The sequence below is a fragment of the Mesoplodon densirostris genome, chromosome 2 (assembly GCF_025265405.1).
Source record: "Mesoplodon densirostris isolate mMesDen1 chromosome 2, mMesDen1 primary haplotype, whole genome shotgun sequence".
NCBI lineage: Eukaryota > Metazoa > Chordata > Mammalia > Artiodactyla > Ziphiidae > Mesoplodon > Mesoplodon densirostris.
In genome coordinates this window covers 145,424,535-145,560,070 of record NC_082662.1, presented here as the reverse complement: position 1 = coordinate 145,560,070, position 135,536 = coordinate 145,424,535, and the positions used below count along the sequence as shown (strand labels likewise).

General features: G+C 54.0%; 19 protein-coding genes across 19 annotated transcripts; all 19 read right to left on the bottom strand.

Annotated features, from left to right (window-relative positions):
- Positions 1–3,880: 3,880 nt before the first annotated feature.
- Positions 3,881–5,662, bottom strand: LOC132483426 (Golgi-associated RAB2 interactor protein 4-like). The gene has a single exon (XM_060088720.1). It carries the CDS (start codon positions 5,660–5,662, stop codon positions 3,881–3,883), a length of 1,782 nt encoding a protein of 593 aa, XP_059944703.1.
- A 3,804-nt stretch (positions 5,663–9,466) lies between these two features.
- On the bottom strand, positions 9,467–11,248 carry LOC132483422 (Golgi-associated RAB2 interactor protein 4-like). The gene has a single exon (XM_060088715.1). It carries the CDS (start codon positions 11,246–11,248, stop codon positions 9,467–9,469), a length of 1,782 nt encoding a protein of 593 aa, XP_059944698.1.
- Positions 11,249–15,057: 3,809 nt separating this feature from the next.
- On the bottom strand, positions 15,058–16,839 carry LOC132483428 (Golgi-associated RAB2 interactor protein 4-like). Its single transcript, XM_060088722.1, has one exon. The coding sequence runs from the start codon at positions 16,837–16,839 to the stop codon at positions 15,058–15,060; it is 1,782 nt and encodes a 593-aa protein (XP_059944705.1).
- Positions 16,840–37,504: 20,665 nt separating this feature from the next.
- On the bottom strand, positions 37,505–39,184 carry LOC132483434 (Golgi-associated RAB2 interactor protein 4-like). The gene has a single exon (XM_060088728.1). The coding sequence runs from the start codon at positions 39,182–39,184 to the stop codon at positions 37,505–37,507; it is 1,680 nt and encodes a 559-aa protein (XP_059944711.1).
- Positions 39,185–43,314: 4,130 nt separating this feature from the next.
- Positions 43,315–44,994, bottom strand: LOC132483220 (Golgi-associated RAB2 interactor protein 4-like). Its single transcript, XM_060088488.1, has one exon. It carries the CDS (start codon positions 44,992–44,994, stop codon positions 43,315–43,317), a length of 1,680 nt encoding a protein of 559 aa, XP_059944471.1.
- Positions 44,995–48,896: 3,902 nt separating this feature from the next.
- Positions 48,897–50,576, bottom strand: LOC132483219 (Golgi-associated RAB2 interactor protein 4-like). The gene has a single exon (XM_060088487.1). The coding sequence runs from the start codon at positions 50,574–50,576 to the stop codon at positions 48,897–48,899; it is 1,680 nt and encodes a 559-aa protein (XP_059944470.1).
- Positions 50,577–54,482: 3,906 nt separating this feature from the next.
- LOC132483423 (Golgi-associated RAB2 interactor protein 4-like) lies at positions 54,483–56,162 on the bottom strand. The gene has a single exon (XM_060088717.1). The coding sequence runs from the start codon at positions 56,160–56,162 to the stop codon at positions 54,483–54,485; it is 1,680 nt and encodes a 559-aa protein (XP_059944700.1).
- A 3,905-nt stretch (positions 56,163–60,067) lies between these two features.
- LOC132483218 (Golgi-associated RAB2 interactor protein 4-like) lies at positions 60,068–61,747 on the bottom strand. Its single transcript, XM_060088486.1, has one exon. The coding sequence runs from the start codon at positions 61,745–61,747 to the stop codon at positions 60,068–60,070; it is 1,680 nt and encodes a 559-aa protein (XP_059944469.1).
- Positions 61,748–65,651: 3,904 nt separating this feature from the next.
- On the bottom strand, positions 65,652–67,331 carry LOC132483216 (Golgi-associated RAB2 interactor protein 4-like). Its single transcript, XM_060088485.1, has one exon. It carries the CDS (start codon positions 67,329–67,331, stop codon positions 65,652–65,654), a length of 1,680 nt encoding a protein of 559 aa, XP_059944468.1.
- Positions 67,332–71,236: 3,905 nt separating this feature from the next.
- On the bottom strand, positions 71,237–72,916 carry LOC132483215 (Golgi-associated RAB2 interactor protein 4-like). The gene has a single exon (XM_060088484.1). It carries the CDS (start codon positions 72,914–72,916, stop codon positions 71,237–71,239), a length of 1,680 nt encoding a protein of 559 aa, XP_059944467.1.
- Positions 72,917–76,819: 3,903 nt separating this feature from the next.
- LOC132483424 (Golgi-associated RAB2 interactor protein 4-like) lies at positions 76,820–78,499 on the bottom strand. Its single transcript, XM_060088718.1, has one exon. It carries the CDS (start codon positions 78,497–78,499, stop codon positions 76,820–76,822), a length of 1,680 nt encoding a protein of 559 aa, XP_059944701.1.
- A 3,816-nt stretch (positions 78,500–82,315) lies between these two features.
- LOC132483425 (Golgi-associated RAB2 interactor protein 4-like) lies at positions 82,316–84,097 on the bottom strand. Its single transcript, XM_060088719.1, has one exon. It carries the CDS (start codon positions 84,095–84,097, stop codon positions 82,316–82,318), a length of 1,782 nt encoding a protein of 593 aa, XP_059944702.1.
- Positions 84,098–87,907: 3,810 nt separating this feature from the next.
- Positions 87,908–89,689, bottom strand: LOC132483421 (Golgi-associated RAB2 interactor protein 4-like). The gene has a single exon (XM_060088714.1). It carries the CDS (start codon positions 89,687–89,689, stop codon positions 87,908–87,910), a length of 1,782 nt encoding a protein of 593 aa, XP_059944697.1.
- Positions 89,690–93,498: 3,809 nt separating this feature from the next.
- On the bottom strand, positions 93,499–95,280 carry LOC132483429 (Golgi-associated RAB2 interactor protein 4-like). Its single transcript, XM_060088723.1, has one exon. It carries the CDS (start codon positions 95,278–95,280, stop codon positions 93,499–93,501), a length of 1,782 nt encoding a protein of 593 aa, XP_059944706.1.
- Positions 95,281–104,672: 9,392 nt separating this feature from the next.
- Positions 104,673–106,454, bottom strand: LOC132483427 (Golgi-associated RAB2 interactor protein 4-like). Its single transcript, XM_060088721.1, has one exon. It carries the CDS (start codon positions 106,452–106,454, stop codon positions 104,673–104,675), a length of 1,782 nt encoding a protein of 593 aa, XP_059944704.1.
- Positions 106,455–110,263: 3,809 nt separating this feature from the next.
- On the bottom strand, positions 110,264–112,036 carry LOC132483435 (Golgi-associated RAB2 interactor protein 4-like; the record flags this gene model as incomplete). Its single annotated transcript, XM_060088729.1, has 1 exon — positions 110,264–112,036. A coding segment is annotated over exon 1 (1,773 nt), but the record flags the coding sequence as incomplete, so codon positions are not given.
- A 3,809-nt stretch (positions 112,037–115,845) lies between these two features.
- LOC132483417 (Golgi-associated RAB2 interactor protein 4-like) lies at positions 115,846–117,627 on the bottom strand. Its single transcript, XM_060088711.1, has one exon. It carries the CDS (start codon positions 117,625–117,627, stop codon positions 115,846–115,848), a length of 1,782 nt encoding a protein of 593 aa, XP_059944694.1.
- Positions 117,628–121,437: 3,810 nt separating this feature from the next.
- On the bottom strand, positions 121,438–123,219 carry LOC132483420 (Golgi-associated RAB2 interactor protein 4-like). Its single transcript, XM_060088713.1, has one exon. It carries the CDS (start codon positions 123,217–123,219, stop codon positions 121,438–121,440), a length of 1,782 nt encoding a protein of 593 aa, XP_059944696.1.
- A 3,897-nt stretch (positions 123,220–127,116) lies between these two features.
- On the bottom strand, positions 127,117–128,796 carry LOC132483432 (Golgi-associated RAB2 interactor protein 4-like). Its single transcript, XM_060088725.1, has one exon. It carries the CDS (start codon positions 128,794–128,796, stop codon positions 127,117–127,119), a length of 1,680 nt encoding a protein of 559 aa, XP_059944708.1.
- Positions 128,797–135,536: the final 6,740 nt, after the last annotated feature.

Below are 135,536 nucleotides of genomic sequence, written 5' to 3'. Positions count from 1 at the left end.
GTGGTGTGGAACAGGTCCACCCAGGTGCTGCTCCGGGCCGTGTGATACGGGAGCAGAGAGTCGCCACTCATGGCTGTCTTTGATCCCGACAGGCAGCGCGGTGAAGGCGGGTCCCTGGCTCTTCCCTCCCTCGGCCTCACTGGCAGAAGAGTGAGCCGCGATGCTCCCGCGTCACACAGGCGGCCCTACGGCAGGTCTTCCAAGCCCGCCCCACAGGCCCCCACGTTTGCCTCAGGGTCTCCCAGAGGCAGGGGTGTGGGTAGGGGCACAGATGATCCCAGCGGGGATGCTGCAGGGCGCCTGGAGCCCAGGCTGAATCTCTTCAAGTGTGTCGAGAGCTATGGTAGGCTGCCCTCCGCCTCACCTCACTTCTGCTTCTGGGTTTCTATCTCCCCAAGAGGCTGTGGTGAACTTCCGTCCTAGTGAGAGAAGTCACCACTTTCTCAGCCTAACCCCCGGCACAGCCTATTTATCCTCTGATGCCCTTTGTGACCTATCACGGTCACAAAGCCCTTTGTGACCTATCAAGGTCACAAAGCCCTTTGCCTCATCCCCCAGCTGCCCCGTCAGGGCAGGGCCCCCATCCTCTCCCAAACACCCCATTGCCCCCGTGGAGGACAGGCCCATCCTGCCAGGGACTCAGGTGCGTTACCAAAATAACAGTGTCTTCAACTGGGAAAGTTTTGTGTGGGTCCTTTTTCTTTGCCTCCCCCAAATTCAGCTACTGGATGAACTCTATAGGAAGGTAAGATGAGGGGATCAATTGGAACCATTTCAGCTCATGGTTTAATTGTATCGAATAAGGCAGAGTTGGCAGTGGCGGTCCTTAGTGTGTCCTTTCATAAAATCTCAGTAAACGTGGACGATGGTGAGTGCCAATTCCCCTGTGAAGCCTTCCCTAACCCAGAACTCCTTCCCATGCCCCAGAAGCCCTCCTCTGAATAGATCCCGTCCCCAACCACACGTCTCTCATTGTATTTGTCACTCAGATTTGTGATCATTACTCGTGCTGGCCTGTCTCCTCCACCATCTGTGTACCTGTGTGCGGGACCGGGGTGGCACACTGTCTGAAAGTTGTTGCACTGAGGTAGCTCCCTCTCTGCACCATCACCTCCCACCTTGAGCGAGTCCTTTAAATGCTCTGAACTTCCGTTTGCTTATCTGCAAAATGGAAAGATGTGAGAATCGGAAGGGGGCACACGCGTTCAAGAACTTTATAAACAGCTAGGGGCTATGCACGTGTTTTTTTTTTCTGTAAATTTATTTTATTATTTATTTTTGGCTTCTCTTGTTGGGGAGCACGGGCTCTAGGCGTGCGGGCTTCGGTAGTTGTGGCTCGCGGGCTCTAGTGCACAGGCTCAGTAGTTGTGGCACACGGGCTTAGTTGCTCCGTGGCATGTGGGATCTTCCTGGACCAGGGCTCGAAGCCGGGTCCCCTGCGTCGGCAGGTGGATTCTTAACCACTGCGCCACCAGGGAAGTCCCTATGCACGTGTTTTTAATGCATTTTCTTCCTTCAGACTAGTGTTTCCCTGCACTTGCCTGTGTGGAAATCATAAGATGAAAGGAGTGTGATGTGATCTTTTTGTAATTTCTCCTCCTTGGGTCCAAGGAAAAGCTGGTGGAGAATAAACCATTAATTGTGTCTCCCTGCAGCTCCTAGTCTTCTCGGAAACTCTGGGTTAATCCTGGGGTCAGGAACCTTGTTGGGCCAGGGGAAACAGTGCATACGTGTAGGTCTTGGGCTGTCTCCCTTTCTCATCAGTGCTCCCCACCAAGTGCCCACCATTCCGTCCACCAACAGAAGAGACCTCTCCCCACCCTCCCGTGATGAGGTCTGTGGACGTCACAAACTGAAAGTCCAATCAACAAGGATGCTCTGACCTAACAAATACTCTCCCTCATGTGAGCTTTAAGGATTTGGCTTTGGAGCCCCAGAAGAAAAAAGTTCCTGCAGATTTGGTGTGGAGAAACCCTTCTGAGCAGGGCATTCAAAAGTTTAATTAGTGTCTGGAGGAGGACTGGATGCTGGACGTTCCAGGAGTGAACGCTGGAATTTCAGGTGGGAGCCTGTTTCTGGCTGCAGCCCGGGTCATGCCAGAGGCTAGAGGTAGAAGCCTGGGAGCCAGACACAGCTCAAGGGTGGAATGGATTCCCTCGAGATAAGGCCAGCTAAGAGCTGTGAGCTCACTGAAGTTCGAAAACCGGCTCCCAGCCCCCGCCCCTCCCTCCCCTCAATCTAGTAAAAATTGACGCTCATCTCTGTAGTTTTGGAACATGATGGTAAGAATGCTGCTGCCTCGGGTTCTTGTGCTGGTCCTATCTCAGGCTTGTTTGCTTGCTTCCTTCGCATACTACAGACAGGGCTTTGCATAAAGAAGTGGGCTGGTGGATCACTGTTCTGCAAAGATCCCATTGTGCGACTGGAGCAGGTTACCTTCTCTGAGCCTCAGTGTTCTCATCTGTAAAATAGGCATATCGTTCCTTCTTTTCCTAATAACCAAACAAGGGTTCTTGTACTTTACCTTAAATCAATGTAATTTAAAGATGCCAAGCCTTTCTGACATCATTTTTGTGCATAAATACAAGTGATGAAAAGAGAAAGGCATTGGCAATCACTTCCTCACAAGTGCCACGGTGATCGTAGGACCATCCTGATTTCAGAGTTAGTAAAATGTGAAAAATACAACACCTGTGTACCTACCATCTTGCTTAAGAAACAGAACGATTCCCAGCAGCACTAACAGCCTTGTGTCAACCTCCTTGACCTAGCCTTTCCACCCTAGAGAAAACTGTCCTCAAGTTTGGGTTTACTCTTCCCTCATTTTTAGCTACCATTTTTTTTAAACATGTACCCTATGCAATCCATTGTTTGAGCTTGTTTCAGAATGGTTCCATGAGTGGAACTGTATCCCATTCTTTTGATGTTTTTAAAAATCATGAGAAGTTGATCTATGCTAATGTGTGTAGCTCATTTATTTTTCACTATTGAATATTCCAGTCTCTTCATATCCTGCTGTACTAATTCTGCTGATGGAAATTTGGGCTGTTTCCCGTGTTTTGCTGTTCAGTTATTTTTGCTCTAAACATTCTCAGAGTTGTTTCTTAGAACATGTGTGTTTCTCCAGGGTATATACCTGGGCAGGGAACGGCTAAGTCTAGATGAGAGTGCTTGCTGTTCTGATTGCTAGCTAATACTGCCACCCTTATTTCTGTCCACTGAATAGCCCGAGGGGGCATGTTCTGGCTGTGTTTACACACCTTCAGGGGGAATAAGCGTTTATACAAAGAATAGGGGGGGTGGGATTCCCTGGCGGCGCAGTGGTTGAGAGTCCACCTGCCGATGCAGGGAACATGAGTTCGTGCCCCGGTCCTGGAAGATCCCACATGACGCGGAGCGGCTGGGCCCGTGAGCCATGGCCGCTGCCCCTGCGCGTCCGGAGCCTGTGCTCCGCGACGGGAGAGGCCACAACAGTGAGTGGCCCGCGTACCGCAAAAAATAAATAAATAAATAAATAAATAAATAAAAGAATAGGGGGATAGTGAAGGAGAGCTTCCCAGACCATAGTCTGACTTTGAGCCATGGCCCTGAGGGGCAAAGCCAGAAAGGAGTGGAAGCCAGATGGAGCACTGCTGTTGGCGCTGAGCATGTGTGTGAGGTGGGGCTGCCCTTGCCTGGACACTGGGTCTCAGACTGTGACATCACAGAATCCACTGTGAGTCTACGGCTGGGCTTCGGGACCTAGAAATTCAGACAAAACACTGCATGCGTTCTCAGATTGTATGGTTTTCTATTTAAATTGCAGTAAGGAAGCTGAAGTGGGCTCTCCAGGGGTACTTCCCAGAGCCCTGGTCCCCTTTGCAGCTCCCAGCTCTAGGTCCTATTGATGGGCTTCAACGGTCACTGGCTCCATGGTCTCCGATGTCACACCAGCGATTTCCAGCCCCTGGCCACTCTCTGCTGTCTCTGGGATGGCCTCCATTCGGGTCCCTTGCACTGGCTTCGCCAGGGTGCTCCCATGTTTATTTCGTGATGAGGCCACTGTCTTTTTGGTAAGTCTGGCTCTCATGTTCCTGAAGAAAGAGCTGATCCTGTTGAGTCTCTTGGTGGTGGGACCTGAACGCGCTGGAGATACGCTCCTGCCCGATTTGTGCGAGGTCTTGGACTCACTGGTGATGGGAGCACGGCTGATGCCTTTGGGAGCAGTGCCCTGCTCGCTGCCCCCCGGGCTGCCGTGGCCTTTGGCCTTTTGGTCATCTCTAGTGGCTCTGCGGCCGCCTGAGCACGGGCCAGCTGCTTTGGGGATGGTCTTGCTCCCCGCTGCCTCCTGGTGGCTTTCCACGGAACTGCAGAGCGAGGGGCTCGTCAGAGCTCTGTCCTCTCCCCAGTGCTCCCTCCTCTCCCTTCTTCCCTTGCGGGCCTGGGACACTCTCTGTGAGCTGCCATCCTGTTCGCTCGCTTTGCCTTCCTGTGGCAAGCTTGAGACGAGGGTCCCCTCATCCTCCCTGTCGGCTCTTCCTTTGACAGTCTTGCTGGTAGGTTCTGCTCCCACCACAGTCATGCCGGCCCCTGCGGAGAGGCTGGTGGACATGCTGGAAGCATACTGTGAATTGTTCTCAGCACCTGCCAAGGCCGTTTTCCCGCTCCTCAGGGATGTTCTGGCAGTGTCCCCAGTGGCTAGGGTGGTTTTGCTTCCTCCAGGCCCGTCGCTGGCTGTGGCTGCTCTGGCCGTGCTCTGCTCTTGAGCGGCAGGAGACTTGATCACTGCCGGGCTCAGAGCACCCGCTGCGGTGCCTCCTGCCACCCCTGCTGTCTCCACCTTTGTCGTTGACTGCGATGCTGACGCTTTGTCAAGCCGTGTAGTAGGCTTGGCTTTCGCAGGGGCCACATCGGGCATGGTATCGGACTTGTGGGAGTCCAGGTGGATTCCGTGCCCCCCAGCAGAAGCTGCAGGCGTGGCCCCGGCCACCTCAGGGCACGTGTGGAAGCTGCTGGCGCTCACCTGGTCCCGATCCCCCTTTCCTTGGAAATCCTCCACAGCCGGGCTCCTCCCGTCCTGCTCCTCCTCGAACACAGGCATGCAGGTCATGTCCCAGACGGGAACGGCATAGGTGTGGCTTTCACTGTCCACTGGTGGTCGCAGGAGGTCAATGAGCTGTTCCCACTCGGCGAAGAGGTCTTCCCGCGTGTCCATAGGGGGACACAGCTGCAGGTAGAAGCAGCGGCCAGTGGCCAGCTTCACGCGCAGCTGTTGTTTCTCACGATTGTGAGTGGAGATCCTCACGAAGTCCAAGGGAAGGAGCCTGGTGAGCTCTAAGGTCTTTGCAGCCTTGTGGCTCTTCCCCTTGGTGGCCTGGCTGCGCTCGGCGTGCTTTTTAGAGCCGGTGGCCCGTCGGGCCAGCAGCATGATGTCTGGGAGTGGGAGGACGGGGCTGCTGGATGTGATGCCCATGGTCACCATGCCGCCCCAGTTGTGCACGTCAATCGCGTCTCCCCTCTTCGTGACCTGGATAAAGTCACTCTCGAATATTGCTGCGTACTTGAATATGTCATATTCTCCCTTGTGCAGTTGCCGCTGCAGCTTCCCCGCGGTGGTGTGGAACAGGTCCACCCAGGTGCTGCTCCGGGCCGTGTGATACGGGAGCAGAGAGTCGCCACTCATGGCTGTCTTTGATCCCGACAGGCAGCGCGGTGAAGGCGGGTCCCTGGCTCTTCCCTCCCTCGGCCTCACTGGCAGAAGAGCGAGCCGCGATGCTCCCGCGTCACACAGGCGGCCCTACGGCAGGTCTTCCAAGCCTGCCCCACAGGCCCCCACGTTTGCCTCAGGGTCTCCCAGAGGCAGGGGTGTGGGTAGGGGCACAGATGATCCCAGCGGGGACGCTACAGGGCGCCTGGAGCCCAGGCTGAATCTCTTCAAGTGTGTCGAGAGCTATGGTAGGCTGCCCTCCGCCTCACCTCACTTCTGCTTCTGGGTTTCTATCTCCCCAAGAGGCTGTGGTGAACTTCCGTCCTAGTGAGAGAAGTCACCACTTTCTCAGCCTAACCCCCGGCACAGCCTATTTATCCTCTGATGCCCTTTGTGACCTATCACGGTCACAAAGCCCTTTGTGACCTATCAAGGTCACAAAGCCCTTTGCTTCATCCCCCAGCTGCCCCGTCAGGGCAGGGCCCCCATCCTCTCCCAAACACCCCATTGCCCCCGTGGAGGACAGGCCCATCCTGCCAGGGACTCAGGTGCGTTACCAAAATAACAGTGTCTTCAACTGGGAAAGTTTTGTGTGGGTCCTTTTTCTTTGCCTCCCCCAAATTCAGCTACTGGATGAACTCTATAGGAAGGTAAGATGAGGGGATCAATTGGAACCATTTCAGCTCATGGTTTAATTGCCTCGAATAAGGCAGAGTTGGCAGTGGCGGTCCTTAGTCTGTCCTTTCATAGAATCTCAGTAAACGTGGACGATGGTGAGTGCCAATTCCCCTGTGAAGCCTTCCCTAACCCAGAACTCCTTCCCATGCCCCAGAAGCCCTCCTCTGAATAGATCCCGTCCCCAACCACACGTCTCTCATTGTATTTGTCACTCAGATTTGTGATCATTACTCGTGCTGGCCTGTCTCCTCCACCATCTGTGTACCTGTGTGCGGGACCGGGGTGGCACACTGTCTGAAAGTTGTTGCACTGAGGTAGCTCCCTCTCTGCACCATCACCTCCCACCTTGAGCGAGTCCTTTAAATGCTCTGAACTTCCGTTTGCTTATCTGCAAAATGGAAAGATGTGAGAATCGGAAGGGGGCACACACGTTCAAGAACTTTATAAACAGCTAGGGGCTATGCACGTGTTTTTTTTTTCTGTAAATTTATTTTATTATTTATTTTTGGCTTCTCTTGTTGGGGAGCACGGGCTCTAGGCGTGCGGGCTTCGGTAGTTGTGGCTCGCGGGCTCTAGTGCACAGGCTCAGTAGTTGTGGCACACGGGCTTAGTTGCTCCGTGGCATGTGGGATCTTCCTGGACCAGGGCTCGAAGCCGGGTCCCCTGCGTCGGCAGGTGGATTCTTAACCACTGCGCCACCAGGGAAGTCCCTATGCACGTGTTTTTAATGCATTTTCTTCCTTCAGACTAGTGTTTCCCTGCACTTGCCTGTGTGGAAATCATAAGATGAAAGGAGTGTGATGTGATCTTTTTGTAATTTCTCCTCCTTGGGTCCAAGGAAAAGCTGGTGGAGAGTAAACCATTAATTGTGTCTCCCTGCAGCTCCTAGTCTTCTCGGAAACTCTGGGTTAATCCTGGGGTCAGGAACCTTGTTGGGCCAGGGGAAACAGTGCATACGTGTAGGTCTTGGGCTGTCTCCCTTTCTCATCAGTGCTCCCCACCAAGTGCCCACCATTCCGTCCACCAACAGAAGAGACCTCTCCCCACCCTCCCGTGATGAGGTCTGTGGACGTCACAAACTGAAAGTCCAATCAACAAGGATGCTCTGACCTAACAAATACTCTCCCTCATGTGAGCTTTAAGGATTTGGCTTTGGAGCCCCAGAAGAAAAAAGTTCCTGCAGATTTGGTGTGGAGAAACCCTTCTGAGCAGGGCATTCAAAAGTTTAATTAGTGTCTGGAGGAGGACTGGATGCTGGACGTTCCAGGAGTGAACGCTGGAATTTCAGGTGGGAGCCTGTTTCTGGCTGCAGCCCGGGTCATGCCAGAGGCTAGAGGTAGAAGCCTGGGAGCCAGACACAGCTCAAGGGTGGAATGGATTCCCTCGAGATAAGGCCAGCTAAGAGCTGTGAGCTCACTGAAGTTCGAAAACCGGCTCCCAGCCCCCGCCCCTCCCTCCCCTCAATCTAGTAAAAATTGACGCTCATCTCTGTAGTTTTGGAACATGATGGTAAGAATGCTGCTGCCTCGGGTTCTTGTGCTGGTCCTATCTCAGGCTTGTTTGCTTGCTTCCTTCGCATACTACAGACAGGGCTTTGCATAAAGAAGTGGGCTGGTGGATCACTGTTCTGCAAAGATCCCATTGTGCGACTGGAGCAGGTTACCTTCTCTGAGCCTCAGTGTTCTCATCTGTAAAATAGGCATATCGTTCCTTCTTTTCCTAATAACCAAACAAGGGTTCTTGTACTTTACCTTAAATCAATGTAATTTAAAGATGCCAAGCCTTTCTGACATCATTTTTGTGCATAAATACAAGTGATGAAAAGAGAAAGGCATTGGCAATCACTTCCTCACAAGTGCCACGGTGATCGTAGGACCATCCTGATTTCAGAGTTAGTAAAATGTGAAAAATACAACACCTGTGTACCTACCATCTTGCTTAAGAGACAGAACGATTCCCAGCAGCACTAACAGCCTTGTGTCAACCTCCTTGACCTAGCCTTTCCACCCTAGAGAAAACTGTCCTCAAGTTTGGGTTTACTCTTCCCTCATTTTTAGCTACCGTTTTTTTTAAACATGTACCCTATGCAATCCATTGTTTGAGCTTGTTTCAGAATGGTTCCATGAGTGGAACTGTATCCCATTCTTTTGATGTTTTTAAAAATCATGAGAAGTTGATCTATGCTAATGTGTGTAGCTCATTTATTTTTCACTATTGAATATTCCAGTCTCTTCATATCCTGCTGTACTAATTCTGCTGATGGAAATTTGGGCTGTTTCCCGTGTTTTGCTGTTCAGTTATTTTTGCTCTAAACATTCTCAGAGTTGTTTCTTAGAACATGTGTGTTTCTCCAGGGTATATACCTGGGCAGGGAACGGCTAAGTCTAGATGAGAGTGCTTGCTGTTCTGATTGCTAGCTAATACTGCCACCCTTATTTCTGTCCACTGAATAGCCCGAGGGGGCATGTTCTGGCTGTGTTTACACACCTTCAGGGGGAATAAGCGTTTATACAAAGAATAGGGGGGGGGGATTCCCTGGCGGCGCAGTGGTTGAGAGTCCACCTGCCGATGCAGGGAACATGAGTTCGTGCCCCGGTCCTGGAAGATCCCACATGACGCAGAGCGGCTGGGCCCGTGAGCCATGGCCACTGCCCCTGCGCGTCCGGAGCCTGTGCTCCGCGACGGGAGAGGCCACAACAGTGAGTGGCCCGCGTACCGCAAAAAGTAAATAAATAAATAAATAAATAAAAGAATAGGGGGATAGTGAAGGAGAGCTTCCCAGACCATAGTCTGACTTTGAGCCATGGCCCTGAGGGGCAAAGCCAGAAAGGAGTGGAAGCCAGATGGAGCACTGCTGTTGGCGCTGAGCATGTGTGTGAGGTGGGGCTGCCCTTGCCTGGACACTGGGTCTCAGACTGTGACATCACAGAATCCACTGTGAGTCTACGGCTGGGCTTCGGGACCTAGAAATTCAGACAAAACACTGCATGCGTTCTCAGATTGTATGGTTTTCTATTTAAATTGCAGTAAGGAAGCTGAAGTGGGCTCTCCAGGGGTACTTCCCAGAGCCCTGGTCCCCTTTGCAGCTCCCAGCTCTAGGTCCTATTGATGGGCTTCAACGGTCACTGGCTCCATGGTCTCCGATGTCACACCAGCGATTTCCAGCCCCTGGCCACTCTCTGCTGTCTCTGGGATGGCCTCCATTCGGGTCCCTTGCACTGGCTTCGCCAGGGTGCTCCCATGTTTATTTCGTGATGAGGCCACTGTCTTTTTGGTAAGTCTGGCTCTCATGTTCCTGAAGAAAGAGCTGATCCTGTTGAGTCTCTTGGTGGTGGGACCTGAACGCGCTGGAGATACGCTCCTGCCCGATTTGTGCGAGGTCTTGGACTCACTGGTGATGGGAGCACGGCTGATGCCTTTGGGAGCAGTGCCCTGCTCGCTGCCCCCCGGGCTGCCGTGGCCTTTGGCCTTTTGGTCATCTCTAGTGGCTCTGCGGCCGCCTGAGCACGGGCCAGCTGCTTTGGGGATGGTCTTGCTCCCCGCTGCCTCCTGGTGGCTTTCCACGGAACTGCAGAGCGAGGGGCTCGTCAGAGTTCTGTCCTCTCCCCAGTGCTCCCTCCTCTCCCTTCTTCCCTTGCGGGCCTGGGACACTCTCTGTGAGCTGCCATCCTGTTCGCTCGCTTTGCCTTCCTGTGGCAAGCTTGAGACGAGGGTCCCCTCATCCTCCCTGTCGGCTCTTCCTTTGACAGTCTTGCTGGTAGGTTCTGCTCCCACCACAGTCATGCCGGCCCCTGCGGAGAGGCTGGTGGACATGCTGGAAGCATACTGTGAATTGTTCTCAGCACCTGCCAAGGCCGTTTTCCCGCTCCTCAGGGATGTTCTGGCAGTGTCCCCAGTGGCTAGGGTGGTTTTGCTTCCTCCAGGCCCGTCGCTGGCTGTGGCTGCTCTGGCCGTGCTCTGCTCTTGAGCGGCAGGAGACTTGATCACTGCCGGGCTCAGAGCACCCGCTGCGGTGCCTCCTGCCACCCCTGCTGTCTCCACCTTTGTCGTTGACTGCGATGCTGACGCTTTGTCAAGCCGTGTAGTAGGCTTGGCTTTCGCAGGGGCCACATCGGGCATGGTATCGGACTTGTGGGAGTCCAGGTGGATTCCGTGCCCCCCAGCAGAAGCTGCAGGCGTGGCCCCGGCCACCTCAGGGCACGTGTGGAAGCTGCTGGCGCTCACCTGGTCCCGATCCCCCTTTCCTTGGAAATCCTCCACAGCCGGGCTCCTCCCGTCCTGCTCCTCCTCGAACACAGGCATGCAGGTCATGTCCCAGACGGGAACGGCATAGGTGTGGCTTTCACTGTCCACTGGTGGTCGCAGGAGGTCAATGAGCTGTTCCCACTCGGCGAAGAGGTCTTCCCGCGCGTCCAGTGGGGGACACAGCTGCAGGTAGAAGCAGCGGCCAGTGGCCAGCTTCACGCGCAGCTGTTGTTTCTCACGATTGTGAGTGGAGATCCTCACGAAGTCCAAGGGAAGGAGCCTGGTGAGCTCTAAGGTCTTTGCAGCCTTGTGGCTCTTCCCCTTGGTGGCCTGGCTGCGCTCGGTGTGCTTTTCAGAGCCGGTGGCCCGTCGGGCCAGCAGCATGATGTCTGGGAGTGGGAGGACGGGGCTGCTGGATGTGATGCCCATGGTCACCATGCCGCCCCAGTTGTGCACGTCAATCGCGTCTCCCCTCTTCGTGACCTGGATAAAGTCACTCTCGAATATTGCTGCGTACTTGAATATGTCATATTCTCCCTTGTGCAGTTGCCGCTGCAGCTTCCCCGCGGTGGTGTGGAACAGGTCCACCCAGGTGCTGCTCCGGGCCGTGTGATACGGGAGCAGAGAGTCGCCACTCATGGCTGTCTTTGATCCCGACAGGCAGCGCGGTGAAGGCGGGTCCCTGGCTCTTCCCTCCCTCGGCCTCACTGGCAGAAGAGTGAGCCGCGATGCTCCCGCGTCACACAGGCGGCCCTACGGCAGGTCTTCCAAGCCCGCCCCACAGGCCCCCACGTTTGCCTCAGGGTCTCCCAGAGGCAGGGGTGTGGGTAGGGGCACAGATGATCCCAGCGGGGATGCTGCAGGGCGCCTGGAGCCCAGGCTGAATCTCTTCAAGTGTGTCGAGAGCTATGGTAGGCTGCCCTCCGCCTCACCTCACTTCTGCTTCTGGGTTTCTATCTCCCCAAGAGGCTGTGGTGAACTTCCGTCCTAGTGAGAGAAGTCACCACTTTCTCAGCCTAACCCCCGGCACAGCCTATTTATCCTCTGATGCCCTTTGTGACCTATCACGGTCACAAAGCCCTTTGTGACCTATCAAGGTCACAAAGCCCTTTGCCTCATCCCCCAGCTGCCCCGTCAGGGCAGGGCCCCCATCCTCTCCCAAACACCCCATTGCCCCCGTGGAGGACAGGCCCATCCTGCCAGGGACTCAGGTGCGTTACCAAAATAACAGTGTCTTCAACTGGGAAAGTTTTGTGTGGGTCCTTTTTCTTTGCCTCCCCCAAATTCAGCTACTGGATGAACTCTATAGGAAGGTAAGATGAGGGGATCAATTGGAACCATTTCAGCTCATGGTTTAATTGTATCGAATAAGGCAGAGTTGGCAGTGGCGGTCCTTAGTGTGTCCTTTCATAAAATCTCAGTAAACGTGGACGATGGTGAGTGCCAATTCCCCTGTGAAGCCTTCCCTAACCCATAACTCCTTCCCATGCCCCAGACCCCCTCCTCTGAATAGATCCCGTCCCCAAACACACGTCTCTCATTGTATTTGTCACTCAGATTTGTGATCATTACTCGTGCTGGCCTGTCTCCTCCACCATCTGTGTACCTGTGTGCGGGACCGGGGTGGCACACTGTCTGAAAGTTGTTGCACTGAGGTAGCTCCCTCTCTGCACCATCACCTCCCACCTTGAGCGAGTCCTTTAAATGCTCTGAACTTCCGTTTGCTTATCTGCAAAATGGAAAGATGTAAGAATCGGAAGGGGGCACACGCGTTCAAGAACTTTATAAACAGCTAGGGGCTATGCACGTGTTTTTTTTTTCTGTAAATTTATTTTATTATTTATTTTTGGCTTCTCTTGTTGGGGAGCACGGGCTCTAGGCGTGCGGGCTTCGGTAGTTGTGGCTCGCGGGCTCTAGTGCACAGGCTCAGTAGTTGTGGCACACGGGCTTAGTTGCTCCGTGGCATGTGGGATCTTCCTGGACCAGGGCTCGAAGCCGGGTCCCCTGCGTCGGCAGGTGGATTCTTAACCACTGCGCCACCAGGGAAGTCCCTATGCACGTGTTTTTAATGCATTTTCTTCCTTCAGACTAGTGTTTCCCTGCACTTGCCTGTGTGGAAATCATAAGATGAAAGGAGTGTGATGTGATCTTTTTGTAATTTCTCCTCCTTGGGTCCAAGGAAAAGCTGGTGGAGAATAAACCATTAATTGTGTCTCCCTGCAGCTCCTAGTCTTCTCGGAAACTCTGGGTTAATCCTGGGGTCAGGAACCTTGTTGGGCCAGGGGAAACAGTGCATACGTGTAGGTCTTGGGCTGTCTCCCTTTCTCATCAGTGCTCCCCACCAAGTGCCCACCATTCCGTCCACCAACAGAAGAGACCTCTCCCCACCCTCCCGTGATGAGGTCTGTGGACGTCACAAACTGAAAGTCCAATCAACAAGGATGCTCTGACCTAACAAATACTCTCCCTCATGTGAGCTTTAAGGATTTGGCTTTGGAGCCCCAGAAGAAAAAAGTTCCTGCAGATTTGGTGTGGAGAAACCCTTCTGAGCAGGGCATTCAAAAGTTTAATTAGTGTCTGGAGGAGGACTGGATGCTGGACGTTCCAGGAGTGAACGCTGGAATTTCAGGTGGGAGCCTGTTTCTGGCTGCAGCCCGGGTCATGCCAGAGGCTAGAGGTAGAAGCCTGGGAGCCAGACACAGCTCAAGGGTGGAATGGATTCCCTCGAGATAAGGCCAGCTAAGAGCTGTGAGCTCACTGAAGTTCGAAAACCGGCTCCCAGCCCCCGCCCCTCCCTCCCCTCAATCTAGTAAAAATTGACGCTCATCTCTGTAGTTTTGGAACATGATGGTAAGAATGCTGCTGCCTCGGGTTCTTGTGCTGGTCCTATCTCAGGCTTGTTTGCTTGCTTCCTTCGCATACTACAGACAGGGCTTTGCATAAAGAAGTGGGCTGGTGGATCACTGTTCTGCAAAGATCCCATTGTGCGACTGGAGCAGGTTACCTTCTCTGAGCCTCAGTGTTCTCATCTGTAAAATAGGCATATCGTTCCTTCTTTTCCTAATAACCAAACAAGGGTTCTTGTACTTTACCTTAAATCAATGTAATTTAAAGATGCCAAGCCTTTCTGACATCATTTTTGTGCATAAATACAAGTGATGAAAAGAGAAAGGCATTGGCAATCACTTCCTCACAAGTGCCACGGTGATCGTAGGACCATCCTGATTTCAGAGTTAGTAAAATGTGAAAAATACAACACCTGTGTACCTACCATCTTGCTTAAGAAACAGAACGATTCCCAGCAGCACTAACAGCCTTGTGTCAACCTCCTTGACCTAGCCTTTCCACCCTAGAGAAAACTGTCCTCAAGTTTGGGTTTACTCTTCCCTCATTTTTAGCTACCGTTTTTTTTAAACATGTACCCTATGCAATCCATTGTTTGAGCTTGTTTCAGAATGGTTCCATGAGTGGAACTGTATCCCATTCTTTTGATGTTTTTAAAAATCATGAGAAGTTGATCTATGCTAATGTGTGTAGCTCATTTATTTTTCACTATTGAATATTCCAGTCTCTTCATATCCTGCTGTACTAATTCTGCTGATGGAAATTTGGGCTGTTTCCCGTGTTTTGCTGTTCAGTTATTTTTGCTCTAAACATTCTCAGAGTTGTTTCTTAGAACATGTGTGTTTCTCCAGGGTATATACCTGGGCAGGGAACGGCTAAGTCTAGATGAGAGTGCTTGCTGTTCTGATTGCTAGCTAATACTGCCACCCTTATTTCTGTCCACTGAATAGCCCGAGGGGGCATGTTCTGGCTGTGTTTACACACCTTCAGGGGGAATAAGCGTTTATACAAAGAATAGGGGGGGTGGGATTCCCTGGCGGCGCAGTGGTTGAGAGTCCACCTGCCGATGCAGGGAACATGAGTTCGTGCCCCGGTCCTGGAAGATCCCACATGACGCGGAGCGGCTGGGCCCGTGAGCCATGGCCGCTGCCCCTGCGCGTCCGGAGCCTGTGCTCCGCGACGGGAGAGGCCACAACAGTGAGTGGCCCGCGTACCGCAAAAAATAAATAAATAAATAAATAAATAAATAAAAGAATAGGGGGATAGTGAAGGAGAGCTTCCCAGACCATAGTGTGACTTTGAGCCATGGCCCTGAGGGGCAAAGCCAGAAAGGAGTGGAAGCCAGATGGAGCACTGCTGTTGGCGCTGAGCATGTGTGTGAGGTGGGGCTGCCCTTGCCTGGACACTGGGTCTCAGACTGTGACATCACAGAATCCACTGTGAGTCTACGGCTGGGCTTCGGGACCTAGAAATTCAGACAAAACACTGCATGCGTTCTCAGATTGTATGGTTTTCTATTTAAATTGCAGTAAGGAAGCTGAAGTGGGCTCTCCAGGGGTACTTCCCAGAGCCCTGGTCCCCTTTGCAGCTCCCAGCTCTAGGTCCTATTGATGGGCTTCAACGGTCACTGGCTCCATGGTCTCCGATGTCACACCAGCGATTTCCAGCCCCTGGCCACTCTCTGCTGTCTCTGGGATGGCCTCCATTCGGGTCCCTTGCACTGGCTTCGCCAGGGTGCTCCCATGTTTATTTCGTGATGAGGCCACTGTCTTTTTGGTAAGTCTGGCTCTCATGTTCCTGAAGAAAGAGCTGATCCTGTTGAGTCTCTTGGTGGTGGGACCTGAACGCGCTGGAGATACGCTCCTGCCCGATTTGTGCGAGGTCTTGGACTCACTGGTGATGGGAGCACGGCTGATGCCTTTGGGAGCAGTGCCCTGCTCGCTGCCCCCCGGGCTGCCGTGGCCTTTGGCCTTTTGGTCATCTCTAGTGGCTCTGCGGCCGCCTGAGCACGGGCCAGCTGCTTTGGGGATGGTCTTGCTCCCCGCTGCCTCCTGGTGGCTTTCCACGGAACTGCAGAGCGAGGGGCTCGTCAGAGCTCTGTCCTCTCCCCAGTGCTCCCTCCTCTCCCTTCTTCCCTTGCGGGCCTGGGACACTCTCTGTGAGCTGCCATCCTGTTCGCTCGCTTTGCCTTCCTGTGGCAAGCTTGAGACGAGGGTCCCCTCATCCTCCCTGTCGGCTCTTCCTTTGACAGTCTTGCTGGTAGGTTCTGCTCCCACCACAGTCATGCCGGCCCCTGCGGAGAGGCTGGTGGACATGCTGGAAGCATACTGTGAATTGTTCTCAGCACCTGCCAAGGCCGTTTTCCCGCTCCTCAGGGATGTTCTGGCAGTGTCCCCAGTGGCTAGGGTGGTTTTGCTTCCTCCAGGCCCGTCGCTGGCTGTGGCTGCTCTGGCCGTGCTCTGCTCTTGAGCGGCAGGAGACTTGATCACTGCCGGGCTCAGAGCACCCGCTGCGGTGCCTCCTGCCACCCCTGCTGTCTCCACCTTTGTCGTTGACTGCGATGCTGACGCTTTGTCAAGCCGTGTAGTAGGCTTGGCTTTCGCAGGGGCCACATCGGGCATGGTATCGGACTTGTGGGAGTCCAGGTGGATTCCGTGCCCCCCAGCAGAAGCTGCAGGCGTGGCCCCGGCCACCTCAGGGCACGTGTGGAAGCTGCTGGCGCTCACCTGGTCCCGATCCCCCTTTCCTTGGAAATCCTCCACAGCCGGGCTCCTCCCGTCCTGCTCCTCCTCGAACACAGGCATGCAGGTCATGTCCCAGACGGGAACGGCATAGGTGTGGCTTTCACTGTCCACTGGTGGTCGCAGGAGGTCAATGAGCTGTTCCCACTCGGCGAAGAGGTCTTCCCGCGTGTCCATAGGGGGACACAGCTGCAGGTAGAAGCAGCGGCCAGTGGCCAGCTTCACGCGCAGCTGTTGTTTCTCACGATTGTGAGTGGAGATCCTCACGAAGTCCAAGGGAAGGAGCCTGGTGAGCTCTAAGGTCTTTGCAGCCTTGTGGCTCTTCCCCTTGGTGGCCTGGCTGCGCTCGGCGTGCTTTTTAGAGCCGGTGGCCCGTCGGGCCAGCAGCATGATGTCTGGGAGTGGGAGGACGGGGCTGCTGGATGTGATGCCCATGGTCACCATGCCGCCCCAGTTGTGCACGTCAATCGCGTCTCCCCTCTTCGTGACCTGGATAAAGTCACTCTCGAATATTGCTGCGTACTTGAATATGTCATATTCTCCCTTGTGCAGTTGCCGCTGCAGCTTCCCCGCGGTGGTGTGGAACAGGTCCACCCAGGTGCTGCTCCGGGCCGTGTGATACGGGAGCAGAGAGTCGCCACTCATGGCTGTCTTTGATCCCGACAGGCAGCGCGGTGAAGGCGGGTCCCTGGCTCTTCCCTCCCTCGGCCTCACTGGCAGAAGAGCGAGCCGCGATGCTCCCGCGTCACACAGGCGGCCCTACGGCAGGTCTTCCAAGCCTGCCCCACAGGCCCCCACGTTTGCCTCAGGGTCTCCCAGAGGCAGGGGTGTGGGTAGGGGCACAGATGATCCCAGCGGGGACGCTACAGGGCGCCTGGAGCCCAGGCTGAATCTCTTCAAGTGTGTCGAGAGCTATGGTAGGCTGCCCTCCGCCTCACCTCACTTCTGCTTCTGGGTTTCTATCTCCCCAAGAGGCTGTGGTGAACTTCCGTCCTAGTGAGAGAAGTCACCACTTTCTCAGCCTAACCCCCGGCACAGCCTATTTATCCTCTGATGCCCTTTGTGACCTATCACGGTCACAAAGCCCTTTGTGACCTATCAAGGTCACAAAGCCCTTTGCTTCATCCCCCAGCTGCCCCGTCAGGGCAGGGCCCCCATCCTCTCCCAAACACCCCATTGCCCCCGTGGAGGACAGGCCCATCCTGCCAGGGACTCAGGTGCGTTACCAAAATAACAGTGTCTTCAACTGGGAAAGTTTTGTGTGGGTCCTTTTTCTTTGCCTCCCCCAAATTCAGCTACTGGATGAACTCTATAGGAAGGTAAGATGATGGGATCAATTGGAACCATTTAAGCTCATGGTTTAATTGTATCGAATAAGGCAGAGTTGGCAGTGGCGGTCCTTAGTCTGTCCTTTCATAGAATCTCAGTAAACGTGGACGATGGTGAGTGCCAATTCCCCTGTGAAGCCTTCCCTAACCCATAACTCCTTCCCATGCCCCAGAAGCCCTCCTCTGAATAGATCCCGTCCCCAACCACACGTCTCTCATTGTATTTGTCACTCAGATTTGTGATCATTACTCGTGCTGGCCTGTCTCCTCCACCATCTGTGTACCTGTGTGCGGGACCGGGGTGGCACACTGTCTGAAAGTTGTTGCACTGAGGTAGCTCCCTCTCTGCACCATCACCTCCCACCTTGAGCGAGTCCTTTAAATGCTCTGAACTTCCGTTTGCTTATCTGCAAAATGGAAAGATGTGAGAATCGGAAGGGGGCACACACGTTCAAGAACTTTATAAACAGCTAGGGGCTATGCACGTGTTTTTTTTTTCTGTAAATTTATTTTATTATTTATTTTTGGCTTCTCTTGTTGGGGAGCACGGGCTCTAGGCGTGCGGGCTTCGGTAGTTGTGGCTCGCGGGCTCTAGTGCACAGGCTCAGTAGTTGTGGCACACGGGCTTAGTTGCTCCGTGGCATGTGGGATCTTCCTGGACCAGGGCTCGAAGCCGGGTCCCCTGCGTCGGCAGGTGGATTCTTAACCACTGCGCCACCAGGGAAGTCCCTATGCACGTGTTTTTAATGCATTTTCTTCCTTCAGACTAGTGTTTCCCTGCACTTGCCTGTGTGGAAATCATAAGATGAAAGGAGTGTGATGTGATCTTTTTGTAATTTCTCCTCCTTGGGTCCAAGGAAAAGCTGGTGGAGAGTAAACCATTAATTGTGTCTCCCTGCAGCTCCTAGTCTTCTCGGAAACTCTGGGTTAATCCTGGGGTCAGGAACCTTGTTGGGCCAGGGGAAACAGTGCATACGTGTAGGTCTTGGGCTGTCTCCCTTTCTCATCAGTGCTCCCCACCAAGTGCCCACCATTCCGTCCACCAACAGAAGAGACCTCTCCCCACCCTCCCGTGATGAGGTCTGTGGACGTCACAAACTGAAAGTCCAATCAACAAGGATGCTCTGACCTAACAAATACTCTCCCTCATGTGAGCTTTAAGGATTTGGCTTTGGAGCCCCAGAAGAAAAAAGTTCCTGCAGATTTGGTGTGGAGAAACCCTTCTGAGCAGGGCATTCAAAAGTTTAATTAGTGTCTGGAGGAGGACTGGATGCTGGACGTTCCAGGAGTGAACGCTGGAATTTCAGGTGGGAGCCTGTTTCTGGCTGCAGCCCGGGTCATGCCAGAGGCTAGAGGTAGAAGCCTGGGAGCCAGACACAGCTCAAGGGTGGAATGGATTCCCTCGAGATAAGGCCAGCTAAGAGCTGTGAGCTCACTGAAGTTCGAAAACCGGCTCCCAGCCCCCGCCCCTCCCTCCCCTCAATCTAGTAAAAATTGACGCTCATCTCTGTAGTTTTGGAACATGATGGTAAGAATGCTGCTGCCTCGGGTTCTTGTGCTGGTCCTATCTCAGGCTTGTTTGCTTGCTTCCTTCGCATACTACAGACAGGGCTTTGCATAAAGAAGTGGGCTGGTGGATCACTGTTCTGCAAAGATCCCATTGTGCGACTGGAGCAGGTTACCTTCTCTGAGCCTCAGTGTTCTCATCTGTAAAATAGGCATATCGTTCCTTCTTTTCCTAATAACCAAACAAGGGTTCTTGTACTTTACCTTAAATCAATGTAATTTAAAGATGCCAAGCCTTTCTGACATCATTTTTGTGCATAAATACAAGTGATGAAAAGAGAAAGGCATTGGCAATCACTTCCTCACAAGTGCCACGGTGATCGTAGGACCATCCTGATTTCAGAGTTAGTAAAATGTGAAAAATACAACACCTGTGTACCTACCATCTTGCTTAAGAGACAGAACGATTCCCAGCAGCACTAACAGCCTTGTGTCAACCTCCTTGACCTAGCCTTTCCACCCTAGAGAAAACTGTCCTCAAGTTTGGGTTTACTCTTCCCTCATTTTTAGCTACCGTTTTTTTTAAACATGTACCCTATGCAATCCATTGTTTGAGCTTGTTTCAGAATGGTTCCATGAGTGGAACTGTATCCCATTCTTTTGATGTTTTTAAAAATCATGAGAAGTTGATCTATGCTAATGTGTGTAGCTCATTTATTTTTCACTATTGAATATTCCAGTCTCTTCATATCCTGCTGTACTAATTCTGCTGATGGAAATTTGGGCTGTTTCCCGTGTTTTGCTGTTCAGTTATTTTTGCTCTAAACATTCTCAGAGTTGTTTCTTAGAACATGTGTGTTTCTCCAGGGTATATACCTGGGCAGGGAACGGCTAAGTCTAGATGAGAGTGCTTGCTGTTCTGATTGCTAGCTAATACTGCCACCCTTATTTCTGTCCACTGAATAGCCCGAGGGGGCGTGTTCTGGCTGTGTTTACACACCTTCAGGGGGAATAAGCGTTTATACAAAGAATAGGGGGGGGGGATTCCCTGGCGGCGCAGTGGTTGAGAGTCCACCTGCCGATGCAGGGAACATGAGTTCGTGCCCCGGTCCTGGAAGATCCCACATGACGCGGAGCGGCTGGGCCCGTGAGCCATGGCCGCTGCCCCTGCGCGTCCGGAGCCTGTGCTCCGCGACGGGAGAGGCCACAACAGTGAGTGGCCCGCGTACCGCAAAAAATAAATAAATAAATAAATAAATAAATAAAAGAATAGGGGGATAGTGAAGGAGAGCTTCCCAGACCATAGTCTGACTTTGAGCCATGGCCCTGAGGGGCAAAGCCAGAAAGGAGTGGAAGCCAGATGGAGCACTGCTGTTGGCGCTGAGCATGTGTGTGAGGTGGGGCTGCCCTTGCCTGGACACTGGGTCTCAGACTGTGACATCACAGAATCCACTGTGAGTCTACGGCTGGGCTTCGGGACCTAGAAATTCAGACAAAACACTGCATGCGTTCTCAGATTGTATGGTTTTCTATTTAAATTGCAGTAAGGAAGCTGAAGTGGGCTCTCCAGGGGTACTTCCCAGAGCCCTGGTCCCCTTTGCAGCTCCCAGCTCTAGGTCCTATTGATGGGCTTCAACGGTCACTGGCTCCATGGTCTCCGATGTCACACCAGCGATTTCCAGCCCCTGGCCACTCTCTGCTGTCTCTGGGATGGCCTCCATTCGGGTCCCTTGCACTGGCTTCGCCAGGGTGCTCCCATGTTTATTTCGTGATGAGGCCACTGTCTTTTTGGTAAGTCTGGCTCTCATGTTCCTGAAGAAAGAGCTGATCCTGTTGAGTCTCTTGGTGGTGGGACCTGAACGCGCTGGAGATACGCTCCTGCCCGATTTGTGCGAGGTCTTGGACTCACTGGTGATGGGAGCACGGCTGATGCCTTTGGGAGCAGTGCCCTGCTCGCTGCCCCCCGGGCTGCCGTGGCCTTTGGCCTTTTGGTCATCTCTAGTGGCTCTGCGGCCGCCTGAGCACGGGCCAGCTGCTTTGGGGATGGTCTTGCTCCCCGCTGCCTCCTGGTGGCTTTCCACGGAACTGCAGAGCGAGGGGCTCGTCAGAGTTCTGTCCTCTCCCCAGTGCTCCCTCCTCTCCCTTCTTCCCTTGCGGGCCTGGGACACTCTCTGTGAGCTGCCATCCTGTTCGCTCGCTTTGCCTTCCTGTGGCAAGCTTGAGACGAGGGTCCCCTCATCCTCCCTGTCGGCTCTTCCTTTGACAGTCTTGCTGGTAGGTTCTGCCCCCACCACAGTCATGCCGGCCCCTGCGGAGAGGCTGGTGGACATGCTGGAAGCATACTGTGAATTGTTCTCAGCACCTGCCAAGGCCGTTTTCCCGCTCCTCAGGGATGTTCTGGCAGTGTCCCCAGTGGCTAGGGTGGTTTTGCTTCCTCCAGGCCCGTCGCTGGCTGTGGCTGCTCTGGCCGTGCTCTGCTCTTGAGCGGCAGGAGACTTGATCACTGCCGGGCTCAGAGCACCCGCTGCGGTGCCTCCTGCCACCCCTGCTGTCTCCACCTTTGTCGTTGACTGCGATGCTGACGCTTTGTCAAGCCGTGTAGTAGGCTTGGCTTTCGCAGGGGCCACATCGGGCATGGTATCGGACTTGTGGGGGTCCAGGTGGATTCCGTGCCCCCCAGCAGAAGCTGCAGGCGTGGCCCCGGCCACCTCAGGGCACGTGTGGAAGCTGCTGGCGCTCACCTGGTCCCGATCCCCCTTTCCTTGGAAATCCTCCACAGCCGGGCTCCTCCCGTCCTGCTCCTCCTCGAACACAGGCATGCAGGTCATGTCCCAGACGGGAACGGCATAGGTGTGGCTTTCACTGTCCACTGGTGGTCACAGGAGGTCAATGAGCTGTTCCCACTCGGCGAAGAGGTCTTCCCGCGCGTCCAGAGGGGGACACAGCTGCAGGTAGAAGCAGCGGCCAGTGGCCAGCTTCACGCGCAGCTGTTGTTTCTCACGATTGTGAGTGGAGATCCTCACGAAGTCCAAGGGAAGGAGCCTGGTGAGCTCTAAGGTCTTTGCAGCCTTGTGGCTCTTCCCCTTGGTGGCCTGGCTGCGCTCGGTGTGCTTTTCAGAGCCGGTGGCCCGTCGGGCCAGCAGCATGATGTCTGGGAGTGGGAGGACGGGGCTGCTGGATGTGATGCCCATGGTCACCATGCCGCCCCAGTTGTGCACGTCAATCGCGTCTCCCCTCTTCGTGACCTGGATAAAGTCACTCTCGAATATTGCTGCGTACTTGAATATGTCATATTCTCCCTTGTGCAGTTGCCGCTGCAGCTTCCCCGCGGTGGTGTGGAACAGGTCCACCCAGGTGCTGCTCCGGGCCGTGTGATACGGGAGCAGAGAGTCGCCACTCATGGCTGTCTTTGATCCCGACAGGCAGCGCGGTGAAGGCGGGTCCCTGGCTCTTCCCTCCCTCGGCCTCACTGGCAGAAGAGTGAGCCGCGATGCTCCCGCGTCACACAGGCGGCCCTACGGCAGGTCTTCCAAGCCCGCCCCACAGGCCCCCACGTTTGCCTCAGGGTCTCCCAGAGGCAGGGGTGTGGGTAGGGGCACAGATGATCCCAGCGGGGATGCTGCAGGGCGCCAGGAGCCCAGGCTGAATCTCTTCAAGTGTGTCGAGAGCTATGGTAGGCTGCCCTCCGCCTCACCTCACTTCTGCTTCTGGGTTTCTATCTCCCCAAGAGGCTGTGGTGAACTTCTGTCCTAGTGAGAGAAGTCACCACTTTCTCAGCCTAACCCCCGGCACAGCCTATTTATCCTCTGATGCCCTTTGTGACCTATCACGGTCACAAAGCCCTTTGTGACCTATCAAGGTCACAAAGCCCTTTGCCTCATCCCCCAGCTGCCCCGTCAGGGCAGGGCCCCCATCCTCTCCCAAACACCCCATTGCCCCCGTGGAGGACAGGCCCATCCTGCCAGGGACTCAGGTGCGTTACCAAAATAAAAATGTCTTCAAGTGGGAAAGTTTTGTGTGGGTCCTTTTTCTTTGCCTCCCCCAAATTCAGCTACTGGATGAAATCTATAGGAATGTAAGATGATGGGATCAATTGGAACCATTTCAGCTCATGGTTTAATTGCCTCGAATAAGGCAGAGTTGGCAGTGGCGGTCCTTAGTCTGTCCTTTCATAGAATCTCAGTAAACGTGGACGATGGTGAGTGCCAATTCCCCTGTGAAGCCTTCCCTAACCCAGAACTCCTTCCCATGCCCCAGAAGCCCTCCTCTGAATAGATCCCGTCCCCAACCACACGTCTCTCATTGTATTTGTCACTCAGATTTGTGATCATTACTCGTGCTGGCCTGTCTCCTCCACCATCTGTGTACCTGTGTGCGGGACCGGGGTGGCACACTGTCTGAAAGTTGTTGCACTGAGGTAGCTCCCTCTCTGCACCATCACCTCCCACCTTGAGCGAGTCCTTTAAATGCTCTGAACTTCCGTTTGCTTATCTGCAAAATGGAAAGACGTGAGAATCGGAAGGGGGCACACGCGTTCAAGAACTTTATAAACAGCTAGGGGCTATGCACGTGTTTTTTTTTTCTGTAAATTTATTTTATTATTTATTTTTGGCTTCTCTTGTTGGGGAGCACGGGCTCTAGGCGTGCGGGCTTCGGTAGTTGTGGCTCGCGGGCTCTAGTGCACAGGCTCAGTAGTTGTGGCACACGGGCTTAGTTGCTCCGTGGCATGTGGGATCTTCCTGGACCAGGGCTCGAAGCCGGGTCCCCTGCGTCGGCAGGTGGATTCTTAACCACTGCGCCACCAGGGAAGTCCCTATGCACGTGTTTTTAATGCATTTTCTTCCTTCAGACTAGTGTTTCCCTGCACTTGCCTGTGTGGAAATCATAAGATGAAAGGAGTGTGATGTGATCTTTTTGTAATTTCTCCTCCTTGGGTCCAAGGAAAAGCTGGTGGAGAGTAAACCATTAATTGTGTCTCCCTGCAGCTCCTAGTCTTCTCGGAAACTCTGGGTTAATCCTGGGGTCAGGAACCTTGTTGGGCCAGGGGAAACAGTGCATACGTGTAGGTCTTGGGCTGTCTCCCTTTCTCATCAGTGCTCCCCACCAAGTGCCCACCATTCCGTCCACCAACAGAAGAGACCTCTCCCCACCCTCCCGTGATGAGGTCTGTGGACGTCACAAACTGAAAGTCCAATCAACAAGGATGCTCTGACCTAACAAATACTCTCCCTCATGTGAGCTTTAAGGATTTGGCTTTGGAGCCCCAGAAGAAAAAAGTTCCTGCAGATTTGGTGTGGAGAAACCCTTCTGAGCAGGGCATTCAAAAGTTTAATTAGTGTCTGGAGGAGGACTGGATGCTGGACGTTCCAGGAGTGAACGCTGGAATTTCAGGTGGGAGCCTGTTTCTGGCTGCAGCCCGGGTCATGCCAGAGGCTAGAGGTAGAAGCCTGGGAGCCAGACACAGCTCAAGGGTGGAATGGATTCCCTCGAGATAAGGCCAGCTAAGAGCTGTGAGCTCACTGAAGTTCGAAAACCGGCTCCCAGCCCCCGCCCCTCCCTCCCCTCAATCTAGTAAAAATTGACGCTCATCTCTGTAGTTTTGGAACATGATGGTAAGAATGCTGCTGCCTCGGGTTCCTGTGCTGGTCCTATCTCAGGCTTGTTTGCTTGCTTCCTTCGCATACTACAGACAGGGCTTTGCATAAAGAAGTGGGCTGGTGGATCACTGTTCTGCAAAGATCCCATTGTGCGACTGGAGCAGGTTACCTTCTCTGAGCCTCAGTGTTCTCATCTGTAAAATAGGCATATCGTTCCTTCTTTTCCTAATAACCAAACAAGGGTTCTTGTACTTTACCTTAAATCAATGTAATTTAAAGATGCCAAGCCTTTCTGACATCATTTTTGTGCATAAATACAAGTGATGAAAAGAGAAAGGCATTGGCAATCACTTCCTCACAAGTGCCACGGTGATCGTAGGACCATCCTGATTTCAGAGTTAGTAAAATGTGAAAAATACAACACCTGTGTACCTACCATCTTGCTTAAGAAACAGAACGATTCCCAGCAGCACTAACAGCCTTGTGTCAACCTCCTTGACCTAGCCTTTCCACCCTAGAGAAAACTGTCCTCAAGTTTGGGTTTACTCTTCCCTCATTTTTAGCTACCGTTTTTTTTAAACATGTACCCTATGCAATCCATTGTTTGAGCTTGTTTCAGAATGGTTCCATGAGTGGAACTGTATCCCATTCTTTTGATGTTTTTAAAAATCATGAGAAGTTGATCTATGCTAATGTGTGTAGCTCATTTATTTTTCACTATTGAATATTCCAGTCTCTTCATATCCTGCTGTACTAATTCTGCTGATGGAAATTTGGGCTGTTTCCCGTGTTTTGCTGTTCAGTTATTTTTGCTCTAAACATTCTCAGAGTTGTTTCTTAGAACATGTGTGTTTCTCCAGGGTATATACCTGGGCAGGGAACGGCTAAGTCTAGATGAGAGTGCTTGCTGTTCTGATTGCTAGCTAATACTGCCACCCTTATTTCTGTCCACTGAATAGCCCGAGGGGGCGTGTTCTGGCTGTGTTTACACACCTTCAGGGGGAATAAGCGTTTATACAAAGAATAGGGGGGGTGGGATTCCCTGGCGGCGCAGTGGTTGAGAGTCCACCTGCCGATGCAGGGAACATGAGTTCGTGCCCCGGTCCTGGAAGATCCCACATGACGCGGAGCGGCTGGGCCCGTGAGCCATGGCCGCTGCCCCTGCGCGTCCGGAGCCTGTGCTCCGCGACGGGAGAGGCCACAACAGTGAGTGGCCCGCGTACCGCAAAAAATAAATAAATAAATAAATAAATAAATAAATAAAAGAATAGGGGGATAGTGAAGGAGAGCTTCCCAGACCATAGTCTGACTTTGAGCCATGGCCCTGAGGGGCAAAGCCAGAAAGGAGTGGAAGCCAGATGGTGCACTGCTGTTGGCGCTGAGCATGTGTGTGAGGTGGGGCTGCCCTTGCCTGGACACTGGGTCTCAGACTGTGACATCACAGAATCCACTGTGAGTCTACGGCTGGGCTTCGGGACCTAGAAATTCAGACAAAACACTGCATGCGTTCTCAGATTGTATGGTTTTCTATTTAAATTGCAGTAAGGAAGCTGAAGTGGGCTCTCCAGGGGTACTTCCCAGAGCCCTGGTCCCCTTTGCAGCTCCCAGCTCTAGGTCCTATTGATGGGCTTCAACGGTCACTGGCTCCATGGTCTCTGATGTCACACCAGCGATTTCCAGCCCCTGGCCACTCTCTGCTGTCTCTGGGATGGCCTCCATTCGGGTCCCTTGCACTGGCTTCGCCAGGGTGCTCCCATGTTTATTTCGTGATGAGGCCACTGTCTTTTTGGTAAGTCTGGCTCTCATGTTCCTGAAGAAAGAGCTGATCCTGTTGAGTCTCTTGGTGGTGGGACCTGAACGCGCTGGAGATACGCTCCTGCCCGATTTGTGCGAGGTCTTGGACTCACTGGTGATGGGAGCACGGCTGATGCCTTTGGGAGCAGTGCCCTGCTCGCTGCCCCCCGGGCTGCCGTGGCCTTTGGCCTTTTGGTCATCTCTAGTGGCTCTGCGGCCGCCTGAGCACGGGCCAGCTGCTTTGGGGATGGTCTTGCTCCCCGCTGCCTCCTGGTGGCTTTCCACGGGACTGCAGAGCGAGGGGCTCGTCAGAGCTCTGTCCTCTCCCCAGTGCTCCCTCCTCTCCCTTCTTCCCTTGCGGGCCTGGGACACTCTCTGTGAGCTGCCATCCTGTTCGCTCGCTTTGCCTTCCTGTGGCAAGCTTGAGACGAGGGTCCCCTCATCCTCCCTGTCGGCTCTTCCTTTGACAGTCTTGCTGGTAGGTTCTGCTCCCACCACAGTCATGCCGGCCCCTGCGGAGAGGCTGGTGGACATGCTGGAAGCATACTGTGAATTGTTCTCAGCACCTGCCAAGGCCGTTTTCCCGCTCCTCAGGGATGTTCTGGCAGTGTCCCCAGTGGCTAGGGTGGTTTTGCTTCCTCCAGGCCCGTCGCTGGCTGTGGCTGCTCTGGCCGTGCTCTGCTCTTGAGCGGCAGGAGACTTGATCACTGCCGGGCTCAGAGCACCCGCTGCGGTGCCTCCTGCCACCCCTGCTGTCTCCACCTTTGTCGTTGACTGCGATGCTGACGCTTTGTCAAGCCGTGTAGTAGGCTTGGCTTTCGCAGGGGCCACATCGGGCATGGTATCGGACTTGTGGGAGTCCAGGTGGATTCCGTGCCCCCCAGCAGAAGCTGCAGGCGTGGCCCCGGCCACCTCAGGGCACGTGTGGAAGCTGCTGGCGCTCACCTGGTCCCGATCCCCCTTTCCTTGGAAATCCTCCACAGCCGGCCTCCTCCCGTCCTGCTCCTCCTCGAACACAGGCATGCAGGTCATGTCCCAGACGGGAACGGCATAGGTGTGGCTTTCACTGTCCACTGGTGGTCGCAGGAGGTCAATGAGCTGTTCCCACTCGGCGAAGAGGTCTTCCCGCGCGTCCAGAGGGGGACACAGCTGCAGGTAGAAGCAGCGGCCAGTGGCCAGCTTCACGCGCAGCTGTTGTTTCTCACGACTGTGAGTGGAGATCCTCACGAAGTCCAAGGGAAGGAGCCTGGTGAGCTCTAAGGTCTTTGCAGCCTTGTGGCTCTTCCCCTTGGTGGCCTGGCTGCGCTCGGCGTGCTTTTTAGAGCCGGTGGCCCGTCGGGCCAGCAGCATGATGTCTGGGAGTGGGAGGACGGGGCTGCTGGATGTGATGCCCATGGTCACCATGCCGCCCCAGTTGTGCACGTCAATCGCGTCTCCCCTCTTCGTGACCTGGATAAAGTCACTCTCGAATATTGCTGCGTACTTGAATATGTCATATTCTCCCTTGTGCAGTTGCCGCTGCAGCTTCCCCGCGGTGGTGTGGAACAGGTCCACCCAGGTGCTGCTCCGGGCCGTGTGATACGGGAGCAGAGAGTCGCCACTCATGGCTGTCTTTGATCCCGACAGGCAGCGCGGTGAAGGCGGGTCCCTGGCTCTTCCCTCCCTCGGCCTCACTGGCAGAAGAGCGAGCCGCGATGCTCCCGCGTCACACAGGCGGCCCTACGGCAGGTCTTCCAAGCCCGCCCCACAGGCCCCCACGTTTGCCTCAGGGTCTCCCAGAGGCAGGGGTGTGGGTAGGGGCACAGATGATCCCAGCGGGGACGCTGCAGGGCGCCTGGAGCCCAGGCTGAATCTCTTCAAGTGTGTCGAGAGCTATGGTAGGCTGCCCTCCGCCTCACCTCACTTCTGCTTCTGGGTTTCTATCTCCCCAAGAGGCTGTGGTGAACTTCCGTCCTAGTGAGAGAAGTCACCACTTTCTCAGCCTAACCCCCGGTACAGCCTATTTATCCTCTGATGCCCTTTGTGACCTATCACGGTCACAAAGCCCTTTGTGACCTATCAAGGTCACAAAGCCCTTTGCTTCATCCCCCAGCTGCCCCGTCAGGGCAGGGCCCCCATCCTCTCCCAAACACCCCATTGCCCCCGTGGAGGACAGGCCCATCCTGCCAGGGACTCAGGTGCGTTACCAAAATAACAGTGTCTTCAACTGGGAAAGTTTTGTGTGGGTCCTTTTTCTTTGCCTCCCCCAAATTCAGCTACTGGATGAACTCTATAGGAAGGTAAGATGAGGGGATCAATTGGAACCATTTCAGCTCATGGTTTAATTGCCTCGAATAAGGCAGAGTTGGCAGTGGCGGTCCTTAGTCTGTCCTTTCATAGAATCTCAGTAAACGTGGACGATGGTGAGTGCCAATTCCCCTGTGAAGCCTTCCCTAACCCAGAACTCCTTCCCATGCCCCAGAAGCCCTCCTCTGAATAGATCCCGTCCCCAACCACACGTCTCTCATTGTATTTGTCACTCAGATTTGTGATCATTACTCGTGCTGGCCTGTCTCCTCCACCATCTGTGTACCTGTGTGCGGGACCGGGGTGGCACACTGTCTGAAAGTTGTTGCACTGAGGTAGCTCCCTCTCTGCACCATCACCTCCCACCTTGAGCGAGTCCTTTAAATGCTCTGAACTTCCGTTTGCTTATCTGCAAAATGGAAAGATGTGAGAATCGGAAGGGGGCACACACGTTCAAGAACTTTATAAACAGCTAGGGGCTATGCACGTGTTTTTTTTTTCTGTAAATTTATTTTATTATTTATTTTTGGCTTCTCTTGTTGGGGAGCACGGGCTCTAGGCGTGCGGGCTTCGGTAGTTGTGGCTCGCGGGCTCTAGTGCACAGGCTCAGTAGTTGTGGCACACGGGCTTAGTTGCTCCGTGGCATGTGGGATCTTCCTGGACCAGGGCTCGAAGCCGGGTCCCCTGCGTCGGCAGGTGGATTCTTAACCACTGCGCCACCAGGGAAGTCCCTATGCACGTGTTTTTAATGCATTTTCTTCCTTCAGACTAGTGTTTCCCTGCACTTGCCTGTGTGGAAATCATAAGATGAAAGGAGTGTGATGTGATCTTTTTGTAATTTCTCCTCCTTGGGTCCAAGGAAAACCTGGTGGAGAGTAAACCATTAATTGTGTCTCCCTGCAGCTCCTAGTCTTCTCGGAAACTCTGGGTTAATCCTGGGGTCAGGAACCTTGTTGGGCCAGGGGAAACAGTGCATACGTGTAGGTCTTGGGCTGTCTCCCTTTCTCATCAGTGCTCCCCACCAAGTGCCCACCATTCCGTCCACCAACAGAAGAGACCTCTCCCCACCCTCCCGTGATGAGGTCTGTGGACGTCACAAACTGAAAGTCCAATCAACAAGGATGCTCTGACCTAACAAATACTCTCCCTCATGTGAGCTTTAAGGATTTGGCTTTGGAGCCCCAGAAGAAAAAAGTTCCTGCAGATTTGGTGTGGAGAAACCCTTCTGAGCAGGGCATTCAAAAGTTTAATTAGTGTCTGGAGGAGGACTGGATGCTGGACGTTCCAGGAGTGAACGCTGGAATTTCAGGTGGGAGCCTGTTTCTGGCTGCAGCCCGGGTCATGCCAGAGGCTAGAGGTAGAAGCCTGGGAGCCAGACACAGCTCAAGGGTGGAATGGATTCCCTCGAGATAAGGCCAGCTAAGAGCTGTGAGCTCACTGAAGTTCGAAAACCGGCTCCCAGCCCCCGCCCCTCCCTCCCCTCAATCTAGTAAAAATTGACGCTCATCTCTGTAGTTTTGGAACATGATGGTAAGAATGCTGCTGCCTCGGGTTCTTGTGCTGGTCCTATCTCAGGCTTGTTTGCTTGCTTCCTTCGCATACTACAGACAGGGCTTTGCATAAAGAAGTGGGCTGGTGGATCACTGTTCTGCAAAGATCCCATTGTGCGACTGGAGCAGGTTACCTTCTCTGAGCCTCAGTGTTCTCATCTGTAAAATAGGCATATCGTTCCTTCTTTTCCTAATAACCAAACAAGGGTTCTTGTACTTTACCTTAAATCAATGTAATTTAAAGATGCCAAGCCTTTCTGACATCATTTTTGTGCATAAATACAAGTGATGAAAAGAGAAAGGCATTGGCAATCACTTCCTCACAAGTGCCACGGTGATCGTAGGACCATCCTGATTTCAGAGTTAGTAAAATGTGAAAAATACAACACCTGTGTACCTACCATCTTGCTTAAGAGACAGAACGATTCCCAGCAGCACTAACAGCCTTGTGTCAACCTCCTTGACCTAGCCTTTCCACCCTAGAGAAAACTGTCCTCAAGTTTGGGTTTACTCTTCCCTCATTTTTAGCTACCGTTTTTTTTAAACATGTACCCTATGCAATCCATTGTTTGAGCTTGTTTCAGAATGGTTCCATGAGTGGAACTGTATCCCATTCTTTTGATGTTTTTAAAAATCATGAGAAGTTGATCTATGCTAATGTGTGTAGCTCATTTATTTTTCACTATTGAATATTCCAGTCTCTTCATATCCTGCTGTACTAATTCTGCTGATGGAAATTTGGGCTGTTTCCCGTGTTTTGCTGTTCAGTTATTTTTGCTCTAAACATTCTCAGAGTTGTTTCTTAGAACATGTGTGTTTCTCCAGGGTATATACCTGGGCAGGGAACGGCTAAGTCTAGATGAGAGTGCTTGCTGTTCTGATTGCTAGCTAATACTGCCACCCTTATTTCTGTCCACTGAATAGCCCGAGGGGGCGTGTTCTGGCTGTGTTTACACACCTTCAGGGGGAATAAGCGTTTATACAAAGAATAGGGGGGGTGGGATTCCCTGGCGGCGCAGTGGTTGAGAGTCCACCTGCCGATGCAGGGAACATGAGTTCGTGCCCCGGTCCTGGAAGATCCCACATGACGCGGAGCGGCTGGGCCCGTGAGCCATGGCCGCTGCCCCTGCGCGTCCGGAGCCTGTGCTCCGCGACGGGAGAGGCCACAACAGTGAGTGGCCCGCGTACCGCAAAAAATAAATAAATAAATAAATAAAAGAATAGGGGGATAGTGAAGGAGAGCTTCCCAGACCATAGTCTGACTTTGAGCCATGGCCCTGAGGGGCAAAGCCAGAAAGGAGTGGAAGCCAGATGGAGCACTGCTGTTGGCGCTGAGCATGTGTGTGAGGTGGGGCTGCCCTTGCCTGGACACTGGGTCTCAGACTGTGACATCACAGAATCCACTGTGAGTCTACGGCTGGGCTTCGGGACCTAGAAATTCAGACAAAACACTGCATGCGTTCTCAGATTGTATGGTTTTCTATTTAAATTGCAGTAAGGAAGCTGAAGTGGGCTCTCCAGGGGTACTTCCCAGAGCCCTGGTCCCCTTTGCAGCTCCCAGCTCTAGGTCCTATTGATGGGCTTCAACGGTCACTGGCTCCATGGTCTCTGATGTCACACCAGCGATTTCCAGCCCCTGGCCACTCTCTGCTGTCTCTGGGATGGCCTCCATTCGGGTCCCTTGCACTGGCTTCGCCAGGGTGCTCCCATGTTTATTTCGTGATGAGGCCACTGTCTTTTTGGTAAGTCTGGCTCTCATGTTCCTGAAGAAAGAGCTGATCCTGTTGAGTCTCTTGGTGGTGGGACCTGAACGCGCTGGAGATACGCTCCTGCCCGATTTGTGCGAGGTCTTGGACTCACTGGTGATGGGAGCACGGCTGATGCCTTTGGGAGCAGTGCCCTGCTCGCTGCCCCCCGGGCTGCCGTGGCCTTTGGCCTTTCGGTCATCTCTAGTGGCTCTGCGGCCGCCTGAGCACGGGCCAGCTGCTTTGGGGATGGTCTTGCTCCCCGCTGCCTCCTGGTGGCTTTCCACGGGACTGCAGAGCGAGGGGCTCGTCAGAGCTCTGTCCTCTCCCCAGTGCTCCCTCCTCTCCCTTCTTCCCTTGCGGGCCTGGGACACTCTCTGTGAGCTGCCATCCTGTTCGCTCGCTTTGCCTTCCTGTGGCAAGCTTGAGACGAGGGTCCCCTCATCCTCCCTGTCGGCTCTTCCTTTGACAGTCTTGCTGGTAGGTTCTGCTCCCACCACAGTCATGCCGGCCCCTGCGGAGAGGCTGGTGGACATGCTGGAAGCATACTGTGAATTGTTCTCAGCACCTGCCAAGGCCGTTTTCCCGCTCCTCAGGGATGTTCTGGCAGTGTCCCCAGTGGCTAGGGTGGTTTTGCTTCCTCCAGGCCCGTCGCTGGCTGTGGCTGCTCTGGCCGTGCTCTGCTCTTGAGCGGCAGGAGACTTGATCACTGCCGGGCTCAGAGCACCCGCTGCGGTGCCTCCTGCCACCCCTGCTGTCTCCACCTTTGTCGTTGACTGCGATGCTGACGCTTTGTCAAGCCGTGTAGTAGGCTTGGCTTTCGCAGGGGCCACATCGGGCATGGTATCGGACTTGTGGGAGTCCAGGTGGATTCCGTGCCCCCCAGCAGAAGCTGCAGGCGTGGCCCCGGCCACCTCAGGGCACGTGTGGAAGCTGCTGGCGCTCACCTGGTCCCGATCCCCCTTTCCTTGGAAATCCTCCACAGCCGGCCTCCTCCCGTCCTGCTCCTCCTCGAACACAGGCATGCAGGTCATGTCCCAGACGGGAACGGCATAGGTGTGGCTTTCACTGTCCACTGGTGGTCGCAGGAGGTCAATGAGCTGTTCCCACTCGGCGAAGAGGTCTTCCCGCGCGTCCAGAGGGGGACACAGCTGCAGGTAGAAGCAGCGGCCAGTGGCCAGCTTCACGCGCAGCTGTTGTTTCTCACGACTGTGAGTGGAGATCCTCACGAAGTCCAAGGGAAGGAGCCTGGTGAGCTCTAAGGTCTTTGCAGCCTTGTGGCTCTTCCCCTTGGTGGCCTGGCTGCGCTCGGCGTGCTTTTTAGAGCCGGTGGCCCGTCGGGCCAGCAGCATGATGTCTGGGAGTGGGAGGACGGGGCTGCTGGATGTGATGCCCATGGTCACCATGCCGCCCCAGTTGTGCACGTCAATCGCGTCTCCCCTCTTCGTGACCTGGATAAAGTCACTCTCGAATATTGCTGCGTACTTGAATATGTCATATTCTCCCTTGTGCAGTTGCCGCTGCAGCTTCCCCGCGGTGGTGTGGAACAGGTCCACCCAGGTGCTGCTCCGGGCCGTGTGATACGGGAGCAGAGAGTCGCCACTCATGGCTGTCTTTGATCCCGACAGGCAGCGCGGTGAAGGCGGGTCCCTGGCTCTTCCCTCCCTCGGCCTCACTGGCAGAAGAGCGAGCCGCGATGCTCCCGCGTCACACAGGCGGCCCTACGGCAGGTCTTCCAAGCCCGCCCCACAGGCCCCCACGTTTGCCTCAGGGTCTCCCAGAGGCAGGGGTGTGGGTAGGGGCACAGATGATCCCAGCGGGGACGCTGCAGGGCGCCTGGAGCCCAGGCTGAATCTCTTCAAGTGTGTCGAGAGCTATGGTAGGCTGCCCTCCGCCTCACCTCACTTCTGCTTCTGGGTTTCTATCTCCCCAAGAGGCTGTGGTGAACTTCCGTCCTAGTGAGAGAAGTAACCACTTTGTCAGCCTAACCCCCTGGCACAGCCTATTTATCCTCTGATGCCCTTTGTGACCTATCAGTGTCACAAAGCCCTTTGTGACCTATCACTGCCCCAAAGCCCTTTGCCTCATCCCCCAGCTGCCCCCTCAGGGCAGGGCCCCCATCCTCTGCCAAACACCCCATTGCCCCCGCGGAGGACAGGCCCATCCTGCCAGGGACTCAGGTGCGTTACCAAAATAAAAATGTCTTCAAGTGGGAAAGTTTTGTGTGGGTCCTTTTTCTTTTCCTCCCCCAAATTCAGCTACTGGATGAAATCTATAGGAATGTAAGATGATGGGATCAATTGGAACCATTTCAGCTCATGGTTTAATTGTATCGAATAAGGCAGAGTTGGCAGTGGCGGTCCTTAGTCTGTCCTTTCATAGAATCTCAGTAAACGTGGACGATGGTGAGTGCCAATTCCCCTGTGAAGCCTTCCCTAACCCAGAACTCCTTCCCATGCCCCAGACCCCCTCCTCTGAATAGATCCAGTCCCCAAACACACGTCTCTCATTGTATTTGTCACTCAGAGTTGTGATCATTACTCGTGCTGTCCTGTCTCCTCCACCCTCTGTGTACCTCTGTGTGGGACCGGGGTGGCACACTGTCTGAAAGTTGTTGCACCGAGGTAGCTCCCTCTCTGCACCATCACCTGCCACCTTGAGCAAGTCCTTCAAATGCTCTGAACTTGCGTTTGCTTATCCGCAAAATGGAAAGACGTGAGAATCGGAAGGGGGCACACACATTCAAGAACTTTATAAACAGCTAAGGGCTATGCACGTGTTTTTTTCCCTGTAAATTTATTTTATTATTTATTTTTGGCTTCTCTTGTTGGGGAGCACGGGCTCTAGGCGTGCGGGCTTCGGTGGTTGTGGCTCGCGGGCTCTAGAGCACAGGCTCAGTAGTTGTGGCGCACGGGCTTAGTTGCTCCGTGGCACGTGGGATCTTCCCGGACCAGGGCTCGAGCCCGGGTCCCCTGCGTCGGCAGGCGGATTCTTAACCACTGCGCCACCAGGGAAGTCCCTGTGCACGTGTTTTGAATGCATTTTCTTCCTCCAGACTAGCGTTTCCCTGCACTTGCCTGTGTGGAAATCGTAAGGTCAAAGGAGTGTGATGTGATCTTTTTGTAATTTCTCCTCCTCGGGTCCAAGGAAAAGCGGGTGGAGAGTAAAGCATTAATTGCGGCTCCCTGCAGCTCCTAGTCTTCTGGGAAACTCTGGGTTAATTCTGGGGTCAGGAACCTTGTTTGGCCAGGGGAAACAGTGCATATGTGTAGGTCTTGGGCTGGCTCCCTTTCTCATCAGGGCTCCCCACCAAGTGCCCACCATTCCGTCCACCAACAGAAGAGACCTCTCCCCACCCTCCCGTGATGAGGAATGTGGAAGTCACAAACTGGAGGTCCAATCAACAAGGATGCTCTGACCTAACAAATACTCTCCCTCATGTGAGGTTTAAGGATTTGGTTTTGGAGCCCCAGAAGAAAAAAGTTCCTGCAGATTTGGTGTGGAGAAACCCTTCTGAGCAGGGCATTCAGAAGTTGAATTAGTGGCTGGAGGAGGACTGGATGCTGGACGTTCCAGGAGTGAACGCTGGAATTCCAGGTGGGAGCCTGTTTCTGGCCGCAGCCCGGGTCACGCCAGAGGCTAGAGGTAGAAGCCTGGGAGCCAGACACAGCTCAAGGGTGGACTGGCTGCTCTCGAGATAAGGCCAGCTGAGAGCTGTGAGCCCACTGAAGTTCGAAAACCGGCTCCCAGCCCCCACCCCTCCCTCCCCTCAATCTAGAAAAATTGATGCTCATCTCTGTAGTTTTGGAACATGATGGTAAGAATGGTGGTGCCTCGGGTTCTTGTGCTGGCCCTATCTCAGGCTTGTTTGCTTGCTTCCTTCGCATACTACAGACAGGGCTTTGCATAAAGAAGTGGGCTGGTGGATCACTGTTCTGCAAAGATCCCATTGTGCGACTGGAGCAGGTTACCTTCTCTGAGCCTCAGTGTTCTCATCTGTAAAATAGGCATATCGTTCCTTCTTTTCCTAATAAGCAAACAAGTGTTCTTGTACTTTACCTTAAATAAATGTACTTTAAAGATGCCAGGCCTTTCTGACATCATTTTTGTGCATGAATACAAGTGATTAAAAGAGAAAGGCATTGGCAATAACTTCATCACAACTGCCACGGTGATTGTGGGACCATCCTGATTTGAGAGTTTTAGTAAAATGTGAAAACTACAACACCTGTGTACCTACCATCTTGCTTAAGAGACAGAACAATTCCCAGCAGCACTAACAGCCTTGTGTCAACCTCCTTGACCTAGCCTTTCCACCCTAGAGAAAACTGCCCTCAATTTTGTGTTCACTCTTCCCTCAGTTTTAGCTACCATTTTTTTAAACATGTACCCTATGCAATCCGTTGTTTGAGCTTGTTTCAGAACGGTTCCATGAGTGGAACTGTATCCCATTCTTTTGATGTTTTTAAAAATCATGAGAAGTTGATCTATGCTAATGTGTGTAGTAGCTCATTTATTTTTCACTATTGAATATTCCGATCTCATCCTATCCTGCTGTATGAATTCTGCTGATGGAAATTTGGGCTGTTTCCCGTGTTTTGCTGTTAAGGTATTTTTGCTCTAAACATTCTCAGAGTTGTTTCTTAGAACATGTGTGTTTCTCCAGGGTATATACCTGGGCAGGGAACGGCTAAGTCTAGATGCGAGTGCTTGCTGTTCTGATTGCTAGCTAATACTGCCGCCCTTATTTCTGTCCACTGAATAGCCCGAGGGGACATGAGTCCTGTTCTGGCTCTGTTTACAGATCTTCAGGGGGAATAAGCGTTTATAAAAAGAATAGCGGGGGGATTCCCTGGTGGCGCAGTGCTTGAGAGTCCACCTGAGGATGCAGGGAACATGAGTTTGTGCCCCGGTCCTGGAAGATCCCACATGCCGCGGAGCGGCTGGGCCCATGAGCCATGGCCGCTGGGCCTGCGCGTCTGGAGGCTGTGCTCCGTGACGGGAGAGGCCACAACAGTGAGTGGCCCGCGTACCGCAAAAAAAAAAGAAAAAAAAGAATAGGGGGGTAGTGAAGGAGAGCTTCCCAGACCATAGTCTGACTTTGAGCCATGGCCCTGAGGGGCAAAGCCAGAAAGGAGTGGAAGCCAGATGGATCACTGCTGTTGGCGCTGAGCATGTGTGTGAGGTGGGGCTGCCCTTGCCTGGACACTGGGTCTCAGACTGTGGCAGAATCCACTGTGAGGCTACGGCTGGGCTTCGGGACCTAGAAATTCAGACAAAACACTGCATGCGTTCTCAGACTGTATGGTTTTTTATTTAAATTGCAGCAAGGAAGCTGACAGGGGCTCTCCAGGGCTATTTCCCAGAGCCCTGGTCCCCTTTGCAGCTCCCAGCTCTAGGTCCTATTGATGGGCTTCAACGGTCACTGGCTCCAAGGTCTCAGATGTCACACCGGTGATTTCCAGCCCCTGGCCACTCTCTGCTGTCTCTGTGATGGCCTCCATTCAGGTCCCTTCCACTGGCTCCGCCAGGATGCTCCCATGTTTATCTCGTGATGAGGCCACCGTCTTTTTTGTAAGTCTGGCTCTCACATTCCTGAAGAAAGAGCTGATCCTGCTGAGTATGTTGGTGGTGGGACCTGAACGCGCTGGAGATAAGCTCCTGCCCGATTTGTGCGAGGTCTTGGAGTCCCTGGTGATGGGAGCACGGCTGATGCCTTTGGGGGCAGTGCCCTGCTCGCTGCCCCCCGGGCTGCCGTGGCCTTTGGCCTTTTGGTCATGTCTAGTGGCTCTGCGGCCGCCTGAGCACGGGCCCGCTGCTTTGGGGATGGTCTTGCTCCCCGCTGCCTTGTGGTGGCTTTCCACGGAACTGCAGAGCGAGGGGCTCGTCAGAGCCCTGTCCTCTCCCCAGTGCTCCCTCCTCTCCCTTCTTCCCTTGCGGGCCTGGGACACTCTCTGTGAGCTGCCACCCTGTTTGCTCACTTTGCCTTCCTGTGGCAAGCTTGAGACGAGGGTCCCCTCATGGTCCTTGTCGGCTCTTCCTTTGACAGTCTTGCTGGTAGGTTCTGCTCCGACCACAGTCATGCCGGCCCCTGGGGAGAGGCTGGTGGACGTGCTGGAAGCATACTCTGAATTGTTCTCAGCCCCTGCCAAGGCCGTTTTCCCGCTCCTCAGGGATGTTGTGGCCGTGTCCCCAGTGGCTGTGTTGGTTTTGCTTCCTCCGGGCCCGTCGCTGGCTGTGGCTGCTCTGGCCTTGCCCCGCTCTTGAGCAGCAGGAGACTCGATCACTGCCGTGCTCAGAGCACCCGCCGCGGTGCCTCCTGCCACCCCTGCTGTCTCCACCTTGGTCGTTGCCCGCGACGTGGACGCTTTGTCGAGCCCTGTAGTAGGTTTTGCTTTCGCAGCGGCCGCATCGGGCATGGTATCGGGCTTGTGGGAGTCCAGTTGGATTCCGTGCCCCCCAGCAAAAGCTGCAGGCGTGGCCCCGGCCACCTCAGGGCACGTGTGGAGGCTGCTGACGCTCACCTGGTCCTGATGCCCCTTTCCTTGGAAATCCTCCACGGCCGGGCTCCTCCCGTCCTGCTCCTCCTCGAACACAGGCATGCAGGTCATGTCCCAGACGGGAACGGCATAGGTGTTGCTTTCACTGTCCACTGGTCGTCGCAGGAGGTAAATCAGGTGTTCCCACTCGGCGAAGAGGTCTTCCCGCGCGTCCAGAGGGGGACACAGCTGCAGGTAGAAGCAGCGGCCAGTGGCAAGCTTCACGCGCAGCTGTTGTTTCTCACGACTGTGAGTGGAGAGCCTCACGCACTCCAAGGGAAGGAGCCTGGTGAGCTCTAAGGTCTTTGCAGCCTTGTGGCTCTTGCCCTTGGTGTCCTGGCTGCGCTCGGCGTGCTTTTCACAGCCGGTGGCCCGTCGGGCCAGCAGCATGATGTCTGTGAGCGGGAGGACGGGGCTGGTGGATGTGATGCCCATGGTCACCATGCCGCCACAGTTGTGCACGTCAATCGCTCCTCCCCTCTTCGTGACCTGGATGAAGTCGCTCTCGAATATCGGCGCGTACTTGAAATGGTCGTATTCGCCCTTGTGCAGTTGCTGCTGCAGCTTCCCCGTGGTGGTGGTGAACAGGTCCACCCAGGTGCTGCTCCGGGCCGTGTGATACGGGAGCAGAGAGTCCCCACTCATGGCTGTCTTTGATCACGACAGGCAGCGCGGTTAAAGCGGCTCCCTGGCTCCTCCCTCCCTCGGCCTCACTGGCAGAAGAGCGAGCTGCGATGCTCCTGCGTCACACAGGCGGCCCTGTGGCAGGTCTTCCAAGGCCGCCCCACGGGCCCCCACGTTTGCCTCAGGGTCTCCCAGAGGCAGCAGGGGTGTGGGTAGGGGCACAGATGATCACAGCGGGGACGCTGTAGGGCGCCTGGAGCCCAGGCCGAATCTCTTCAAGTGTGTCGAGAGGTACGGCAGGCTCCCCCTCCGCCTCACCTCACTTCTGCTTCTGGGTTTTTATCTCCCCAAGAGGCTGTGGTGAACTTCCGTCCTAGTGAGAGAAGTAACCACTTTGTCAGCCTAACCCCCTGGCACAGCCTATTTATCCTCTGATGCCCTTTGTGACCTATCAGTGTCACAAAGCCCTTTGTGACCTATCACTGCCCCAAAGCCCTTTGCCTCATCCCCCAGCTGCCCCCTCAGGGCAGGGCCCCCATCCTCTGCCAAACACCCCATTGCCCCCGCGGAGGACAGGCCCATCCTGCCAGGGACTCAGGTGCGTTACCAAAATAAAAATGTCTTCAAGTGGGAAAGTTTTGTGTGGGTCCTTTTTCTTTTCCTCCCCCAAATTCAGCTACTGGATGAAATCTATAGGAATGTAAGATGATGGGATCAATTTGAACCATTTAAGCTCATGGTTTAATTGTATCGAATAAGGCAGAGTTGGCAGTGGCGGTCCTTAGTCTGTCCTTTCATAGAATCTCAGTAAACGTGGACGATGGTGAGTGCCAATTCCCCTGTGAAGCCTTCCCTAACCCAGAACTCCTTCCCATGCCCCAGACCCCCTCCTCTGAATAGATCCAGTCCCCAAACACACGTCTCTCATTGTATTTGTCACTCAGAGTTGTGATCATTACTCGTGCTGTCCTGTCTCCTCCACCCTCTGTGTACCTCTGTGCGGGACCGGGGTGGCACACTGTCTGAAAGTTGTTGCACCGAGGTAGCTCCCTCTCTGCACCATCACCTGCCACCTTGAGCAGGTACTTCAAATGCTCTGAACTTGCGTTTGCTTATCCGCAAAATGGAAAGACGTGAGAATCGGAAGGGGGCACACACATTCAAGAACTTTATAAACAGCTAAGGGCTATGCACGTGTTTTTTTTCCTGTAAATTTATTTAATTATTTATTTTTGGCTTCTCTTGTTGGGGAGCACGGGCTCTAGGCGTGCGGGCTTCGGTGGTTGTGGCTCGCGGGCTCTAGAGCGCAGGCTCAGTAGTTGTGGCGCACGGGCTTAGTTGCTCCGTGGCACGTGGGATCTTCCCGGACCAGGGCTCGAGCCCGGGTCCCCTGTGTCGGCAGGCGGATTCTTAACCACTGCGCCACCAGGGAAGTCCCTGTGCACGTGTTTTGAATGCATTTTCTTCCTCCAGACTAGCGTTTCCCTGCACTTGCCTGTGTGGAAATCGTAAGGTCAAAGGAGTGTGATGTGATCTTTTTGTAATTTCTCCTCCTCGGGTCCAAGGAAAAGCGGGTGGAGAGTAAAGCATTAATTGCGGCTCCCTGCAGCTCCTAGTCTTCTGGGAAACTCTGGGTTAATTCTGGGGTCAGGAACCTTGTTTGGCCAGGGGAAACAGTGCATATGTGTAGGTCTTGGGCTGGCTCCCTTTCTCATCAGGGCTCCCCACCATGTGCCCACCATTCCGTCCACCAACAGAAGAGACCTCTCCCCACCCTCCCGTGATGAGGAATGTGGAAGTCACAAACTGGAGGTCCAATCAACAAGGATGCTCTGACCTAACAAATACTCTCCCTCATGTGAGGTTTAAGGATTTGGTTTTGGAGCCCCAGAAGAAAAAAGTTCCTGCAGATTTGGTGTGGAGAAACCCTTCTGAGCAGGGCATTCAGAAGTTGAATTAGTGGCTGGAGGAGGACTGGATGCTGGACGTTCCAGGAGTGAACGCTGGAATTCCAGGTGGGAGCCTGTTTCTGGCCGCAGCCCGGGTCACGCCAGAGGCTAGAGGTAGAAGCCTGGGAGCCAGACACAGCTCAAGGGTGGACTGGCTGCTCTCGAGATAAGGCCAGCTGAGAGCTGTGAGCCCACTGAAGTTCGAAAACCGGCTCCCAGCCCCCACCCCTCCCTCCCCTCAATCTAGAAAAATTGATGCTCATCTCTGTAGTTTTGGAACATGATGGTAAGAATGGTGGTGCCTCGGGTTCTTGTGCTGGCCCTATCTCAGGCTTGTTTGCTTGCTTCCTTCGCATACTACAGACAGGGCTTTGCATAAAGAAGTGGGCTGGTGGATCACTGTTCTGCAAAGATCCCATTGTGCGACTGGAGCAGGTTACCTTCTCTGAGCCTCAGTGTTCTCATCTGTAAAATAGGCATATCGTTCCTTCTTTTCCTAATAAGCAAACAAGTGTTCTTGTACTTTACCTTAAATAAATGTACTTTAAAGATGCCAGGCCTTTCTGACATCATTTTTGTGCATGAATACAAGTGATTAAAAGAGAAAGGGGCCTCCCTGGTGGCGCAAGTGGTTGAGAGTCCGCCTTCCGATGCAGGGGATACGGGTTCGTGCCCCGGTCTGGGAGGATCCCATATGCCGCGGAGCGGCTGGGCCCGTGAGCCATGGCCGCTGAGCCTGCGCGTCCGGAGCCTGTGCTCCGCAACGGGGGAGGCCACAACAGTGAGAGGCCCGCATACCGGAAAAAAAAAAAAAAAAAAAAAAAAAAAAGAGAAAGGCATTGGCAATAACTTCATCACAACTGCCACGGTGATTGTGGGACCATCCTGATTTGAGAGTTTTAGTAAAATGTGAAAACTACAACACCTGTGTACCTACCATCTTGCTTAAGAGACAGAACAATTCCCAGCAGCACTAACAGCCTTGTGTCAACCTCCTTGACCTAGCCTTTCCACCCTAGAGAAAACTGCCCTCAGTTTTGTGTTCACTCTTCCCTCAGTTTTAGCTACCGTTTTTTTAAACATGTACCCTATGCAATCCGTTGTTTGAGCTTGTTTCAGAACGGTTCCATGAGTGGAACTGTATCCCATTCTTTTGATGTTTTTAAAAATCATGAGAAGTTGATCTATGCTAATGTGTGTAGTAGCTCATTTATTTTTCACTATTGAATATTCCGATCTCATCCTATCCTGCTGTATGAATTCTGCTGATGGAAATTTGGGCTGTTTCCCGTGTTTTGCTGTTAAGGTATTTTTGCTCTAAACATTCTCAGAGTTGTTTCTTAGAACATGTGTGTTTCTCCAGGGTATATACCTGGGCAGGGAACGGCTAAGTCTAGATGCGAGTGCTTGCTGTTCTGATTGCTAGCTAATACTGCCGCCCTTATTTCTGTCCACTGAATAGCCCGAGGGGACATGAGTCCTGTTCTGGCTCTGTTTACAGATCTTCAGGGGGAATAAGCGTTTATAAAAAGAATAGCGGGGGGATTCCCTGGTGGCGCAGTGCTTGAGAGTCCACCTGAGGATGCAGGGAACATGAGTTTGTGCCCCGGTCCTGGAAGATCCCACATGCCGCGGAGCGGCTGTGCCCATGAGCCATGGCCGCTGGGCCTGCGCGTCTGGAGGCTGTGCTCCGTGACGGGAGAGGCCACAACAGTGAGTGGCCCGCGTACCGCAAAAAAAAAAAGAAAAAAAAGAATAGGGGGGTAGTGAAGGAGAGCTTCCCAGACCATAGTCTGACTTTGAGCCATGGCCCTGAGGGGCAAAGCCAGAAAGGAGTGGAAGCCAGATGGATCACTGCTGTTGGCGCTGAGCATGTGTGTGAGGTGGGGCTGCCCTTGCCTGGACACTGGGTCTCAGACTGTGGCAGAATCCACTGTGAGGCTACGGCTGGGCTTCGGGACCTAGAAATTCAGACAAAACACTGCATGCGTTCTAAGACTGTATGGTTTTTTATTTAAATTGCAGCAAGGAAGCTGACAGGGGCTCTCCAGGGCTATTTCCCAGAGCCCTGGTCCCCTTTGCAGCTCCCAGCTCTAGGTCCTATTGATGGGCTTCAACGGTCACTGGCTCCAAGGTCTCAGATGTCACACCGGTGATTTCCAGCCCCTGGCCACTCTCTGCTGTCTCTGTGATGGCCTCCATTCAGGTCCCTTCCACTGGCTCCGCCAGGATGCTCCCATGTTTATCTCGTGATGAGGCCACCGTCTTTTTTGTAAGTCTGGCTCTCACATTCCTGAAGAAAGAGCTGATCCTGCTGAGTATGTTGGTGGTGGGACCTGAACGCGCTGGAGATAAGCTCCTGCCCGATTTGTGCGAGGTCTTGGAGTCCCTGGTGATGGGAGCACGGCTGATGCCTTTGGGGGCAGTGCCCTGCTCGCTGCCCCCCGGGCTGCCGTGGCCTTTGGCCTTTTGGTCATGTCTAGTGGCTCTGCGGCCGCCTGAGCACGGGCCCACTGCTTTGGGGATGGTCTTGCTCCCCGCTGCCTTGTGGTGGCTTTCCACGGAACTGCAGAGCGAGGGGCTCGTCAGAGCCCTGTCCTCTCCCCAGTGCTCCCTCCTCTCCCTTCTTCCCTTGCGGGCCTGGGACACTCTCTGTGAGCTGCCACCCTGTTTGCTCACTTTGCCTTCCTGTGGCAAGCTTGAGACGAGGGTCCCCTCATGGTCCTTGTCGGCTCTTCCTTTGACAGTCTTGCTGGTAGGTTCTGCTCCGACCACAGTCATGCCGGCCCCTGGGGAGAGGCTGGTGGACGTGCTGGAAGCATACTCTGAATTGTTCTCAGCCCCTGCCAAGGCCGTTTTCCCGCTCCTCAGGGATGTTGTGGCCGTGTCCCCAGTGGCTGTGTTGGTTTTGCTTCCTCCGGGCCCGTCGCTGGCTGTGGCTGCTCTGGCCGTGCCCCGCTCTTGAGCAGCAGGAGACTCGATCACTGCCGTGCTCAGAGCACCCGCCGCGGTGCCTCCTGCCACCCCTGCTGTCTCCACCTTGGTCGTTGCCCGCGACGTGGACGCTTTGTCGAGCCCTGTAGTAGGTTTTGCTTTCGCAGCGGCCGCATCGGGCATGGTATCGGGCTTGTGGGAGTCCAGTTGGATTCCGTGCCCCCCAGCAAAAGCTGCAGGCGTGGCCCCGGCCACCTCAGGGCACGTGTGGAGGCTGCTGACGCTCACCTGGTCCTGATGCCCCTTTCCTTGGAAATCCTCCACGGCCGGGCTCCTCCCGTCCTGCTCCTCCTCGAACACAGGCATGCAGGTCATGTCCCAGACGGGAACGGCATAGGTGTTGCTTTCACTGTCCACTGGTGGTCGCAGGAGGTAAATCAGCTGTTCCCACTCGGCGAAGAGGTCTTCCCGCGCGTCCAGAGGGGGACACAGCTGCAGGTAGAAGCAGCGGCCAGTGGCAAGCTTCACGCGCAGCTGTTGTTTCTCACGACTGTGAGCGGAGAGCCTCACGCACTCCAAGGGAAGGAGCCTGGTGAGCTCTAAGGTCTTTGCAGCCTTGTGGCTCTTGCCCTTGGTGTCCTGGCTGCGCTCGGCGTGCTTTTCACAGCCGGTGGCCCGTCGGGCCAGCAGCATGATGTCTGGGAGCGGGAGGACGGGGCTGGTGGATGTGATGCCCATGGTCACCATGCCGCCACAGTTGTGCACGTCAATCGCTCCTCCCCTCTTCGTGACCTGGATGAAGTTGCTCTCGAATATCGGCGCGTACTTGAAATGGTCGTATTCGCCCTTGTGCAGTTGCTGCTGCAGCTTCCCCGTGGTGGTGGTGAACAGGTCCACCCAGGTGCTGCTCCGGGCCGTGTGATACGGGAGCAGAGAGTCCCCACTCATGGCTGTCTTTGATCACGACAGGCAGCGCAGTTAAGGCGGCTCCCTGGCTCCTCCCTCCCTCGGCCTCACTGGCAGAAGAGCGAGCTGCGATGCTCCTGCGTCACACAGGCGGCCCTGTGGCAGGTCTTCCAAGCCCGCCCCACAGGCCCCCACGTTTGCCTCAGGGTCTCCCAGAGGCAGCAGGGGTGTGGGTAGGGGCACAGATGATCACAGCGGGGACGCTGTAGGGCGCCTGGAGCCCAGGCCGAATCTCTTCAAGTGTGTCGAGAGGTACGGCAGGCTCCCCCTCCGCCTCACCTCACTTCTGCTTCTGGGTTTTTATCTCCCCAAGAGGCTGTGGTGAACTTCCGTCCTAGTGAGAGAAGTAACCACTTTGTCAGCCTAACCCCCTGGCACAGCCTATTTATCCTCTGATGCCCTTTGTGACCTATCAGTGTCACAAAGCCCTTTGTGACCTATCACTGCCCCAAAGCCCTTTGCCTCATCCCCCAGCTGCCCCCTCAGGGCAGGGCCCCCATCCTCTGCCAAACACCCCATTGCCCCCGCGGAGGACAGGCCCATCCTGCCAGGGACTCAGGTGCGTTACCAAAATAAACATGTCTTCAAGTGGGAAAGTTTTGTGTGGGTCCTTTTTCTTTTCCTCCCCCAAATTCAGCTACTGGATGAAATCTATAGGAATGTAAGCTGATGGGATCAATTTGAACCATTGAAGCTCATGGTTTAATTGTATCGAATAAGGCAGAGTTGGCAGTGGCGGTCCTTAGTCTGTCCTTTCATAGAATCTCAGTAAACGTGGACGATGGTGAGTGCCAATTCCCCTGTGAAGCCTTCCCTAACCCAGAACTCCTTCCCATGCCCCAGACCCCCTCCTCTGAATAGATCCAGTCCCCAAACACACGTCTCTCATTGTATTTGTCACTCAGAGTTGTGATCATTACTCGTGCTGTCCTGTCTCCTCCACCCTCTGTGTACCTCTGTGCGGGACCGGGGTGGCACACTGTCTGAAAGTTGTTGCACCGAGGTAGCTCCCTCTCTGCACCATCACCTGCCACCTTGAGCAAGTCCTTCAAATGCTCTGGACTTGCGTTTGCTTATCCGCAAAATGGAAAGACGTGAGGATCGGAAGGGGGCACACACATTCAAGAACTTTATAAACAGCTAAGGGCTATGCACGTGTTTTTTTCCCTGTAAATTTATTTTATTATTTATTTTTGGCTTCTCTTGTTGGGGAGCACGGGCTCTAGGCGTGCGGGCTTCGGTGGTTGTGGCTCGCGGGCTCTAGAGCACAGGCTCAGTAGTTGTGGCGCACGGGCTTAGTTGCTCCGTGGCACGTGGGATCTTCCCGGACCAGGGCTCGAGCCCGGGTCCCCTGCGTCGGCAGGCGGATTCTTAACCACTGCGCCACCAGGGAAGTCCCTGTGCACGTGTTTTGAATGCATTTTCTTCCTCCAGACTAGTGTTTCCCTGCACTTGCCTGTGTGGAAATCGTAAGGTCAAAGGAGTGTGATGTGATCTTTTTGTAATGTCTCCTCCTCGGGTCCAAGGAAAAGCGGGTGGAGAGTAAAGCATTAATTGCGGCTCCCTGCAGCTCCTAGTCTTCTGGGAAACTCTGGGTTAATTCTGGGGTCAGGAACCTTGTTTGGCCAGGGGAAACAGTGCCTATGTGTAGGTCTTGGGCTGGCTCCCTTTCTCATCAGGGCTCCCCACCAAGTGCCCACCATTCCGTCCACCAACAGAAGAGACCTCTCCCCACCCTCCCGTGATGAGGTCTGTGGAAGTCCCAAACTGGAGGTCCAATCAACAAGGATGCTCTGACCTAACAAATACTCTCCCTCATGTGAGGTTTAAGGATTTGGTTTTGGAGCCCCAGAAGAAAAAAGTTCCTGCAGATTTGGTGTGGAGAAACCCTTCTGAGCAGGGCATTCAGAAGTTGAATTAGTGGCTGGAGGAGGACTGGATGCTGGACGTTCCAGGAGTGAACGCTGGAATTCCAGGTGGGAGCCTGTTTCTGGCCGCAGCCCGGGTCACGCCAGAGGCTAGAGGTAGAAGCCTGGGAGCCAGACACAGCTCAAGGGTGGACTGGCTGCTCTCGAGATAAGGCCAGCTAAGAGCTGTGAGCCCACTGAAGTTCGAAAACCGGCTCCCAGCCCCCACCCCTCCCTCCCCTCAATCTAGAAAAATTGATGCTCATCTCTGTAGTTTTGGAACATGATGGTAAGAATGGTGGTGCCTCGGGTTCTTGTGCTGGCCCTATCTCAGGCTTGTTTGCTTGCTTCCTTCGCATACTACAGACAGGGCTTTGCATAAAGAAGTGGGCTGGTGGATCACTGTTCTGCAAAGATCCCATTGTGCGACTGGAGCAGGTTACCTTCTCTGAGCCTCAGTGTTCTCATCTGTAAAATAGGCATATCGTTCCTTCTTTTCCTAATAAGCAAACAAGTGTTCTTGTACTTTACCTTAAATAAATGTACTTTAAAGATGCCAGGCCTTTCTGACATCATTTTTGTGCATGAATACAAGTGATTAAAAGAGAAAGGCATTGGCAATAACTTCATCACAACTGCCACGGTGATTGTGGGACCATCCTGATTTGAGAGTTTTAGTAAAATGTGAAAACTACAACACCTGTGTACCTACCATCTTGCTTAAGAGACAGAACAATTCCCAGCAGCACTAACAGCCTTGTGTCAACCTCCTTGACCTAGCCTTTCCACCCTAGAGAAAACTGCCCTCAATTTTGTGTTCACTCTTCCCTCAGTTTTAGCTACCGTTTTTTTAAACATGTACCCTATGCAATCCGTTGTTTGAGCTTGTTTCAGAACGGTTCCATGAGTGGAACTGTATCCCATTCTTTTGATGTTTTTAAAAATCATGAGAAGTTGATCTATGCTAATGTGTGTAGTAGCTCATTTATTTTTCACTATTGAATATTCCGATCTCATCCTATCCTGCTGTATGAATTCTGCTGATGGAAATTTGGGCTGTTTCCCGTGTTTTGCTGTTAAGGTATTTTTGCTCTAAACATTCTCAGAGTTGTTTCTTAGAACATGTGTGTTTCTCCAGGGTATATACCTGGGCAGGGAACGGCTAAGTCTAGATGAGAGTGCTTGCTGTTCTGATTGCTAGCTAATACTGCCGCCCTTATTTCTGTCCACTGAATAGCCCGAGGGGACATGAGTCCTGTTCTGGCTCTGTTTACAGACCTTCAGGGGGAATAAGCGTTTATAAAAAGAATAGCGGGGGGATTCCCTGGTGGCGCAGTGCTTGAGAGTCCACCTGAGGATGCAGGGAACATGAGTTTGTGCCCCGGTCCTGGAAGATCCCACATGCCGCGGAGCGGCTGGGCCCGTGAGCCATGGCCGCTGGGCCTGCGCGTCTGGAGGCTGTGCTCCGTGACGGGAGAGGCCACAACAGTGAGTGGCCCGCGTACCGCAAAAAAAAAAAGAAAAAAAAGAATAGGGGGGTAGTGAAGGAGAGCTTCCCAGACCATAGTCTGACTTTGAGCCATGGCCCTGAGGGGCAAAGCCAGAAAGGAGTGGAAGCCAGATGGAGCACTGCTGTTGGCGCTGAGCATGTGTGTGAGGTGGGGCTGCCCTTGCCTGGACACTGGGTCTCAGACTGTGGCAGAATCCACTGTGAGGCTACGGCTGGGCTTCGGGACCTAGAAATTCAGACAAAACACTGCATGCGTTCTCAGACTGTATGGTTTTTTATTTAAATTGCAGCAAGGAAGCTGACAGGGGCTCTCCAGGGCTATTTCCCAGAGCCCTGGTCCCCTTTGCAGCTCCCAGCTCTAGGTCCTATTGATGGGCTTCAACGGTCACTGGCTCCAAGGTCTCAGATGTCACACCGGTGATTTCCAGCCCCTGGCCACTCTCTGCTGTCTCTGTGATGGCCTCCATTCAGGTCCCTTCCACTGGCTCCACCAGGATGCTCCCATGTTTATCTCGTGATGAGGCCACCGTCTTTTTTGTAAGTCTGGCTCTCACATTCCTGAAGAAAGAGCTGATCCTGCTGAGTATGTTGGTGGTGGGACCTGAACGCGCTGGAGATAAGCTCCTGCCCGATTTGTGCGAGGTCTTGGAGTCCCTGGTGATGGGAGCACGGCTGATGCCTTTGGGGGCAGTGCCCTGCTCGCTGCCCCCCGGGCTGCCGTGGCCTTTGGCCTTTTGGTCATGTCTAGTGGCTCTGCGGCCGCCTGAGGACGGGCCCGCTGCTTTGGGGATGGTCTTGCTCCCCGCTGCCTTGTGGTGGCTTTCCACGGAACTGCAGAGCGAGGGGCTCGTCAGAGCCCTGTCCTCTCCCCAGTGCTCCCTCCTCTCCCTTCTTCCCTTGCGGGCCTGGGACACTCTCTGTGAGCTGCCACCCTGTTTGCTCACTTTGCCTTCCTGTGGCAAGCTTGAGACGAGGGTCCCCTCATGGTCCTTGTCGGCTCTTCCTTTGACAGTCTTGCTGGTAGGTTCTGCTCCGACCACAGTCATGCCGGCCCCTGGGGAGAGGCTGGTGGACGTGCTGGAAGCATACTCTGAATTGTTCTCAGCCCCTGCCAAGGCCGTTTTCCCGCTCCTCAGGGATGTTGTGGCCGTGTCCCCAGTGGCTGTGTTGGTTTTGCTTCCTCCGGGCCCGTCGCTGGCTGTGGCTGCTCTGGCCGTGCCCCTCTCTTGAGTGGCAGGAGACTCGATCACTGCCGTGCTCAGAGCACCCGCCGCGGTGCCTCCTGCCACCCCTGCTGTCTCCACCTTGGTCGTTGCCCGCGACGCGGACGCTTTGTCGAGCCCTGTAGTAGGTTTTGCTTTCGCAGCGGCCGCATCGGGCATGGTATCGGGCTTGTGGGAGTCCAGTTGGATTCCGTGCCCCCCAGCAAAAGCTGCAGGCGTGGCCCCGGCCACCTCAGGGCACGTGTGGAGGCTGCTGACGCTCACCTGGTCCTGATGCCCCTTTCCTTGGAAATCCTCCACGGCCGGGCTCCTCCCGTCCTGCTCCTCCTCGAACACAGGCATGCAGGTCATGTCCCAGACGGGAACGGCATAGGTGTTGCTTTCACTGTCCACTGGTGGTCGCAGGAGGTAAATCAGCTGTTCCCACTCGGCGAAGAGGTCTTCCCGCGCGTCCAGAGGGGGACACAGCTGCAGGTAGAAGCAGCGGCCAGTGGCAAGCTTCACACGCAGCTGTTGTTTCTCACGACTGTGAGTGGAGAGCCTCACGCACTCCAAGGGAAGGAGCCTGGTGAGCTCTAAGGTCTTTGCAGCCTTGTGGCTCTTGCCCTTGGTGTCCTGGCTGCGCTCGGCGTGCTTTTCACAGCCGGTGGCCCGTCGGGCCAGCAGCATGATGTCTGGGAGCGGGAGGACAGGGCTGGTGGATGTGATGCCCATGGTCACCATGCCGCCACAGTTGTGCACGTCAATCGCTCCTCCCCTCTTCGTGACCTGGATGAAGTCGCTCTCGAATATCGGCGCGTACTTGAAATGGTCGTATTCGCCCTTGTGCAGTTGCTGCTGCAGCTTCCCCGTGGTGGTGGTGAACAGGTCCACCCAGGTGCTGCTCCGGGCCGTGTGATACGGGAGCAGAGAGTCCCCACTCATGGCTGTCTTTGATCACGACAGGCAGCGCGGTTAAAGCGGCTCCCTGGCTCCTCCCTCCCTCGGCCTCACTGGCAGAAGAGCGAGCTGCGATGCTCCTGCGTCACACAGGCGGCCCTGTGGCAGGTCTTCCAAGGCCGCCCCACGGGCCCCCACGTTTGCCTCAGGGTCTCCCAGAGGCAGCAGGGGTGTGGGTAGGGGCACAGATGATCACAGCGGGGACGCTGTAGGGCGCCTGGAGCCCAGGCCGAATCTCTTCAAGTGTGTCGAGAGGTACGGCAGGCTCCCCCTCCGCCTCACCTCACTTCTGCTTCTGGGTTTTTATCTCCCCAAGAGGCTGTGGTGAACTTCCGTCCTAGTGAGAGAAGTAACCACTTTGTCAGCCTAACCCCCTGGCACAGCCTATTTATCCTCTGATGCCCTTTGTGACCTATCAGTGTCACAAAGCCCTTTGTGACCTATCACTGCCCCAAAGCCCTTTGCCTCATCCCCCAGCTGCCCCCTCAGGGCAGGGCCCCCATCCTCTGCCAAACACTCCATTGCCCCCGCGGAGGACAGGCCCATCCTGCCAGGGACTCAGGTGCGTTACCAAAATAAAAATGTCTTCAAGTGGGAAAGTTTTGTGTGGGTCCTTTTTCTTTTCCTCCCCCAAATTCAGCTACTGGATGAAATCTATAGGAATGTAAGCTGATGGGATCAATTGGAACCATTTAAGCTCATGGTTTAATTGTATCGAATAAGGCAGAGTTGGCAGTGGCGGTCCTTAGTCTGTCCTTTCATAGAATCTCAGTAAACGTGGACGATGGTGAGTGCCAATTCCCCTGTGAAGCCTTCCCTAACCCAGAACTCCTTCCCATGCCCCAGACCCCCTCCTCTGAATAGATCCAGTCCCCAAACACACGTCTCTCATTGTATTTGTCACTCAGAGTTGTGATCATTACTCGTGCTGTCCTGTCTCCTCCACCATCTGTGTACCTCTGTGCGGGACCGGGGTGGCACACTGTCTGAAAGTTGTTGCACCGAGGTAGCTCCCTCTCTGCACCATCACCTGCCACCTTGAGCAAGTCCTTCAAATGCTCTGGACTTCCGTTTGCTTATCCGCAAAATGGAAAGACGTGAGAATCGGAAGGGGGCACACACATTCAAGAACTTTATAAACAGCTAAGGGCTATGCACGTGTTTTTTTTTTTCCTGTAAATTTATTTTATTATTTATTTTTGGCTTCTCTTGTTGGGGAGCACGGGCTCTAGGCGTGCGGGCTTCGGTAGTTGTGGCTCGCGGGCTCTAGAGCACAGGCTCAGTAGTTGTGGCGCACGGGCTTAGTTGCTCCGTGGCACGTGGGACCTTCCCGGACCAGGGCTCAAACCCGGGTCCCCTGCGTCGGCAGGCGGATTCTTAACCACTGCGCCACCAGGGAAGTCCCTGTGCACGTGCTTTGAATGCATTTTCTTCCTCCAGACTAGTGTTTCCCTGCACTTGCCTGTGTGGAAATCATACGATCAAAGGAGTGTGATGTGATCTTTTTGTAATTTCTCCTCCTCGGGTCCAAGGAAAAGCGGGTGGAGAGTAAAGCATTAATTGCGGCTCCCTGCAGCTCCTAGTCTTCTGGGAAACTCTGGGTTAATTCTGGGGTCAGGAACCTTGTTTGGCCAGGGGAAACAGTGCCTATGTGTAGGTTTTGGGCTGCCTCCCTTTCTCATCAGTGCTCCCCACCAAGTGCCCACCATTCCGTCCACCAACAGAAGAGACCTCTCCCCACCCTCCCGTGATGAGGTCTGTGGAAGTCCCAAACTGGAGGTCCAATCAACAAGGATGCTCTGACCTAACAAATACTCTCCCTCATGTGAGGTTTAAGGATTTGGTTTTGGAGCCCCAGAAGAAAAAAGTTCCTGCAGATTTGGTGTGGAGAAACCCTTCTGAGCAGGGCATTCGAAAGTTGAATTAGTGGCTGGAGGAGGACTGGATGCTGGACGTTCCAGGAGTGAACGCTGGAATTCCAGGTGGGAGCCTGTTTCTGGCCGCAGCCCGGGTCACGCCAGAGGCTAGAGGTAGAAGCCTGGGAGCCAGACACAGCTCAAGGGTGGACTGGCTGCTCTCGAGATAAGGCCAGCTGAGAGCTGTGAGCCCACTGAAGTTCGAAAACCGGCTCCCAGCCCCCACCCCTCCCTCCCCTCAATCTAGTAAAATTGATGCTCATCTCTGTAGTTTTGGAACATGATGGTAAGAATGGTGGTGCCTCGGGTTCTTGTGCTGGCCCTATCTCAGGCTTGTTTGCTTGCTTCCTTCGCATACTACAGACAGGGCTTTGCATAAAGAAGTGGGCTGGTGGATCACTGTTCTGCAAAGATCCCATTGTGCGACTGGAGCAGGTTACCTTCTCTGAGCCTCAGTGTTCTCATCTGTAAAATAGGCATATCGTTCCTTCTTTTCCTAATAAGCAAACAAGTGTTCTTGTACTTTACCTTAAATAAATGTACTTTAAAGATGCCAGGCCTTTCTGACATCATTTTTGTGCATGAATACAAGTGATTAAAAGAGAAAGGCGTTGGCAATAACTTCATCACAACTGCCACGGTGATTGTGGGACCATCCTGATTTGAGAGTTTTAGTAAAATGTGAAAACTACAACACCTGTGTACCTACCATCTTGCTTAAGAGACAGAACAATTCCCAGCAGCACTAACAGCCTTGTGTCAACCTCCTTGACCTAGCCTTTCCACCCTAGAGAAAACTGCCCTCAATTTTGTGTTCACTCTTCCCTCAGTTTTAGCTACCATTTTTTTAAACATGTACCCTATGCAATCCGTTCTTTGAGCTTGTTTCAGAACGGTTCCATGAGTGGAACTGTATCCCATTCTTTTGATGTTTTTAAAAATCATGAGAAGTTGATCTATGCTAATGTGTGTAGTAGCTCATTTATTTTTCACTATTGAATATTCCGATCTCATCCTATCCTGCTGTATGAATTCTGCTGATGGAAATTTGGGCTGTTTCCCGTGTTTTGCTGTTAAGGTATTTTTGCTCTAAACATTCTCAGAGTTGTTTCTTAGAACATGTGTGTTTCTCCAGGGTATATACCTGGGCAGGGAACGGCTAAGTCTAGATGCGAGTGCTTGCTGTTCTGATTGCTAGCTAATACTGCCGCCCTTATTTCTGTCCACTGAATAGCCCGAGGGGACATGAGTCCTGTTCTGGCTCTGTTTACAGACCTTCAGGGGGAATAAGCGTTTATAAAAAGAATAGCGGGGGGATTCCCTGGTGGCGCAGTGCTTGAGAGTCCACCTGAGGATGCAGGGAACATGAGTTTGTGCCCCGGTCCTGGAAGATCCCACATGCCGCGGAGCGGCTGGGCCCGTGAGCCATGGCCGCTGGGCCTGCGCGTCTGGAGGCTGTGCTCCGTGACGGGAGAGGCCACAACAGTGAGTGGCCCGCGTACCGCAAAAAAAAAAAAGAAAAAAACGAATAGGGGGGTAGTGAAGGAGAGCTTCCCAGACCATAGTCTGACTTTGAGCCATGGCCCTGAGGGGCAAAGCCAGAAAGGAGTGGAAGCCAGATGGAGCACTGCTGTTGGCGCTGAGCATGTGTGTGAGGTGGGGCTGCCCTTGCCTGGACACTGGGTCTCAGACTGTGGCAGAATCCACTGTGAGGCTACGGCTGGGCTTCGGGACCTAGAAATTCAGACAAAACACTGCATGCGTTCTCAGACTGTATGGTTTTTTATTTAAATTGCAGCAAGGAAGCTGACAGGGGCTCTCCAGGGGTATTTCCCAGAGCCCTGGTCCCCTTTGCAGCTCCCAGCTCTAGGTCCTATTGATGGGCTTCAACGGTCACTGGCTCCAAGGTCTCAGATGTCACACCGGTGATTTCCAGCCCCTGGCCACTCTCTGCTGTCTCTGTGATGGCCTCCATTCAGGTCCCTTCCACTGGCTCCGCCAGGATGCTCCCATGTTTATCTCGTGATGAGGCCACCGTCTTTTTTGTAAGTCTGGCTCTCACATTCCTGAAGAAAGAGCTGATCCTGCTGAGTATGTTGGTGGTGGGACCTGAACGCGCTGGAGATAAGCTCCTGCCCGATTTGTGCGAGGTCTTGGAGTCCCTGGTGATGGGAGCACGGCTGATGCCTTTGGGGGCAGTGCCCTGCTCGCTGCCCCCCGGGCTGCCGTGGCCTTTGGCCTTTTGGTCATGTCTAGTGGCTCTGCGGCCGCCTGAGCACGGGCCCGCTGCTTTGGGGATGGTCTTGCTCCCCGCTGCCTTGTGGTGGCTTTCCACGGAACTGCAGAGCGAGGGGCTCGTCAGAGCCCTGTCCTCTCCCCAGTGCTCCCTCCTCTCCCTTCTTCCCTTGCGGGCCTGGGACACTCTCTGTGAGCTGCCACCCTGTTTGCTCACTTTGCCTTCCTGTGGCAAGCTTGAGACGAGGGTCCCCTCATGGTCCTTGTCGGCTCTTCCTTTGACAGTCTTGCTGGTATGTTCTGCTCCGACCACAGTCATGCCGGCCCCTGGGGAGAGGCTGGTGGACGTGCTGGAAGCATGCTCTGAATTGTTCTCAGCCCCTGCCAAGGCCGTTTTCCCGCTCCTCAGGGATGTTGTGGCCGTGTCCCCAGTGGCTGTGTTGGTTTTGCTTCCTCCGGGCCCGTCGCTGGCTGTGGCTGCTCTGGCCGTGCCCCGCTCTTGAGCGGCAGGAGACTCGATCACTGCCGTGCTCAGAGCACCCGCCGCGGTGCCTCCTGCCACCCCTGCTGTCTCCACCTTGGTCGTTGCCCGCGACGCGGACGCTTTGTCGAGCCCTGTAGTAGGTTTTGCTTTCGCAGCGGCCGCATCGGGCATGGTATCGGGCTTGTGGGAGTCCAGTTGGATTCCGTGCCCCCCAGCAAAAGCTGCAGGCGTGGCCCCGGCCACCCCAGGGCACGTGTGGAGGCTGCTGACGCTCACCTGGTCCTGATGCCCCTTTCCTTGGAAATCCTCCACGGCCGGGCTCCTCCCGTCCTGCTCCTCCTTGAACACAGGCATGCAGGTCATGTCCCAGACGGGAACGGCATAGGTGTTGCTTTCACTGTCCACTGGTGGTCGCAGGAGGTAAATCAGCTGTTCCCACTCGGCGAAGAGGTCTTCCCGCGCGTCCAGAGGGGGACACAGCTGCAGGTAGAAGCAGCGGCCGGTGGCAAGCTTCACGCGCAGCTGTTGTTTCTCACGACTGTGAGTGGAGAGCCTCACGAACTCCAAGGGAAGGAGCCTGGTGAGCTCTAAGGTCTTTGCAGCCTTGTGGCTCTTCCCCTTGGTGGCCTGGCTGCACTCGGCGTGCTTTTCACAGCCGGTGGCCCGTCGGGCCAGCAGCATGATGTCTGGGAGCGGGAGGACGGGGCTGGTGGATGTGATGCCCATGGTCAGCATGCCGCCACAGTTGTGCACATCAATCGCTCCTCCCCTCTTCGTGACCTGGATGAAGTCGCTCTCGAATATCGGCGCGTACTTGAAATGGTCGTATTCGCCCTTGTGCAGTTGCTGCTGCAGCTTCCCCGTGGTGGTGGTGAACAGGTCCACCCAGGTGCTGCTCCGGGCCGTGTGATACGGGAGCAGAGAGTCCCCACTCATGGCTGTCTTTGATCACGACAGGCAGCGCGGTTAAGGCGGCTCCCTGGCTCCTCCCTCCCTCGGCCTCACTGGCAGAAGAGCGAGCTGCGATGCTCCTGCGTCACACAGGCGGCCCTGTGGCAGGTCTTCCAAGGCCGCCCCACAGGCCCCCACGTTTGCCTCAGGGTCTCCCAGAGGCAGCAGGGGTGTGGGTAGATGATCACAGATGATCACAGCGGGGACGCTGTAGGGCGCCTGGAGCCCAGGCCGAATCTCTTCAAGTGTGTCGAGAGGTACGGCAGGCTCCCCCTCCGCCTCACCTCACTTCTGCTTCTGGGTTTTTATCTCCCCGAGAGGCTGTGGTGAACTTCCGTCCTAGTGAGAGAAGTAACCACTTTGTCAGCCTAACCCCCTGGCACAGCCTATTTATCCTCTGATGCCCTTTGTGACCTATCAGTGTCACAAAGCCCTATGTGACCTATCACTGTCCCAAAACCCTTTGCCTCATCCCCCAGCTGCCCCCTCAGGGCAGGGCCCCCATCCTCTGCCAAACACCCCATTGCCCCCGCGGAGGACAGGCCCATCCTGCCAGGGACTCAGGTGCGTTACCAAAATAAACATGTCTTCAAGTGGGAAAGTTTTGTGTGGGTCCTTTTTCTTTTCCTCCCCCAAATTCAGCTACTGGATGAAATCTATAGGAATGTAAGCTGATGGGATCAATTTGAACCATTTAAGCTCATGGTTTAATTGTATCGAATAAGGCAGAGTTGGCAGTGGCGGTCCTTAGTCTGTCCTTTCATAGAATCTCAGTAAACGTGGACGATGGTGAGTGCCAATTCCCCTGTGAAGCCTTCCCTAACCCAGAACTCCTTCCCATGCCCCAGACCCCCTCCTCTGAATAGATCCAGTCCCCAAACACACGTCTCTCATTGTATTTGTCACTCAGAGTTGTGATCATTACTCGTGCTGTCCTGTCTCCTCCACCCTCTGTGTACCTCTGTGCGGGACCGGGGTGGCACACTGTCTGAAAGTTGTTGCACCGAGGTAGCTCCCTCTCTGCACCATCACCTGCCACCTTGAGCAAGTCCTTCAAATGCTCTGGACTTGCGTTTGCTTATCCGCAAAATGGAAAGACGTGAGGATCGGAAGGGGGCACACACATTCAAGAACTTTATAAACAGCTAAGGGCTATGCACGTGTTTTTTTCCCTGTAAATTTATTTTATTATTTATTTTTGGCTTCTCTTGTTGGGGAGCACGGGCTCTAGGCGTGCGGGCTTCGGTGGTTGTGGCTCGCGGGCTCTAGAGCACAGGCTCAGTAGTTGTGGCGCACGGGCTTAGTTGCTCCGTGGCACGTGGGATCTTCCCGGACCAGGGCTCGAGCCCGGGTCCCCTGCGTCGGCAGGCGGATTCTTAACCACTGCGCCACCAGGGAAGTCCCTGTGCACGTGTTTTGAATGCATTTTCTTCCTCCAGACTAGTGTTTCCCTGCACTTGCCTGTGTGGAAATCGTAAGGTCAAAGGAGTGTGATGTGATCTTTTTGTAATTTCTCCTCCTCGGGTCCAAGGAAAAGCGGGTGGAGAGTAAAGCATTAATTGCGGCTCCCTGCAGCTCCTAGTCTTCTGGGAAACTCTGGGTTAATTCTGGGGTCAGGAACCTTGTTTGGCCAGGGGAAACAGTGCCTATGTGTAGGTCTTGGGCTGGCTCCCTTTCTCATCAGGGCTCCCCACCAAGTGCCCACCATTCCGTCCACCAACAGAAGAGACCTCTCCCCACCCTCCCGTGATGAGGTCTGTGGAAGTCCCAAACTGGAGGTCCAATCAACAAGGATGCTCTGACCTAACAAATACTCTCCCTCATGTGAGGTTTAAGGATTTGGTTTTGGAGCCCCAGAAGAAAAAAGTTCCTGCAGATTTGGTGTGGAGAAACCCTTCTGAGCAGGGCATTCAGAAGTTGAATTAGTGGCTGGAGGAGGACTGGATGCTGGACGTTCCAGGAGTGAACGCTGGAATTCCAGGTGGGAGCCTGTTTCTGGCCGCAGCCCGGGTCACGCCAGAGGCTAGAGGTAGAAGCCTGGGAGCCAGACACAGCTCAAGGGTGGACTGGCTGCTCTCGAGATAAGGCCAGCTAAGAGCTGTGAGCCCACTGAAGTTCGAAAACCGGCTCCCAGCCCCCACCCCTCCCTCCCCTCAATCTAGAAAAATTGATGCTCATCTCTGTAGTTTTGGAACATGATGGTAAGAATGGTGGTGCCTCGGGTTCTTGTGCTGGCCCTATCTCAGGCTTGTTTGCTTGCTTCCTTCGCATACTACAGACAGGGCTTTGCATAAAGAAGTGGGCTGGTGGATCACTGTTCTGCAAAGATCCCATTGTGCGACTGGAGCAGGTTACCTTCTCTGAGCCTCAGTGTTCTCATCTGTAAAATAGGCATATCGTTCCTTCTTTTCCTAATAACCAAACAAGTGTTCTTGTACTTTACCTTAAATAAATGTACTTTAAAGATGCCAGGCCTTTCTGACATCATTTTTGTGCATGAATACAAGTGATTAAAAGAGAAAGGCATTGGCAATAACTTCATCACAACTGCCACGGTGATTGTGGGACCATCCTGATTTGAGAGTTTTAGTAAAATGTGAAAACTACAACACCTGTGTACCTACCATCTTGCTTAAGAGACAGAACAATTCCCAGCAGCACTAACAGCCTTGTGTCAACCTCCTTGACCTAGCCTTTCCACCCTAGAGAAAACTGCCCTCAATTTTGTGTTCACTCTTCCCTCAGTTTTAGCTACCGTTTTTTTAAACATGTACCCTATGCAATCCGTTGTTTGAGCTTGTTTCAGAACGGTTCCATGAGTGGAACTGTATCCCATTCTTTTGATGTTTTTAAAAATCATGAGAAGTTGATCTATGCTAATGTGTGTAGTAGCTCATTTATTTTTCACTATTGAATATTCCGATCTCATCCTATCCTGCTGTATGAATTCTGCTGATGGAAATTTGGGCTGTTTCCCGTGTTTTGCTGTTAAGGTATTTTTGCTCTAAACATTCTCAGAGTTGTTTCTTAGAACATGTGTGTTTCTCCAGGGTATATACCTGGGCAGGGAACGGCTAAGTCTAGATGAGAGTGCTTGCTGTTCTGATTGCTAGCTAATACTGCCGCCCTTATTTCTGTCCACTGAATAGCCCGAGGGGACATGAGTCCTGTTCTGGCTCTGTTTACAGACCTTCAGGGGGAATAAGCGTTTATAAAAAGAATAGCGGGGGGATTCCCTGGTGGCGCAGTGCTTGAGAGTCCACCTGAGGATGCAGGGAACATGAGTTTGTGCCCCGGTCCTGGAAGATCCCACATGCCGCGGAGCGGCTGGGCCCGTGAGCCATGGCCGCTGGGCCTGCGCGTCTGGAGGCTGTGCTCCGTGACGGGAGAGGCCACAACAGTGAGTGGCCCGCGTACCGCAAAAAAAAAAAAGAAAAAAACGAATAGGGGGGTAGTGAAGGAGAGCTTCCCAGACCATAGTCTGACTTTGAGCCATGGCCCTGAGGGGCAAAGCCAGAAAGGAGTGGAAGCCAGATGGAGCACTGCTGTTGGCGCTGAGCATGTGTGTGAGGTGGGGCTGCCCTTGCCTGGACACTGGGTCTCAGACTGTGGCAGAATCCACTGTGAGGCTACGGCTGGGCTTCGGGACCTAGAAATTCAGACAAAACACTGCATGCGTTCTCAGACTGTATGGTTTTTTATTTAAATTGCAGCAAGGAAGCTGACAGGGGCTCTCCAGGGGTATTTCCCAGAGCCCTGGTCCCCTTTGCAGCTCCCAGCTCTAGGTCCTATTGATGGGCTTCAACGGTCACTGGCTCCAAGGTCTCAGATGTCACACCGGTGATTTCCAGCCCCTGGCCACTCTCTGCTGTCTCTGTGATGGCCTCCATTCAGGTCCCTTCCACTGGCTCCGCCAGGATGCTCCCATGTTTATCTCGTGATGAGGCCACCGTCTTTTTTGTAAGTCTGGCTCTCACATTCCTGAAGAAAGAGCTGATCCTGCTGAGTATGTTGGTGGTGGGACCTGAACGCGCTGGAGATAAGCTCCTGCCCGATTTGTGCGAGGTCTTGGAGTCCCTGGTGATGGGAGCACGGCTGATGCCTTTGGGGGCAGTGCCCTGCTCGCTGCCCCCCGGGCTGCCGTGGCCTTTGGCCTTTTGGTCATGTCTAGTGGCTCTGCGGCCGCCTGAGCACGGGCCCGCTGCTTTGGGGATGGTCTTGCTCCCCGCTGCCTTGTGGTGGCTTTCCACGGAACTGCAGAGCGAGGGGCTCGTCAGAGCCCTGTCCTCTCCCCAGTGCTCCCTCCTCTCCCTTCTTCCCTTGCGGGCCTGGGACACTCTCTGTGAGCTGCCACCCTGTTTGCTCACTTTGCCTTCCTGTGGCAAGCTTGAGACGAGGGTCCCCTCATGGTCCTTGTCGGCTCTTCCTTTGACAGTCTTGCTGGTATGTTCTGCTCCGACCACAGTCATGCCGGCCCCTGGGGAGAGGCTGGTGGACGTGCTGGAAGCATGCTCTGAATTGTTCTCAGCCCCTGCCAAGGCCGTTTTCCCGCTCCTCAGGGATGTTGTGGCCGTGTCCCCAGTGGCTGTGTTGGTTTTGCTTCCTCCGGGCCCGTCGCTGGCTGTGGCTGCTCTGGCCGTGCCCCGCTCTTGAGCGGCAGGAGACTCGATCACTGCCGTGCTCAGAGCACCCGCCGCGGTGCCTCCTGCCACCCCTGCTGTCTCCACCTTGGTCGTTGCCCGCGACGCGGACGCTTTGTCGAGCCCTGTAGTAGGTTTTGCTTTCGCAGCGGCCGCATCGGGCATGGTATCGGGCTTGTGGGAGTCCAGTTGGATTCCGTGCCCCCCAGCAAAAGCTGCAGGCGTGGCCCCGGCCACCCCAGGGCACGTGTGGAGGCTGCTGACGCTCACCTGGTCCTGATGCCCCTTTCCTTGGAAATCCTCCACGGCCGGGCTCCTCCCGTCCTGCTCCTCCTCGAACACAGGCATGCAGGTCATGTCCCAGACGGGAACGGCATAGGTGTTGCTTTCACTGTCCACTGGTGGTCGCAGGAGGTAAATCAGCTGTTCCCACTCGGCGAAGAGGTCTTCCCGCGCGTCCAGAGGGGGACACAGCTGCAGGTAGAAGCAGCGGCCGGTGGCAAGCTTCACGCGCAGCTGTTGTTTCTCACGACTGTGAGTGGAGAGCCTCACGAACTCCAAGGGAAGGAGCCTGGTGAGCTCTAAGGTCTTTGCAGCCTTGTGGCTCTTCCCCTTGGTGGCCTGGCTGCACTCGGCGTGCTTTTCACAGCCGGTGGCCCGTCGGGCCAGCAGCATGATGTCTGGGAGCGGGAGGACGGGGCTGGTGGATGTGATGCCCATGGTCAGCATGCCGCCACAGTTGTGCACGTCAATCGCTCCTCCCCTCTTCGTGACCTGGATGAAGTCGCTCTCGAATATCGGCGCGTACTTGAAATGGTCGTATTCGCCCTTGTGCAGTTGCTGCTGCAGCTTCCCCGTGGTGGTGGTGAACAGGTCCACCCAGGTGCTGCTCCGGGCCGTGTGATACGGGAGCAGAGAGTCCCCACTCATGGCTGTCTTTGATCACGACAGGCAGCGCGGTTAAGGCGGCTCCCTGGCTCCTCCCTCCCTCGGCCTCACTGGCAGAAGAGCGAGCTGCGATGCTCCTGCGTCACACAGGCGGCCCTGTGGCAGGTCTTCCAAGCCCGCCCCACGGGCCCCCACGTTTTCCTCAGGGTCTCCCAGAGGCAGCAGGGGTGTGGGTAGATGATCACAGATGATCACAGCGGGGACGCTGTAGGGCGCCTGGAGCCCAGGCCGAATCTCTTCAAGTGTGTCGAGAGGTACGGCAGGCTCCCCCTCCGCCTCACCTCACTTCTGCTTCTGGGTTTTTATCTCCCCAAGAGGCTGTGGTGAACTTCCGTCCTAGTGAGAGAAGTAACCACTTTGTCAGCCTAACCCCCTGGCACAGCCTATTTATCCTCTGATGCCCTTTGTGACCTATCAGTGTCACAAAGCCCTTTGTGACCTATCACTGTCCCAAAGCCCTTTGCCTCATCCCCCAGCTGCCCCCTCAGGGCAGGGCCCCCATCCTCTGCCAAACACCCCATTGCCCCCGCGGAGGACAGGCCCATCCTGCCAGGGACTCAGGTGCGTTACCAAAATAAAAATGTCTTCAAGTGGGAAAGTTTTGTGTGGGTCCTTTTTCTTTTCCTCCCCCAAATTCAGCTACTGGATGAAATCTATAGGAATGTAAGCTGATGGGATCAATTTGAACCATTTAAGCTCATGGTTTAATTGTATCGAATAAGGCAGAGTTGGCAGTGGCGGTCCTTAGTCTGTCCTTTCATAGAATCTCAGTAAACGTGGACGATGGTGAGTGCCAATTCCCCTGTGAAGCCTTCCCTAACCCAGAACTCCTTCCCATGCCCCAGACCCCCTCCTCTGAATAGATCCAGTCCCCAAACACACGTCTCTCATTGTATTTGTCACTCAGAGTTGTGATCATTACTCGTGCTGTCCTGTCTCCTCCACCCTCTGTGTACCTCTGTGCGGGACCGGGGTGGCACACTGTCTGAAAGTTGTTGCACCGAGGTAGCTCCCTCTCTGCACCATCACCTGCCACCTTGAGCAAGTCCTTCAAATGCTCTGGACTTGCGTTTGCTTATCCGCAAAATGGAAAGACGTGAGGATCGGAAGGGGGCACACACATTCAAGAACTTTATAAACAGCTAAGGGCTATGCACGTGTTTTTTTCCCTGTAAATTTATTTTATTATTTATTTTTGGCTTCTCTTGTTGGGGAGCACGGGCTCTAGGCGTGCGGGCTTCGGTGGTTGTGGCTCGCGGGCTCTAGAGCACAGGCTCAGTAGTTGTGGCGCACGGGCTTAGTTGCTCCGTGGCACGTGGGATCTTCCCGGACCAGGGCTCGAGCCCGGGTCCCCTGCGTCGGCAGGCGGATTCTTAACCACTGCGCCACCAGGGAAGTCCCTGTGCACGTGTTTTGAATGCATTTTCTTCCTCCAGACTAGTGTTTCCCTGCACTTGCCTGTGTGGAAATCGTAAGGTCAAAGGAGTGTGATGTGATCTTTTTGTAATGTCTCCTCCTCGGGTCCAAGGAAAAGCGGGTGGAGAGTAAAGCATTAATTGCGGCTCCCTGCAGCTCCTAGTCTTCTGGGAAACTCTGGGTTAATTCTGGGGTCAGGAACCTTGTTTGGCCAGGGGAAACAGTGCCTATGTGTAGGTCTTGGGCTGGCTCCCTTTCTCATCAGGGCTCCCCACCAAGTGCCCACCATTCCGTCCACCAACAGAAGAGACCTCTCCCCACCCTCCCGTGATGAGGTCTGTGGAAGTCCCAAACTGGAGGTCCAATCAACAAGGATGCTCTGACCTAACAAATACTCTCCCTCATGTGAGGTTTAAGGATTTGGTTTTGGAGCCCCAGAAGAAAAAAGTTCCTGCAGATTTGGTGTGGAGAAACCCTTCTGAGCAGGGCATTCAGAAGTTGAATTAGTGGCTGGAGGAGGACTGGATGCTGGACGTTCCAGGAGTGAACGCTGGAATTCCAGGTGGGAGCCTGTTTCTGGCCGCAGCCCGGGTCACGCCAGAGGCTAGAGGTAGAAGCCTGGGAGCCAGACACAGCTCAAGGGTGGACTGGCTGCTCTCGAGATAAGGCCAGCTAAGAGCTGTGAGCCCACTGAAGTTCGAAAACCGGCTCCCAGCCCCCACCCCTCCCTCCCCTCAATCTAGAAAAATTGATGCTCATCTCTGTAGTTTTGGAACATGATGGTAAGAATGGTGGTGCCTCGGGTTCTTGTGCTGGCCCTATCTCAGGCTTGTTTGCTTGCTTCCTTCGCATACTACAGACAGGGCTTTGCATAAAGAAGTGGGCTGGTGGATCACTGTTCTGCAAAGATCCCATTGTGCGACTGGAGCAGGTTACCTTCTCTGAGCCTCAGTGTTCTCATCTGTAAAATAGGCATATCGTTCCTTCTTTTCCTAATAAGCAAACAAGTGTTCTTGTACTTTAACTTAAATAAATGTACTTTAAAGATGCCAGGCCTTTCTGACATCATTTTTGTGCATGAATACAAGTGATTAAAAGAGAAAGGCATTGGCAATAACTTCATCACAACTGCCACGGTGATTGTGGGACCATCCTGATTTGAGAGTTTTAGTAAAATGTGAAAACTACAACACCTGTGTACCTACCATCTTGCTTAAGAGACAGAACAATTCCCAGCAGCACTAACAGCCTTGTGTCAACCTCCTTGACCTAGCCTTTCCACCCTAGAGAAAACTGCCCTCAATTTTGTGTTCACTCTTCCCTCAGTTTTAGCTACCGTTTTTTTAAACATGTACCCTATGCAATCCGTTGTTTGAGCTTGTTTCAGAACGGTTCCATGAGTGGAACTGTATCCCATTCTTTTGATGTTTTTAAAAATCATGAGAAGTTGATCTATGCTAATGTGTGTAGTAGCTCATTTATTTTTCACTATTGAATATTCCGATCTCATCCTATCCTGCTGTATGAATTCTGCTGATGGAAATTTGGGCTGTTTCCCGTGTTTTGCTGTTAAGGTATTTTTGCTCTAAACATTCTCAGAGTTGTTTCTTAGAACATGTGTGTTTCTCCAGGGTATATACCTGGGCAGGGAACGGCTAAGTCTAGATGAGAGTGCTTGCTGTTCTGATTGCTAGCTAATACTGCCGCCCTTATTTCTGTCCACTGAATAGCCCGAGGGGACATGAGTCCTGTTCTGGCTCTGTTTACAGACCTTCAGGGGGAATAAGCGTTTATAAAAAGAATAGCGGGGGGATTCCCTGGTGGCGCAGTGCTTGAGAGTCCACCTGAGGATGCAGGGAACATGAGTTTGTGCCCCGGTCCTGGAAGATCCCACATGCCGCGGAGCGGCTGGGCCCGTGAGCCATGGCCGCTGGGCCTGCGCGTCTGGAGGCTGTGCTCCGTGACGGGAGAGGCCACAACAGTGAGTGGCCCGCGTACCGCAAAAAAAAAAAGAAAAAAAAGAATAGGGGGGTAGTGAAGGAGAGCTTCCCAGACCATAGTCTGACTTTGAGCCATGGCCCTGAGGGGCAAAGCCAGAAAGGAGTGGAAGCCAGATGGAGCACTGCTGTTGGCGCTGAGCATGTGTGTGAGGTGGGGCTGCCCTTGCCTGGACACTGGGTCTCAGACTGTGGCAGAATCCACTGTGAGGCTACGGCTGGGCTTCGGGACCTAGAAATTCAGACAAAACACTGCATGCGTTCTCAGACTGTATGGTTTTTTATTTAAATTGCAGCAAGGAAGCTGACAGGGGATCTCCAGGGCTATTTCCCAGAGCCCTGGTCCCCTTTGCAGCTCCCAGCTCTAGGTCCTATTGATGGGCTTCAACGGTCACTGGCTCCAAGGTCTCAGATGTCACACCGGTGATTTCCAGCCCCTGGCCACTCTCTGCTGTCTCTGTGATGGCCTCCATTCAGGTCCCTTCCACTGGCTCCGCCAGGATGCTCCCATGTTTATCTCGTGATGAGGCCACCGTCTTTTTTGTAAGTCTGGCTCTCACATTCCTGAAGAAAGAGCTGATCCTGCTGAGTATGTTGGTGGTGGGACCTGAACGCGCTGGAGATAAGCTCCTGCCCGATTTGTGCGAGGTCTTGGAGTCCCTGGTGATGGGAGCACGGCTGATGCCTTTGGGGGCAGTGCCCTGCTCGCTGCCCCCCGGGCTGCCGTGGCCTTTGGCCTTTTGGTCATGTCTAGTGGCTCTGCGGCCGCCTGAGCACGGGCCCGCTGCTTTGGGGATGGTCTTGCTCCCCGCTGCCTTGTGGTGGCTTTCCACGGAACTGCAGAGCGAGGGGCTCGTCAGAGCCCTGTCCTCTCCCCAGTGCTCCCTCCTCTCCCTTCTTCCCTTGCGGGCCTGGGACACTCTCTGTGAGCTGCCACCCTGTTTGCTCACTTTGCCTTCCTGTGGCAAGCTTGAGACGAGGGTCCCCTCATGGTCCTTGTCGGCTCTTCCTTTGACAGTCTTGCTGGTAGGTTCTGCTCCGACCACAGTCATGCCGGCTCCTGGGGAGAGGCTGGTGGACGTGCTGGAAGCATGCTCTGAATTGTTCTCAGCCCCTGCCAAGGCCGTTTTCCCGCTCCTCAGGGATGTTGTGGCCGTGTCCCCAGTGGCTGTGTTGGTTTTGCTTCCTCCGGGCCCGTCGCTGGCTGTGGCTGCTCTGGCCGTGCCCCGCTCTTGAGCGGCAGGAGACTCGATCACTGCCGTGCTCAGAGCACCCGCCGCGGTGCCTCCTGCCACCCCTGCTGTCTCCACCTTGGTCGTTGCCCGCGACGCGGACGCTTTGTCGAGCCCTGTAGTAGGTTTTGCTTTCGCAGCGGCCGCATCGGGCATGGTATCGGGCTTGTGGGAGTCCAGTTGGATTCCGTGCCCCCCAGCAAATGCTGCAGGCGTGTCTCCGGCCACCTCAGGGCACGTGTGGAGGCTGCTGACGCTCACCTGGTCCTGATGCCCCTTTCCTTGGAAATCCTCCACGGCCGGGCTCCTCCCGTCCTGCTCCTCCTCGAACACAGGCATGCAGGTCATGTCCCAGACGGGAACGGCATAGGTGTTGCTTTCACTGTCCACTGGTGGTCGCAGGAGGTAAATCAGCTGTTCCCACTCGGCGAAGAGGTCTTCCCGCGCGTCCAGAGGGGGACACAGCTGCAGGTAGAAGCAGCGGCCAGTGGCGAGCTTCACACGCAGCTGTTGTTTCTCACGACTGTGAGTGGAGAGCCTCACGAACTCCAAGGGAAGGAGCCTGGTGAGCTCTAAGGTCTTTGCAGCCTTGTGGCTCTTGCCCTTGGTGTCCTGGCTGCGCTCGGCGTGCTTTTCACAGCCGGTGGCCCGTCGGGCCAGCAGCATGATGTCTGGGAGCGGGAGGACGGGGCTGGTGGATGTGATGCCCATGGTCACCATGCCGCCACAGTTGTGCACGTCAATCGCTCCTCCCCTCTTCGTGACCTGGATGAAGTCGCTCTCGAATATCGGCGCGTACTTGAAATGGTCGTATTCGGTCTTGTGCAGTTGCTGCTGCAGCTTCCCCGTGGTGGTGGTGAACAGGTCCACCCAGGTGCTGCTCCGGGCCGTGTGATACGGGAGCAGAGAGTCCCCACTCATGGCTGTCTTTGATCACGACAGGCAGCGCGGTTAAGGCGGCTCCCTGGCTCCTCCCTCCCTCGGCCTCACTGGCAGAAGAGCGAGCTGCGATGCTCCTGCGTCACACAGGCGGCCCTGTGGCAGGTCTTCCAAGCCCGCCCCACAGGCCCCCACGTTTGCCTCAGGGTCTCCCAGAGGCAGCAGGGGTGTGGGGAGATGATCACAGATGATCACAGCGGGGACGCTGTAGGGCGCCTGGAGCCCAGGCCGAATCTCTTCAAGTGTGTCGAGAGGTACGGCAGGCTCCCCCTCCGCCTCACCTCACTTCTGCTTCTGGGTTTTTATCTCCCCAAGAGGCTGTGGTGAACTTCCGTCCTAGTGAGAGAAGTAACCACTTTGTCAGCCTAACCCCCTGGCACAGCCTATTTATCCTCTGATGCCCTTTGTGACCTATCAGTGTCACAAAGCCCTTTGTGACCTATCACTGTCCCAAAGCCCTTTGCCTCATCCCCCAGCTGCCCCCTCAGGGCAGGGCCCCCATCCTCTGCCAAACACCCCATTGCCCCCGCGGAGGACAGGCCCATCCTGCCAGGGACTCAGGTGCGTTACCAAAATAAAAATGTCTTCAAGTGGGAAAGTTTTGTGTGGGTCCTTTTTCTTTTCCTCCCCCAAATTCAGCTACTGGATGAAATCTATAGGAATGTAAGCTGATGGGATCAATTTGAACCATTTAAGCTCATGGTTTAATTGTATCGAATAAGGCAGAGTTGGCAGTGGCGGTCCTTAGTCTGTCCTTTCATAGAATCTCAGTAAACGTGGACGATGGTGAGTGCCAATTCCCCTGTGAAGCCTTCCCTAACCCAGAACTCCTTCCCATGCCCCAGACCCCCTCCTCTGAATAGATCCAGTCCCCAAACACACGTCTCTCATTGTATTTGTCACTCAGAGTTGTGATCATTACTCGTGCTGTCCTGTCTCCTCCACCATCTGTGTACCTCTGTGCGGGACCGGGGTGGCACACTGTCTGAAAGTTGTTGCACCGAGGTAGCTCCCTCTCTGCACCATCACCTGCCACCTTGAGCAAGTCCTTCAAATGCTCTGAACTTGCGTTTGCTTATCCGCAAAATGGAAAGACGTGAGGATCGGAAGGGGGCACACACATTCAAGAACTTTATAAACAGCTAAGGGCTATGCACGTGTTTTTTTCCCTGTAAATTTATTTAATTATTTATTTTTGGCTTCTCTTGTTGGGGAGCACGGACTCTAGGCGTGCGGGCTTCGGTGGTTGTGGCTCGCGGGCTCTAGAGCACAGGCTCAGTAGTTGTGGCGCACGGGCTTAGTTGCTCCGTGGCACGTGGGATCTTCCCGGACCAGGGCTCGAGCCCGGGTCCCCTGCGTCGGCAGGCGGATTCTTAACCACTGCGCCACCAGGGAAGTCCCTGTGCACGTGTTTTGAATGCATTTTCTTCCTCCAGACTAGCGTTTCCCTGCACTTGCCTGTGTGGAAATCGTAAGGTCAAAGGAGTGTGATGTGATCTTTTTGTAATTTCTCCTCCTCGGGTCCAAGGAAAAGCGGGTGGAGAGTAAAGCATTAATTGCGGCTCCCTGCAGCTCCTAGTCTTCTGGGAAACTCTGGGTTAATTCTGGGGTCAGGAACCTTGTTTGGCCAGGGGAAACAGTGCCTATGTGTAGGTCTTGGGCTGGCTCCCTTTCTCATCAGGGCTCCCCACCAAGTGCCCACCATTCCGTCCACCAACAGAAGAGACCTCTCCCCACCCTCCCGTGATGAGGTCTGTGGAAGTCCCAAACTGGAGGTCCAATCAACAAGGATGCTCTGACCTAACAAATACTCTCCCTCATGTGAGGTTTAAGGATTTGGTTTTGGAGCCCCAGAAGAAAAAAGTTCCTGCAGATTTGGTGTGGAGAAACCCTTCTGAGCAGGGCATTCAGAAGTTGAATTAGTGGCTGGAGGAGGACTGGATGCTGGACGTTCCAGGAGTGAACGCTGGAATTCCAGGTGGGAGCCTGTTTCTGGCCGCAGCCCGGGTCACGCCAGAGGCTAGAGGTAGAAGCCTGGGAGCCAGACACAGCTCAAGGGTGGACTGGCTGCTCTCGAGATAAGGCCAGCTAAGAGCTGTGAGCCCACTGAAGTTCGAAAACCGGCTCCCAGCCCCCACCCCTCCCTCCCCTCAATCTGGTAAAATTGATGCTCATCTCTGTAGTTTTGGAACATGATGGTAAGAATGGTGGTGCCTCGGGTTCTTGTGCTGGCCCTATCTCAGGCTTGTTTGCTTGCTTCCTTCGCATACTACAGACAGGGCTTTGCATAAAGAAGTGGGCTGGTGGATCACTGTTCTGCAAAGATCCCATTGTGCGACTGGAGCAGGTTACCTTCTCTGAGCCTCAGTGTTCTCATCTGTAAAATAGGCATATCGTTCCTTCTTTTCCTAATAAGCAAACAAGTGTTCTTGTACTTTACCTTAAATAAATGTACTTTAAAGATGCCAGGCCTTTCTGACATCATTTTTGTGCATGAATACAAGTGATTAAAAGAGAAAGGCATTGGCAATAACTTCATCACAACTGCCACGGTGATTGTGGGACCATCCTGATTTGAGAGTTTTAGTAAAATGTGAAAACTACAACACCTGTGTACCTACCATCTTGCTTAAGAGACAGAACAATTCCCAGCAGCACTAACAGCCTTGTGTCAACCTCCTTGACCTAGCCTTTCCACCCTAGAGAAAACTGCCCTCAATTTTGTGTTCACTCTTCCCTCAGTTTTAGCTACCGTTTTTTTAAACATGTACCCTATGCAATCCGTTGTTTGAGCTTGTTTCAGAACGGTTCCATGAGTGGAACTGTATCCCATTCTTTTGATGTTTTTAAAAATCATGAGAAGTTGATCTATGCTAATGTGTGTAGTAGCTCATTTATTTTTCACTATTGAATATTCCGATCTCATCCTATCCTGCTGTATGAATTCTGCTGATGGAAATTTGGGCTGTTTCCCGTGTTTTGCTGTTAAGGTATTTTTGCTCTAAACATTCTCAGAGTTGTTTCTTAGAACATGTGTGTTTCTCCAGGGTATATACCTGGGCAGGGAACGGCTAAGTCTAGATGAGAGTGCTTGCTGTTCTGATTGCTAGCTAATACTGCCGCCCTTATTTCTGTCCACTGAATAGCCCGAGGGGACATGAGTCCTGTTCTGGCTCTGTTTACAGACCTTCAGGGGGAATAAGCGTTTATAAAAAGAATAGCGGGGGGATTCCCTGGTGGCGCAGTGCTTGAGAGTCCACCTGAGGATGCAGGGAACATGAGTTTGTGCCCCGGTCCTGGAAGATCCCACATGCCGCGGAGCGGCTGGGCCCGTGAGCCATGGCCGCTCTGCCTGCGCGTCTGGAGGCTGTGCTCCGTGACGGGAGAGGCCACAACAGTGAGTGGCCCGCGTACCGCAAAAAAAAAAAAGAAAAAAAAGAATAGGGGGGTAGTGAAGGAGAGCTTCCCAGACCATAGTCTGACTTTGAGCCATGGCCCTGAGGGGCAAAGCCAGAAAGGAGTGGAAGCCAGATGGAGCACTGCTGTTGGCGCTGAGCATGTGTGTGAGGTGGGGCTGCCCTTGCCTGGACACTGGGTCTCAGACTGTGGCAGAATCCACTGTGAGGCTACGGCTGGGCTTCGGGACCTAGAAATTCAGACAAAACACTGCATGCGTTCTCAGACTGTATGGTTTTTTATTTAAATTGCAGCAAGGAAGCTGACAGGGGATCTCCAGGGCTATTTCCCAGAGCCCTGGTCCCCTTTGCAGCTCCCAGCTCTAGGTCCTATTGATGGGCTTCAACGGTCACTGGCTCCAAGGTCTCAGATGTCACACCGGTGATTTCCAGCCCCTGGCCACTCTCTGCTGTCTCTGTGATGGCCTCCATTCAGGTCCCTTCCACTGGCTCCGCCAGGATGCTCCCATGTTTATCTCGTGATGAGGCCACCGTCTTTTTTGTAAGTCTGGCTCTCACATTCCTGAAGAAAGAGCTGATCCTGCTGAGTATGTTGGTGGTGGGACCTGAACGCGCTGGAGATAAGCTCCTGCCCGATTTGTGCGAGGTCTTGGAGTCCCTGGTGATGGGAGCACGGCTGATGCCTTTGGGGGCAGTGCCCTGCTCGCTGCCCCCCGGGCTGCCGTGGCCTTTGGCCTTTTGGTCATGTCTAGTGGCTCTGCGGCCGCCTGAGCACGGGCCCGCTGCTTTGGGGATGGTCTTGCTCCCCGCTGCCTTGTGGTGGCTTTCCACAGAACTGCAGAGCGAGGGGCTCGTCAGAGCCCTGTCCTCTCCCCAGTGCTCCCTCCTCTCCCTTCTTCCCTTGCGGGCCTGGGACACTCTCTGTGAGCTGCCACCCTGTTTGCTCACTTTGCCTTCCTGTGGCAAGCTTGAGACGAGGGTCCCCTCATGGTCCTTGTCTGCTCTTCCTTTGACAGTCTTGCTGGTATGTTCTGCTCCGACCACAGTCATGCCGGCCCCTGGGGAGAGGCTGGTGGACGTGCTGGAAGCATACTCTGAATTGTTCTCAGCCCCTGCCAAGGCCGTTTTCCCGCTCCTCAGGGATGTTGTGGCCGTGTCCCCAGTGGCTGTGTTGGTTTTGCTTCCTCCGGGCCCGTCGCTGGCTGTGGCTGCTCTGGCCGTGCCCCTCTCTTGAGCGGCAGGAGACTCGATCACTGCCGTGCTCAGAGCACCCGCCGCGGTGCCTCCTGCCACCCCTGCTGTCTCCACCTTGGTCGTTGCCCGCGACGCGGACGCTTTGTCGAGCCCTGTAGTAGGTTTTGCTTTCGCAGCGGCCGCATCGGGCATGGTATCGGACTTGTGGGAGTCCAGTTGGATTCCGTGACCCCCAGCAAAAGCTGCAGGCGTGGCCCCGGCCACCTCAGGGCACGTGTGGAGGCTGCTGACGCTCACCTGGTCCTGATGCCCCTTTCCTTGGAAATCCTCCACGGCCGGGCTCCTCCCGTCCTGCTCCTCCTCGAACACAGGCATGCAGGTCATGTCCCAGACGGGAACGGCATAGGTGTTGCTTTCACTGTCCACTGGTGGTCGCAGGAGGTAAATCAGCTGTTCCCACTCGGCGAAGAGGTCTTCCCGCGCGTCCAGAGGGGGACACAGCTGCAGGTAGAAGCAGCGGCCAGTGGCAAGCTTCACACGCAGCTGTTGTTTCTCACGACTGTGAGTGGAGAGCCTCACGAACTCCAAGGGAAGGAGCCTGGTGAGCTCTAAGGTCTTTGCAGCCTTGTGGCTCTTGCCCTTGGTGTCCTGGCTGCGCTCGGCGTGCTTTTCACAGCCGGTGGCCCGTCGGGCCAGCAGCATGATGTCTGGGAGCGGGAGGACGGGGCTGGTGGATGTGATGCCCATGGTCACCATGCCGCCACAGTTGTGCACGTCAATCGCTCCTCCCCTCTTCGTGACCTGGATGAAGTCGCTCTCGAATATCGGCGCGTACTTGAAATGGTCGTATTCGCCCTTGTGCAGTTGCTGCTGCAGCTTCCCCGTGGTGGTGGTGAACAGGTCCACCCAGGTGCTGCTCCGGGCCGTGTGATACGGGAGCAGAGAGTCCCCACTCATGGCTGTCTTTGATCACGACAGGCAGCGCGGTTAAGGCGGCTCCCTGGCTCCTCCCTCCCTCGGCCTCACTGGCAGAAGAGCGAGCTGCGATGCTCCTGCGTCACACAGGCGGCCCTGTGGCAGGTCTTCCAAGCCCGCCCCACGGGCCCCCACGTTTGCCTCAGGGTCTCCCAGAGGCAGCAGGGGTGTGGGGAGATGATCACAGATGATCACAGCGGGGACGCTGTAGGGCGCCTGGAGCCCAGGCCGAATCTCTTCAAGTGTGTCGAGAGGTACGGCAGGCTCCCCCTCCGCCTCACCTCACTTCTGCTTCTGGGTTTTTATCTCCCCAAGAGGCTGTGGTGAACTTCCGTCCTAGTGAGAGAAGTAACCACTTTGTCAGCCTAACCCCCTGGCACAGCCTATTTATCCTCTGATGCCCTTTGTGACCTATCAGTGTCACAAAGCCCTTTGTGACCTATCACTGCCCCAAAGCCCTTTGCCTCATCCCCCAGCTGCCCCCTCAGGGCAGGGCCCCCATCCTCTGCCAAACACCCCATTGCCCCCTCGGAGGACAGGCCCATCCTGCCAGGGACTCAGGTGCGTTACCAAAATAAAAATGTCTTCAAGTGGGAAAGTTTTGTGTGGGTCCTTTTTCTTTTCCTCCCCCAAATTCAGCTACTGGATGAAATCTATAGGAATGTAAGATGATGGGATCAATTGGAACCATTTAAGCTCATGGTTTAATTGTATCGAATAAGGCAGAGTTGGCAGTGGCGGTCCTTAGTCTGTCCTTTCATAGAATCTCAGTAAACGTGGACGATGGTGAGTGCCAATTCCCCTGTGAAGCCTTCCCTAACCCAGAACTCCTTCCCATGCCCCAGACCCCCTCCTCTGAATAGATCCAGTCCCCAAACACACGTCTCTCATTGTATTTGTCACTCAGAGTTGTGATCATTACTCGTGCTGTCCTGTCTCCTCCACCCTCTGTGTACCTCTGTGCGGGACCGGGGTGGCACACTGTCTGAAAGTTGTTGCACCGAGGTAGCTCCCTCTCTGCACCATCACCTGCCACCTTGAGCAAGTCCTTCAAATGCTCTGGACTTGCGTTTGCTTATCCGCAAAATGGAAAGACGTGAGGATCGGAAGGGGGCACACACATTCAAGAACTTTATAAACAGCTAAGGGCTATGCACGTGTTTTTTTCCCTGTAAATTTATTTTATTATTTATTTTTGGCTTCTCTTGTTGGGGAGCACGGGCTCTAGGCGTGCGGGCTTCGGTGGTTGTGGCTCGCGGGCTCTAGAGCACAGGCTCAGTAGTTGTGGCGCACGGGCTTAGTTGCTCCGTGGCACGTGGGATCTTCCCGGACCAGGGCTCGAGCCCGGGTCCCCTGCGTCGGCAGGCGGATTCTTAACCACTGCGCCACCAGGGAAGTCCCTGTGCACGTGTTTTGAATGCATTTTCTTCCTCCAGACTAGTGTTTCCCTGCACTTGCCTGTGTGGAAATCGTAAGGTCAAAGGAGTGTGATGTGATCTTTTTGTAATGTCTCCTCCTCGGGTCCAAGGAAAAGCGGGTGGAGAGTAAAGCATTAATTGCGGCTCCCTGCAGCTCCTAGTCTTCTGGGAAACTCTGGGTTAATTCTGGGGTCAGGAACCTTGTTTGGCCAGGGGAAACAGTGCCTATGTGTAGGTCTTGGGCTGGCTCCCTTTCTCATCAGGGCTCCCCACCAAGTGCCCACCATTCCGTCCACCAACAGAAGAGACCTCTCCCCACCCTCCCGTGATGAGGTCTGTGGAAGTCCCAAACTGGAGGTCCAATCAACAAGGATGCTCTGACCTAACAAATACTCTCCCTCATGTGAGGTTTAAGGATTTGGTTTTGGAGCCCCAGAAGAAAAAAGTTCCTGCAGATTTGGTGTGGAGAAAGCCTTCTGAGCAGGGCATTCAGAAGTTGAATTAGTGGCTGGAGGAGGACTGGATGCTGGACGTTCCAGGAGTGAACGCTGGAATTCCAGGTGGGAGCCTGTTTCTGGCCGCAGCCCGGGTCACGCCAGAGGCTAGAGGTAGAAGCCTGGGAGCCAGACACAGCTCAAGGGTGGACTGGCTGCTCTCGAGATAAGGCCAGCTAAGAGCTGTGAGCCCACTGAAGTTCGAAAACCGGCTCCCAGCCCCCACCCCTCCCTCCCCTCAATCTAGAAAAATTGATGCTCATCTCTGTAGTTTTGGAACATGATGGTAAGAATGGTGGTGCCTCGGGTTCTTGTGCTGGCCCTATCTCAGGCTTGTTTGCTTGCTTCCTTCGCATACTACAGACAGGGCTTTGCATAAAGAAGTGGGCTGGTGGATCACTGTTCTGCAAAGATCCCATTGTGCGACTGGAGCAGGTTACCTTCTCTGAGCCTCAGTGTTCTCATCTGTAAAATAGGCATATCGTTCCTTCTTTTCCTAATAAGCAAACAAGTGTTCTTGTACTTTACCTTAAATAAATGTACTTTAAAGATGCCAGGCCTTTCTGACATCATTTTTGTGCATGAATACAAGTGATTAAAAGAGAAAGGCATTGGCAATAACTTCATCACAACTGCCACGGTGATTGTGGGACCATCCTGATTTGAGAGTTTTAGTAAAATGTGAAAACTACAACACCTGTGTACCTACCATCTTGCTTAAGAGACAGAACAATTCCCAGCAGCACTAACAGCCTTGTGTCAACCTCCTTGACCTAGCCTTTCCACCCTAGAGAAAACTGCCCTCAATTTTGTGTTCACTCTTCCCTCAGTTTTAGCTACCGTTTTTTTAAACATGTACCCTATGCAATCCGTTGTTTGAGCTTGTTTCAGAACGGTTCCATGAGTGGAACTGTATCCCATTCTTTTGATGTTTTTAAAAATCATGAGAAGTTGATCTATGCTAATGTGTGTAGTAGCTCATTTATTTTTCACTATTGAATATTCCGATCTCATCCTATCCTGCTGTATGAATTCTGCTGATGGAAATTTGGGCTGTTTCCCGTGTTTTGCTGTTAAGGTATTTTTGCTCTAAACATTCTCAGAGTTGTTTCTTAGAACATGTGTGTTTCTCCAGGGTATATACCTGGGCAGGGAACGGCTAAGTCTAGATGAGAGTGCTTGCTGTTCTGATTGCTAGCTAATACTGCCGCCCTTATTTCTGTCCACTGAATAGCCCGAGGGGACATGAGTCCTGTTCTGGCTCTGTTTACAGACCTTCAGGGGGAATAAGCGTTTATAAAAAGAATAGCGGGGGGATTCCCTGGTGGCGCAGTGGTTGAGAGTCCACCTGAGGATGCAGGGAACATGAGTTTGTGCCCCGGTCCTGGAAGATCCCACATGCCGCGGAGCGGCTGGGCCCGTGAGCCATGGCCGCTGGGCCTGCGCGTCTGGAGGCTGTGCTCCGTGACGGGAGAGGCCACAACAGTGAGTGGCCCGCGTACCGCAAAAAAAAAAGAAAAAAAAGAATAGGGGGGTAGTGAAGGAGAGCTTCCCAGACCATAGTCTGACTTTGAGCCATGGCCCTGAGGGGCAAAGCCAGAAAGGAGTGGAAGCCAGATGGAGCACTGCTGTTGGCGCTGAGCATGTGTGTGAGGTGGGGCTGCCCTTGCCTGGACACTGGGTCTCAGACTGTGGCAGAATCCACTGTGAGGCTACGGCTGGGCTTCGGGACCTAGAAATTCAGACAAAACACTGCATGCGTTCTCAGACTGTATGGTTTTTTATTTAAATTGCAGCAAGGAAGCTGACAGGGGCTCTCCAGGGCTATTTCCCAGAGCCCTGGTCCCCTTTGCAGCTCCCAGCTCTAGGTCCTATTGATGGGCTTCAACGGTCACTGGCTCCAAGGTCTCAGATGTCACACCGGTGATTTCCAGCCCCTGGCCACTCTCTGCTGTCTCTGTGATGGCCTCCATTCAGGTCCCTTCCACTGGCTCCACCAGGATGCTCCCATGTTTATCTCGTGATGAGGCCACCGTCTTTTTTGTAAGTCTGGCTCTCACATTCCTGAAGAAAGAGCTGATCCTGCTGAGTATGTTGGTGGTGGGACCTGAACGCGCTGGAGATAAGCTTCTGCCCGATTTGTGCGAGGTCTTGGAGTCCCTGGTGATGGGAGCACGGCTGATGCCTTTGGGGGCAGTGCCCTGCTCGCTGCCCCCCGGGCTGCCGTGGCCTTTGGCCTTTTGGTCATGTCTAGTGGCTCTGCGGCCGCCTGAGCACGGGCCCGCTGCTTTGGGGATGGTCTTGCTCCCCGCTGCCTTGTGGTGGCTTTCCACGGAACTGCAGAGCGAGGGGCTCGTCAGAGCCCTGTCCTCTCCCCAGTGCTCCCTCCTCTCCCTTCTTCCCTTGCGGGCCTGGGACACTCTCTGTGAGCTGCCACCCTGTTTGCTCACTTTGCCTTCCTGTGGCAAGCTTGAGACGAGGGTCCCCTCATGGTCCTTGTCGGCTCTTCCTTTGACAGTCTTGCTGGTAGGTTCTGCTCCGACCACAGTCATGCCGGCCCCTGGGGAGAGGCTGGTGGACGTGCTGGAAGCATACTCTGAATTGTTCTCAGCCCCTGCCAAGGCCGTTTTCCCGCTCCTCAGGGATGTTGTGGCCGTGTCCCCAGTGGCTGTGTTGGTTTTGCTTCCTCCGGGCCCGTCGCTGGCTGTGGCTGCTCTGGCCGTGCTCCGCTCTTGAGCGGCAGGAGACTCGATCACTGCCGTGCTCAGAGCACCCGCCGCGGTGCCTCCTGCCAACCCTGCTGTCTCCACCTGGGTCGTTGCCCGCGATGCGGACGCTTTGTCGAGCCCTGTAGTAGGTTTTGCTTTCGCAGCGGCCGCATCGGGCATGGTATCGGGCTTGTGGGAGTCCAGTTGGATTCCGTGACCCCCAGCAAAAGCTGCAGGCGTGGCCCCGGCCACCTCAGGGCACGTGTGGAGGCTGCTGACGCTCACCTGGTCCTGATGCCCCTTTCCTTGGAAATCCTCCACGGCCGGGCTCCTCCCGTCCTGCTCCTCCTCGAACACAGGCATGCAGGTCATGTCCCAGACGGGAACGGCATAGGTGTTGCTTTCACTGTCCACTGGTGGTCGCAGGAGGTAAATCAGCTGTTCCCACTCGGCGAAGAGGTCTTCCCGCGCGTCCAGAGGGGGACACAGCTGCAGGTAGAAGCAGCGGCCAGTGGCAAGCTTCACGCGCAGCTGTTGTTTCTCACGATTGTGAGCGGAGAGCCTCACGCACTCCAAGGGAAGGAGCCTGGTGAGCTCTAAGGTCTTTGCAGCCTTGTGGCTCTTGCCCTTGGTGGCCTGGCTGCGCTCGGCGTGCTTTTCACAGCCGGTGGCCCGTCGGGCCAGCAGCATGATGTCTGGGAGCGGGAGGACGGGGCTGGTGGATCTGATGCCCACGGTCAGCATGCCGCCCCAGTTGTGCACGTCAACCGCTTCTCCCCTCTTCGTGACCTGGATGAAGTCGCTCTCGAATATCGGCGCGTACTTGAAATGGTCGTATTCGCCCTTGTGCAGTTGCTGCTGCAGCTTCCCCGTGGTGGTGGTGAACAGGTCCACCCAGGTGCTGCTCCGGGCCGTGTGATACGGGAGCAGAGAGTCCCCACTCATGGCTGTCTTTGATCACGACAGGCAGCGCGGTTAAGGCGGCTCCCTGGCTCCTCCCTCCCTCGGCCTCACTGGCAGAAGAGCGAGCTGCGATGCTCCTGCGTCACACAGGCGGCCCTGTGGCAGGTCTTCCAAGCCCGCCCCACAGGCCCCCACGTTTGCCTCAGGGTCTCCCAGAGGCAGCAGGGGTGTGGGTAGATGATCACAGATGATCACAGCGGGGACGCTGTAAGGCGCCTGGAGCCCAGGCCGAATCTCTTCAAGTGTGTCGAGAGGTACGGTAGGCTCCCACTCCGCCTCACCTCACTTCTGCTTCTGGGTTTTTATCTCCCCAAGAGGCTGTGGTGAACTTCCGTCCTAGTGAGAGAAGTAACCACTTTGTCAGCCTAACCCCCAGGCACAACCTATTTATCCTCTGATGCCCTTTGTGACCTATCAGTGTCACAAAGCCCTTTGTGACCTATCACTGTCCCAAAGCCCTTTGCCTCATCCCCCAGCTGCCCCCTCAGGGCAGGGCCCCCATCCTCTGCCAAACACCCCATTGCCCCCGCGGAGGACAGGCCCATCCTGCCAGGGACTCAGGTGCGTTACCAAAATAAAAATGTCTTCAAGTGGGAAAGTTTTGTGTGGGTCCTTTTTCTTTTCCTCCCCCAAATTCAGCTACTGGATGAAATCTATAGGAATGTAAGCTGATGGGATCAATTGGAACCATTTAAGCTCATGGTTTAATTGTATCGAATAAGGCAGAGTTGGCAGTGGCGGTCCTTAGTCTGTCCTTTCATAGAATCTCAGTAAACGTGGACGATGGTGAGTGGCAATTCCCCTGTGAAGCCTTCCCTAACCCATAACTCCTTCCCATGCCCCAGAAGCCCTCCTCTGAATAGATCCCGTCCCCAACCACACGTCTCTCATTGTATTTGTCACTCAGATTTGTGATCATTACTCGTGCTGGCCTGTCTCCTCCACCATCTGTGTACCTGTGTGCGGGACCGGGGTGGCACACTGTCTGAAAGTTGTTGCACTGAGGTAGCTCCCTCTCTGCACCATCACCTCCCACCTTGAGCGAGTCCTTTAAATGCTCTGAACTTCCGTTTGCTTATCTGCAAAATGGAAAGATGTGAGAATCGGAAGGGGGCACACACGTTCAAGAACTTTATAAACAGCTAGGGGCTATGCACGTGTTTTTTTTTTCTGTAAATTTATTTTATTATTTATTTTTGGCTTCTCTTGTTGGGGAGCACGGGCTCTAGGCGTGCGGGCTTCGGTAGTTGTGGCTCGCGGGCTCTAGTGCACAGGCTCAGTAGTTGTGGCACACGGGCTTAGTTGCTCCGTGGCATGTGGGATCTTCCTGGACCAGGGCTCGAAGCCGGGTCCCCTGCGTCGGCAGGTGGATTCTTAACCACTGCGCCACCAGGGAAGTCCCTATGCACGTGTTTTTAATGCATTTTCTTCCTTCAGACTAGTGTTTCCCTGCACTTGCCTGTGTGGAAATCATAAGATGAAAGGAGTGTGATGTGATCTTTTTGTAATTTCTCCTCCTTGGGTCCAAGGAAAAGCTGGTGGAGAGTAAACCATTAATTGTGTCTCCCTGCAGCTCCTAGTCTTCTCGGAAACTCTGGGTTAATCCTGGGGTCAGGAACCTTGTTGGGCCAGGGGAAACAGTGCATACGTGTAGGTCTTGGGCTGTCTCCCTTTCTCATCAGTGCTCCCCACCAAGTGCCCACCATTCCGTCCACCAACAGAAGAGACCTCTCCCCACCCTCCCGTGATGAGGTCTGTGGACGTCACAAACTGAAAGTCCAATCAACAAGGATGCTCTGACCTAACAAATACTCTCCCTCATGTGAGCTTTAAGGATTTGGCTTTGGAGCCCCAGAAGAAAAAAGTTCCTGCAGATTTGGTGTGGAGAAACCCTTCTGAGCAGGGCATTCAAAAGTTTAATTAGTGTCTGGAGGAGGACTGGATGCTGGACGTTCCAGGAGTGAACGCTGGAATTTCAGGTGGGAGCCTGTTTCTGGCTGCAGCCCGGGTCATGCCAGAGGCTAGAGGTAGAAGCCTGGGAGCCAGACACAGCTCAAGGGTGGAATGGATTCCCTCGAGATAAGGCCAGCTAAGAGCTGTGAGCTCACTGAAGTTCGAAAACCGGCTCCCAGCCCCCGCCCCTCCCTCCCCTCAATCTAGTAAAAATTGACGCTCATCTCTGTAGTTTTGGAACATGATGGTAAGAATGCTGCTGCCTCGGGTTCTTGTGCTGGTCCTATCTCAGGCTTGTTTGCTTGCTTCCTTCGCATACTACAGACAGGGCTTTGCATAAAGAAGTGGGCTGGTGGATCACTGTTCTGCAAAGATCCCATTGTGCGACTGGAGCAGGTTACCTTCTCTGAGCCTCAGTGTTCTCATCTGTAAAATAGGCATATCGTTCCTTCTTTTCCTAATAACCAAACAAGGGTTCTTGTACTTTACCTTAAATCAATGTAATTTAAAGATGCCAAGCCTTTCTGACATCATTTTTGTGCATAAATACAAGTGATGAAAAGAGAAAGGCATTGGCAATCACTTCCTCACAAGTGCCACGGTGATCGTAGGACCATCCTGATTTCAGAGTTAGTAAAATGTGAAAAATACAACACCTGTGTACCTACCATCTTGCTTAAGAGACAGAACGATTCCCAGCAGCACTAACAGCCTTGTGTCAACCTCCTTGACCTAGCCTTTCCACCCTAGAGAAAACTGTCCTCAAGTTTGGGTTTACTCTTCCCTCATTTTTAGCTACCGTTTTTTTTAAACATGTACCCTATGCAATCCATTGTTTGAGCTTGTTTCAGAATGGTTCCATGAGTGGAACTGTATCCCATTCTTTTGATGTTTTTAAAAATCATGAGAAGTTGATCTATGCTAATGTGTGTAGCTCATTTATTTTTCACTATTGAATATTCCAGTCTCTTCATATCCTGCTGTACTAATTCTGCTGATGGAAATTTGGGCTGTTTCCCGTGTTTTGCTGTTCAGTTATTTTTGCTCTAAACATTCTCAGAGTTGTTTCTTAGAACATGTGTGTTTCTCCAGGGTATATACCTGGGCAGGGAACGGCTAAGTCTAGATGAGAGTGCTTGCTGTTCTGATTGCTAGCTAATACTGCCACCCTTATTTCTGTCCACTGAATAGCCCGAGGGGGCATGTTCTGGCTGTGTTTACACACCTTCAGGGGGAATAAGCGTTTATACAAAGAATAGGGGGGGTGGGATTCCCTGGCGGCGCAGTGGTTGAGAGTCCACCTGCCGATGCAGGGAACATGAGTTCGTGCCCCGGTCCTGGAAGATCCCACATGACGCGGAGCGGCTGGGCCCGTGAGCCATGGCCGCTGCCCCTGCGCGTCCGGAGCCTGTGCTCCGCGACGGGAGAGGCCACAACAGTGAGTGGCCCGCGTACCGCAAAAAATAAATAAATAAATAAATAAATAAATAAAAGAATAGGGGGATAGTGAAGGAGAGCTTCCCAGACCATAGTCTGACTTTGAGCCATGGCCCTGAGGGGCAAAGCCAGAAAGGAGTGGAAGCCAGATGGTGCACTGCTGTTGGCGCTGAGCATGTGTGTGAGGTGGGGCTGCCCTTGCCTGGACACTGGGTCTCAGACTGTGACATCACAGAATCCACTGTGAGTCTACGGCTGGGCTTCGGGACCTAGAAATTCAGACAAAACACTGCATGCGTTCTCAGATTGTATGGTTTTCTATTTAAATTGCAGTAAGGAAGCTGAAGTGGGCTCTCCAGGGGTACTTCCCAGAGCCCTGGTCCCCTTTGCAGCTCCCAGCTCTAGGTCCTATTGATGGGCTTCAACGGTCACTGGCTCCATGGTCTCTGATGTCACACCAGCGATTTCCAGCCCCTGGCCACTCTCTGCTGTCTCTGGGATGGCCTCCATTCGGGTCCCTTGCACTGGCTTCGCCAGGGTGCTCCCATGTTTATTTCGTGATGAGGCCACTGTCTTTTTGGTAAGTCTGGCTCTCATGTTCCTGAAGAAAGAGCTGATCCTGTTGAGTCTCTTGGTGGTGGGACCTGAACGCGCTGGAGATACGCTCCTGCCCGATTTGTGCGAGGTCTTGGACTCACTGGTGATGGGAGCACGGCTGATGCCTTTGGGAGCAGTGCCCTGCTCGCTGCCCCCCGGGCTGCCGTGGCCTTTGGCCTTTTGGTCATCTCTAGTGGCTCTGCGGCCGCCTGAGCACGGGCCAGCTGCTTTGGGGATGGTCTTGCTCCCCGCTGCCTCCTGGTGGCTTTCCACGGGACTGCAGAGCGAGGGGCTCGTCAGAGCTCTGTCCTCTCCCCAGTGCTCCCTCCTCTCCCTTCTTCCCTTGCGGGCCTGGGACACTCTCTGTGAGCTGCCATCCTGTTCGCTCGCTTTGCCTTCCTGTGGCAAGCTTGAGACGAGGGTCCCCTCATCCTCCCTGTCGGCTCTTCCTTTGACAGTCTTGCTGGTAGGTTCTGCTCCCACCACAGTCATGCCGGCCCCTGCGGAGAGGCTGGTGGACATGCTGGAAGCATACTGTGAATTGTTCTCAGCACCTGCCAAGGCCGTTTTCCCGCTCCTCAGGGATGTTCTGGCAGTGTCCCCAGTGGCTAGGGTGGTTTTGCTTCCTCCAGGCCCGTCGCTGGCTGTGGCTGCTCTGGCCGTGCTCTGCTCTTGAGCGGCAGGAGACTTGATCACTGCCGGGCTCAGAGCACCCGCTGCGGTGCCTCCTGCCACCCCTGCTGTCTCCACCTTTGTCGTTGACTGCGATGCTGACGCTTTGTCAAGCCGTGTAGTAGGCTTGGCTTTCGCAGGGGCCACATCGGGCATGGTATCGGACTTGTGGGAGTCCAGGTGGATTCCGTGCCCCCCAGCAGAAGCTGCAGGCGTGGCCCCGGCCACCTCAGGGCACGTGTGGAAGCTGCTGGCGCTCACCTGGTCCCGATCCCCCTTTCCTTGGAAATCCTCCACAGCCGGCCTCCTCCCGTCCTGCTCCTCCTCGAACACAGGCATGCAGGTCATGTCCCAGACGGGAACGGCATAGGTGTGGCTTTCACTGTCCACTGGTGGTCGCAGGAGGTCAATGAGCTGTTCCCACTCGGCGAAGAGGTCTTCCCGCGCGTCCAGAGGGGGACACAGCTGCAGGTAGAAGCAGCGGCCAGTGGCCAGCTTCACGCGCAGCTGTTGTTTCTCACGATTGTGAGTGGAGATCCTCACGAAGTCCAAGGGAAGGAGCCTGGTGAGCTCTAAGGTCTTTGCAGCCTTGTGGCTCTTCCCCTTGGTGGCCTGGCTGCGCTCGGCGTGCTTTTTAGAGCCGGTGGCCCGTCGGGCCAGCAGCATGATGTCTGGGAGTGGGAGGACGGGGCTGCTGGATGTGATGCCCATGGTCACCATGCCGCCCCAGTTGTGCACGTCAATCGCGTCTCCCCTCTTCGTGACCTGGATAAAGTCACTCTCGAATATTGCTGCGTACTTGAATATGTCATATTCTCCCTTGTGCAGTTGCCGCTGCAGCTTCCCCGCGGTGGTGTGGAACAGGTCCACCCAGGTGCTGCTCCGGGCCGTGTGATACGGGAGCAGAGAGTCGCCACTCATGGCTGTCTTTGATCCCGACAGGCAGCGCGGTGAAGGCGGGTCCCTGGCTCTTCCCTCCCTCGGCCTCACTGGCAGAAGAGCGAGCCGCGATGCTCCCGCGTCACACAGGCGGCCCTACGGCAGGTCTTCCAAGCCCGCCCCACAGGCCCCCACGTTTGCCTCAGGGTCTCCCAGAGGCAGGGGTGTGGGTAGGGGCACAGATGATCCCAGCGGGGACGCTGCAGGGCGCCTGGAGCCCAGGCTGAATCTCTTCAAGTGTGTCGAGAGCTATGGTAGGCTGCCCTCCGCCTCACCTCACTTCTGCTTCTGGGTTTCTATCTCCCCAAGAGGCTGTGGTGAACTTCCGTCCTAGTGAGAGAAGTCACCACTTTCTCAGCCTAACCCCCGGCACAGCCTATTTATCCTCTGATGCCCTTTGTGACCTATCACGGTCACAAAGCCCTTTGTGACCTATCAAGGTCACAAAGCCCTTTGCTTCATCCCCCAGCTGCCCCGTCAGGGCAGGGCCCCCATCCTCTCCCAAACACCCCATTGCCCCCGTGGAGGACAGGCCCATCCTGCCAGGGACTCAGGTGCGTTACCAAAATAACAGTGTCTTCAACTGGGAAAGTTTTGTGTGGGTCCTTTTTCTTTGCCTCCCCCAAATTCAGCTACTGGATGAACTCTATAAGAAGGTAAGATGAGGGGATCAATTGGAACCATTTCAGCTCATGGTTTAATTGCCTCGAATAAGGCAGAGTTGGCAGTGGCGGTCCTTAGTCTGTCCTTTCATAGAATCTCAGTAAACGTGGACGATGGTGAGTGCCAATTCCCCTGTGAAGCCTTCCCTAACCCAGAACTCCTTCCCATGCCCCAGAAGCCCTCCTCTGAATAGATCCCGTCCCCAACCACACGTCTCTCATTGTATTTGTCACTCAGATTTGTGATCATTACTCGTGCTGGCCTGTCTCCTCCACCATCTGTGTACCTGTGTGCGGGACCGGGGTGGCACACTGTCTGAAAGTTGTTGCACTGAGGTAGCTCCCTCTCTGCACCATCACCTCCCACCTTGAGCGAGTCCTTTAAATGCTCTGAACTTCCGTTTGCTTATCTGCAAAATGGAAAGATGTGAGAATCGGAAGGGGGCACACACGTTCAAGAACTTTATAAACAGCTAGGGGCTATGCACGTGTTTTTTTTTTTCTGTAAATTTATTTTATTATTTATTTTTGGCTTCTCTTGTTGGGGAGCACGGGCTCTAGGCGTGCGGGCTTCGGTAGTTGTGGCTCGCGGGCTCTAGTGCACAGGCTCAGTAGTTGTGGCACACGGGCTTAGTTGCTCCGTGGCATGTGGGATCTTCCTGGACCAGGGCTCGAAGCCGGGTCCCCTGCGTCGGCAGGTGGATTCTTAACCACTGCGCCACCAGGGAAGTCCCTATGCACGTGTTTTTAATGCATTTTCTTCCTTCAGACTAGTGTTTCCCTGCACTTGCCTGTGTGGAAATCATAAGATGAAAGGAGTGTGATGTGATCTTTTTGTAATTTCTCCTCCTTGGGTCCAAGGAAAAGCTGGTGGAGAGTAAACCATTAATTGTGTCTCCCTGCAGCTCCTAGTCTTCTCGGAAACTCTGGGTTAATCCTGGGGTCAGGAACCTTGTTGGGCCAGGGGAAACAGTGCATACGTGTAGGTCTTGGGCTGTCTCCCTTTCTCATCAGTGCTCCCCACCAAGTGCCCACCATTCCGTCCACCAACAGAAGAGACCTCTCCCCACCCTCCCGTGATGAGGTCTGTGGACGTCACAAACTGAAAGTCCAATCAACAAGGATGCTCTGACCTAACAAATACTCTCCCTCATGTGAGCTTTAAGGATTTGGCTTTGGAGCCCCAGAAGAAAAAAGTTCCTGCAGATTTGGTGTGGAGAAACCCTTCTGAGCAGGGCATTCAAAAGTTTAATTAGTGTCTGGAGGAGGACTGGATGCTGGACGTTCCAGGAGTGAACGCTGGAATTTCAGGTGGGAGCCTGTTTCTGGCTGCAGCCCGGGTCATGCCAGAGGCTAGAGGTAGAAGCCTGGGAGCCAGACACAGCTCAAGGGTGGAATGGATTCCCTCGAGATAAGGCCAGCTAAGAGCTGTGAGCTCACTGAAGTTCGAAAACCGGCTCCCAGCCCCCGCCCCTCCCTCCCCTCAATCTAGTAAAAATTGACGCTCATCTCTGTAGTTTTGGAACATGATGGTAAGAATGCTGCTGCCTCGGGTTCTTGTGCTGGTCCTATCTCAGGCTTGTTTGCTTGCTTCCTTCGCATACTACAGACAGGGCTTTGCATAAAGAAGTGGGCTGGTGGATCACTGTTCTGCAAAGATCCCATTGTGCGACTGGAGCAGGTTACCTTCTCTGAGCCTCAGTGTTCTCATCTGTAAAATAGGCATATCGTTCCTTCTTTTCCTAATAACCAAACAAGGGTTCTTGTACTTTACCTTAAATCAATGTAATTTAAAGATGCCAAGCCTTTCTGACATCATTTTTGTGCATAAATACAAGTGATGAAAAGAGAAAGGCATTGGCAATCACTTCCTCACAAGTGCCACGGTGATCGTAGGACCATCCTGATTTCAGAGTTAGTAAAATGTGAAAAATACAACACCTGTGTACCTACCATCTTGCTTAAGAGACAGAACGATTCCCAGCAGCACTAACAGCCTTGTGTCAACCTCCTTGACCTAGCCTTTCCACCCTAGAGAAAACTGTCCTCAAGTTTGGGTTTACTCTTCCCTCATTTTTAGCTACCGTTTTTTTTAAACATGTACCCTATGCAATCCATTGTTTGAGCTTGTTTCAGAATGGTTCCATGAGTGGAACTGTATCCCATTCTTTTGATGTTTTTAAAAATCATGAGAAGTTGATCTATGCTAATGTGTGTAGCTCATTTATTTTTCACTATTGAATATTCCAGTCTCTTCATATCCTGCTGTACTAATTCTGCTGATGGAAATTTGGGCTGTTTCCCGTGTTTTGCTGTTCAGTTATTTTTGCTCTAAACATTCTCAGAGTTGTTTCTTAGAACATGTGTGTTTCTCCAGGGTATATACCTGGGCAGGGAACGGCTAAGTCTAGATGAGAGTGCTTGCTGTTCTGATTGCTAGCTAATACTGCCACCCTTATTTCTGTCCACTGAATAGCCCGAGGGGGCATGTTCTGGCTGTGTTTACACACCTTCAGGGGGAATAAGCGTTTATACAAAGAATAGGGGGGGTGGGATTCCCTGGCGGCGCAGTGGTTGAGAGTCCACCTGCCGATGCAGGGAACATGAGTTCGTGCCCCGGTCCTGGAAGATCCCACATGACGCGGAGCGGCTGGGCCCGTGAGCCATGGCCGCTGCCCCTGCGCGTCCGGAGCCTGTGCTCCGCGACGGGAGAGGCCACAACAGTGAGTGGCCCGCGTACCGCAAAAAATAAATAAATAAATAAATAAATAAATAAAAGAATAGGGGGATAGTGAAGGAGAGCTTCCCAGACCATAGTCTGACTTTGAGCCATGGCCCTGAGGGGCAAAGCCAGAAAGGAGTGGAAGCCAGATGGTGCACTGCTGTTGGCGCTGAGCATGTGTGTGAGGTGGGGCTGCCCTTGCCTGGACACTGGGTCTCAGACTGTGACATCACAGAATCCACTGTGAGTCTACGGCTGGGCTTCGGGACCTAGAAATTCAGACAAAACACTGCATGCGTTCTCAGATTGTATGGTTTTCTATTTAAATTGCAGTAAGGAAGCTGAAGTGGGCTCTCCAGGGGTACTTCCCAGAGCCCTGGTCCCCTTTGCAGCTCCCAGCTCTAGGTCCTATTGATGGGCTTCAACGGTCACTGGCTCCATGGTCTCTGATGTCACACCAGCGATTTCCAGCCCCTGGCCACTCTCTGCTGTCTCTGGGATGGCCTCCATTCGGGTCCCTTGCACTGGCTTCGCCAGGGTGCTCCCATGTTTATTTCGTGATGAGGCCACTGTCTTTTTGGTAAGTCTGGCTCTCATGTTCCTGAAGAAAGAGCTGATCCTGTTGAGTCTCTTGGTGGTGGGACCTGAACGCGCTGGAGATACGCTCCTGCCCGATTTGTGCGAGGTCTTGGACTCACTGGTGATGGGAGCACGGCTGATGCCTTTGGGAGCAGTGCCCTGCTCGCTGCCCCCCGGGCTGCCGTGGCCTTTGGCCTTTTGGTCATCTCTAGTGGCTCTGCGGCCGCCTGAGCACGGGCCAGCTGCTTTGGGGATGGTCTTGCTCCCCGCTGCCTCCTGGTGGCTTTCCACGGGACTGCAGAGCGAGGGGCTCGTCAGAGCTCTGTCCTCTCCCCAGTGCTCCCTCCTCTCCCTTCTTCCCTTGCGGGCCTGGGACACTCTCTGTGAGCTGCCATCCTGTTCGCTCGCTTTGCCTTCCTGTGGCAAGCTTGAGACGAGGGTCCCCTCATCCTCCCTGTCGGCTCTTCCTTTGACAGTCTTGCTGGTAGGTTCTGCTCCCACCACAGTCATGCCGGCCCCTGCGGAGAGGCTGGTGGACATGCTGGAAGCATACTGTGAATTGTTCTCAGCACCTGCCAAGGCCGTTTTCCCGCTCCTCAGGGATGTTCTGGCAGTGTCCCCAGTGGCTAGGGTGGTTTTGCTTCCTCCAGGCCCGTCGCTGGCTGTGGCTGCTCTGGCCGTGCTCTGCTCTTGAGCGGCAGGAGACTTGATCACTGCCGGGCTCAGAGCACCCGCTGCGGTGCCTCCTGCCACCCCTGCTGTCTCCACCTTTGTCGTTGACTGCGATGCTGACGCTTTGTCAAGCCGTGTAGTAGGCTTGGCTTTCGCAGGGGCCACATCGGGCATGGTATCGGACTTGTGGGAGTCCAGGTGGATTCCGTGCCCCCCAGCAGAAGCTGCAGGCGTGGCCCCGGCCACCTCAGGGCACGTGTGGAAGCTGCTGGCGCTCACCTGGTCCCGATCCCCCTTTCCTTGGAAATCCTCCACAGCCGGCCTCCTCCCGTCCTGCTCCTCCTCGAACACAGGCATGCAGGTCATGTCCCAGACGGGAACGGCATAGGTGTGGCTTTCACTGTCCACTGGTGGTCGCAGGAGGTCAATGAGCTGTTCCCACTCGGCGAAGAGGTCTTCCCGCGCGTCCAGAGGGGGACACAGCTGCAGGTAGAAGCAGCGGCCAGTGGCCAGCTTCACGCGCAGCTGTTGTTTCTCACGATTGTGAGTGGAGATCCTCACGAAGTCCAAGGGAAGGAGCCTGGTGAGCTCTAAGGTCTTTGCAGCCTTGTGGCTCTTCCCCTTGGTGGCCTGGCTGCGCTCGGCGTGCTTTTTAGAGCCGGTGGCCCGTCGGGCCAGCAGCATGATGTCTGGGAGTGGGAGGACGGGGCTGCTGGATGTGATGCCCATGGTCACCATGCCGCCCCAGTTGTGCACGTCAATCGCGTCTCCCCTCTTCGTGACCTGGATAAAGTCACTCTCGAATATTGCTGCGTACTTGAATATGTCATATTCTCCCTTGTGCAGTTGCCGCTGCAGCTTCCCCGCGGTGGTGTGGAACAGGTCCACCCAGGTGCTGCTCCGGGCCGTGTGATACGGGAGCAGAGAGTCGCCACTCATGGCTGTCTTTGATCCCGACAGGCAGCGCGGTGAAGGCGGGTCCCTGGCTCTTCCCTCCCTCGGCCTCACTGGCAGAAGAGCGAGCCGCGATGCTCCCGCGTCACACAGGCGGCCCTACGGCAGGTCTTCCAAGCCCGCCCCACAGGCCCCCACGTTTGCCTCAGGGTCTCCCAGAGGCAGGGGTGTGGGTAGGGGCACAGATGATCCCAGCGGGGACGCTGCAGGGCGCCTGGAGCCCAGGCTGAATCTCTTCAAGTGTGTCGAGAGCTATGGTAGGCTGCCCTCAGCCTCACCTCACTTCTGCTTCTGGGTTTCTATCTCCCCAAGAGGCTGTGGTGAACTTCCGTCCTAGTGAGAGAAGTCACCACTTTCTCAGCCTAACCGCCGGCACAGCCTATTTATCCTCTGATGCCCTTTGTGACCTATCATGGTCACAAAGCCCTTTGTGACCTATCAAGGTCACAAAGCCCTTTGCCTCATCCCCCAGCTGCCCCGTCAGGGCAGGGCCCCCATCCTCTCCCAAACACCCCATTGCCCCCGTGGAGGACAGGCCCATCCTGCCAGGGACTCAGGTGCGTTACCAAAATAACAGTGTCTTCAACTGGGAAAGTTTTGTGTGGGTCCTTTTTCTTTGCCTCCCCCAAATTCAGCTACTGGATGAACTCTATAGGAATGTAAGCTGATGGGATCAATTGGAACCATTTAAGCTCATGGTTTAATTGTATCGAATAAGGCAGAGTTGGCAGTGGCGATCCTTAGTGTGTCCTTTCATAAAATCTCAGTAAACGTGGACGATGGTGAGTGCCAATTCCCCTGTGAAGCCTTCCCTAACCCAGAACTCCTTCCCATGCCCCAGAAGCCCTCCTCTGAATAGATCCCGTCCCCAACCACACGTCTCTCATTGTATTTGTCACTCAGATTTGTGATCATTACTCGTGCTGGCCTGTCTCCTCCACCATCTGTGTACCTGTGTGCGGGACCGGGGTGGCACACTGTCTGAAAGTTGTTGCACTGAGGTAGCTCCCTCTCTGCACCATCACCTCCCACCTTGAGCGAGTCCTTTAAATGCTCTGAACTTCCGTTTGCTTATCTGCAAAATGGAAAGATGTGAGAATCGGAAGGGGGCACACACGTTCAAGAACTTTATAAACAGCTAGGGGCTATGCACGTGTTTTTTTTTTCTGTAAATTTATTTTATTATTTATTTTTGGCTTCTCTTGTTGGGGAGCACGGGCTCTAGGCGTGCGGGCTTCGGTAGTTGTGGCTCGCGGGCTCTAGTGCACAGGCTCAGTAGTTGTGGCACACGGGCTTAGTTGCTCCGTGGCATGTGGGATCTTCCTGGACCAGGGCTCGAAGCCGGGTCCCCTGCGTCGGCAGGTGGATTCTTAACCACTGCGCCACCAGGGAAGTCCCTATGCACGTGTTTTTAATGCATTTTCTTCCTTCAGACTAGTGTTTCCCTGCACTTGCCTGTGTGGAAATCATAAGATGAAAGGAGTGTGATGTGATCTTTTTGTAATTTCTCCTCCTTGGGTCCAAGGAAAAGCTGGTGGAGAGTAAACCATTAATTGTGTCTCCCTGCAGCTCCTAGTCTTCTCGGAAACTCTGGGTTAATCCTGGGGTCAGGAACCTTGTTGGGCCAGGGGAAACAGTGCATACGTGTAGGTCTTGGGCTGTCTCCCTTTCTCATCAGTGCTCCCCACCAAGTGCCCACCATTCCGTCCACCAACAGAAGAGACCTCTCCCCACCCTCCCGTGATGAGGTCTGTGGACGTCACAAACTGAAAGTCCAATCAACAAGGATGCTCTGACCTAACAAATACTCTCCCTCATGTGAGCTTTAAGGATTTGGCTTTGGAGCCCCAGAAGAAAAAAGTTCCTGCAGATTTGGTGTGGAGAAACCCTTCTGAGCAGGGCATTCAAAAGTTTAATTAGTGTCTGGAGGAGGACTGGATGCTGGACGTTCCAGGAGTGAACGCTGGAATTTCAGGTGGGAGCCTGTTTCTGGCTGCAGCCCGGGTCATGCCAGAGGCTAGAGGTAGAAGCCTGGGAGCCAGACACAGCTCAAGGGTGGAATGGATTCCCTCGAGATAAGGCCAGCTAAGAGCTGTGAGCTCACTGAAGTTCGAAAACCGGCTCCCAGCCCCCGCCCCTCCCTCCCCTCAATCTAGTAAAAATTGACGCTCATCTCTGTAGTTTTGGAACATGATGGTAAGAATGCTGCTGCCTCGGGTTCTTGTGCTGGTCCTATCTCAGGCTTGTTTGCTTGCTTCCTTCGCATACTACAGACAGGGCTTTGCATAAAGAAGTGGGCTGGTGGATCACTGTTCTGCAAAGATCCCATTGTGCGACTGGAGCAGGTTACCTTCTCTGAGCCTCAGTGTTCTCATCTGTAAAATAGGCATATCGTTCCTTCTTTTCCTAATAACCAAACAAGGGTTCTTGTACTTTACCTTAAATCAATGTAATTTAAAGATGCCAAGCCTTTCTGACATCATTTTTGTGCATAAATACAAGTGATGAAAAGAGAAAGGCATTGGCAATCACTTCCTCACAAGTGCCACGGTGATCGTAGGACCATCCTGATTTCAGAGTTAGTAAAATGTGAAAAATACAACACCTGTGTACCTACCATCTTGCTTAAGAAACAGAACGATTCCCAGCAGCACTAACAGCCTTGTGTCAACCTCCTTGACCTAGCCTTTCCACCCTAGAGAAAACTGTCCTCAAGTTTGGGTTTACTCTTCCCTCATTTTTAGCTACCGTTTTTTTTAAACATGTACCCTATGCAATCCATTGTTTGAGCTTGTTTCAGAATGGTTCCATGAGTGGAACTGTATCCCATTCTTTTGATGTTTTTAAAAATCATGAGAAGTTGATCTATGCTAATGTGTGTAGCTCATTTATTTTTCACTATTGAATATTCCAGTCTCTTCATATCCTGCTGTACTAATTCTGCTGATGGAAATTTGGGCTGTTTCCCGTGTTTTGCTGTTCAGTTATTTTTGCTCTAAACATTCTCAGAGTTGTTTCTTAGAACATGTGTGTTTCTCCAGGGTATATACCTGGGCAGGGAACGGCTAAGTCTAGATGAGAGTGCTTGCTGTTCTGATTGCTAGCTAATACTGCCACCCTTATTTCTGTCCACTGAATAGCCCGAGGGGGCATGTTCTGGCTGTGTTTACACACCTTCAGGGGGAATAAGCGTTTATACAAAGAATAGGGGGGGTGGGATTCCCTGGCGGCGCAGTGGTTGAGAGTCCACCTGCCGATGCAGGGAACATGAGTTCGTGCCCCGGTCCTGGAAGATCCCACATGACGCGGAGCGGCTGGGCCCGTGAGCCATGGCCGCTGCCCCTGCGCGTCCGGAGCCTGTGCTCCGCGACGGGAGAGGCCACAACAGTGAGTGGCCCGCGTACCGCAAAAAATAAATAAATAAATAAATAAATAAATAAAAGAATAGGGGGATAGTGAAGGAGAGCTTCCCAGACCATAGTCTGACTTTGAGCCATGGCCCTGAGGGGCAAAGCCAGAAAGGAGTGGAAGCCAGATGGAGCACTGCTGTTGGCGCTGAGCATGTGTGTGAGGTGGGGCTGCCCTTGCCTGGACACTGGGTCTCAGACTGTGACATCACAGAATCCACTGTGAGTCTACGGCTGGGCTTCGGGACCTAGAAATTCAGACAAAACACTGCATGCGTTCTCAGATTGTATGGTTTTCTATTTAAATTGCAGTAAGGAAGCTGAAGTGGGCTCTCCAGGGGTACTTCCCAGAGCCCTGGTCCCCTTTGCAGCTCCCAGCTCTAGGTCCTATTGATGGGCTTCAACGGTCACTGGCTCCATGGTCTCCGATGTCACACCAGCGATTTCCAGCCCCTGGCCACTCTCTGCTGTCTCTGGGATGGCCTCCATTCGGGTCCCTTGCACTGGCTTCGCCAGGGTGCTCCCATGTTTATTTCGTGATGAGGCCACTGTCTTTTTGGTAAGTCTGGCTCTCATGTTCCTGAAGAAAGAGCTGATCCTGTTGAGTCTCTTGGTGGTGGGACCTGAACGCGCTGGAGATACGCTCCTGCCCGATTTGTGCGAGGTCTTGGACTCACTGGTGATGGGAGCACGGCTGATGCCTTTGGGAGCAGTGCCCTGCTCGCTGCCCCCCGGGCTGCCGTGGCCTTTGGCCTTTTGGTCATCTCTAGTGGCTCTGCGGCCGCCTGAGCACGGGCCAGCTGCTTTGGGGATGGTCTTGCTCCCCGCTGCCTCCTGGTGGCTTTCCACGGAACTGCAGAGCGAGGGGCTCGTCAGAGCTCTGTCCTCTCCCCAGTGCTCCCTCCTCTCCCTTCTTCCCTTGCGGGCCTGGGACACTCTCTGTGAGCTGCCATCCTGTTCGCTCGCTTTGCCTTCCTGTGGCAAGCTTGAGACGAGGGTCCCCTCATCCTCCCTGTCAGCTCTTCCTTTGACAGTCTTGCTGGTAGGTTCTGCTCCCACCACAGTCATGCCGGCCCCTGCGGAGAGGCTGGTGGACATGCTGGAAGCATACTGTGAATTGTTCTCAGCACCTGCCAAGGCCGTTTTCCCGCTCCTCAGGGATGTTCTGGCAGTGTCCCCAGTGGCTAGGGTGGTTTTGCTTCCTCCAGGCCCGTCGCTGGCTGTGGCTGCTCTGGCCGTGCTCTGCTCTTGAGCGGCAGGAGACTTGATCACTGCCGGGCTCAGAGCACCCGCTGCGGTGCCTCCTGCCACCCCTGCTGTCTCCACCTTTGTCGTTGACTGCGATGCTGACGCTTTGTCAAGCCGTGTAGTAGGCTTGGCTTTCGCAGGGGCCACATCGGGCATGGTATCGGACTTGTGGGAGTCCAGGTGGATTCCGTGCCCCCCAGCAGAAGCTGCAGGCGTGGCCCCGGCCACCTCAGGGCACGTGTGGAAGCTGCTGGCGCTCACCTGGTCCCGATCCCCCTTTCCTTGGAAATCCTCCACAGCCGGCCTCCTCCCGTCCTGCTCCTCCTCGAACACAGGCATGCAGGTCATGTCCCAGACGGGAACGGCATAGGTGTGGCTTTCACTGTCCACTGGTGGTCGCAGGAGGTCAATGAGCTGTTCCCACTCGGCGAAGAGGTCTTCCCGCGCGTCCAGAGGGGGACACAGCTGCAGGTAGAAGCAGCGGCCAGTGGCCAGCTTCACGCGCAGCTGTTGTTTCTCACGATTGTGAGTGGAGATCCTCACGAAGTCCAAGGGAAGGAGCCTGGTGAGCTCTAAGGTCTTTGCAGCCTTGTGGCTCTTCCCCTTGGTGGCCTGGCTGCGCTCGGCGTGCTTTTTAGAGCCGGTGGCCCGTCGGGCCAGCAGCATGATGTCTGGGAGTGGGAGGACGGGGCTGCTGGATGTGATGCCCATGGTCACCATGCCGCCCCAGTTGTGCACGTCAATCGCGTCTCCCCTCTTCGTGACCTGGATAAAGTCACTCTCGAATATTGCTGCGTACTTGAATATGTCATATTCTCCCTTGTGCAGTTGCCGCTGCAGCTTCCCCGCGGTGGTGTGGAACAGGTCCACCCAGGTGCTGCTCCGGGCCGTGTGATACGGGAGCAGAGAGTCGCCACTCATGGCTGTCTTTGATCCCGACAGGCAGCGCGGTGAAGGCGGGTCCCTGGCTCTTCCCTCCCTCGGCCTCACTGGCAGAAGAGCGAGCCGCGATGCTCCCGCGTCACACAGGCGGCCCTACGGCAGGTCTTCCAAGCCCGCCCCACAGGCCCCCACGTTTGCCTCAGGGTCTCCCAGAGGCAGGGGTGTGGGTAGGGGCACAGATGATCCCAGCGGGGACGCTGCAGGGCGCCTGGAGCCCAGGCTGAATCTCTTCAAGTGTGTCGAGAGCTATGGTAGGCTGCCCTCAGCCTCACCTCACTTCTGCTTCTGGGTTTCTATCTCCCCAAGAGGCTGTGGTGAACTTCCGTCCTAGTGAGAGAAGTCACCACTTTCTCAGCCTAACCCCCGGCACAGCCTATTTATCCTCTGATGCCCTTTGTGACCTATCACGGTCACAAAGCCCTTTGTGACCTATCAAGGTCACAAAGCCCTTTGCTTCATCCCCCAGCTGCCCCGTCAGGGCAGGGCCCCCATCCTCTCCCAAACACCCCATTGCCCCCGTGGAGGACAGGCCCATCCTGCCAGGGACTCAGGTGCGTTACCAAAATAACAGTGTCTTCAACTGGGAAAGTTTTGTGTGGGTCCTTTTTCTTTGCCTCCCCCAAATTCAGCTACTGGATGAACTCTATAGGAAGGTAAGATGATGGGATCAATTGGAACCATTTCAGCTCATGGTTTAATTGTATCGAATAAGGCAGAGTTGGCAGTGGCGATCCTTAGTGTGTCCTTTCATAGAATCTCAGTAAACGTGGACGATGGTGAGTGCCAATTCCCCTGTGAAGCCTTCCCTAACCCAGAACTCCTTCCCATGCCCCAGAAGCCCTCCTCTGAATAGATCCCGTCCCCAACCACACGTCTCTCATTGTATTTGTCACTCAGATTTGTGATCATTACTCGTGCTGGCCTGTCTCCTCCACCATCTGTGTACCTGTGTGCGGGACCGGGGTGGCACACTGTCTGAAAGTTGTTGCACTGAGGTAGCTCCCTCTCTGCACCATCACCTCCCACCTTGAGCGAGTCCTTTAAATGCTCTGAACTTCCGTTTGCTTATCTGCAAAATGGAAAGATGTGAGAATCGGAAGGGGGCACACACGTTCAAGAACTTTATAAACAGCTAGGGGCTATGCACGTGTTTTTTTTTTCTGTAAATTTATTTTATTATTTATTTTTGGCTTCTCTTGTTGGGGAGCACGGGCTCTAGGCGTGCGGGCTTCGGTAGTTGTGGCTCGCGGGCTCTAGTGCACAGGCTCAGTAGTTGTGGCACACGGGCTTAGTTGCTCCGTGGCATGTGGGATCTTCCTGGACCAGGGCTCGAAGCCGGGTCCCCTGCGTCGGCAGGTGGATTCTTAACCACTGCGCCACCAGGGAAGTCCCTATGCACGTGTTTTTAATGCATTTTCTTCCTTCAGACTAGTGTTTCCCTGCACTTGCCTGTGTGGAAATCATAAGATGAAAGGAGTGTGATGTGATCTTTTGGTAATTTCTCCTCCTTGGGTCCAAGGAAAAGCTGGTGGAGAGTAAACCATTAATTGTGTCTCCCTGCAGCTCCTAGTCTTCTCGGAAACTCTGGGTTAATCCTGGGGTCAGGAACCTTGTTGGGCCAGGGGAAACAGTGCATACGTGTAGGTCTTGGGCTGTCTCCCTTTCTCATCAGTGCTCCCCACCAAGTGCCCACCATTCCGTCCACCAACAGAAGAGACCTCTCCCCACCCTCCCGTGATGAGGTCTGTGGACGTCACAAACTGAAAGTCCAATCAACAAGGATGCTCTGACCTAACAAATACTCTCCCTCATGTGAGCTTTAAGGATTTGGCTTTGGAGCCCCAGAAGAAAAAAGTTCCTGCAGATTTGGTGTGGAGAAACCCTTCTGAGCAGGGCATTCAAAAGTTTAATTAGTGTCTGGAGGAGGACTGGATGCTGGACGTTCCAGGAGTGAACGCTGGAATTTCAGGTGGGAGCCTGTTTCTGGCTGCAGCCCGGGTCATGCCAGAGGCTAGAGGTAGAAGCCTGGGAGCCAGACACAGCTCAAGGGTGGAATGGATTCCCTCGAGATAAGGCCAGCTAAGAGCTGTGAGCTCACTGAAGTTCGAAAACCGGCTCCCAGCCCCCGCCCCTCCCTCCCCTCAATCTAGTAAAAATTGACGCTCATCTCTGTAGTTTTGGAACATGATGGTAAGAATGCTGCTGCCTCGGGTTCTTGTGCTGGTCCTATCTCAGGCTTGTTTGCTTGCTTCCTTCGCATACTACAGACAGGGCTTTGCATAAAGAAGTGGGCTGGTGGATCACTGTTCTGCAAAGATCCCATTGTGCGACTGGAGCAGGTTACCTTCTCTGAGCCTCAGTGTTCTCATCTGTAAAATAGGCATATCGTTCCTTCTTTTCCTAATAACCAAACAAGGGTTCTTGTACTTTACCTTAAATCAATGTAATTTAAAGATGCCAAGCCTTTCTGACATCATTTTTGTGCATAAATACAAGTGATGAAAAGAGAAAGGCATTGGCAATCACTTCCTCACAAGTGCCACGGTGATCGTAGGACCATCCTGATTTCAGAGTTAGTAAAATGTGAAAAATACAACACCTGTGTACCTACCATCTTGCTTAAGAGACAGAACGATTCCCAGCAGCACTAACAGCCTTGTGTCAACCTCCTTGACCTAGCCTTTCCACCCTAGAGAAAACTGTCCTCAAGTTTGGGTTTACTCTTCCCTCATTTTTAGCTACCGTTTTTTTTAAACATGTACCCTATGCAATCCATTGTTTGAGCTTGTTTCAGAATGGTTCCATGAGTGGAACTGTATCCCATTCTTTTGATGTTTTTAAAAATCATGAGAAGTTGATCTATGCTAATGTGTGTAGCTCATTTATTTTTCACTATTGAATATTCCAGTCTCTTCATATCCTGCTGTACTAATTCTGCTGATGGAAATTTGGGCTGTTTCCCGTGTTTTGCTGTTCAGTTATTTTTGCTCTAAACATTCTCAGAGTTGTTTCTTAGAACATGTGTGTTTCTCCAGGGTATATACCTGGGCAGGGAACGGCTAAGTCTAGATGAGAGTGCTTGCTGTTCTGATTGCTAGCTAATACTGCCACCCTTATTTCTGTCCACTGAATAGCCCGAGGGGGCATGTTCTGGCTGTGTTTACACACCTTCAGGGGGAATAAGCGTTTATACAAAGAATGGGGGGGGGGGATTCCCTGGCGGTGCAGTGGTTGAGAGTCCACCTGCCGATGCAGGGAACATGAGTTCGTGCCCCGGTCCTGGAAGATCCCACATGACGCGGAGCGGCTGGGCCCGTGAGCCATGGCCGCTGCCCCTGCGCGTCCGGAGCCTGTGCTCCGCGACGGGAGAGGCCACAACAGTGAGTGGCCCGCGTACCGCAAAAAGTAAATAAATAAATAAATAAATAAAAGAATAGGGGGATAGTGAAGGAGAGCTTCCCAGACCATAGTCTGACTTTGAGCCATGGCCCTGAGGGGCAAAGCCAGAAAGGAGTGGAAGCCAGATGGAGCACTGCTGTTGGCGCTGAGCATGTGTGTGAGGTGGGGCTGCCCTTGCCTGGACACTGGGTCTCAGACTGTGACATCACAGAATCCACTGTGAGTCTACGGCTGGGCTTCGGGACCTAGAAATTCAGACAAAACACTGCATGCGTTCTCAGATTGTATGGTTTTCTATTTAAATTGCAGTAAGGAAGCTGAAGTGGGCTCTCCAGGGGTACTTCCCAGAGCCCTGGTCCCCTTTGCAGCTCCCAGCTCTAGGTCCTATTGATGGGCTTCAACGGTCACTGGCTCCATGGTCTCCGATGTCACACCAGCGATTTCCAGCCCCTGGCCACTCTCTGCTGTCTCTGGGATGGCCTCCATTCGGGTCCCTTGCACTGGCTTCGCCAGGGTGCTCCCATGTTTATTTCGTGATGAGGCCACTGTCTTTTTGGTAAGTCTGGCTCTCATGTTCCTGAAGAAAGAGCTGATCCTGTTGAGTCTCTTGGTGGTGGGACCTGAACGCGCTGGAGATACGCTCCTGCCCGATTTGTGCGAGGTCTTGGACTCACTGGTGATGGGAGCACGGCTGATGCCTTTGGGAGCAGTGCCCTGCTCGCTGCCCCCCGGGCTGCCGTGGCCTTTGGCCTTTTGGTCATCTCTAGTGGCTCTGCGGCCGCCTGAGCACGGGCCAGCTGCTTTGGGGATGGTCTTGCTCCCCGCTGCCTCCTGGTGGCTTTCCACGGAACTGCAGAGCGAGGGGCTCGTCAGAGTTCTGTCCTCTCCCCAGTGCTCCCTCCTCTCCCTTCTTCCCTTGAGGGCCTGGGACACTCTCTGTGAGCTGCCATCCTGTTCGCTCGCTTTGCCTTCCTGTGGCAAGCTTGAGACGAGGGTCCCCTCATCCTCCCTGTCGGCTCTTCCTTTGACAGTCTTGCTGGTAGGTTCTGCCCCCACCACAGTCATGCCGGCCCCTGCGGAGAGGCTGGTGGACATGCTGGAAGCATACTGTGAATTGTTCTCAGCACCTGCCAAGGCCGTTTTCCCGCTCCTCAGGGATGTTCTGGCAGTGTCCCCAGTGGCTAGGGTGGTTTTGCTTCCTCCAGGCCCGTCGCTGGCTGTGGCTGCTCTGGCCGTGCTCTGCTCTTGAGCGGCAGGAGACTTGATCACTGCCGGGCTCAGAGCACCCGCTGCGGTGCCTCCTGCCACCCCTGCTGTCTCCACCTTTGTCGTTGACTGCGATGCTGACGCTTTGTCAAGCCGTGTAGTAGGCTTGGCTTTCGCAGGGGCCACATCGGGCATGGTATCGGACTTGTGGGGGTCCAGGTGGATTCCGTGCCCCCCAGCAGAAGCTGCAGGCGTGGCCCCGGCCACCTCAGGGCACGTGTGGAAGCTGCTGGCGCTCACCTGGTCCCGATCCCCCTTTCCTTGGAAATCCTCCACAGCCGGGCTCCTCCCGTCCTGCTCCTCCTCGAACACAGGCATGCAGGTCATGTCCCAGACGGGAACGGCATAGGTGTGGCTTTCACTGTCCACTGGTGGTCACAGGAGGTCAATGAGCTGTTCCCACTCGGCGAAGAGGTCTTCCCGCGCGTCCAGAGGGGGACACAGCTGCAGGTAGAAGCAGCGGCCAGTGGCCAGCTTCACGCGCAGCTGTTGTTTCTCACGATTGTGAGTGGAGATCCTCACGAAGTCCAAGGGAAGGAGCCTGGTGAGCTCTAAGGTCTTTGCAGCCTTGTGGCTCTTCCCCTTGGTGGCCTGGCTGCGCTCGGTGTGCTTTTCAGAGCCGGTGGCCCGTCGGGCCAGCAGCATGATGTCTGGGAGTGGGAGGACGGGGCTGCTGGATGTGATGCCCATGGTCACCATGCCGCCCCAGTTGTGCACGTCAATCGCGTCTCCCCTCTTCATGACCTGGATAAAGTCACTCTCGAATATTGCTGCGTACTTGAATATGTCATATTCTCCCTTGTGCAGTTGCCGCTGCAGCTTCCCCGCGGTGGTGTGGAACAGGTCCACCCAGGTGCTGCTCCGGGCCGTGTGATACGGGAGCAGAGAGTCGCCACTCATGGCTGTCTTTGATCCCGACAGGCAGCGCGGTGAAGGCGCGTCCCTGGCTCTTCCCTCCCTCGGCCTCACTGGCAGAAGAGTGAGCCGCGATGCTCCCGCGTCACACAGGCGGCCCTACGGCAGGTCTTCCAAGCCCGCCCCACAGGCCCCCACGTTTGCCTCAGGGTCTCCCAGAGGCAGGGGTGTGGGTAGGGGCACAGATGATCCCAGCGGGGATGCTGCAGGGCGCCTGGAGCCCAGGCTGAATCTCTTCAAGTGTGTCGAGAGCTATGGTAGGCTGCCCTCCGCCTCACCTCACTTCTGCTTCTGGGTTTCTATCTCCCCAAGAGGCTGTGGTGAACTTCCGTCCTAGTGAGAGAAGTCACCACTTTCTCAGCCTAACCCCCGGCACAGCCTATTTATCCTCTGATGCCCTTTGTGACCTATCACGGTCACAAAGCCCTTTGTGACCTATCAAGGTCACAAAGCCCTTTGCCTCATCCCCCAGCTGCCCCGTCAGGGCAGGGCCCCCATCCTCTCCCAAACACCCCATTGCCCCCGTGGAGGACAGGCCCATCCTGCCAGGGACTCAGGTGCGTTACCAAAATAACAGTGTCTTCAACTGGGAAAGTTTTGTGTGGGTCCTTTTTCTTTGCCTCCCCCAAATTCAGCTACTGGATGAACTCTATAGGAAGGTAAGATGAGGGGATCAATTGGAACCATTTAAGCTCATGGTTTAATTGCCTCGAATAAGGCAGAGTTGGCAGTGGCGGTCCTTAGTGTGTCCTTTCATAAAATCTCAGTAAACGTGGACGATGGTGAGTGGCAATTCCCCTGTGAAGCCTTCCCTAACCCATAACTCCTTCCCATGCCCCAGAAGCCCTCCTCTGAATAGATCCCGTCCCCAACCACACGTCTCTCATTGTATTTGTCACTCAGATTTGTGATCATTACTCGTGCTGGCCTGTCTCCTCCACCATCTGTGTACCTGTGTGCGGGACCGGGGTGGCACACTGTCTGAAAGTTGTTGCACTGAGGTAGCTCCCTCTCTGCACCATCACCTCCCACCTTGAGCGAGTCCTTTAAATGCTCTGAACTTCCGTTTGCTTATCTGCAAAATGGAAAGATGTGAGAATCGGAAGGGGGCACACGCGTTCAAGAACTTTATAAACAGCTAGGGGCTATGCACGTGTTTTTTTTTTTCTGTAAATTTATTTTATTATTTATTTTTGGCTTCTCTTGTTGGGGAGCACGGGCTCTAGGCGTGCGGGCTTCGGTAGTTGTGGCTCGCGGGCTCTAGTGCACAGGCTCAGTAGTTGTGGCACACGGGCTTAGTTGCTCCGTGGCATGTGGGATCTTCCTGGACCAGGGCTCGAAGCTGGGTCCCCTGCGTCGGCAGGTGGATTCTTAACCACTGCGCCACCAGGGAAGTCCCTATGCACGTGTTTTTAATGCATTTTCTTCCTTCAGACTAGTGTTTCCCTGCACTTGCCTGTGTGGAAATCATAAGATGAAAGGAGTGTGATGTGATCTTTTTGTAATTTCTCCTCCTTGGGTCCAAGGAAAAGCTGGTGGAGAGTAAACCATTAATTGTGTCTCCCTGCAGCTCCTAGTCTTCTCGGAAACTCTGGGTTAATCCTGGGGTCAGGAACCTTGTTGGGCCAGGGGAAACAGTGCATACGTGTAGGTCTTGGGCTGTCTCCCTTTCTCATCAGTGCTCCCCACCAAGTGCCCACCATTCCGTCCACCAACAGAAGAGACCTCTCCCCACCCTCCCGTGATGAGGTCTGTGGACGTCACAAACTGAAAGTCCAATCAACAAGGATGCTCTGACCTAACAAATACTCTCCCTCATGTGAGCTTTAAGGATTTGGCTTTGGAGCCCCAGAAGAAAAAAGTTCCTGCAGATTTGGTGTGGAGAAACCCTTCTGAGCAGGGCATTCAAAAGTTTAATTAGTGTCTGGAGGAGGACTGGATGCTGGACGTTCCAGGAGTGAACGCTGGAATTTCAGGTGGGAGCCTGTTTCTGGCTGCAGCCCGGGTCATGCCAGAGGCTAGAGGTAGAAGCCTGGGAGCCAGACACAGCTCAAGGGTGGAATGGATTCCCTCGAGATAAGGCCAGCTAAGAGCTGTGAGCTCACTGAAGTTCGAAAACCGGCTCCCAGCCCCCGCCCCTCCCTCCCCTCAATCTAGTAAAAATTGACGCTCATCTCTGTAGTTTTGGAACATGATGGTAAGAATGCTGCTGCCTCGGGTTCTTGTGCTGGTCCTATCTCAGGCTTGTTTGCTTGCTTCCTTCGCATACTACAGACAGGGCTTTGCATAAAGAAGTGGGCTGGTGGATCACTGTTCTGCAAAGATCCCATTGTGCGACTGGAGCAGGTTACCTTCTCTGAGCCTCAGTGTTCTCATCTGTAAAATAGGCATATCGTTCCTTCTTTTCCTAATAACCAAACAAGGGTTCTTGTACTTTACCTTAAATCAATGTAATTTAAAGATGCCAAGCCTTTCTGACATCATTTTTGTGCATAAATACAAGTGATGAAAAGAGAAAGGCATTGGCAATCACTTCCTCACAAGTGCCACGGTGATCGTAGGACCATCCTGATTTCAGAGTTAGTAAAATGTGAAAAATACAACACCTGTGTACCTACCATCTTGCTTAAGAGACAGAACGATTCCCAGCAGCACTAACAGCCTTGTGTCAACCTCCTTGACCTAGCCTTTCCACCCTAGAGAAAACTGTCCTCAAGTTTGGGTTTACTCTTCCCTCATTTTTAGCTACCGTTTTTTTTAAACATGTACCCTATGCAATCCATTGTTTGAGCTTGTTTCAGAATGGTTCCATGAGTGGAACTGTATCCCATTCTTTTGATGTTTTTAAAAATCATGAGAAGTTGATCTATGCTAATGTGTGTAGCTCATTTATTTTTCACTATTGAATATTCCAGTCTCTTCATATCCTGCTGTACTAATTCTGCTGATGGAAATTTGGGCTGTTTCCCGTGTTTTGCTGTTCAGTTATTTTTGCTCTAAACATTCTCAGAGTTGTTTCTTAGAACATGTGTGTTTCTCCAGGGTATATACCTGGGCAGGGAACAGCTAAGTCTAGATGAGAGTGCTTGCTGTTCTGATTGCTAGCTAATACTGCCACCCTTATTTCTGTCCACTGAATAGCCTGAGGGGGCATGTTCTGGCTGTGTTTACACACCTTCAGGGGGAATAAGCGTTTATACAAAGAATGGGGGGGGGGGGATTCCCTGGCGGCGCAGTGGTTGAGAGTCCACCTGCCGATGCAGGCAACATGAGTTCGTGCCCTGGTCCTGGAAGATCCCACATGACGCGGAGCGGCTGGGCCCGTGAGCCATGGCCGCTGCCCCTGCGCGTCCGGAGCCTGTGCTCCGCAACGGGAGAGGCCACAACAGTGAGTGGCCCGCGTACCGCAAAAAGTAAATAAATAAATAAATAAATAAAAGAATAGGGGGATAGTGAAGGAGAGCTTCCCAGACCATAGTCTGACTTTGAGCCATGGCCCTGAGGGGCAAAGCCAGAAAGGAGTGGAAGCCAGATGGAGCACTGCTGTTGGCGCTGAGCATGTGTGTGAGGTGGGGCTGCCCTTGCCTGGACACTGGGTCTCAGACTGTGACATCACAGAATCCACTGTGAGTCTACGGCTGGGCTTCGGGACCTAGAAATTCAGACAAAACACTGCATGCGTTCTCAGATTGTATGGTTTTCTATTTAAATTGCAGTAAGGAAGCTGAAGTGGGCTCTCCAGGGGTACTTCCCAGAGCCCTGGTCCCCTTTGCAGCTCCCAGCTCTAGGTCCTATTGATGGGCTTCAACGGTCACTGGCTCCATGGTCTCCGATGTCACACCAGCGATTTCCAGCCCCTGGCCACTCTCTGCTGTCTCTGGGATGGCCTCCATTCGGGTCCCTTGCACTGGCTTCGCCAGGGTGCTCCCATGTTTATTTCGTGATGAGGCCACTGTCTTTTTGGTAAGTCTGGCTCTCATGTTCCTGAAGAAAGAGCTGATCCTGTTGAGTCTCTTGGTGGTGGGACCTGAACGCGCTGGAGATACGCTCCTGCCCGATTTGTGCGAGGTCTTGGACTCACTGGTGATGGGAGCACGGCTGATGCCTTTGGGAGCAGTGCCCTGCTCGCTGCCCCCCGGGCTGCCGTGGCCTTTGGCCTTTTGGTCATCTCTAGTGGCTCTGCGGCCGCCTGAGCACGGGCCAGCTGCTTTGGGGATGGTCTTGCTCCCCGCTGCCTCCTGGTGGCTTTCCACGGGACTGCAGAGCGAGGGGCTCGTCAGAGCTCTGTCCTCTCCCCAGTGCTCCCTCCTCTCCCTTCTTCCCTTGCGGGCCTGGGACACTCTCTGTGAGCTGCCATCCTGTTCGCTCGCTTTGCCTTCCTGTGGCAAGCTTGAGACGAGGGTCCCCTCATCCTCCCTGTCGGCTCTTCCTTTGACAGTCTTGCTGGTAGGTTCTGCCCCCACCACAGTCATGCCGGCCCCTGCGGAGAGGCTGGTGGACATGCTGGAAGCATACTGTGAATTGTTCTCAGCACCTGCCAAGGCCGTTTTCCCGCTCCTCAGGGATGTTCTGGCAGTGTCCCCAGTGGCTAGGGTGGTTTTGCTTCCTCCAGGCCCGTCGCTGGCTGTGGCTGCTCTGGCCGTGCTCTGCTCTTGAGCGGCAGGAGACTTGATCACTGCCGGGCTCAGAGCACCCGCTGCGGTGCCTCCTGCCACCCCTGCTGTCTCCACCTTTGTCGTTAACTGCGATGCTGACGCTTTGTCAAGCCGTGTAGTAGGCTTGGCTTTCGCAGGGGCCACATCGGGCATGGTATCGGACTTGTGGGGGTCCAGGTGGATTCCGTGCCCCCCAGCAGAAGCTGCAGGCGTGGCCCCGGCCACCTCAGGGCACGTGTGGAAGCTGCTGGCGCTCACCTGGTCCCGATCCCCCTTTCCTTGGAAATCCTCCACAGCCGGGCTCCTCCCGTCCTGCTCCTCCTCGAACACAGGCATGCAGGTCATGTCCCAGACGGGAACGGCATAGGTGTGGCTTTCACTGTCCACTGGTGGTCGCAGGAGGTCAATGAGCTGTTCCCACTCGGCGAAGAGGTCTTCCCGTGCGTCCAGAGGGGGACACAGCTGCAGGTAGAAGCAGCGGCCAGTGGCCAGCTTCACGCGCAGCTGTTGTTTCTCACGATTGTGAGTGGAGATCCTCACGAAGTCCAAGGGAAGGAGCCTGGTGAGCTCTAAGGTCTTTGCAGCCTTGTGGCTCTTCCCCTTGGTGGCCTGGCTGCGCTCGGCGTGCTTTTTAGAGCCGGTGGCCCGTCGGGCCAGCAGCATGATGTCTGGGAGTGGGAGGACGGGGCTGCTGGATGTGATGCCCATGGTCACCATGCCGCCCCAGTTGTGCACGTCAATCGCGTCTCCCCTCTTCGTGACCTGGATAAAGTCACTCTCGAATATTGCTGCGTACTTGAATATGTCATATTCTCCCTTGTGCAGTTGCCGCTGCAGCTTCCCCGCGGTGGTGTGGAACAGGTCCACCCAGGTGCTGCTCCGGGCCGTGTGATACGGGAGCAGAGAGTCGCCACTCATGGCTGTCTTTGATCCCGACAGGCAGCGCGGTGAAGGCGGGTCCCTGGCTCTTCCCTCCCTCGGCCTCACTGGCAGAAGAGCGAGCCGCGATGCTCCCGCGTCACACAGGCGGCCCTACGGCAGGTCTTGCAAGCCTGCCCCACAGGCCCCCACATTTGCCTCAGGGTCTCCCAGAGGCAGGGGTGTGGGTAGGGGCACAGATGATCCCAGCGGGGACGCTGCAGGGCGCCTGGAGCCCAGGCTGAATCTCTTCAAGTGTGTCGAGAGCTATGGTAGGCTGCCCTCCGCCTCACCTCACTTCTGCTTCTGGGTTTCTATCTCCCCAAGAGGCTGTGGTGAACTTCCGTCCTAGTGAGAGAAGTCACCACTTTCTCAGCCTAACCCCCGGCACAGCCTATTTATCCTCTGATGCCCTTTGTGACCTATCACGGTCACAAAGCCCTTTGTGACCTATCAAGGTCACAAAGCCCTTTGCTTCATCCCCCAGCTGCCCCGTCAGGGCAGGGCCCCCATCCTCTCCCAAACACCCCATTGCCCCCGTGGAGGACAGGCCCATCCTGCCAGGGACTCAGGTGCGTTACCAAAATAACAGTGTCTTCAACTGGGAAAGTTTTGTGTGGGTCCTTTTTCTTTGCCTCCCCCAAATTCAGCTACTGGATGAAATCTATAGGAAGGTAAGATGATGGGATCAATTGGAACCATTTAAGCTCATGGTTTAATTGTATCGAATAAGGCAGAGTTGGCAGTGGCGGTCCTTAGTCTGTCCTTTCATAGAATCTCAGTAAACGTGGACGATGGTGAGTGCCAATTCCCCTGTGAAGCCTTCCCTAACCCAGAACTCCTTCCCATGCCCCAGAAGCCCTCCTCTGAATAGATCCCGTCCCCAACCACACGTCTCTCATTGTATTTGTCACTCAGAGTTGTGATCATTACTCGTGCTGGCCTGTCTCCTCCACCATCTGTGTACCTGTGTGCGGGACCGGGGTGGCACACTGTCTGAAAGTTGTTGCACTGAGGTAGCTCCCTCTCTGCACCATCACCTCCCACCTTGAGCGAGTCCTTTAAATGCTCTGAACTTCCGTTTGCTTATCTGCAAAATGGAAAGATGTGAGAATCGGAAGGGGGCACACACGTTCAAGAACTTTATAAACAGCTAGGGGCTATGCACGTGTTTTTTTTTCTGTAAATTTATTTTATTATTTATTTTTGGCTTCTCTTGTTTGGGAGCACGGGCTCTAGGCGTGCGGGCTTCGGTAGTTGTGGCTCGCGGGCTCTAGTGCACAGGCTCAGTAGTTGTGGCACACGGGCTTAGTTGCTCCGTGGCATGTGGGATCTTCCTGGACCAGGGCTCGAAGCCGGGTCCCCTGCGTCGGCAGGTGGATTCTTAACCACTGCGCCACCAGGGAAGTCCCTATGCACGTGTTTTTAATGCATTTTCTTCCTTCAGACTAGTGTTTCCCTGCACTTGCCTGTGTGGAAATCATAAGATGAAAGGAGTGTGATGTGATCTTTTTGTAATTTCTCCTCCTTGGGTCCAAGGAAAAGCTGGTGGAGAGTAAACCATTAATTGTGTCTCCCTGCAGCTCCTAGTCTTCTCGGAAACTCTGGGTTAATCCTGGGGTCAGGAACCTTGTTGGGCCAGGGGAAACAGTGCATACGTGTAGGTCTTGGGCTGTCTCCCTTTCTCATCAGTGCTCCCCACCAAGTGCCCACCATTCCGTCCACCAACAGAAGAGACCTCTCCCCACCCTCCCGTGATGAGGTCTGTGGACGTCACAAACTGAAAGTCCAATCAACAAGGATGCTCTGACCTAACAAATACTCTCCCTCATGTGAGCTTTAAGGATTTGGCTTTGGAGCCCCAGAAGAAAAAAGTTCCTGCAGATTTGGTGTGGAGAAACCCTTCTGAGCAGGGCATTCAAAAGTTTAATTAGTGTCTGGAGGAGGACTGGATGCTGGACGTTCCAGGAGTGAACGCTGGAATTTCAGGTGGGAGCCTGTTTCTGGCTGCAGCCCGGGTCATGCCAGAGGCTAGAGGTAGAAGCCTGGGAGCCAGACACAGCTCAAGGGTGGAATGGATTCCCTCGAGATAAGGCCAGCTAAGAGCTGTGAGCTCACTGAAGTTCGAAAACCGGCTCCCAGCCCCCGCCCCTCCCTCCCCTCAATCTAGTAAAAATTGACGCTCATCTCTGTAGTTTTGGAACATGATGGTAAGAATGCTGCTGCCTCGGGTTCTTGTGCTGGTCCTATCTCAGGCTTGTTTGCTTGCTTCCTTCGCATACTACAGACAGGGCTTTGCATAAAGAAGTGGGCTGGTGGATCACTGTTCTGCAAAGATCCCATTGTGCGACTGGAGCAGGTTACCTTCTCTGAGCCTCAGTGTTCTCATCTGTAAAATAGGCATATCGTTCCTTCTTTTCCTAATAACCAAACAAGGGTTCTTGTACTTTACCTTAAATCAATGTAATTTAAAGATGCCAAGCCTTTCTGACATCATTTTTGTGCATAAATACAAGTGATGAAAAGAGAAAGGCATTGGCAATCACTTCCTCACAAGTGCCACGGTGATCGTAGGACCATCCTGATTTCAGAGTTAGTAAAATGTGAAAAATACAACACCTGTGTACCTACCATCTTGCTTAAGAGACAGAACGATTCCCAGCAGCACTAACAGCCTTGTGTCAACCTCCTTGACCTAGCCTTTCCACCCTAGAGAAAACTGTCCTCAAGTTTGGGTTTACTCTTCCCTCATTTTTAGCTACCGTTTTTTTTAAACATGTACCCTATGCAATCCATTGTTTGAGCTTGTTTCAGAATGGTTCCATGAGTGGAACTGTATCCCATTCTTTTGATGTTTTTAAAAATCATGAGAAGTTGATCTATGCTAATGTGTGTAGCTCATTTATTTTTCACTATTGAATATTCCAGTCTCTTCATATCCTGCTGTACTAATTCTGCTGATGGAAATTTGGGCTGTTTCCCGTGTTTTGCTGTTCAGTTATTTTTGCTCTAAACATTCTCAGAGTTGTTTCTTAGAACATGTGTGTTTCTCCAGGGTATATACCTGGGCAGGGAACGGCTAAGTCTAGATGAGAGTGCTTGCTGTTCTGATTGCTAGCTAATACTGCCACCCTTATTTCTGTCCACTGAATAGCCCGAGGGGGCATGTTCTGGCTGTGTTTACACACCTTCAGGGGGAATAAGCGTTTATACAAAGAATAGGGGGGGTGGGATTCCCTGGCGGCGCAGTGGTTGAGAGTCCACCTGCCGATGCAGGGAACATGAGTTCGTGCCCCGGTCCTGGAAGATCCCACATGACGCGGAGCGGCTGGGCCCGTGAGCCATGGCCGCTGCCCCTGCGCGTCCGGAGCCTGTGCTCCGCGACGGGAGAGGCCACAACAGTGAGTGGCCCGCGTACCGCAAAAAATAAATAAATAAATAAATAAAAGAATAGGGGGATAGTGAAGGAGAGCTTCCCAGACCATAGTCTGACTTTGAGCCATGGCCCTGAGGGGCAAAGCCAGAAAGGAGTGGAAGCCAGATGGAGCACTGCTGTTGGCGCTGAGCATGTGTGTGAGGTGGGGCTGCCCTTGCCTGGACACTGGGTCTCAGACTGTGACATCACAGAATCCACTGTGAGTCTACGGCTGGGCTTCGGGACCTAGAAATTCAGACAAAACACTGCATGCGTTCTCAGATTGTATGGTTTTCTATTTAAATTGCAGTAAGGAAGCTGAAGTGGGCTCTCCAGGGGTACTTCCCAGAGCCCTGGTCCCCTTTGCAGCTCCCAGCTCTAGGTCCTGTTGATGGGCTTCAACGGTCACTGGCTCCATGGTCTCTGATGTCACACCAGCGATTTCCAGCCCCTGGCCACTCTCTGCTGTCTCTGGGATGGCCTCCATTCGGGTCCCTTGCACTGGCTTCGCCAGGGTGCTCCCATGTTTATTTCGTGATGAGGCCACTGTCTTTTTGGTAAGTCTGGCTCTCATGTTCCTGAAGAAAGAGCTGATCCTGTTGAGTCTCTTGGTGGTGGGACCTGAACGCGCTGGAGATACGCTCCTGCCCGATTTGTGCGAGGTCTTGGACTCACTGGTGATGGGAGCATGGCTGATGCCTTTGGGAGCAGTGCCCTGCTCGCTGCCCCCCGGGCTGCCGTGGCCTTTGGCCTTTTGGTCATCTCTAGTGGCTCTGCGGCCGCCTGAGCACGGGCCAGCTGCTTTGGGGATGGTCTTGCTCCCCGCTGCCTCCTGGTGGCTTTCCACGGGACTGCAGAGCGAGGGGCTCGTCAGAGCTCTGTCCTCTCCCCAGTGCTCCCTCCTCTCCCTTCTTCCCTTGCGGGCCTGGGACACTCTCTGTGAGCTGCCATCCTGTTCGCTCGCTTTGCCTTCCTGTGGCAAGCTTGAGACGAGGGTCCCCTCATCCTCCCTGTCGGCTCTTCCTTTGACAGTCTTGCTGGTAGGTTCTGCTCCCACCACAGTCATGCCGGCCCCTGCGGAGAGGCTGGTGGACATGCTGGAAGCATACTGTGAATTGTTCTCAGCACCTGCCAAGGCCGTTTTCCCGCTCCTCAGGGATGTTCTGGCAGTGTCCCCAGTGGCTAGGGTGGTTTTGCTTCCTCCAGGCCCGTCGCTGGCTGTGGCTGCTCTGGCCGTGCTCTGCTCTTGAGCGGCAGGAGACTTGATCACTGCCGGGCTCAGAGCACCCGCTGCGGTGCCTCCTGCCACCCCTGCTGTCTCCACCTTTGTCGTTGACTGCGATGCTGACGCTTTGTCAAGCCGTGTAGTAGGCTTGGCTTTCGCAGGGGCCACATCGGGCATGGTATCGGACTTGTGGGAGTCCAGGTGGATTCCGTGCCCCCCAGCAGAAGCTGCAGGCGTGGCCCCGGCCACCTCAGGGCACGTGTGGAAGCTGCTGGCGCTCACCTGGTCCCGATCCCCCTTTCCTTGGAAATCCTCCACAGCCGGGCTCCTCCCGTCCTGCTCCTCCTCGAACACAGGCATGCAGGTCATGTCCCAGACGGGAACGGCATAGGTGTGGCTTTCACTGTCCACTGGTGGTCGCAGGAGGTCAATGAGCTGTTCCCACTCGGCGAAGAGGTCTTCCCGCGCGTCCAGAGGGGGACACAGCTGCAGGTAGAAGCAGCGGCCAGTGGCCAGCTTCACGCGCAGCTGTTGTTTCTCACGATTGTGAGTGGAGATCCTCACGAAGTCCAAGGGAAGGAGCCTGGTGAGCTCTAAGGTCTTTGCAGCCTTGTGGCTCTTCCCCTTGGTGGCCTGGCTGCGCTCGGCGTGCTTTTTAGAGCCGGTGGCCCGTCGGGCCAGCAGCATGATGTCTGGGAGTGGGAGGACGGGGCTGCTGGATGTGATGCCCATGGTCACCATGCCGCCCCAGTTGTGCACGTCAATCGCGTCTCCCCTCTTCGTGACCTGGATAAAGTCACTCTCGAATATTGCTGCGTACTTGAATATGTCATATTCTCCCTTGTGCAGTTGCCGCTGCAGCTTCCCCGCGGTGGTGTGGAACAGGTCCACCCAGGTGCTGCTCCGGGCCGTGTGATATGGGAGCAGAGAGTCGCCACTCATGGCTGTCTTTGATCCCGACAGGCAGCGCGGTGAAGGCGGGTCCCTGGCTCTTCCCTCCCTCGGCCTCACTGGCAGAAGAGCGAGCCGCGATGCTCCCGCGTCACACAGGCGGCCCTACGGCAGGTCTTCCAAGCCCGCCCCACAGGCCCCCACGTTTGCCTCAGGGTCTCCCAGAGGCAGGGGTGTGGGTAGGGGCACAGATGATCCCAGCGGGGACGCTGCAGGGCGCCTGGAGCCCAGGCTGAATCTCTTCAAGTGTGTCGAGAGCTATGGTAGGCTGCCCTCCGCCTCACCTCACTTCTGCTTCTGGGTTTCTATCTCCCCAAGAGGCTGTGGTGAACTTCCGTCCTAGTGAGAGAAGTCACCACTTTCTCAGCCTAACCGCCGGCACAGCCTATTTATCCTCTGATGCCCTTTGTGACCTATCACGGTCACAAAGCCCTTTGTGACCTATCAAGGTCACAAAGCCCTTTGCTTCATCCCCCAGCTGCCCCGTCAGGGCAGGGCCCCCATCCTCTCCCAAACACCCCATTGCCCCCGTGGAGGACAGGCCCATCCTGCCAGGGACTCAGGTGCGTTACCAAAATAACAGTGTCTTCAACTGGGAAAGTTTTGTGTGGGTCCTTTTTCTTTGCCTCCCCCAAATTCAGCTACTGGATGAACTCTATAGGAAGGTAAGATGAGGGGATCAATTTGAACCATTTCAGCTCATGGTTTAATTGCCTCGAATAAGGCAGAGTTGGCAGTGGCGGTCCTTAGTCTGTCCTTTCATAAAATCTCAGTAAACGTGGACGATGGTGAGTGCCAATTCCCCTGTGAAGCCTTCCCTAACCCAGAACTCCTTCCCATGCCCCAGAAGCCCTCCTCTGAATAGATCCCGTCCCCAACCACACGTCTCTCATTGTATTTGTCACTCAGATTTGTGATCATTACTCGTGCTGGCCTGTCTCCTCCACCATCTGTGTACCTGTGTGCGGGACCGGGGTGGCACACTGTCTGAAAGTTGTTGCACTGAGGTAGCTCCCTCTCTGCACCATCACCTCCCACCTTGAGCGAGTCCTTTAAATGCTCTGAACTTCCGTTTGCTTATCTGCAAAATGGAAAGATGTGAGAATCGGAAGGGGGCACACACGTTCAAGAACTTTATAAACAGCTAGGGGCTATGCACGTGTTTTTTTTTTCTGTAAATTTATTTTATTATTTATTTTTGGCTTCTCTTGTTGGGGAGCACGGGCTCTAGGCGTGCGGGCTTCGGTAGTTGTGGCTCGCGGGCTCTAGTGCACAGGCTCAGTAGTTGTGGCACACGGGCTTAGTTGCTCCGTGGCATGTGGGATCTTCCTGGACCAGGGCTCGAAGCCGGGTCCCCTGCGTCGGCAGGTGGATTCTTAACCACTGCGCCACCAGGGAAGTCCCTATGCACGTGTTTTTAATGCATTTTCTTCCTTCAGACTAGTGTTTCCCTGCACTTGCCTGTGTGGAAATCATAAGATGAAAGGAGTGTGATGTGATCTTTTTGTAATTTCTCCTCCTTGGGTCCAAGGAAAAGCTGGTGGAGAGTAAACCATTAATTGTGTCTCCCTGCAGCTCCTAGTCTTCTCGGAAACTCTGGGTTAATCCTGGGGTCAGGAACCTTGTTGGGCCAGGGGAAACAGTGCATACGTGTAGGTCTTGGGCTGTCTCCCTTTCTCATCAGTGCTCCCCACCAAGTGCCCACCATTCCGTCCACCAACAGAAGAGACCTCTCCCCACCCTCCCGTGATGAGGTCTGTGGACGTCACAAACTGAAAGTCCAATCAACAAGGATGCTCTGACCTAACAAATACTCTCCCTCATGTGAGCTTTAAGGATTTGGCTTTGGAGCCCCAGAAGAAAAAAGTTCCTGCAGATTTGGTGTGGAGAAACCCTTCTGAGCAGGGCATTCAAAAGTTTAATTAGTGTCTGGAGGAGGACTGGATGCTGGACGTTCCAGGAGTGAACGCTGGAATTTCAGGTGGGAGCCTGTTTCTGGCTGCAGCCCGGGTCATGCCAGAGGCTAGAGGTAGAAGCCTGGGAGCCAGACACAGCTCAAGGGTGGAATGGATTCCCTCGAGATAAGGCCAGCTAAGAGCTGTGAGCTCACTGAAGTTCGAAAACCGGCTCCCAGCCCCCGCCCCTCCCTCCCCTCAATCTAGTAAAAATTGACGCTCATCTCTGTAGTTTTGGAACATGATGGTAAGAATGCTGCTGCCTCGGGTTCTTGTGCTGGTCCTATCTCAGGCTTGTTTGCTTGCTTCCTTCGCATACTACAGACAGGGCTTTGCATAAAGAAGTGGGCTGGTGGATCACTGTTCTGCAAAGATCCCATTGTGCGACTGGAGCAGGTTACCTTCTCTGAGCCTCAGTGTTCTCATCTGTAAAATAGGCATATCGTTCCTTCTTTTCCTAATAACCAAACAAGGGTTCTTGTACTTTACCTTAAATCAATGTAATTTAAAGATGCCAAGCCTTTCTGACATCATTTTTGTGCATAAATACAAGTGATGAAAAGAGAAAGGCATTGGCAATCACTTCCTCACAAGTGCCACGGTGATCGTAGGACCATCCTGATTTCAGAGTTAGTAAAATGTGAAAAATACAACACCTGTGTACCTACCATCTTGCTTAAGAAACAGAACGATTCCCAGCAGCACTAACAGCCTTGTGTCAACCTCCTTGACCTAGCCTTTCCACCCTAGAGAAAACTGTCCTCAAGTTTGGGTTTACTCTTCCCTCATTTTTAGCTACCGTTTTTTTTAAACATGTACCCTATGCAATCCATTGTTTGAGCTTGTTTCAGAATGGTTCCATGAGTGGAACTGTATCCCATTCTTTTGATGTTTTTAAAAATCATGAGAAGTTGATCTATGCTAATGTGTGTAGCTCATTTATTTTTCACTATTGAATATTCCAGTCTCTTCATATCCTGCTGTACTAATTCTGCTGATGGAAATTTGGGCTGTTTCCCGTGTTTTGCTGTTCAGTTATTTTTGCTCTAAACATTCTCAGAGTTGTTTCTTAGAACATGTGTGTTTCTCCAGGGTATATACCTGGGCAGGGAACGGCTAAGTCTAGATGAGAGTGCTTGCTGTTCTGATTGCTAGCTAATACTGCCACCCTTATTTCTGTCCACTGAATAGCCCGAGGGGGCATGTTCTGGCTGTGTTTACACACCTTCAGGGGGAATAAGCGTTTATACAAAGAATAGGGGGGGTGGGATTCCCTGGCGGCGCAGTGGTTGAGAGTCCACCTGCCGATGCAGGGAACATGAGTTCGTGCCCCGGTCCTGGAAGATCCCACATGACGCGGAGCGGCTGGGCCCGTGAGCCATGGCCGCTGCCCCTGCGCGTCCGGAGCCTGTGCTCCGCGACGGGAGAGGCCACAACAGTGAGTGGCCCGCGTACCGCAAAAAATAAATAAATAAATAAATAAATAAATAAAAGAATAGGGGGATAGTGAAGGAGAGCTTCCCAGACCATAGTCTGACTTTGAGCCATGGCCCTGAGGGGCAAAGCCAGAAAGGAGTGGAAGCCAGATGGTGCACTGCTGTTGGCGCTGAGCATGTGTGTGAGGTGGGGCTGCCCTTGCCTGGACACTGGGTCTCAGACTGTGACATCACAGAATCCACTGTGAGTCTACGGCTGGGCTTCGGGACCTAGAAATTCAGACAAAACACTGCATGCGTTCTCAGATTGTATGGTTTTCTATTTAAATTGCAGTAAGGAAGCTGAAGTGGGCTCTCCAGGGGTACTTCCCAGAGCCCTGGTCCCCTTTGCAGCTCCCAGCTCTAGGTCCTATTGATGGGCTTCAACGGTCACTGGCTCCATGGTCTCTGATGTCACACCAGCGATTTCCAGCCCCTGGCCACTCTCTGCTGTCTCTGGGATGGCCTCCATTCGGGTCCCTTGCACTGGCTTCGCCAGGGTGCTCCCATGTTTATTTCGTGATGAGGCCACTGTCTTTTTGGTAAGTCTGGCTCTCATGTTCCTGAAGAAAGAGCTGATCCTGTTGAGTCTCTTGGTGGTGGGACCTGAACGCGCTGGAGATACGCTCCTGCCCGATTTGTGCGAGGTCTTGGACTCACTGGTGATGGGAGCACGGCTGATGCCTTTGGGAGCAGTGCCCTGCTCGCTGCCCCCCGGGCTGCCGTGGCCTTTGGCCTTTTGGTCATCTCTAGTGGCTCTGCGGCCGCCTGAGCACGGGCCAGCTGCTTTGGGGATGGTCTTGCTCCCCGCTGCCTCCTGGTGGCTTTCCACGGGACTGCAGAGCGAGGGGCTCGTCAGAGCTCTGTCCTCTCCCCAGTGCTCCCTCCTCTCCCTTCTTCCCTTGCGGGCCTGGGACACTCTCTGTGAGCTGCCATCCTGTTCGCTCGCTTTGCCTTCCTGTGGCAAGCTTGAGACGAGGGTCCCCTCATCCTCCCTGTCGGCTCTTCCTTTGACAGTCTTGCTGGTAGGTTCTGCTCCCACCACAGTCATGCCGGCCCCTGCGGAGAGGCTGGTGGACATGCTGGAAGCATACTGTGAATTGTTCTCAGCACCTGCCAAGGCCGTTTTCCCGCTCCTCAGGGATGTTCTGGCAGTGTCCCCAGTGGCTAGGGTGGTTTTGCTTCCTCCAGGCCCGTCGCTGGCTGTGGCTGCTCTGGCCGTGCTCTGCTCTTGAGCGGCAGGAGACTTGATCACTGCCGGGCTCAGAGCACCCGCTGCGGTGCCTCCTGCCACCCCTGCTGTCTCCACCTTTGTCGTTGACTGCGATGCTGACGCTTTGTCAAGCCGTGTAGTAGGCTTGGCTTTCGCAGGGGCCACATCGGGCATGGTATCGGACTTGTGGGAGTCCAGGTGGATTCCGTGCCCCCCAGCAGAAGCTGCAGGCGTGGCCCCGGCCACCTCAGGGCACGTGTGGAAGCTGCTGGCGCTCACCTGGTCCCGATCCCCCTTTCCTTGGAAATCCTCCACAGCCGGCCTCCTCCCGTCCTGCTCCTCCTCGAACACAGGCATGCAGGTCATGTCCCAGACGGGAACGGCATAGGTGTGGCTTTCACTGTCCACTGGTGGTCGCAGGAGGTCAATGAGCTGTTCCCACTCGGCGAAGAGGTCTTCCCGCGCGTCCAGAGGGGGACACAGCTGCAGGTAGAAGCAGCGGCCAGTGGCCAGCTTCACGCGCAGCTGTTGTTTCTCACGATTGTGAGTGGAGATCCTCACGAAGTCCAAGGGAAGGAGCCTGGTGAGCTCTAAGGTCTTTGCAGCCTTGTGGCTCTTCCCCTTGGTGGCCTGGCTGCGCTCGGCGTGCTTTTTAGAGCCGGTGGCCCGTCGGGCCAGCAGCATGATGTCTGGGAGTGGGAGGACGGGGCTGCTGGATGTGATGCCCATGGTCACCATGCCGCCCCAGTTGTGCACGTCAATCGCGTCTCCCCTCTTCGTGACCTGGATAAAGTCACTCTCGAATATTGCTGCGTACTTGAATATGTCATATTCTCCCTTGTGCAGTTGCCGCTGCAGCTTCCCCGCGGTGGTGTGGAACAGGTCCACCCAGGTGCTGCTCCGGGCCGTGTGATACGGGAGCAGAGAGTCGCCACTCATGGCTGTCTTTGATCCCGACAGGCAGCGCGGTGAAGGCGGGTCCCTGGCTCTTCCCTCCCTCGGCCTCACTGGCAGAAGAGCGAGCCGCGATGCTCCCGCGTCACACAGGCGGCCCTACGGCAGGTCTTCCAAGCCCGCCCCACAGGCCCCCACGTTTGCCTCAGGGTCTCCCAGAGGCAGGGGTGTGGGTAGGGGCACAGATGATCCCAGCGGGGACGCTGCAGGGCGCCTGGAGCCCAGGCTGAATCTCTTCAAGTGTGTCGAGAGCTATGGTAGGCTGCCCTCCGCCTCACCTCACTTCTGCTTCTGGGTTTCTATCTCCCCAAGAGGCTGTGGTGAACTTCCGTCCTAGTGAGAGAAGTCACCACTTTCTCAGCCTAACCGCCGGCACAGCCTATTTATCCTCTGATGCCCTTTGTGACCTATCACGGTCACAAAGCCCTTTGTGACCTATCAAGGTCACAAAGCCCTTTGCTTCATCCCCCAGCTGCCCCGTCAGGGCAGGGCCCCCATCCTCTCCCAAACACCCCATTGCCCCCGTGGAGGACAGGCCCATCCTGCCAGGGACTCAGGTGCGTTACCAAAATAACAGTGTCTTCAACTGGGAAAGTTTTGTGTGGGTCCTTTTTCTTTGCCTCCCCCAAATTCAGCTACTGGATGAACTCTATAGGAAGGTAAGATGATGGGATCAATTGGAACCATTTCAGCTCATGGTTTAATTGTATCGAATAAGGCAGAGTTGGCAGTGGCGGTCCTTAGTCTGTCCTTTCATAAAATCTCAGTAAACGTGGATGATGGTGAGTGCCAATTCCCCTGTGAAGCCTTCCCTAACCCAGAACTCCTTCCCATGCCCCAGACCCCCTCCTCTGAATAGATCCCGTCCCCAACCACACGTCTCTCATTGTATTTGTCACTCAGATTTGTGATCATTACTCGTGCTGGCCTGTCTCCTCCACCATCTGTGTACCTGTGTGCGGGACCGGGGTGGCACACTGTCTGAAAGTTGTTGCACTGAGGTAGCTCCCTCTCTGCACCATCACCTCCCACCTTGAGCGAGTCCTTTAAATGCTCTGAACTTCCGTTTGCTTATCTGCAAAATGGAAAGATGTGAGAATCGGAAGGGGGCACACGCGTTCAAGAACTTTATAAACAGCTAGGGGCTATGCACGTGTTTTTTTTTTCTGTAAATTTATTTTATTATTTATTTTTGGCTTCTCTTGTTGGGGAGCACGGGCTCTAGGCGTGCGGGCTTCGGTAGTTGTGGCTCGCGGGCTCTAGTGCACAGGCTCAGTAGTTGTGGCACACGGGCTTAGTTGCTCCGTGGCATGTGGGATCTTCCTGGACCAGGGCTCGAAGCCGGGTCCCCTGCGTCGGCAGGTGGATTCTTAACCACTGCGCCACCAGGGAAGTCCCTATGCACGTGTTTTTAATGCATTTTCTTCCTTCAGACTAGTGTTTCCCTGCACTTGCCTGTGTGGAAATCATAAGATGAAAGGAGTGTGATGTGATCTTTTTGTAATTTCTCCTCCTTGGGTCCAAGGAAAAGCTGGTGGAGAGTAAACCATTAATTGTGTCTCCCTGCAGCTCCTAGTCTTCTCGGAAACTCTGGGTTAATCCTGGGGTCAGGAACCTTGTTGGGCCAGGGGAAACAGTGCATACGTGTAGGTCTTGGGCTGTCTCCCTTTCTCATCAGTGCTCCCCACCAAGTGCCCACCATTCCGTCCACCAACAGAAGAGACCTCTCCCCACCCTCCCGTGATGAGGTCTGTGGACGTCACAAACTGAAAGTCCAATCAACAAGGATGCTCTGACCTAACAAATACTCTCCCTCATGTGAGCTTTAAGGATTTGGCTTTGGAGCCCCAGAAGAAAAAAGTTCCTGCAGATTTGGTGTGGAGAAACCCTTCTGAGCAGGGCATTCAAAAGTTTAATTAGTGTCTGGAGGAGGACTGGATGCTGGACGTTCCAGGAGTGAACGCTGGAATTTCAGGTGGGAGCCTGTTTCTGGCTGCAGCCCGGGTCATGCCAGAGGCTAGAGGTAGAAGCCTGGGAGCCAGACACAGCTCAAGGGTGGAATGGATTCCCTCGAGATAAGGCCAGCTAAGAGCTGTGAGCTCACTGAAGTTCGAAAACCGGCTCCCAGCCCCCGCCCCTCCCTCCCCTCAATCTAGTAAAAATTGACGCTCATCTCTGTAATTTTGGAACATGATGGTAAGAATGCTGCTGCCTCGGGTTCTTGTGCTGGTCCTATCTCAGGCTTGTTTGCTTGCTTCCTTCGCATACTACAGACAGGGCTTTGCATAAAGAAGTGGGCTGGTGGATCACTGTTCTGCAAAGATCCCATTGTGCGACTGGAGCAGGTTACCTTCTCTGAGCCTCAGTGTTCTCATCTGTAAAATAGGCATATCGTTCCTTCTTTTCCTAATAACCAAACAAGGGTTCTTGTACTTTACCTTAAATCAATGTAATTTAAAGATGCCAAGCCTTTCTGACATCATTTTTGTGCATAAATACAAGTGATGAAAAGAGAAAGGCATTGGCAATCACTTCCTCACAAGTGCCACGGTGATCGTAGGACCATCCTGATTTCAGAGTTAGTAAAATGTGAAAAATACAACACCTGTGTACCTACCATCTTGCTTAAGAGACAGAACGATTCCCAGCAGCACTAACAGCCTTGTGTCAACCTCCTTGACCTAGCCTTTCCACCCTAGAGAAAACTGTCCTCAAGTTTGGGTTTACTCTTCCCTCATTTTTAGCTACCGTTTTTTTTAAACATGTACCCTATGCAATCCATTGTTTGAGCTTGTTTCAGAATGGTTCCATGAGTGGAACTGTATCCCATTCTTTTGATGTTTTTAAAAATCATGAGAAGTTGATCTATGCTAATGTGTGTAGCTCATTTATTTTTCACTATTGAATATTCCAGTCTCTTCATATCCTGCTGTACTAATTCTGCTGATGGAAATTTGGGCTGTTTCCCGTGTTTTGCTGTTCAGTTATTTTTGCTCTAAACATTCTCAGAGTTGTTTCTTAGAACATGTGTGTTTCTCCAGGGTATATACCTGGGCAGGGAACGGCTAAGTCTAGATGAGAGTGCTTGCTGTTCTGATTGCTAGCTAATACTGCCACCCTTATTTCTGTCCACTGAATAGCCCGAGGGGGCATGTTCTGGCTGTGTTTACACACCTTCAGGGGGAATAAGCGTTTATACAAAGAATAGGGGGGGGTGGGATTCCCTGGCGGCGCAGTGGTTGAGAGTCCACCTGCCGATGCAGGGAACATGAGTTCGTGCCCCGGTCCTGGAAGATCCCACATGACGCGGAGCGGCTGGGCCCGTGAGCCATGGCCGCTGCCCCTGCGCGTCCGGAGCCTGTGCTCCGCGACGGGAGAGGCCACAACAGTGAGTGGCCCGCGTACCGCAAAAAATAAATAAATAAATAAATAAATAAATAAAAGAATAGGGGGATAGTGAAGGAGAGCTTCCCAGACCATAGTCTGACTTTGAGCCATGGCCCTGAGGGGCAAAGCCAGAAAGGAGTGGAAGCCAGATGGTGCACTGCTGTTGGCGCTGAGCATGTGTGTGAGGTGGGGCTGCCCTTGCCTGGACACTGGGTCTCAGACTGTGACATCACAGAATCCACTGTGAGTCTACGGCTGGGCTTCGGGACCTAGAAATTCAGACAAAACACTGCATGCGTTCTCAGATTGTATGGTTTTCTATTTAAATTGCAGTAAGGAAGCTGAAGTGGGCTCTCCAGGGGTACTTCCCAGAGCCCTGGTCCCCTTTGCAGCTCCCAGCTCTAGGTCCTATTGATGGGCTTCAACGGTCACTGGCTCCATGGTCTCTGATGTCACACCAGCGATTTCCAGCCCCTGGCCACTCTCTGCTGTCTCTGGGATGGCCTCCATTCGGGTCCCTTGCACTGGCTTCGCCAGGGTGCTCCCATGTTTATTTCGTGATGAGGCCACTGTCTTTTTGGTAAGTCTGGCTCTCATGTTCCTGAAGAAAGAGCTGATCCTGTTGAGTCTCTTGGTGGTGGGACCTGAACGCGCTGGAGATACGCTCCTGCCCGATTTGTGCGAGGTCTTGGACTCACTGGTGATGGGAGCACGGCTGATGCCTTTGGGAGCAGTGCCCTGCTCGCTGCCCCCCGGGCTGCCGTGGCCTTTGGCCTTTTGGTCATCTCTAGTGGCTCTGCGGCCGCCTGAGCACGGGCCAGCTGCTTTGGGGATGGTCTTGCTCCCCGCTGCCTCCTGGTGGCTTTCCACGGGACTGCAGAGCGAGGGGCTCGTCAGAGCTCTGTCCTCTCCCCAGTGCTCCCTCCTCTCCCTTCTTCCCTTGCGGGCCTGGGACACTCTCTGTGAGCTGCCATCCTGTTCGCTCGCTTTGCCTTCCTGTGGCAAGCTTGAGACGAGGGTCCCCTCATCCTCCCTGTCGGCTCTTCCTTTGACAGTCTTGCTGGTAGGTTCTGCTCCCACCACAGTCATGCCGGCCCCTGCGGAGAGGCTGGTGGACATGCTGGAAGCATACTGTGAATTGTTCTCAGCACCTGCCAAGGCCGTTTTCCCGCTCCTCAGGGATGTTCTGGCAGTGTCCCCAGTGGCTAGGGTGGTTTTGCTTCCTCCAGGCCCGTCGCTGGCTGTGGCTGCTCTGGCCGTGCTCTGCTCTTGAGCGGCAGGAGACTTGATCACTGCCGGGCTCAGAGCACCCGCTGCGGTGCCTCCTGCCACCCCTGCTGTCTCCACCTTTGTCGTTGACTGCGATGCTGACGCTTTGTCAAGCCGTGTAGTAGGCTTGGCTTTCGCAGGGGCCACATCGGGCATGGTATCGGACTTGTGGGAGTCCAGGTGGATTCCGTGCCCCCCAGCAGAAGCTGCAGGTGTGGCCCCGGCCACCTCAGGGCACGTGTGGAAGCTGCTGGCGCTCACCTGGTCCCGATCCCCCTTTCCTTGGAAATCCTCCACAGCCGGCCTCCTCCCGTCCTGCTCCTCCTCGAACACAGGCATGCAGGTCATGTCCCAGACGGGAACGGCATAGGTGTGGCTTTCACTGTCCACTGGTGGTCGCAGGAGGTCAATGAGCTGTTCCCACTCGGCGAAGAGGTCTTCCCGCGCGTCCAGAGGGGGACACAGCTGCAGGTAGAAGCAGCGGCCAGTGGCCAGCTTCACGCGCAGCTGTTGTTTCTCACGATTGTGAGTGGAGATCCTCACGAAGTCCAAGGGAAGGAGCCTGGTGAGCTCTAAGGTCTTTGCAGCCTTGTGGCTCTTCCCCTTGGTGGCCTGGCTGCGCTCGGCGTGCTTTTTAGAGCCGGTGGCCCGTCGGGCCAGCAGCATGATGTCTGGGAGTGGGAGGACGGGGCTGCTGGATGTGATGCCCATGGTCACCATGCCGCCCCAGTTGTGCACGTCAATCGCGTCTCCCCTCTTCGTGACCTGGATAAAGTCACTCTCGAATATTGCTGCGTACTTGAATATGTCATATTCTCCCTTGTGCAGTTGCCGCTGCAGCTTCCCCGCGGTGGTGTGGAACAGGTCCACCCAGGTGCTGCTCCGGGCCGTGTGATACGGGAGCAGAGAGTCGCCACTCATGGCTGTCTTTGATCCCGACAGGCAGCGCGGTGAAGGCGGGTCCCTGGCTCTTCCCTCCCTCGGCCTCACTGGCAGAAGAGCGAGCCGCGATGCTCCCGCGTCACACAGGCGGCCCTACGGCAGGTCTTCTAAGCCCGCCCCACAGGCCCCCACGTTTGCCTCAGGGTCTCCCAGAGGCAGGGGTGTGGGTAGGGGCACAGATGATCCCAGCGGGGACGCTGCAGGGCGCCTGGAGCCCAGGCTGAATCTCTTCAAGTGTGTCGAGAGCTATGGTAGGCTGCCCTCCGCCTCACCTCACTTCTGCTTCTGGGTTTCTATCTCCCCAAGAGGCTGTGGTGAACTTCCGTCCTAGTGAGAGAAGTCACCACTTTCTCAGCCTAACCCCCTGGCACAGCCTATTTATCCTCTGATGCCCTTTGTGACCTATCAGTGTCACAAAGCCCTTTGTGACCTATCACTGCCCCAAAGCCCTTTGCCTCATCCCCCAGCTGCCCCCTCAGGGCAGGGCCCCCATCCTCTGCCAAACAGCCCATTGCCCCCGCGGAGGACAGGCCCATCCTGCCAGGGACTCAGGTGCGTTACCAAAATAAAAATGTCTTCAAGTGGGAAAGTTTTGTGTGGGTCCTTTTTCTTTTCCTCCCCCAAATTCAGCTACTGGATGAAATCTATAGGAATGTAAGATGATGGGATCAATTTGAACCATTTAAGCTCATGGTTTAATTGTATCGAATAAGGCAGAGTTGGCAGTGGCGGTCCTTAGTCTGTCCTTTCATAGAATCTCAGTAAACGTGGACGATGGTGAGTGCCAATTCCCCTGTGAAGCCTTCCCTAACCCAGAACTCCTTCCCATGCCCCAGACCCCCTCCTCTGAATAGATCCAGTCCCCAAACACACGTCTCTCATTGTATTTGTCACTCAGAGTTGTGATCATTACTCGTGCTGTCCTGTCTCCTCCACCCTCTGTGTACCTCTGTGCGGGACCGGGGTGGCACACTGTCTGAAAGTTGTTGCACCGAGGTAGCTCCCTCTCTGCACCATCACCTGCCACCTTGAGCAAGTCCTTCAAATGCTCTGGACTTGCGTTTGCTTATCTGCAAAATGGAAAGACGTGAGGATCGGAAGGGGGCACACACATTCAAGAACTTTATAAACAGCTAAGGGCTATGCACGTGTTTTTTTCCCTGTAAATTTATTTAATTATTTATTTTTGGCTTCTCTTGTTGGGGAGCACGGGCTCTAGGCGTGCGGGCTTCGGTGGTTGTGGCTCGCGGGCTCTAGAGCACAGGCTCAGTAGTTGTGGCGCACGGGCTTAGTTGCTCCGTGGCACGTGGGATCTTCCCGGACCAGGGCTCGAGCCCGGGTCCCCTGCGTCGGCAGGCGGATTCTTAACCACTGCGCCACCAGGGAAGTCCCTGTGCACGTGTTTTGAATGCATTTTCTTCCTCCAGACTAGCGTTTCCCTGCACTTGCCTGTGTGGAAATCGTAAGGTCAAAGGAGTGTGATGTGATCTTTTTGTAATTTCTCCTCCTCGGGTCCAAGGAAAAGCGGGTGGAGAGTAAAGCATTAATTGCGGCTCCCTGCAGCTCCTAGTCTTCTGGGAAACTCTGGGTTAATTCTGGGGTCAGGAACCTTGTTTGGCCAGGGGAAACAGTGCCTATGTGTAGGTCTTGGGCTGGCTCCCTTTCTCATCAGGGCTCCCCACCAAGTGCCCACCATTCCGTCCACCAACAGAAGAGACCTCTCCCCACCCTCCCGTGATGAGGTCTGTGGAAGTCCCAAACTGGAGGTCCAATCAACAAGGATGCTCTGACCTAACAAATACTCTCCCTCATGTGAGGTTTAAGGATTTGGTTTTGGAGCCCCAGAAGAAAAAAGTTCCTGCAGATTTGGTGTGGAGAAACCCTTCTGAGCAGGGCATTCAGAAGTTGAATTAGTGGCTGGAGGAGGACTGGATGCTGGACGTTCCAGGAGTGAACGCTGGAATTCCAGGTGGGAGCCTGTTTCTGGCCGCAGCCCGGGTCACGCCAGAGGCTAGAGGTAGAAGCCTGGGAGCCAGACACAGCTCAAGGGTGGACTGGCTGCTCTCGAGATAAGGCCAGCTAAGAGCTGTGAGCCCACTGAAGTTCGAAAACCGGCTCCCAGCCCCCACCCCTCCCTCCCCTCAATCTAGTAAAATTGATGCTCATCTCTGTAGTTTTGGAACATGATGGTAAGAATGGTGGTGCCTCGGGTTCTTGTGCTGGCCCTATCTCAGGCTTGTTTGCTTGCTTCCTTCGCATACTACAGACAGGGCTTTGCATAAAGAAGTGGGCTGGTGGATCACTGTTCTGCAAAGATCCCATTGTGCGACTGGAGCAGGTTACCTTCTCTGAGCCTCAGTGTTCTCATCTGTAAAATAGGCATATCGTTCCTTCTTTTCCTAATAAGCAAACAAGTGTTCTTGTACTTTACCTTAAATAAATGTACTTTAAAGATGCCAGGCCTTTCTGACATCATTTTTGTGCATGAATACAAGTGATTAAAAGAGAAAGGCATTGGCAATAACTTCATCACAACTGCCACGGTGATTGTGGGACCATCCTGATTTGAGAGTTTTAGTAAAATGTGAAAACTACAACACCTGTGTACCTACCATCTTGCTTAAGAGACAGAACAATTCCCAGCAGCACTAACAGCCTTGTGTCAACCTCCTTGACCTAGCCTTTCCACCCTAGAGAAAACTGCCCTCAATTTTGTGTTCACTCTTCCCTCAGTTTTAGCTACCGTTTTTTTAAACATGTACCCTATGCAATCCGTTGTTTGAGCTTGTTTCAGAACGGTTCCATGAGTGGAACTGTATCCCATTCTTTTGATGTTTTTAAAAATCATGAGAAGTTGATCTATGCTAATGTGTGTAGTAGCTCATTTATTTTTCACTATTGAATATTCCGATCTCATCCTATCCTGCTGTATGAATTCTGCTGATGGAAATTTGGGCTGTTTCCCGTGTTTTGCTGTTAAGGTATTTTTGCTCTAAACATTCTCAGAGTTGTTTCTTAGAACATGTGTGTTTCTCCAGGGTATATACCTGGGCAGGGAACGGCTAAGTCTAGATGAGAGTGCTTGCTGTTCTGATTGCTAGCTAATACTGCCGCCCTTATTTCTGTCCACTGAATAGCCCGAGGGGACATGAGTCCTGTTCTGGCTCTGTTTACAGACCTTCAGGGGGAATAAGCGTTTATAAAAAGAATAGCGGGGGGATTCCCTGGTGGTGCAGTGCTTGAGAGTCCACCTGAGGATGCAGGGAACATGAGTTTGTGCCCCGGTCCTGGAAGATCCCACATGCCGCGGAGCGGCTGGGCCCGTGAGCCATGGCCGCTGGGCCTGCGCGTCTGGAGGCTGTGCTCCGTGACGGGAGAGGCCACAACAGTGAGTGGCCCGCGTACCGCAAAAAAAAAAGAAAAAAAAGAATAGGGGGGTAGTGAAGGAGAGCTTCCCAGACCATAGTCTGACTTTGAGCCATGGCCCTGAGGGGCAAAGCCAGAAAGGAGTGGAAGCCAGATGGAGCACTGCTGTTGGCGCTGAGCATGTGTGTGAGGTGGGGCTGCCCTTGCCTGGACACTGGGTCTCAGACTGTGGCAGAATCCACTGTGAGGCTACGGCTGGGCTTCGGGACCTAGAAATTCAGACAAAACACTGCATGCGTTCTCAGACTGTATGGTTTTTTATTTAAATTGCAGCAAGGAAGCTGACAGGGGCTCTCCAGGGCTATTTCCCAGAGCCCTGGTCCCCTTTGCAGCTCCCAGCTCTAGGTCCTATTGATGGGCTTCAACGGTCACTGGCTCCAAGGTCTCAGATGTCACACCGGTGATTTCCAGCCCCTGGCCACTCTCTGCTGTCTCTGTGATGGCCTCCATTCAGGTCCCTTCCACTGGCTCCACCAGGATGCTCCCATGTTTATCTCGTGATGAGGCCACCGTCTTTTTTGTAAGTCTGGCTCTCACATTCCTGAAGAAAGAGCTGATCCTGCTGAGTATGTTGGTGGTGGGACCTGAACGCGCTGGAGATACGCTCCTGCCCGATTTGTGCGAGGTCTTGGACTCACTGGTGATGGGAGCACGGCTGATGCCTTTGGGAGCAGTGCCCTGCTCGCTGCCCCCCGGGCTGCCGTGGCCTTTGGCCTTTTGGTCATGTCTAGTGGCTCTGCGGCCGCCTGAGCACGGGCCCGCTGCTTTGGGGATGGTCTTGCTCCCCGCTGCCTTGTGGTGGCTTTCCACGGAACTGCAGAGCGAGGGGCTCGTCAGAGCCCTGTCCTCTCCCCAGTGCTCCCTCCTCTCCCTTCTTCCCTTGCGGGCCTGGGACACTCTCTGTGAGCTGCCACCCTGTTTGCTCACTTTGCCTTCCTGTGGCAAGCTTGAGACGAGGGTCCCCTCATGGTCCTTGTCGGCTCTTCCTTTGACAGTCTTGCTGGTAGGTTCTGCTCCGACCACAGTCATGCCGGCCCCTGGGGAGAGGCTGGTGGACGTGCTGGAAGCATGCTCTGAATTGTTCTCAGCCCCTGCCAAGGCCGTTTTCCCGCTCCTCAGGGATGTTGTGGCCGTGTCCCCAGTGGCTGTGTTGGTTTTGCTTCCTCCGGGCCCGTCGCTGGCTGTGGCTGCTCTGGCCGTGCCCCGCTCTTGAGCGGCAGGAGACTCGATCACTGCCGTGCTCAGAGCACCCGCCGCGGTGCCTCCTGCCACCCCTGCTGTCTCCACCTTGGTCGTTGCCCGCGACGCGGATGCTTTGTCGAGCCCTGTAGTAGGTTTTGCTTTCGCAGCGGCCGCATCGGGCATGGTATCGGGCTTGTGGGAGTCCAGTTGGATTCCGTGCCCCCCAGCAAATGCTGCAGGCGTGTCTCCGGCCACCTCAGGGCACGTGTGGAGGCTGCTGACGCTCACCTGGTCCTGATGCCCCTTTCCTTGGAAATCCTCCACGGCCGGGCTCCTCCCGTCCTGCTCCTCCTCGAACACAGGCATGCAGGTCATGTCCCAGACGGGAACGGCATAGGTGTTGCTTTCACTGTCCACTGGTGGTCGCAGGAGGTAAATCAGCTGTTCCCACTCGGCGAAGAGGTCTTCCCGCGCGTCCAGAGGGGGACACAGCTGCAGGTAGAAGCAGCGGCCAGTGTCAAGCTTCACACGCAGCTGTTGTTTCTCACGACTGTGAGCGGAGAGCCTCACGAACTCCAAGGGAAGGAGCCTGGTGAGCTCTAAGGTCTTTGCAGCCTTGTGGCTCTTGCCCTTGGTGTCCTGGCTGCGCTCGGCGTGCTTTTCACAGCCGGTGGCCCGTCGGGCCAGCAGCATGATGTCTGGGAGCGGGAGGACGGGGCTGGTGGATGTGATGCCCATGGTCACCATGCCGCCACAGTTGTGCACGTCAATCGCTCCTCCCCTCTTCGTGACCTGGATGAAGTCGCTCTCGAATATCGGCGCGTACTTGAAATGGTCGTATTCGCCCTTGTGCAGTTGCTGCTGCAGCTTCCCCGTGGTGGTGGTGAACAGGTCCACCCAGGTGCTGCTCCGGGCCGTGTGATACGGGAGCAGAGAGTCCCCACTCATGGCTGTCTTTGATCACGACAGGCAGCGCGGTTAAGGCGGCTCCCTGGCTCCTCCCTCCCTCGGCCTCACTGGCAGAAGAGCGAGCTGCGATGCTCCTGCGTCACACAGGCGGCCCTGTGGCAGGTCTTCCAAGGCCGCCCCACGGGCCCCCACGTTTGCCTCAGGGTCTCCCAGAGGCAGCAGGGTTGTGGGGAGATGATCACAGATGATCACAGCGGGGACGCTGTAGGGCGCCTGGAGCCCAGGCCGAATCTCTTCAAGTGTGTCGAGAGGTACGGCAGGCTCCCCCTCCGCCTCACCTCACTTCTGCTTCTGGGTTTTTATCTCCCCGAGAGGCTGTGGTGAACTTCCGTCCTAGTGAGAGAAGTAACCACTTTGTCAGCCTAACCCCCTGGCACAGCCTATTTATCCTCTGATGCCCTTTGTGACCTATCAGTGTCACAAAGCCCTTTGTGACCTATCACTGTCCCAAAGCCCTTTGCCTCATCCCCCAGCTGCCCCCTCAGGGCAGGGCCCCCATCCTCTGCCAAACAGCCCATTGCCCCCGCGGAGGACAGGCCCATCCTGCCAGGGACTCAGGTGCGTTACCAAAATAAAAATGTCTTCAAGTGGGAAAGTTTTGTGTGGGTCCTTTTTCTTTTCCTCCCCCAAATTCAGCTACTGGATGAAATCTATAGGAATGTAAGCTGATGGGATCAATTTGAACCATTTAAGCTCATGGTTTAATTGTATCGAATAAGGCAGAGTTGGCAGTGGCGGTCCTTAGTGTGTCCTTTCATAGAATCTCAGTAAACGTGGATGATGGTGAGTGCCAATTCCCCTGTGAAGCCTTCCCTAACCCAGAACTCCTTCCCATGCCCCAGACCCCCTCCTCTGAATAGATCCAGTCCCCAACCACACGTCTCTCATTGTATTTGTCACTCAGAGTTGTGATCATTACTCGTGCTGTCCTGTCTCCTCCACCATCTGTGTACCTCTGTGCGGGACCGGGGTGGCACACTGTCTGAAAGTTGTTGCACCGAGGTAGCTCCCTCTCTGCACCATCACCTGCCACCTTGAGCAAGTCCTTCAAATGCTCTGGACTTGCGTTTGCTTATCCGCAAAATGGAAAGACGTGAGAATCGGAAGGGGGCACACACATTCAAGAACTTTATAAACAGCTAAGGGCTATGCACGTGTTTTTTTCCCTGTAAATTTATTTTATTATTTATTTTTGGCTTCTCTTGTTGGGGAGCACGGGCTCTAGGCGTGCGGGCTTCGGTGGTTGTGGCTCGCGGGCTCTAGAGCGCAGGCTCAGTAGTTGTGGCGCACGGGCTTAGTTGCTCCGTGGCACGTGGGATCTTCCCGGACCAGGGCTCGAGCCCGGGTCCCCTGCGTCGGCAGGCGGATTCTTAACCACTGCGCTACCAGGGAAGTCCCTGTGCACGTGCTTTGAATGCATTTTCTTCCTCCAGACTAGTGTTTCCCTGCACTTGCCTGTGTGGAAATCGTAAGGTCAAAGGAGTGTGATGTGATCTTTTTGTAATTTCTCGTCCTCGGGTCCAAGGAAAAGAGGGTGGAGAGTAAAGCATTAATTGCGGCTCCCTGCAGCTCCTAGTCTTCTGGGAAACTCTGGGTTAATTCTGGGGTCAGGAACCTTGTTTGGCCAGGGGAAACAGTGCCTATGTGTAGGTCTTGGGCTGCCTCCCTTTCTCATCAGGGCTCCCCACCAAGTGCCCACCATTCCGTCCACCAACAGAAGAGACCTCTCCCCACCCTCCCGTGATGAGGTCTGTGGAAGTCCCAAACTGGAGGTCCAATCAACAAGGATGCTCTGACCTAACAAATACTCTCCCTCATGTGAGGTTTAAGGATTTGGTTTTGGAGCCCCAGAAGAAAAAAGTTCCTGCAGATTTGGTGTGGAGAAACCCTTCTGAGCAGGGCATTCAAAAGTTGAATTAGTGGCTGGAGGAGGCCTGGATGCTGGACGTTCCAGGAGTGAATGCTGGAATTCCAGGTGGGAGCCTGTTTCTGGCCGCAGCCCGGGTCACGCCAGAGGCTAGAGGTAGAAGCCTGGGAGCCAGACAAAGCTCAAAGGTGGACTGGCTGCTCTCGAGATAAGGCCAGCTGAGAGCTGTGAGCCCACTGAAGTTCGAAAACCGGCTCCCAGCCCCCACCCCTCCCTCCCCTCAATCTAGTAAAATTGATGCTCATCTCTGTAGTTTTGGAACATGATGGTAAGAATGGTGGTGCCTCGGGTTCTTGTGCTGGCCCTATCTCAGGCTTGTTTGCTTGCTTCCTTCGCATACTACAGACAGGGCTTTGCATAAAGAAGTGGGCTGGTGGATCACTGTTCTGCAAAGATCCCATTGTGCGACTGGAGCAGGTTACCTTCTCTGAGCCTCAGTGTTCTCATCTGTAAAATAGGCATATCGTTCCTTCTTTTCCTAATAAGCAAACAAGTGTTCTTGTACTTTACCTTAAATAAATGTACTTTAAAGATGCCAAGCCTTTCTGACATCATTTTTGTGCAAGAATACAAGTGATTAAAAGAGAAAGGCGTTGGCAATAACTTCATCACAACTGCCACGGTGATTGTGGGACCATCCTGATTTCAGAGTTTTAGTAAAATGTGAAAACTACAACACCTGTGTACCTACCATCTTGCTTAAGAGACAGAACAATTCCCAGCAGCACTAACAGCCTTGTGTCAACCTCCTTGACCTAGCCTTTCCACCCTAGAGAAAACTGTCCTCAATTTTGTGTTTACTCTTCCCTCAGTTTTAGCTACCGTTTTTTTAAACATGTACCCTATGCAGTCCGTTGTTTGAGCTTGTTTCAGAATGGTTCCATGAGTGGAACTGTATCCCATTCTTTTGATGTTTTTAAAAATCATGAGAAGTTGATCTATGCTAATGTGTGTAGTAGCTCATTTATTTTTCACTATTGAATATTCCAATCTCATCCTGTCCTGCTGTATGAATTCTGCTGATGGAAATTTGGGCTGTTTCCCGTGTTTTGCTGTTAAGGTATTTTTGCTCTAAACATTCTCAAGAGTTGTTTCTTAGAACATGTGTGTTTCTCCAGGGTATATACCTGGGCAGGGAACGGCTAAGTCTAGATGAGAGTGCTTGCTGTTCTGATTGCTAGCTCATACTGCCGCCCTTATTTCTGTCCACTGAATAGCCCGAGGGGCCATGAGTCCTGTTCTGGCTCTGTTTACAGACCTTCAGGGGGAATAAGCGTTTATAAAAAGAATAGGGGGGGATTCCCTGGTGGCGCAGTGGTTGAGAGTCCACCTGAGGATGCAGGGAACATGAGTTCGTGCCCCGGTCCTGGAAGATCCCACATGCCGCGGAGCGGCTGGGCCCGTGAGCCATGGCCGCTGGGCCTGCGCGTCCGGAGGCTGTGCTCCGTGACGCGAGAGGCCACAACAGTGAGTGGCCCGCGTACCGCCAAAAAAAAAAAAAAAAAAGAATAGGGGGATAGTGAAGGAGAGCTTCCCAGACCATAGTCTGACTTTGAGCCATGGCCCTGGGGGGCAAAGCCAGAAAGGAGTGGAAGCCAGATGGAGCAGTGCTGTTGGCGCTGAGCATGTGTGTGAGGTGGGGCTGCCCTTGCCTGGACACTGGGTCTCAGACTGTGGCAGAATCCACTGTGAGGCTACGGCTGGGCTTCGGGACCTAGAAATTCAGACAAAACACTGCATGCGTTCTCAGACTGTATGTTTTTTTATTTAAATTGCAGTAAGGAAGCTGAAATGGGCTCTCCAGGGGTATTTCCCAGAGCCCTGGTCCCCTTTGCAGCTCCCAGCTCTAGGTCCTATTGATGGGCTTCAACGGTCACTGGCTCCAAGGTCTCAGATGTCACACCGGTGATTTCCAGCCCCTGGCCACTCTCTGCTGTCTGTATGATGGCCTCCTTTTGGGTCCCTTCCACTGGGTTCGCCAGGATGCTCACATATTTATTGTGTGAAGAGGCCACTGTCTTTGTTGTAAGTCTGGCTCTCATATTCCTGAAGACAGAGCTGATCCCGCTGAGTCTCTTGGTGGTGGGACCCGAACTCGCTGGAGATAAGCTCCTGCCTGTTTTGTGCGAGGTCCTGGACTCGTTGGTGATGGGAGCACGGCTGATCTCTTTGTGAGAAGTGCCCTGATAGGGAAATATTTTTAGGTCCTGCTTATTTGTATTATGTTCTGAGTCTAAAAATTAGTAAATACAAAGCCTGAAGAAAAAAGGTGGGTACTTCATAAGTGCTAGCTACATAAATGTTCAAGTATTAAATGCCTGGAAGAATAAGCAGGTTGTCTCCAGAAAGGGCAGCTAGGAGGCTACGAACAGGAGGATAGCGCCTACTTTTTCACATTGATGACATGAGTAAGAAGTTTTGGAGCTCATGGAAAGAATATTATTTTTTGTGATTCACTGTGGGGTGGGCAGAGTAGGGGCTGTGACCCATATTTTATGGTTCAGGGCACTGAAATTTAGAGAGGTTGAGTAACTTGCCCAGAGTCACAACACTAATGAGTGATGGGTCTGAGGCCGGGGAGGGAGTTGATTCCCTGGGGAATGAGATTCCTGAACACATGGACATGAGATCATGCCCTGGATACACAAACCAAGAGCTCTCCTCACTCCCTTTCCCACATCCTCCTGCCCCAAGGATGCTGCAGGGAGACAGCTGGTACTCGGAGGAGGTGCCTGGCCCGAGAGAATGGCTCAAACCTGGACCCACCTGCTGGCTCTGCGTTTCAATCCCTGACCCCAAATACAATGCCCTTCCCCCAAATGAAGACCCCCTGATGGACTGGGGTATCCAAATATGTGTGCATCTCCCCTCCCTTCCCCCTCAGCACTGGATTCTAGCAGCTGATTTGCTGTGAGACTTCCTGGTGGTCAGGTGACCACCCTGAATGACCAGTAGTCTACTTGACTCCCTAACTGACTCAGAACCCAGGACATTGCACACCAACTGCCCACATGACAGTTGCACAGAGAATCAGCATCATCTTCAACTGAGCAAACCTGGATGATGAGCAGTTAATATTCATTAGCTGGGAACAGGGTCTACTGGGCTGGTGTTTTGGTGGCTTAACAGATGAAGTTTACAGGCCCCCAGGGTCTCACTGACTAGAAACTGCCCAGTCGTCTGAGCAGTTTGGACTAAGGCCTGGCTAAGAGCGGGCAGTGGCTGCACGGGCTCTGAGTGGGCACCTTCCCTGCCCAATCCTCCCTCAGCCAGATCCAGGCTCTGCTGTACAAACTACAGCCATGACTCCTGAATGTACTTACTGGTATAATTTCCACAGTACCTTGGACGGAGTGGTTCGTGGGGGTGCTATTTGTGTCCCTACCCTGTTGTTTGGCCAGATGCTGATTCTGATGTGTCTGAAGCACCGCTGCAGATGGCCGGCAGATTATCTTGATCGCAGATGATATTCTTGTGCATCCTGTGTTTGATTCCTTCATAATCTTCCTTTTCTTCTTGGTACCCGAGTCATGATCCTGGAAAACACAACAAAAATTGAGAGAACTATTGATATGTTGGTGGGAGAAGACCATGCGGAGGTGTCAATTCATTCCCAGGTCACGTCTGTTCTCTTTGTTCACCAGCCTCTTAGGGGAGTCGAGTGAATCAAAGCTGGCCTTGAGAAGAGGGTGTTGCAATGTGGTGTGCACTTAAAATAGCCAGCAGGCTGACTGCACGGGGACATGCCTTTATTTAGTGAGGTAATATAGAAAGGGAGCACAGCACAGTGACCGACAGAGTGGGGGCTGGTGCCTAATGCTCTGGATTCAAATCATACCAGAAGCCACGTGAACCTGGGAAAGTTATGCAGACCCTCTGTCCTCAGTTCCTTGTTCTGTGATCATGGAAATGTTAATAGGGCCCACTTATTAGTATTACCTGATGAAGCTTAATACAACAAATCAGGTAGACCCTGAGGAAAAACGATGGGTCCTTCCTAAGTGCCACCTAAGTGTTCCAATCGTAAATGTCTGGAAGACTCAGCAAGACGTGTGGTGGTGCTGCCTCCAGAGAGGGGACCTGGGTGCCACAGGGCAGGGGAGCAGGGAAGGCTATGGGTGTGATGCTTTAGAGCTTGTGAAGAATATGTGTTATCATCTCCTGTGCTTCCCACATCAGCCCCGTGGGGAACTCACGGCAGGCGCTGTGATCCATATTTTATGGTGCATGGCACTAAAATGTTGAGATTTTAAGTGACTTTCCCAGAGTCGCAAAGCTGATGACAGATGGATGTGGGACAGGAATGTAGTGGGTTCCCTGGGACAGAAATCCCTGAACCCCCCTGAATCCTCTAGATGGTGCCCTGGACTCCTGAGCCCAGGGCTCCCCTCCCTCCATCCCCCCGATCCTCCTGCCTGCCCCATGGTTGCTCCAAGGGTAGGAGGGGTCTGAGCCAACAGGAGGGCCCATGCCTGATCCAGCTGCCTCCCTTACATGTTGATCCCTGACCCCACAGCTGTTAACTATCCCCGAAAGAAGGTCCCTTGAAGGGTCAGGGGATCCCATCTACGTCCCTCCTCCCTCAGCATCTTCACACACCGGGTGAGCCTCCTGGTGGTCTGACCAGTGGTCGGCTTGTCTCCACGTGGCTCAGAGGCCCGGTCTCTCCAAGCCAGCTGCCCACATGGCACGTCTCTAACAAATGAGCTTGGTCTTCAACTGGATGCACAGTTAGTGCTGATTAATGAGGACAGTGGCCTGCTGGGCTGTGCTTGGTGGTTTAGTGGGTGAA

Coding starts and splice junctions, on each gene's coding strand:
- LOC132483218 (XM_060088486.1), bottom strand. CDS start 61,747: ATGAGTGGGGACTCTCTGCTCCCGTATCACACGGCCCGGAGCAGCACC.
- LOC132483420 (XM_060088713.1), bottom strand. CDS start 123,219: ATGAGTGGCGACTCTCTGCTCCCGTATCACACGGCCCGGAGCAGCACC.
- LOC132483424 (XM_060088718.1), bottom strand. CDS start 78,499: ATGAGTGGGGACTCTCTGCTCCCGTATCACACGGCCCGGAGCAGCACC.
- LOC132483417 (XM_060088711.1), bottom strand. CDS start 117,627: ATGAGTGGCGACTCTCTGCTCCCGTATCACACGGCCCGGAGCAGCACC.
- LOC132483426 (XM_060088720.1), bottom strand. CDS start 5,662: ATGAGTGGCGACTCTCTGCTCCCGTATCACACGGCCCGGAGCAGCACC.
- LOC132483432 (XM_060088725.1), bottom strand. CDS start 128,796: ATGAGTGGGGACTCTCTGCTCCCGTATCACACGGCCCGGAGCAGCACC.
- LOC132483219 (XM_060088487.1), bottom strand. CDS start 50,576: ATGAGTGGGGACTCTCTGCTCCCGTATCACACGGCCCGGAGCAGCACC.
- LOC132483422 (XM_060088715.1), bottom strand. CDS start 11,248: ATGAGTGGCGACTCTCTGCTCCCGTATCACACGGCCCGGAGCAGCACC.
- LOC132483423 (XM_060088717.1), bottom strand. CDS start 56,162: ATGAGTGGGGACTCTCTGCTCCCGTATCACACGGCCCGGAGCAGCACC.
- LOC132483421 (XM_060088714.1), bottom strand. CDS start 89,689: ATGAGTGGCGACTCTCTGCTCCCGTATCACACGGCCCGGAGCAGCACC.
- LOC132483427 (XM_060088721.1), bottom strand. CDS start 106,454: ATGAGTGGCGACTCTCTGCTCCCGTATCACACGGCCCGGAGCAGCACC.
- LOC132483428 (XM_060088722.1), bottom strand. CDS start 16,839: ATGAGTGGCGACTCTCTGCTCCCGTATCACACGGCCCGGAGCAGCACC.
- LOC132483429 (XM_060088723.1), bottom strand. CDS start 95,280: ATGAGTGGCGACTCTCTGCTCCCGTATCACACGGCCCGGAGCAGCACC.
- LOC132483215 (XM_060088484.1), bottom strand. CDS start 72,916: ATGAGTGGGGACTCTCTGCTCCCGTATCACACGGCCCGGAGCAGCACC.
- LOC132483216 (XM_060088485.1), bottom strand. CDS start 67,331: ATGAGTGGGGACTCTCTGCTCCCGTATCACACGGCCCGGAGCAGCACC.
- LOC132483434 (XM_060088728.1), bottom strand. CDS start 39,184: ATGAGTGGGGACTCTCTGCTCCCGTATCACACGGCCCGGAGCAGCACC.
- LOC132483425 (XM_060088719.1), bottom strand. CDS start 84,097: ATGAGTGGCGACTCTCTGCTCCCGTATCACACGGCCCGGAGCAGCACC.
- LOC132483220 (XM_060088488.1), bottom strand. CDS start 44,994: ATGAGTGGGGACTCTCTGCTCCCGTATCACACGGCCCGGAGCAGCACC.